At 40.6% G+C, this 144,179-nt stretch overlaps 2 protein-coding genes across 3 annotated transcripts; both read left to right on the top strand.

Moving 5' to 3' along the window:
• Positions 1-24,698: 24,698 nt before the first annotated feature.
• On the top strand, positions 24,699-88,279 carry TNIP3 (TNFAIP3 interacting protein 3). Its single transcript, XM_083460349.1, has 13 exons — positions 24,699-24,758; positions 38,826-38,928; positions 47,951-48,028; positions 48,806-48,880; positions 50,265-50,330; positions 52,239-52,370; positions 56,079-56,186; positions 62,010-62,129; positions 66,920-67,045; positions 70,421-70,474; positions 71,158-71,316; positions 75,121-75,181; positions 86,893-88,279. The coding sequence occupies exons 1-13, from the start codon at positions 24,727-24,729 to the stop codon at positions 86,970-86,972; spliced, it is 1,194 nt and encodes a 397-aa protein (XP_083316475.1). The 5' UTR covers positions 24,699-24,726; the 3' UTR covers positions 86,973-88,279.
• A 15,002-nt stretch (positions 88,280-103,281) lies between these two features.
• On the top strand, positions 103,282-138,690 carry NDNF (neuron derived neurotrophic factor). 2 transcript variants are annotated; one of them, XM_083460345.1, is made up of 4 exons: positions 103,282-104,334; positions 132,801-132,995; positions 135,186-135,310; positions 136,151-138,690. In XM_083460345.1, the coding sequence occupies exons 2-4, from the start codon at positions 132,802-132,804 to the stop codon at positions 137,542-137,544; spliced, it is 1,713 nt and encodes a 570-aa protein (XP_083316471.1). In that variant the 5' UTR covers positions 103,282-104,334; position 132,801; the 3' UTR covers positions 137,545-138,690. The 2 variants fall into 2 exon arrangements, with proteins under 2 accessions (XP_083316471.1, XP_083316470.1); XM_083460344.1 differs by lacking the exon at positions 103,282-104,334 and adding an exon at positions 105,265-105,625.
• Positions 138,691-144,179: the final 5,489 nt, after the last annotated feature.

The following is a 144,179-nucleotide window of genomic DNA, read 5'->3' as shown; positions in this document are numbered from 1 at the left end:
TTTAATTTCGTGACTGCTGTCACCATATGCAGTGATCATGGAGCCCAAGAAAGTAAAATCTCTCACTGCCTCCATTTCTTCCCCTTCTATTTGCCAGGAAATGGCAATACCAGAGAAAGACTTCTGCAACATAAACTGATTGCAGCAGAACAAAAAATACAGGATGAAAGTTCAAATGGCTGTAGAATGAGCTCTTCACTGGCTGGGCTGCTGAAGGCTAAATGAGCAGGAGGAGGATTTATTATATAGCAAAAATAGATTCCAGAGATCCTGAGAGAAGCAGATACCTGCACTGAGCAATTATCTGAATCTCTCCAACCTACAGGTGGTTTGACACAGCACTGCTCAGCATTGGTGCTGCATTAGTGGCAAGGCCAGTACACCTTGCAAGGGAATTTAAATGGAAGCTTCTCTCAGCACTGCTTACTTTACCCTCTTTAATTTGATTTTTGGACAAATTTAAAGGGATTCATCTGGACCAGCAGAGGCTTGCGTCACCTTGACCAGGGCCTCAGCACACTGGCATTTTTGCCCAGCCACACTGTGTCCTGATATTGAGCCTGGCGAATGAAGTGCTGGTGGGTTTGACCAAAATGTTTAAAGAACTCAAGTTTGTTATTTGTTTGATATTCCTGGCAATTGACATTGTTTTGTGCATATGGCCAGTGACTGTGGTCACTGTAGTACTGTGGATTTTATACTATCCTAAATCATGTATTATTGCTTACACTGTTTTCATTGTATGGTTTTACCATTTCTGTACACTTTTTGACATTTTTAAATGTAGAACAGTATGTAAATGTATATAAACAATGTTCACTATTTATAAAAACAAGACGCTGTTAAAATTGAAAGCATGTATTTGGAATTGTGTTTCTGGAAGTGGAAACTAAACTTTGCTTCTTAATATTTCTGAAGCCTGCGTAAAAATATATATATTTAAAGTTGTCTGTCCTTCTTGGACTCTCCAGCTGTGGCCATAGCAAGGCACCCCCCTGTAATTAAAATGTCAACTTAAGCAAGGAGTTGGGAAGAAGCAGAGAATGGTTGAAAGTTTCCTTGCTTGAATATATAGGCCTTTAAAAAACAACAACCCAGAAACCAGAGCTATTAGCAGATTGCCAGTTAGAATTGTTTCCTACTTGCAGAGCAGTTCTCCATGTAGTGGGGATTATGCAGGTGGAAGGGATGAAGACCTGTTCAATCTTGCTCAGTGGAAACTGAAGGGAGATGCTGGCTTGTCTTTATATACATCTTTCCTGGAATCCAACCTTCCCCTTAAGATGGCTTTGTCCTAGAGACAAGAGGTACAAGAATGGTGACTAAAGTAATTCTTCACAGCTGGTTACTCTAAGCACATCTAAGCACTTGAATATTCAATCATTAAAAAGGCATTCATTCCAAAAACTTATGAAGTTGAAACCAGCTTGGCGTATTGGCTTGAATCGGTGTGTGTCTGGCGACATCATGTGGTACCATTTGGAAAACACATTTCCCAAGGCTCATTTATAATACATATGGCTTTTTCATATGTGTATAAAAATTGTATTGATGTAACAGTAGGTTGGGCATGCAGTCAATTTATACTCAACCTGAAATAATTCAGGGAGACACTTATATAGAAGAACAGGCAGAACACCACATATATTGAATACAGTCAGGAAAAAAATGCGAGAGCTCTCATACACACCTTAGTGCACTGGTGGACTTACCCTGACATGCTCATACAGTAACCCATATTCTGCAGGGCTATATTTACCAGGGATAGGTTCTCTGGCTGTTAGATGGCCAGTCCAGGAAATGATGAGATTGTAGCATTAGATTCCTCATTGAGGTAGATTAAGAGTTCTTGCTGTCTTCTGTCCTACCTCTTGTACTCTTTTCCCCAGCTACCAGGAGACCAGTGGTTCATGCCCTTTTCTTTTACATCTTTTGTTATTTTGGCCACAGGGTATCAGAGATGCTTTATCCATCGCTGTGCTGATCCTGGGATGCGCTTGCAATCTGAGCCCACACTTTCAGAGGCCCAGCTGAGCACTTATAGTTCCAAGGAGATTAAGCATCTCAGGCTCAGACATGGCAGCTTCAGCCAACTTTGTTGGAATACCAAACTTTGTGACAAAGTTAACATTGTCTGCTGTTCTTTAGAGCTCTTTCCTAAACTAAACATTTGGTATTCAATCGCAACATTCACTACTGATGAACATTGAGGACGTTAAAGACTGGCCTACACCTGAGGGCAATATTGTAGAAATGTAAAGGTAGCTTATAAAGAAAATGTATGGAATTTCTACTTAGAAGGCTGACTGGAAGCATTAAAGGCATCTTACAAAAGGAGAACATACGCGAGTGCTTGGCATGGAAAGAGCATAAATGAGTACAATAAAAACACTGCTAACTTATTAAAATGTGTTAAAAAAACATTTGTCTTGCTTTAATTGCCTTGTCTTTCACTGCCAAGATTTCTGCTTCATTATGAACATAGGAGGTTTAAAAGATAAAATGAGCCAAGCCCTTGTAGATCTGTTGTTTATAGTAAGTAAAAGAAGTGCCGTATGTTATGCGAGCACTAGCAGCTGTTTAGTGTGTAGGCATTGTCAGATCACTGCTGCTTCTGATAAGGAAGAAAAACTAGGACGGTGTGAGCCCCACAGCCCCAGCTGCACTTTGGGGTCATATTTGGTGCTTCAGATTTGGTCCCTGTTTGGTTTGGATTATTTGAGGGTGAGAGGGGACCCCTAATCCAAAGCAATATTCAGAAAACTGAAGCTTTGGTACTCCTATTGGCTTTGCATTGGAAAATCAAAATAGCAGAAGTCAGAAAAAAGAAAGAAAGAGACTGCAGTATTCCGATTGGGCACAATCTTGCTACAGTTAAATCTATTGGCTTAGAGGCAAGACTGTTGCATGAGGATGATTCATATTACTTTCTTAGTTTTACTCTCTTTGTATCCAGTACCTTTCTATGTAAACATTTTGTATCCAGTACCTTTCTATGTAAACCAGACTTAACACAGACACTGGCACCAGAGCCTGCAATAAACCCAGATGCCAACTTTGCTGCCACATACACCCGGACAACACCATTACTGGCCCCAACAACATCACACATACCATCTCGGGACTATTTAATTGCTCATCGTCTAACATTGTGTATGCCATCAAATGCCAACAGTGTCCTTCAGCTCTCTATATTGGACAAACAGGCCAAACCTTACGCCAAAGAATAAACGGACATAAATCTGACATCAAGAATCACAGAACAGAGAAACCAGTAGGAGAACACTTCAATCTCCCAGGGCATTCTATACAAGATCTCAAAGTAGCTGTTTTACTACAAAGGAATTTCAGAAATAGACTGGAAAGAGAAGCTGCTGAATTACAACTCATTACCAAACTTAAAACCATGAAAAGACCTGGGCTTAACAAAGACATTGGATTCTTATCTCACTATACATAACTAAACCATTTCTCACCTTCCCACCCCTTGCCTTTTCCTGTAAGACCTATTACAGTCGTTAAGAGTCGTCAACAGGCTCTCCCAGCTATCTGCCTATCTCCCATTCCCACCATCCTTCTGAGTAACACCCCTCCCCACCTTCTCACTATATAGAAGGATCTGGCAACTTCTATTTCAGTGTATCTGAAGAAGTGTGCATGCACACGAAAGCTCATACCAAGAACTAACTTAGTTGGTCTTTAAGGTGCTACTGGAAGGAATTTTTTATGTAAACATTGTTATGCTTGCACCACTTTTCCAACTGGTGAGAAGTTCCAGCAACTTACCTGGGTTTGTTTTCCAATGGAAGGAGGTAATGGAAGGTTTAAAGGCATTTCGTAATTAACTACAAATATACAAGATCAGCATAGATTTGAAACCATAACAGAACAGACAGCCAAATCCACTACGTAGCAGATCTCGAAGGGCAGTCATGCATCCCCTGCAACTGCTACCTTACAGACTGCCCCCAACTACACAGCTGTCTCAAAAACTGTCTGATGGGAATCACATCAAAGTGACTGCTAACCTGTTTGAAAGCCACCATAAAAAAAATCAAAGATTTATTTACTACTTTCTTTTACTAAAGATGTTCCTAGATTCCTTCCAAGCAGTTTCCAAAACACTCAGTTGTAATCTAGGGTCTGGAAACCAAGCCTTATGAGGAACGGTTGAGAGAAATGGGTATGTACAGTCTGGTAAAAAGGAGCCTGAGTGGAGAAATGATAGCCAGGGCTGTCACATGGAGGATGAAGCAAGCTTGTTCTCTCCTGCTCTGGAGGTGAGGACCCAACGCAATGGCTTCAAGTTACAACGAAAGGGGATTCCAGCCAAACACCAGGAAGAACTTTCAGATGGTGAGGCCTGTTTGGAACAAATTCCTATGAGGTGGTAGACTTCCCTTCCTTGGAGGTTTTTAAGCAGAGGTTGGGTGGCCATCTGTCATGGATAATTTAATTGAGATTCCTGCATTGCAGGGGGCTGGAATAGATAACCCTTGGGGTACCCCCCCAACTCTACAATTCATTGATTCTGTGATGCTATAATCAGTTCTAAGTACATAAATAACACAGTTAAATCTTACCAGATCACCAGTGTACTAACAAACTTATAAACCAGAATCCATTTATGTCCAGATGCAGCAATCAAAAATCAAAAGCCTACTGATGCTTCTTTCTTTCAACTGGTCCACTTTGCGTTGAACTTTCATTAGATACAGCCTACAATTCTGGTTCAAAAGAATCTGAAATTTTAGTTGTTATTCCATGATCCACTAGAGAGCGCTGCCTATCAGAAATGCTAACTGTACAAATGTAAGGTGTCCTCGGAAGCGTCACATTTCCAAAGAACCATTCAGCAAACAGATTATACTTAAACAGGTTATATTATTACTAACATCTTGACTGATGGGGGAATCATTTTTAAACCAGGAGAAGACCTAACCCAGCAGCCCACACACCTGATGCTTCTGTTCCTACCACCCACCACCTTGGTATGTAGGTTTTTATTCTCTTTACTAGAAACAGCGCTTACCAAAGATGACCTCTCTGTTTACTGAAAATCTGAGATACACTGTGATTCATGGGCTAAAACTGACAGAGGTAGGGAATGGCATTAAGAAATCTAGACTTATGCAGTGCTTTCATATCAGAACACTTTGTTAATTCTCCTTTCATTAGACCTGTATTTCTCCTAAGGCGAAAGTGCAGGGCAACTCGAAGGCTGCATAGCCAAGTGTCTCGATGGTGAGAGCAGAGCATAATCAGGGGTCAGCTCTGAGCCTGTTTTCGGTGTTAAGGTGCAGCCACAGAATCCAGGAAGTGGCATATGAACTAGGACTGCAACCCCAAACTGATGAATCAGTTGAAGCATTGTTGTGTTGTGCAATTAAAACTTAACTTAGTGGTGTCACAGTGGTGTGAAGGGGAAAAACTTAGTATCAACCTGTGCACAATCAGATTTATAATTTATTAATAGTGCAATCCTATGGATGTTTACTTTGGGTGGGATGCTACTTTGTGCTTGGGTGCCAGCCCCAGACATATTGCTGCCTTAGGCAAGGACAAGATGCCACTCCACATTCCACACACAGAAGCCAACTGGGCTGACAGTTGAATCATTCATCAACATAGTGTCCTTCACTGCCCCTGCGGGTGGCAGGGTAGTTATGCAGGTGGAAGACAGGCCAATCAGCTCTGTTCTCTACCAGAGGCAGGCGTAGAAACTGCTGGAAGGTTGCCACAACTGCCCCTAGCATCTGCTACATGAAGCAGTTGCCTCATTCTGCCTAATGTTAGGACTGGTTCTAGACTTGTGTGTGTGTTTAAGACTGCAGCCTGAAAGGATACTGATGTTTCTGATTACAAGCCAGATCAAGTATTATCTTCCCCCTTTTCAAGTTAGCATTGTATCTCTTGCCTGTGCAAACAAGACCTGACTGTCAACAGTTTACATTTCCTCTGGAAAACATTTGTTTCTTTCTTTCCTTCCTTCCTTCCTTCCTTTTAAATGATCTGCAAGACAGCTGCTATATAACAAAAAATTTAAAGCACACAGTAAAACAGGCATAGAAACAATGGAGCAGCTGAGTAGAACTAATAAACTAATCACAAGCTTTAAATTTGGGATGAGAGGAGCTCCCTTGTTTTGTTTCTTTTATTGTTTCATCCATTCGCTCTGCACCATGTGCTTTCCACTAAAAGGGACGTGGTTGGCACTGTGGTCTAAACCACTGAGCCTCTTGGGCTTGCTGATTGGAAGGTTCAAATCCCTGCAATGGGGCAAGCTCCCATTGCTCTGCCCCATCTTCTGCCAACCTAGCAGTTCAAAAGCACACAGTGCAAGTAAATAAATAGGTACCTCTGTGGTGGGAAGGTAAATGGCATTTCCGTGAGCTCTGGCACTCGTCACAATGTTCCTTTGCACCAGAAGCAGTTTAGTCATGCTAGCCACACAACCTGGAAAGCTGCCTGTGGACAAACACCGACTCCCTCAGTCTGAGTGCCACACCCCATAGTAGCCTTTGACTGGGCTTAATCATCCAGGGTCCTTTACCTTTACCTTTACCTTTACCTTTACCCCTGCTTTCCACTCTTCCTGGATTCTGGTTTAAGTATTAGCTGTGCCCCTTCTAAGGCTGCTTCAATACTATCACGGTTTTTAGATGGGATTCAATCATACACTAGTAAATTCAGTTTGTGCAATTATAGTTGACTAGTAGGTCTGAGCACTGGAGTTATGGGCTAGTAATAGTCTGTCCCCATCAACAGTCTAACCACAGCATTTTGCACCAGCTGGAGTCTCTGCACCAAGCATTGTAGCCCCATGTAGAGTGCATTGCCATAATTGAGTCTTGAGATTGTCAATGCCAGACTAATACAGGGTACAAGGACAGCTGCCATTAACATACCAGCCATAGCTGATAAAAAGCACTCCTGCCTCCCGAGGCTACCTGAGCTTCCAGTGACAAAGGAGGAACCAGGAGCATTCCCAAACTCTGAACCCTGTTCTTTCAGAGGGAGTGCAACCCTGTCTAGAACAGGAAATTGGTTTATCTCCCAAACATGGGAACCACCAACCCACACTACCTCCATCTTCCAAGGGTTCAAGCTCGGTTTATGGGCCTTCACTCAGTCCATCACTGTGCCCAGACAACGGTCCAGATAATGCACAGAATCTCCTGGCTCAGATGTTATGGAGAAGTGTGTCCATCAGCATACTGATAATGCTTTGCCCCCAAACTCCAAATGACTGCACCTAGCGGCTTCGCATAGATGTTAAGCAGCAGTGGGGACAAGATTGTACCCTGAGGTACACCATAGCACAAGAATCATTGTTCAAGAACACAATCTGCCAGTGCTACTCTCTGGATATTACCCTGTAGGCAGGAGCAGAACCATTGGCTACACAGGTCAGAGTCCAGCCTTATCTGGAGGACTACAGGTTCCCCATCTCTGATTTAAAATGTGGGGAACGAACTTTTAACATCATAACCACCACCAATCTGATCTTGCATCAGTCACTAACTTGCTATGTTTAATTGTTGTTGTTTAGTCATTTAGTCATGTCTGACTCTTCGTGACCCCATGGACCAGAGCACGCCAGGCACTCATGTCTTCCACTGCCTCCTACAGTTTGGTCAAACTCATGCTGGTAGCTTCAAGAACACCATCCAACCATCTTGTCCTCTGTTGTCCCCTTCTCCTTGTGCCCTCAATCTTTCCCAACATCAGGGTCTTTTCCAGGGAGTCTTCTCTTCTCATGAGGTGGCCAAAGTATTGGAGCCTCAGCTTCAGGATCCGTCCTTCCAGTGAACACTCAGGCTGACCTCCTTAAGAATGGATAGGTTTGATCTTCTTGCAGTCCATGGGACTCTCAAGAGTCTCCTCCAGCACCATAATTCAAAAGCATCAATTTTTCTCCTTCATGGATCACTGCCTTGCCGTGGCACAGGGGCTTGAATAACTCAGAGAAGCTATGAGCTATGCCATGCAGGGCCACACAAGATGGACAGGTCATAGTGGAGAGTTTTGACCAAACGTGATCCACTTGGAGCAGGAACCGGCAAGCCACTCCAGTATCCCTGCCAAGAAAACTCCATGGACAAAGACAACAGGCTATGTTTAATACATATTCATTATTGTTACCTATTATTATGGTCAGTGGCTTTGGAGGCCTGCTGCCAAGAAGAAAGACAGAATATAAATACTTTAAATGGCAGCATTGGCATGAGACTGGATGAAATGATACAGGGAAGATAGATGCACACCCGCATCTTACATATAAAATGCTCTTATACCACTTTAATGGGATGCGGGTGGCGCTGTGGGTTAAACCACAGAGCCAAGGACTTGCCGATCAGAGGGTCGGCAGTTTGAATCCCTGTGACGGGGTGAGCTCCCGTTGCTCGGTCCCTGCACCTGCCAACCTAGCAGTTCGAAAGCACATCAAAGTGCAAGTAGATAAATAGGTACCACTCCAGCGGGAAGGTAAACGGCATTTCCGTTCACTGCTCTGGTTTGCCAGAAGCAGCTTAGTCATGCTGGCCACATGACCTGGAAGCTGTACGCTGGCTGCCTCGGCCAATAAAGCGAGATGAGCACCACAACCCCAGAGCTCTTATACCACTTTAGTAGTGATAGGTTCTCCCACAGAATCCTGGGAACTGTACTTTGTTAAGTGTGCCAGGAACAGCAGGTCTGTGAGGGGTCTCCTAACAACTCTCAGCACCCATAACAATCTGCAGTCCCCAAGAGTCCTTGAGGGAAGCCATACCTGTTAAAGTGGTATGAGAGTTCTTTGGATGAAAGCTGTGCATTTGAATGCACATCCGATCTGCACCTGCAGTTCTTGATTCAGTAAGTGATATATGCATGGAAGTTTGCTTGTATGCACAGATTTCCTTAGCTGGACTTGGGCAACTCTGTATGATGGGGTTTGGGTGAATCAGTAGATCTGGAAATAATTAAAAGAAAGAAACTTCAATGAAGTTTTTTAAAAAAGACGAAGACAATGAGTTGCACAAGGAAGTTTGCCCCAACAACCACTCACATGGCATCACAGTAAAGGTATCAGTACATTTACAAGGCATTAACTTTAGCACTGAAATATACCAATAATGGAGCAGGGCAGGATAGGGCACAGGACAAGAAACAGGTGCACCATAGTAGCATTTATTGGAATAAACCACATTAACACCAGATGCTGCAGTTTAAGGTTCCAGTTATAATTCATGTTCGTAAAGTAGCATGGCCTCGTTAGTAGTTAACTGTGTGACTGCAAGGAAAAAGATTCGCTGCACAGAGCACCTTACAAGCTGTGGCATTTAAGTTCTTTGACACTGAAAGCAAATAAAATAACTGATGCTTCTGCATTATCGCGCTACAAGGGAACTAAGTGACCCCAAACCACAAAAATGTACAGCTTCCCTTACTGTTTGACTAATTCTTCCTCTGAACAAATTATAACATTTACCGTGTTGGAAGATACGGGGATTTCCTTTGCTAAAAGCCTTATGCTGAACCACTGACGCAGGCTGAGGTTGTGCTTTATAATAAGGCAAATGGAAGAGGGGCTTTTAGAGATGGCAAACATCCCCCTAGGGAAATATTTAAATATCAGGGCAAATTGGAAGGCAAAATGGGGGCATTTAATGTAGCTCAACAACCACACAAGCTGAAGCAATTCTTTCTTTCTTTCTTTCTTTCTTTCTTTCTTTCTTTCTTTCTTTCTTTCTTTCTTTCTTTCTTTCTTTCTTTCTAATGCATTCATGTGCATCTTGTGAGATGCTTAGAATTTTGGGATCCGCATAGTAAGAGTCCTTAAGACACCTTATCCTTGAATTCTGTGAGGAGATTTCACCCCTCCCATATCCAATAATCTCCTGAGGAGTCTGCTGATTCTCCAGAGAGGAGGAGACGTGTTCTGCTCTCTACTTATTCTGCTCCAGCACCACATCAAAGAGTCAGTCAGTCAGTCAGTCAGTGTGTCGGAGAGAAAGAGTGTTAGAGAGAGATTGTGTGTTTAGATAAGGTTGCTGCTAAGAGCAGCTGCAGACACTCAGTGCGGTTCAGCATTCATTTATGCTTAGACCTATTTAGCTCTGTATATAGTTGTATTATAGCTGTAGTTATAGAATAAAGAATAAAGAAGATATTCTACAGAGCTGCTCTCCGAGTTGTTTATATACTCTGCTAGACTCTGCTGTACTCTGCTGTGTGACGACTGTCTTCTTGTGGGAGTGAATCCGGTGCTCACAACTCTAAGCTGTGAGTCCACAGCACTTTGACCTGTTCCTGTGCAGAAGGTGGTCTCTGGAAGTGCTACCCAGCTCGCCTAGCCCAGTTGGGGCTGAAGTGGATGAGTCCAGTTAGTGGCACTGGCTCAAGGGCGATGCTGACATTCTGTGCCTCATACTGGTTATACAATAGACGTTTTGAAGGAATTCAAAAATATTTATTTTAGTCTGATAATGTTGTTGGTAATAGTAGTAGTAACAGCTGGTACATTTAGATTACTTTCCTGCAATTCACTATGAGGTTCCAGGAAGAGTTACAGCAATTTAAAAATACAGTGATATGTATTTGCTTTTGCTTTAGTTCTGACTGATTTATCACCAATGTTATGGGAACAATGACTAGGAAGTTTCTTCTGTGGAAGGCCCAGGGAAACGTTATCGGAGCAGTTCAAGAGCACAATAATATTCTTTTATTGTTCCTATGCACCTTTGAGGGAATTTGCACAGAGGTTCCCCCAATAGATTGTGCTGATAAAAAAGAAGATAGATCAGAATCTACTGGCACAACACTGAATAATGTGCAGGGCGATTGGCCAGGGGATTCTGTTTCCCAATCGTTTTAACAATAGAAGAAAGAAAATAGCAGCCCGAATGTACATTAGATTGCTGAAATTGGGTAACCAGGAATGGATATTTGTTTGGAATGACTGTGAGCTTAGCTCTGTGTTGGTACACAAAACAAATCCCTGTGCTCAGAAGCATCACATTTGTTACTGCTAAGTGTGTGGCCCCCTTCAGTCTTATTTTTTTTGTGTGTGTGTGAGTGAGTATATTTTGCAGCATGTCACAGATACAATAACAGTACATTAGTGATGGGTTTATTCTGGACCATCCACACACCATTCTGCTTTATTAGTAGTTCTGTGGTGCTTCCCCAATGTTGCCATATTATTGCTGTCTGGGGGCGCACATTTTCACTATAGTGCGACTAAAGTAGGGCAGGACCCCCACCCCACCGTTAGGAACATCTGTGCTCTGAAAAGTTACAGGATTTCAACTGGAAACTATGGGGCATCAGCTTGCTGCAAGCAAAGCAGTGTGACTGCTCTGAAACTTTTGCTGGTGCGAATGGTATTGAAATTGTGGTCATGTGTAACTGTCCTTGTAACATCATGAGTACCAATCATGATGAGTGCACAATAAATGGGACACCTATGTCTTTTACCACCTGCCTTCTGGTGGTGGATGTCAGACCTTTAGTAAAACACAAAAGGGATTCCACAAGCCTGAAGTCTGCTTTCCTATAGATTGTGCCTTAGATGTGGTTTTAGGACACAATTAGTATTAATGTGTTAAATTAGTTCAGTTTTATTGCAGTGATTTACTGATATGCCTTCTTTTGTTCTTAGTTTGTGCAGTATGTGTTCTGATAGGCTACTGTAATATAAAATTAAAAAAAGAAAACAATAGATATGCTTTTTGCTTTCCACACTCAGCTGTAGCTCTCTCTCTCCCCCCCCCATTAATCATAAATTATTTCACATTTCAATACCCCCAAAGGCATCAATACTGAGCTTTTGGTAAAGCACAAGTGTTATTTAAATATACAACACAATCCTACAAACTCAGAAGCAAGGCAGGTTATGTTAATGCAGTACTCAGAATACTAGTTTGGCGAGTTAAATTTTTGCTGTTGGAGTAAGCATTAGCCTCACTGGGCAGGTTATTGTTTTTATATATGGCAGACTCTTATTTTATTTGCTGAATCCTATTTTTTGCTGCTGCTATTTTATTTCTTCTGCGAGATAGTTTTGTTTTTCATTGTCATAAGCCACCCTGAGTGATGCAAATGCATTGGAAGGGTAAGGTAAACATCTACTAAAGAAATAATGAAATGAATTTTCCTTAATTAGCAGGCAGCCCTGAGACTCATGGGAAGATAACGAGATTATTCTGTTTCCTATCCCAGGTGTTAACTTTCTTTAAGATCATTTGTGTGCACAGATGTGCGCCTGGGATAGAGTAAGATTCTATCTTGACAAATAGAGAGTGTCATATATGCAATGTATAACGTTAATGGACATAAACAATTATTTTATGGATTTATAGGTGATGGAAGAATAATATATAGCCCCGCCGTATCCTTTCAAAACCCCAAACGCTTGTAAATAAGTGAGTCTCATGCTGTCCAAAGCATGATGAATCACTGTTTTTACAAACCATAGCAAAATTATTCATTTTTACACCCTTTCCCCCTCCGTTTCAACAGTCTTTGTTTTTCCTGCCTATTCCCCTGTGCTCAAGAACTATATCTCTACATAATTTTATGAGTACAAATCCAAAGATCAGGTGGGTGCCGTTCCCATTAAACAGGGATCATGTAAGTTAAGAATCACAGCCGGAGATCAAGAGTGATTCTGTTTTTATAGTCTTCTCAAGTGAAAACAGGAAAGACACCTAAGGCACTTCTTTAACCAGATACACTGGACTTTATATGTGGTGAGGAGGAGGACATGTGCTGGAAAGGGTTTTATCAGATTTTACAGATTGGCTACATATAGCCAATGTGGTGCCGTCCAGATGATGGACTCTCAAAATATTTGGCCATTGGCCATTTAGTCTGGGGCTGCTGAGTGTTGTAGCCCCACATCTGGAGTGCACAATGTTGGCTACCCCTGGGTTATTCAGTGACTAACATTGCAATCCTATCATAAAATTACACTCATTGGCCAAGGATAGGACCACTAATAAATCTCCTTGCACCCACAGATTATAAAAATACAGCATGGTTAGAGTTATGTCAGAAAGGTTATATTGTTTAACAGACATTACATAATGGGTAGGCAAATTAAGGCCCGGGGTCCGGTTCCGGCCCAATCGCCTTCTAATCTGGCCTGCGGATGGTCCAGGAATCAGCGTGTTTTTACATGAGAAGAATATGTCTTTTTATTTAAAATGCATCTCTGGGTTATTTGTGGGGCCTGCCTGGTGTTTTTACATGAGTAGAATGTGTACTTTTATTTAAAATGCATCTCTGAGTTATTTGTGGGGCCCGCCTGGTGTTTTACATGAGTAGAATGTGTACTTTTATTTAAAATGCATCTCTGAGTTATTTGTGGGGCATAGGAATTCGTTCACCCCCCCCCCAAATATAGTCTGGCCCCTCACAAGGTCTGAGGCACAGTGGACCGGCCCCCTGCTGAAACAGTTTGCTGACCCCTGCATTACATTATACAGGCACAATAGCTATGAAGGTGTGCACCAGGCAAGGGAGAAAATGGCTGGAGTTTGGGACATGGCATTTGAAGGCATTTTTCCTGGCAGAAGGGTGGCTGTATTTGGGCTGCCAAGAAGAGATCCACGTGCCTCTCTGGTGGAGCTCTAATGCTTTTGGCTGCAGATGTCAGCTGCTGCCTTCTAACTACTGCACTATGAGTGGAGGAGACTGTTTTTTCCTGGCAGCATGTTCGTATCTTATGTGTGGGAGAGGATCAAAAAAGCTACATGACACCATCATTCTCTGTGTTGATTGGTACTGCCATGCCTGGCACCACAGGTGGAGTCCTTAGAGGAGAATCCAGAAACCGCACAGGTAGAGGATCCCAAAAAGCCACCCAGTTGTCTGAGGAGGCAGTGGAGCCATTCCCCATTCCTTGAGAATGCTGGCAGCAAAAAGTCCAGGCCAAATAATGTTCTACATAGGATGTATTTATGGACCCAGAGACATTGCCTGGCTCATGAATAAGTACAGAAACACTTTCATTACTAGCAACTGTGGTATAGTGTGGTCTAGGAGGCTAAAGTATTTAAGCTCTTGAGCTTTCTAGATGCTGGAAATTACACAGGTCTTTGGCTCTTGTTACTGAGTCTAGTTGCCCTGGCTTGCTTTGTTATACCTTGCCTGAGGTATAAACAACTCAGGTCCCAAATATCTGAAAGCCTTCCTTCTTTAGATCCTCTCAGATGTAGTACAGAAGCTGGGCTGGGGGAACAACCCAGGAAAGGACTGTGGCAGCCCCCAAGGAGTGAAACTCCGTCCCCACAGAATTGTGCATCAAACTTTCATTATACAGCTTTTGAACTGTTTTTCATGTATTTTAAATTGCTGGAACAGGTCTTGGGACCTTTGGGTGAATGTTGGGTAATTGATAATGATGATAACAATGATGATATTGGTTTATTTTTATTATTTCTTGAAGCAGGAAGAAACATTATTGTTCTGTGCGCAGGCAGTTGGATGATATTTTATTTAAAGCTCCCCCCCCCCCGCTTTTTGGTTGACATAAAGTCAATAACCAACAGAGCAGGATAATACTATGTATAATGTATATCTGCTACAAACTGTTACAATCTTTCAGGAGAAAATGTCAATCTCTGGAACATTTTAAGTGCATAACTTCATCTATATTGAAAGGTACAAAGGGATTTAGTCGCAACTGCTGGCACTGTAGCAGCAATAGCTTTGACACCTATTGACTGAGCTGATGTGATGTTCTAGAACATTCTGTCTAATGAAGGAAGTTGTCAGTCTTTGAACCTTCATAGCATTCCAGGCTTTTAGAGTCAAAGTAAATATTCAAAGGCTGAGGGAAAATGGACAGGGAATGACAGGACAGTTGAGTGAAGCCAGTAGGCAGTATTCTTAAAAACAGAAACATGAAATATGATGACACAGACATCTGAGGGAAAGGATGGCAGACCTGACTGAGAGTTCAAAAAGACTTGCTAATGACTGGGGTTGGTTGCTGTGGCAAAACCTCCCACAGCCAAGGAGAGAAAATGTATGCTGTTGACAAGAAACAATGACAAAAGATTGTAAGTCTGGGGAACAAAAGAAAGTGCAGAAATTCAGAGGCACAAGCAGAGAGCTGAAGAAATAATGGTAGGAGAGTCTAAAATTGAAGTGAGGTTGGTCTGTAGCTTCACAAAAAAAGCTCTATGGGCTGAAGGCAGGGACTGGAGAAGGAAGTTGTGATATTGTGGGTGCTAGGGCTCAATTTAATAGTTCTGGGGCCTAGTCAGTGCTTGTTGTTGCCTTGCTACAGTTGTGGAAGCCTGGAAAGCACTGCTGTGCATGAGAGTCCTGCTCAGTTCTTTCATGTTCTCCTGCTGCCCTGAGCAACAGGAGTCTCCTTCAGGAGTTACTCTCCACACATTTCGAGAGTGTGTGTAAAGAGAGGGCACTGCATGGACCTGGACCTGTCCCATTATCTGAAGAGGAATTTGGCTTAATGTGCGTAGGCTCCTCCATGCAAAGGAGAACGTAAATTGCACAGTGTTGATGGTTTTGTGGAGAAGCCTGTGTGCATTCAGCTAAAAGTGCATTCCAAGTATGCATAGGTTTTCCCTTAATACCTTCTGCCCATCATGTGAAGGTTTTAGAGTGGAGCTGGCAGGTATGGGGATATTGTGGGTGGAGCCAGGTGCGTCTTTTATTTCCTCATCATTGCAAGAAGAAAATAGGGTGGGCAAGCCTATCAATTTTAGCTTTTCACAGTTTCTAATTTTTCCATTCTTAATTTCCATTTTCTGCATTTCCAGTTAATTTTTTTTTATTAGTATTCGGCATTCTAGGGAAAATTCTCCCTAATATACATGTTTTTGCATGCAATTTTTCTCAATATACACGTTTTTTTCAAAGCAGTTTCCTGTAATATAAAGCATTTTTTATTTTCACTAATATATGCATTGTATGCTTTTTATGCCCACTTTACATCTGTATATGCATTTTTTAAATATATTAAGCAATGCTGGAGAGATACATTTCAAAATTCAGAGAAGTGCAAATTTTGAAAAATGGCTTTATTTTGGTTCACATATTGTTTTGGGAAGTGTGAATTTGTTGGTTTGTCTTTAAATGCAAACTGAATTGAATTTCTCCCCCATCCTAAATGATGGATAAAACCATACATAATGAACCCCCTCCCCTTTCTGTGCACCTGCTGGTGGGGACAATAAAACCCTAAGAAAATGAAGAGGGAGAAAGTGTATAACATATCATAAACTACATACCCTTCAACATTTCTCGATGAAAATAGGGGAATAACTAGCAAACTGGGGGAGGAGGTGGGGGAAGACCCTGTTCTGTATTATTCTGGTGACTAACCCTTCAGTGAAGCATGTTAAATTGAAACAGAAACTAGGACTCGGTCATGCCTGGCTAGTAGTACTAAAGTGCATCAGGAGGGCAAGAGATGTTCCATCTTTTTTCTGGAAGGACTTCCATGACTGAAAGACAGAAATGTAACAGCTGTCCTTTCCCCAGTATAGAAATACAGGCTTGGGAATTATTGCAACTTCCTGTGAAATGCACAGCTTTTAAATATAAAGGAGTCTTGCAAGGGATGCAAGGGAGATGAGTAAAAAAATAAGGAAAGGGGAACTGTTTTTCTGGATGTACCTCAGGTTACAGACGCTTCGGGTTGTGTGATTTCAGGTTGCACATTGCACCGACCCCGGAAGTACTGGAACGGGCTACTTCCGGGTTTTGGCACTTGCGCATGTGCAGAAGAGCTAAATCACGCCTTGCGCATGTGCAGAAGCACTGAATTGCAACCCGCGTGTGTGCAGACATGGCGCTGTGGGTTGTGGACACTGCTTCCCATGGGAACGTGCTTCCTGCACAGATCATGTTCACAACCCGAGCGTCCACTGTATCCTTAGAGGAAGGTGAGAGGTTTCATTCCCTGACAAGCAACCTTTTGGTGGCCACATGTGAGAGGCAAAAGTGAGCAGAGTGACAGATGTGACTCTTACCTTTGTACAGTAGGCTATATTCTAACCATACAAACAATGCCTGATTTAGGGCACTGCAGGCAGTTCCCCTGCAAAGGGCACTGAGCCAAGGGGGCTCAAAATTGAGAAGATCCATAATTGAGAAGATCCATTTTGGGGCACCACATTTTGGCCTCACACAGGATACCACATTATGAAAGATTACCCAAGTTTGCCCCTGCATGGAAACATCAAAGCTTTCTATACCCGCACACAGTATCTCCAACCGGGCAAGTGAGAGGCATTGGCGCAGTTCAAAGATACATTACAGGCAGGTAAAAGCACTCAATGATGGTGAAGGCATGGCCTGAGGAGAGCAGCAGACCCTGGGAGACTCCTGAGGGCTGGGTATAAAGGTTCCTCACTCCTTTCTTTAGGACCATCTCCATGTCTATCTATGAGTCCCATAGAAATGAGATGTGAAGCTTATTATTGGCGGGAACAGCTCTCTTTCTATAACAACTTGAAGCATAATACTGCATGGCACAATACTAATCATGATGTCACTGCAGCAGCTTGATCTGCAGCAAGTACTGTACAATAGTTACTTTCATTCACCGGCTGATTTCTGCACATTGAAGGCTCAGAAGCAAGCCAAGCAGGGTTTTAGGGGTGGGGGTGGCGGGATGGGGTTGCCAGTTAGCACACCAGAGATCATAGAATCTAAGTTGGGAATGGTAGGGACCCAACTGCAATGCTGGAATTTCAGCTAAAGCATCCATGACAGATGGCCACCCAACCTCTGTTTAAAAACCTCCAAGGAAGGAGCGGCCATCACCTCTCATGGGAGTCTGTTCCACTGCTGAACAGCTCTTACTGTCAGAAACTTTTTCTGAATGTTTAGTCATAATCTTAATTATTATTTTTAACCTCTCTTGCAAGCCTGAGCTCATTCTGGGCTTTAGCCAGTCTGACTTTCCCCATGCAACTGTTGCCTACTCAGGTATACTCCTTTGTGATTTCCCCCTTTCTTCTATTTCTTATACATGCCCTTCTTAACTCTCAGTTCACCTGTAAGCTCCTCATGCAGCCACACCTGTTTCCTTAGATGCCTCCTACTTTTCTTTCTTGTTGGTATTCTTTCTTGTTGGTATTTGGGCCTTCAGTATTTCTTCTTTTAGAAACGCCCATTCTTCTTGGACTCCCTTCTCATTGAGTATTTCTGACCACGGGATCACACCCAGTAGCTCCTTCAGCTTGTTGAAATTGGCCCACACAGGGATCGAACCCGCAATCTTGGCATTGTTAGCACCACGCTGTCACAATCCAATGCCTCAGGCAGCACAGTCAATGTCCAGGGACAATGGGAGTTGCGGTCCAGGAACATCTGCATGTCCATGGGTTTCTCCATCCCTGTCACCTGAGATGGAGCAGGCTTGAAAGGCTAACCTGCAAAAAATAATGGCAGCTCTCAGTAATGAAGAATACAGAGCTAATAACTTATACTGAAAAAGAATCTCTTCTCCCCATATTAAAGATATACACTTCTTCATTTCTGGAAATGACTGCAAATTGATCTAAGATTGCAGGTTTTTAAGTATGCAATAAAACATGGGTGCACAGAGAAGTTACAGCTGTGGCCTTGGGCTACTCAGGAAAGATATTTGCCTGTACTGAAGATTTGTCTTCTTAAATGGTCTCCTGGATGCAGTGGGCTTTTTTGTTTTTTTATGTAAGTAGCTTCTCAGTTTTGGCATCTAGATTGGCTAGTGACAAACTGGATTGACCTTTAGCTGCCAGTTGATTACATTTTTGTTTTAGGATAATGGAGTGTCAGTGCATTTTAAAGTTACTGTTATCTACCATCTGTTTTTATTTTCCTTTTATCTGCTATATCCCCACCCTTTATTGTATTAATTTTTGTGTGCCTAATTTTTGTGTTTTTTGTATATATTGTTAACCACCATGGGTGAAAGAGTACTACTGGAAGAGCAAGGTAAAAATGCTTGTAAATAGAACATGCCTGTTAAGAAGTATATTGTACACTGCCTGCTGAGCTTGTGTATCATCACTTATGCTGAGAAACAGGAGATGCTTTTTCTTGAATAATGGATCTCTTTCCAGACTCCCCACACACCAACCCCCCCCCAAATGTCCAAAAGTGTGCTGTCAAAGCTTTTGCTTTATTACATTCCCAGAGAGAAATCTTGAAACTCTCTCAAGGTGGAAAAAAAAATCTTTCTCTCCAAGTTCCTTCCTGGAAGATATAGTTCTCAAACTGGTTTTAACTCTAGTTGCAAATAAATGAGCAAATATCTATGTGACTTTCCAGTTTCCCTCTCTTCCTCATAGAGGATTCCCCCCACTCCCATTGCAACATGTCAACTGCTAATTAACAGCATGATCCTAGACAGTTCTACTCAGAATTAAATCCAATTAAGCTTTTTGGGGCTTACTCCCAGGTAAATATGCATAGCATTGCAGCCTAACCCATTTACAAGGCACTTGGGATCAACTATTGTAAGCTGTTGTCTTCAAAATTATATTAAATTTTCTCTAACTCATTTCCTTATTATTCCCCAATGGAAATTCCTAAACAAACATGTCTTCAGCGGACAGTAAAACAATTTGGATGGCAGAAATCCAATTTTTGCTCTGTCTCTCTCTAAGTGGCTTGGTTATGTATGAGAAATAATGTAATGCTTTATTGTCCAATTAGTTTGTTCTGTGTAACAAAAGTGTGGTGATACGTAGCGAAGTACAAAGGAAACCTGTTAGAGAGCTCATATTTTCCTCCCACAACTTGAGGATTTCCCTTCTCCGTTCTGCTCTTAAAGGCGACTCCACTTCCTTCCTGACTTCTTTGTTGGGTAGGGTGGTCTCTTGGTTTTGCTGTGAGGGAAAGGTCATCTGTTTCGTAATGAATAGCCACTTACAGGTATTGTGGAACAGTATGGTTTGACCCTTGAAACTCATTGAGTAATAATTCAAAAACAATCCAGTGGCTTGATCAAAGCCTATTTCTGTTTTCCTTTTTGCACCTCTTCTTTTGTAAATGCTTCACACAGGCTTTAGAGACTTGAAGGACGTGCGTCATCTAACAAAGCAATCCAACATGTCTACTCAGGCACTGGAAATTACAATTATCTCCTATTACACAATACAGTGGTGATCAAATGTTCATGAAGTGGTTCTTATGAGTGTGTTTATTTCACTTATTATCACTGAATGAGATTTCTGTAATTGATCCAGGTATTTTGCAGGTTAGTCTCTATCATGACTGGACATGGGTTTTTTTAACCAAGAACTGAAAAAACAACAACAGACACACACATAAAGAAGAAAAAGAATAACCCACCCATATCCAGTCCCTAGTTCAAAAGTTACCAACCACCCTCTACTTTTCCCTTCAGAAACTTTTAAATAAACTGTCAAGTGCTGCCTATAGTGTCATAAAGGTAAAGGGACCCCTGACCATTAGGTCCAGTCATGACCTATTCTGGGGTTGCGGTGCTCATTTCGCTTTATTGGCCGAGGGAGCCGGCATACAGCTTCCGGGTCATGTGGCCAGCATGACTAAGCCGCTTCTGGCAAACCAGAGCAGCGCATGGAAACGGCGTTTACCTTCCTGCCAGAGTGGTACCTATTTATCTACTTGCACTTTGACGTCATTTCGAACTGCTAGGTTGGCAGGAGCAGGGACCAAGCAATGGGAGCTCACCCCGTTGCGGGGATTCAAACTGCTGACCTTCTGATCGGCAAGTCCTAGGCTCTGTGGTTTAACCCACAGCGCCACCTGCATCCCTATAGTGTCATATTATGGGTGTTAAAAAGCCTATGTGAATGAATGGTAGAATACAGCATTTCGACAAATCATTAATCAGATGAAACCGAGCCTTGTGTTCATTTCACGAAATGACAGTGTGACTTATTCAACTTTACAGTAAACAGCGCCACTTCAAGATCAATATTTGGGTACCGTACCATTTCTGGAGTGGGGGCGTTGATGCAACCTTTTTCCATGGTAGGGGACTCTCCCATGGTGTTCCCTCCACTTGATGTGGGAGTAATGTTTTGCTTCTGTTCCACGGTAGGAGGAAGAACGAGAGGGAATCCTCTGCGCTCTTTCATTTTGAGTACTTTCAGTTTGAACTATGTAGGTTGTGCTTCTGTGCAATATGATTAAGCGGTCTTTCAACTGTGGATATTTTAGAAATGGATTTCCCTGAACGTGACCTTTTGAGATATATATGTATCTCATCAAAGCACTTTGTCCTGTGATTAAGGCTGTGGTTAATGTATCGTAGCACCAGTGAGTATCTTGACTATGGTGAGTACCTGAAGATGTCTTTTTTCTTTACTTCAGTTCTGCTTAGATACATAGTTTACACAGTTTTTCAAGTTTTTAAATAATTGCTTTTATTTTTTTAAAAAAATATGCACCTTTACAAAAACTACTTATATATTTTAGTTTGAAAAATGCAGCACTCAAAAATCCGTGCATCATTTTCTGATCATTGGTTGGTCCTGATAAGGTATTATTTCATTTTGTTTGTGAGTTTCTTCTCTTTTTTCCTTTCAGACCTATGGATGAATATGGTCAAGGAATATCAGCAGATATGCATCTCTGTAGAAGCTGTCTTGTAGACAGTTTTTAAGATCAAACAAAACTTAGTACAGTATAATGATTATCCCAAACATATAAACCATAATCAAATACAGAGTTAGGTGCATTTGTTGTTAAATCCTATGTATACCAACTCTGAAGTAAAACCTATTGGGTTCAGTGGGGATTACTCTCAGGTAAGTGGGTGTCAAATTGTAGCCTTAAACCATTGGAGCCATAGTTCCAGTTCTATAGGTTTTTACTTAGACGTAAGACTAACTGTTCAGAAAATTGCAGCTTCGCTCTGTATTGGATTATGGCCATTAACTTGGAAGGTATTTGCGCTCATATAAACATAATTGACTGCAAAGAGAGTGTGCTTAAAATTGCATCATAAAACACGTGTAATACCTGCTGGAGATGAGTTAGGAGGATAAGCAAGTTGACTATATTTTGTTCAATAAGCCATTACACTAGCAGAAATCAGTTGAGCCCCTAGGTTTTAATTAGCTGAAATCCAAACAGTTCAGATTGTTTGTTGACTGAGGCTCTTCATTTGTTGCTTTTAAACAAATCACAATAATGGTTTATTATTATTAATAATATAGTAAAAATGTCAGTAATGTGGTTTTTGGTTTTGGTTGCTACACTTATTAGGTAGTATGTAATTTTAAAAACTTCATGCTGGATTTTTTGGCTAAATTGTGTGGCATTTCTCATAAGTCATATTCTCAAGGAAGTCAGCTGTCATTTCTTTTTGTCTGCTTGATAAAAAGATTTTAAACATAGTTTTCAGTGCTTCACCAGAAAATTGTTTTAAACCTTTGCACATTTTAATGTAGCTAAAATCAGCTCCCTATTACATGTAAGGCAAGGACTATCCTGCGGTCTGAGAATTTCACGAACAGTATATCAGTAATCTTTACTAACAATAATTAAGGTATGTATGTAGAATTATGCCCATATAATAATGTGGGGTGATGCTGAGTGGTTAGCTTTATAGCTGGAGAAGGAGGCAGAATTTGAATGGGGAACTTTCTGATTATTTTAGCCATTGTGCTGCACAAGCACACATCCCCTTAACCTGCGTATGGCCCACTTGACCACTTGGATCTTTGGAACTGACAGGGAGCTGCCACATAATACTTCTTCTGCATTTGTAATAAAATGCCACATTTAGTGTGGCAGCACCAAACTCCGGAACGTCCTGGCTATTGGCATCAACCACGTTCCTTCACTGTATTCTTTTCATGCCTGCATAAGACATTTTGTGTGTGTAGGCAACAATATTTAGACATGTAGAATGCTGACGTGTATTATAATCTCTATTTTGCATACTGTTTATTTTCACTGTCTTTTGAATGCCTTTTCAATATCTCATTTTTAACTGTCTTTTATCAATCATATTATTATTATTATTATTATTATTATTATTATTATGCACTTTAAATCAAGCAGTACTGATTGTAAATATTGCAAAATAAAAACAAAACAAAGTGGTTTTCAAATCATAAAAATAGCAAGGGGTGCAAATATACAGTGATACCAGGGCCATTCCAGAGTGGGGTCCAAGGCAAATCACACTGTGTACCTCCCCATGCATTCATCTCCACCCCCCACCGCCACCTCTACTATCCCTCATCCTTTTCATGGCAATGGTGGTGATGGCAACTTACTTTCTGTTGTGTTATTTTGGGGAATGCGCACAACTTTAGTAATTCTGGCCTCTGTTCTCCCTCTTTACATTTTGTGCACTGCTTTAGCCGAAGCAGTTCTATTCTGCTTCATCTCTCCATGGCTTGATCTAGGAAGAAAGGCAGTGGAGGGTCTCATCATGTGGGTGGGAGGCAGCCGGGCTGGCCAGGCAGCATGGCACAGGTCCCAAGGTGGCTGCCCCTATTTGCATCCCCAGGAATGGATGGGGATGGAGGAGCAAAGGGTTCTCTCCCTCAGTGCAGTACAAAATCATGTCGCAAGAAGGTAGAAAAAGATTACAACTGTGTTATCCCCTCATCACACATTTTTAATGCCAGTTACTTTCATCACTGTTTTGATTGAGAAGTGGTGCAATTTAATGTGATTTTGCACTAAACTTTCAAGGGAATATTCCTGACTGGGGACGAGACGGTGTTCACGTCAAATGCGCCAGTAGGATAAGACCAGACAAGATGTACTTTAGACATGCACAGGAAGACTTTAAAAGCCGAACCCTGTATAGAAGAGTTATTCTGGCTTGAAAAGTATATGTACATCTTACTAACAATCTTGTGATCTAGTTGTTATTGTGGCAGTAGCAGGATTGCCCTTTTGTCTTCTTCTTTGATTTTTAAAGTCCTGCAAAAAACCTTGAAAAAACCCGATGTCTTTCTAACAAAATAAAAAAAATCCTTCCAGTAGCACTTTAGAGACCAACTAAGTATGTTACTGGTATGAACTTTTGTGTGCACGCACACTTCTTCAAATACCAATAACAAACTTAGTTGGTCTCTAAGGTGCTACTGGAAGGATTTTTTTTTTTATTTTGTTTCGACCATGGCAGACCAACATGTCTACCTACCTGTACCTATGTCTTTCTAACGTTAGCACTAATCTCAGGTTGCTCACCAGGGCAAGACAGTTTGAGCATATAACACCAATAATGGCCTGGCTGCACTGACTGCCGATTAGTTTCTGGACCCAATTCAAAGTGCTGGTTTTGACCTATAAAGGCTTAAATGGTTCAGGACTGCAATAACTCAAGGACTGCCTCTCCCTATGTGAACCAACACAGATCCTGCAATCATCATTGGGGGCCCTTCTTCATTTGTCCCCTGCCCCGGTGAGAAGTCCAAAGGGTGGCAACAAAAGAATGGGCCTTTTCTGTGGTGGCTCCCCATTTGTGGAATGCACTCCCTGGAGAGGCTCGCTTGGTGCCAGCATTATATATTGTTAGGCAGCAGGCCTTGGACTAATTAAACAATATATGAACTTTTAAACTGTGTTGGGGGGGTAGTGTTTCTGTTTATTACTATGTTAGATACTTTTGGTGTTTTTATATTGTAAACCACCATGCAATTCTCAGATGATATAGAAGTAAGTATAGAAAGTAAGTAAGTAAGTAAGTAAGTAAATCCTCTCCCCTCTTTTTTTAATTATTAGAGTGACCAGGAAGGCTCTTGGAAGTTTCTTGATATGAATACTGGTCATCCATCGGATTCAGAAAGGTATTAACAGATCTACACATTTTATTTCGCTTTTTGGTGAAGACTTGTGATACCTCAAATAAACTGAAACTGCTCTGTGTTTTTTTTTAAAATAGTAAGCATTCTATTATGGCTCAAGCTGGCAAATATTCTAAAGCCTGAGCTATCAGTTGCTAGTGAAACTAGATTAACTGCAACAGGTGCTAAGAAGTGGACGGATTCTGCACAATCTATAAGTGAATTAAAGGAGAAACAAAATGAATGTAAGGGTGTGATTGAAAGACACCAGTTCCTGATTCATCAGCTTCTGAGACTGCAGTGCACAAAGCACGTGCACCAATGTGCTTAATCACATTTGAAGTGACATGTAGCCTGACCCCGGGCAAGTTTTCTTGGTGTTAGCCTCCACTGAACTCAGTGGAATTTTATTCCAAAATAGCTTTGTGCAGGATTACAGCCTAAGTGATGTTCATCAGATTATATGTTTGAGATGCATGGGCATGTGAGATTTGAACCAATTGTCAAGGTGACTTCATAGCAGGGGGTTCTTCATTTGATGACTGCAGCTTCAAATCCCTAGAACAGAAGCACTTCTTAGATCACTTTTTGGGTTCCCCCTCCATCTTAGTTTTCCATTATCTGTGAACAGATTCTCTTCCCTGACACCTTTCATCATATATGGAGATCTGAAGCAGCTCTAATTTGCTTGTTTGTTGTTGTCGTTTAGTCGTGTCCGACTCTTTGTGACCCCATGGACCAGAGCACGCCAGGCACTCCTGGACCAGGCACGCCTCCCGCAGTTTGGTCAAAAATTTGCTTGTTTAGATACCTGCATTAGTGATTCGATTTTTCCACACTCCTGAATACGTAACGCCTCATTGGCCTGGCAAAATTCAGCCCGCATCAGTTAGCACCTCTCAAGAAGACTTTCAGGAAACATTCATAATTCGTTTTGTAGCTTAAGATGAGAGCAAGAGGTAATTATTTTGGTTGGGCACAGTTGTTTCTGACTGGCTTATTCACTGTGAATTATGACTATTTTAGTCATAATAGTCATAATTCTGTAGAACAGATAATAAAAAGGCAAGAAATTATGCTTATTTATGTTTATTATTTTATTAGAATGATTTACCATGCCTTTCTGCTAATACAGCAGTCAAGGCACCAACCACCACATTATTAATTTAAAAAATATACAATAAAAAAATAAAACTAAGAGAGGCAACATTCATGTTATTGTGAAATTATCACCCCTGCTAGAAATAATAAAATGCCACTCTGATATTAAATTTAGTTAGGTGGTATTGTGAACACGTGCCCTGCCTCTAAAGTATCACCAGGAAGAAGAAAACTGTTCTAGGTTGCCTTGCCTTAAGTTGTGATGGAGATATAAACTCACTCCAAGAACATGTATTAATATCCATTTATTTATTTTTTAAAAATCTAGAAAAATATTTTAAAAATGGTCTCAGAATAAACTCAATATATTCCAGCAAAGGTCAGCCAGAGTAGATTAAAAATAGCTTCTAAAACTGATAAAAACAAGAGAGATCAAGAAGGAAGAGCCCTTGCAGGCCACAATGCAGGAATCTCCCTACTGTGGTGTGAACTATCACCACTCCTGTAGAAACTTCAGATAAAGGTCAAGGCTTAGACTGCATACACCTTCCCATTAACTCTGCATTCATTGCACTTCACTGCTGTTTTGGGAAAGCGGTCACACAGGACACTAGCCACCATCTATATTAACCCTGTGTATTCTAGCCTGTCATCTCTTATGATCTCCCAGCCTCAAAGTAGTCCAATGTAGTCCTTTTCTTGCTCTTCTATGCATAGTTCCTTTAGACGGCAGGAGCCACAGCAGCTATAGCAACAGTCGGCATGTACTGAGCAAATGTGCACAAATGAAGGCTACTCCTTTTGGCTGGAAAAATGCAGCTCTCAGTGTCTCAGAATTCAATACACCTTGGTTATTTGCCACTGCCCCAGGCCACAGCAGGGGGAAAAGCTCTTTGGCTCCTACCATTATCTATTATTATTATTATTATTATTATTATTATTATTATTATTATTATTATCTATACCACCTTTCATCTGAGGATCACAGGGCAGTTTAGATTATAAAAACCACAAAAAACAACAACATAGTAACCAACAAAAACAATAGCCCCTTCCCCACAGTTAAAAAGGCCATAGGTGGTTTAATTGGCTAAAGGCCTGGGAGAGGAAGCATGTTTTTGCCCGGTGCCCAAAGACATGTAATGAAGGCACCAAGAAAGTTTCCCTGGGGAGAGCATGCCACAAACAGGGAGCAACCACAGAAAAGGCTTGTTCTTGTGTTGCCACCCTCCAGACCTTTTGTGATGAAGGCACACAAAGGAAGGCTTCAAAGGATGATTGCAGGGTCCAGGTGGGTTCATACGGAGAGAGGCGGTCCTTGGGGTATTGCGGTCCTGAGCTGTTTAAAGCTTTATAGGGCAAAACCAGAACTTTGAATTGGGCCTGGAAACTAACTGGCAGCTAGTACAGCTGTGCCAGGATTGGTGCTATATGCTCAAACTGGCAAGGAAATAGGCCACTGAATTCCGCACCAGCTGAATTTTCTGAACCATCAGCAGCCCCACGTATAACACATTGCAGTAATCTAACATAGAGGTTACCAGGGCATAAACAGAATTTAGGCTATGGAAACCATATATTTCCATGAAGAGCTTGTTTTCTTTTGTTGTTAGTCATATGGCTCTTGAAAATTAAGCTGAAGCTATTAGGAAAGCTATTAGGGACGCTCCCGTTGTTCAGTCCCAGCACCTGCCAACCTAGCGGTTCGAAAGCTCCCCCGGGTGCAAGTAGATAAATAGGGACCGCTTACCAGTGGGAAGGTAAACGGCGTTCCGTGTGCTGCGCTGGCTCGCCAGATGCAGCTTGTCATGCTGGCCACGTGACCCGGAAGTGTCTGCAGACAGCGCTGGCTCCCAGCCTATAGAGTGAGATGAGCGCACAACCCTAGAGTCTGGCAAGACTGGCCCGTATGGGCAGGGGTACCTTTACCTATTAGGAAACAACTGGTTCAGTCCATATTAACAGCCCTGTTCTATTCCAAATGTGTCATTTCACAGCTAAACAGCTGCTGCTGATTAACTGTTCTTTAAAAGCATCATTCCTTTTTTCATAAGGGGAACAGAAGCATGGAGGCGTTTATAGGGTTGAAACAGGATTGAATGAAACCTGCACTTATTTTCTCTTTGTTGTGCAGATCACATTCTTCATTGTCGTGCTCACCCTACTTCTCCAAGCAGTGAGAAGTTCTAGGGGTACAGCATTTGGTTTCCTTTCCAAGGAGGCCACTGGAAGCTTATGGACATTTACAGCATTTGCACTTGTTTACACATATACAGGTTGTGTCTAGGTGGAGGAACACAGCCTAGAAGCTTTGACATCCAGCCAAAGGCTACTAAAACAGCTAGCACCCAAAAATGCTGTTAGCTTATAGATTCCAAAATACAGCTCTTTGTATTTATCCGCCTCTCTCAAACTGCAGTCTGTTTCCTTCCAGAAGGGCTGAGTACACACAATAATTTAAAGTATATCCTGTGTTTAAGAATTGTGGTAACTGTACTTCACCCCTCACAGAGCTACAATTCACAGCACCCTTAATAAACTATAGTTCCCAGGATTCTTTTTGTGTGTGTTGAGGGGTGGGTTTTAAGTGTATGGAGTATTCACAGCCATAGAAGCACCTTGTCCCCTCTCCCTGGCTGGATTGGAAGCAGGAGATCTGGATCAGCCATCTTCTCTGACCATCACCTAGCTTCTTGGGTCATTTTAGCTTCCATGGAGACACATCACAGGACTATCAACAATATTTGGTCAGTTCTAAGAAAATCAGTAACACAGACACAGGTGTTCTCTGCTGCTCTAGTAGACAGGAGTAGACCTAGGCTGTGTACACATTCCTTCCTTGCAATAATTATAGGCACTGTAGTTTATGTCTCACAGAGTTACAATTCCTAGAAACCCTTAGGAAGCTACCGTGTCCAGAATTCTTAGAGGGAGAGAATGTGCTTAGAATGCGCTTTAAAGGTATAGTAGGACGTAGCCCTAAAGGGCTTACATTACAGGAGGGTTGATGTTGGTTGAACACTAGGACCAACTTTTTGATGGAAAGAGCAGTCCAAGATTGGAAGCAATCACCTAGGGAGGTGGCGGGTGAGCTTCCTGCTACTGGATGGCTTCAAGCAGGCTGAATAGTCATCTGTTGAGGAAGCTCTAGTTCTGGATTTCCTGTCTCAAACAAGGGGTTGGACTAGAATGGCTTACAATTCTTCAAGGCAGGCAACCACAGATCTGTTTTGTTCTATGTCCCACCGCCACCGCCACCACTGTAATAACAGCTTCAATAATCCTTTGCCTGAAATACCCACCCACGGTGACAAAAGCATGTGTCAGGCCCCTTGTCTCTGGAATTAATTTCCTCTCAAGATGAGAGACAGTTAGGGTGGGTAAGGCTGTATGCCCTCTTTAGAAGCCCTTGTTCATCATTAAACCTTGTGGTACTTCATGAGTGAGCTGATCACAAGGATGGCGCAGAACAAGTTTTTCCCATTTCCAATTTGAACAGGGCTGTCTATATGCAACCAAGCTCCATTTACAGTATATCCCACCTTTTCCCCAGAGTGTGTAAGATGGTATATACAGTCTACCTCCATTTTGTCTTTCCAGGAACCAGGGGATAAAAGTGGATATTGAGAGCAGTGGTCAGATTCTAGAAGGAGGTGCTAGGGCTCATTCTCTCATGTGGAAACCCTTTACCCTTATCCTAGGCATGTAGGACCTCTGCATATTTACCCCATGGTAAAGTAACTCAATGGTTACTGTTGTTTTATAATTTGTTGGAATCTGCCCAGAGTGCTTTTATTATTATTATTATTATTATTATTATTATTATTATTATTATTATTACACCCCTCCCTATATTCTTACTTAATATGTTCCAGATTTAAACTTTGCTTTGAAAATTGATATTGAAGCTAACCCCAGATGAGTCATGTCACCAGTTAAGTCCTGCCAGGGGGCACAGTCCAAATACAGTTAGCAATCGTTCTCTGCCTTAAGGATGTTATCAAAACTAAGTGGTGGGGAGAAATCTATAAAGATAACTTAGTCCATTGCACTTCAAATCATGGGTATGTTATGGTTATGGTTACAATTACAATTAGGTTGTGTTCTCCAAATTAAGGTGGGTTATGTTAGTAGCAGCAGCACTATACTCAACTTGTTCCTATTTGTTTTTGGGAGGAGGAGAAAGCTGGAGAGAAAACAAGGGTGGGGGACGAGAGAGAGAGAGAGAGAGAGAGAGAGAGAGAGAGAGAGAGAGAGAGAGAAGTGACTCATATTGTAAAACAAAAATAAACTGTCCATTTTTTCAGTTTGGGACTAAAGGTAGGTGGAAGTCTATTGGCTTTAACCAGAGTACTTGCAAGATTTTCTGCACTCAGCAATCTTCACAGATGAATTTAGGTTGTTTGGATAGCTAAAGATAAATATTCTATTTTGCCATTAATCTGCAGGCAAATGCCATTGTTTCTTTGGTTCAGTCACACAGCTGCACCTTTGAGGTGTAGCAGTTTGAAATGTAACTTCAGTTATACACCCCTGGATACTCTTGCCACTTCTCTTGCAATGTTGCTGTCAACTCTTCTTATCTCAGTGCAGATCTGAGGTTTAGATTCCAGTTCACATGTTTCTCCTTGCAGGCAAGCACACACTCAGGTGGAGGTAGGGCTGTACCCAGATGCCTGCTTTTGCCTGAAGTGATAATGTCAGGTTGTAACAGTATTACTCAGATGGAGGTTGCAACTTTAATAAGCAGCCACTGTGGGAAATCACCTTCCTGGAGTGGAACTGTGTACACACTGTGACGTGCATGTTTTATAAAATGGACAAACTTCTTAATTCAGATTTATAATATTTTCAGCGAATAAAAATCTGTATCACTCCTGGCAATAACATTTCCTGTTACCTTTCTTGTTGATAAAGACAGCCAATGTATGCACCTGGCAGCAGTAGCAGTGGCCTGTGTTGTTTTATTGCTTGTTGTGCTGGCCTTTCTAAGCAGCTGAGAGCTAAGACTCGTGACCTCCCAGATGTAAGAAACTGGTCACTTGTCTTCTGTGCCATTGCCAGAACAACCTCAAATTCACTCGCAGACGAGTCACTGAAGAGATTTCTAATATATTTGCAAATACATGTCCAAGTAAGCCCATTGATCTCAGTGGGACATTCATTTGTATACATTTGCACTGGATTATTATTAATAATAATAATAATAATAATAATAATAATAATAATAATAATAATTTATTTATATCCTGCCTTCCCAAGCTGAAGCCGGGCTCAGAGCGGCTAACAACAGTAAAATAATACAGCATTCTAAAATCAATTCATTATGAAATCAGTTCAAATCAAATTGATGGCAACCATTGGGCTAGAGTTCTGTGAAGAATTACCAAAGAATATAATTTTTTAAAAAATTATTCTTTTTGCACCTTTACTAGCTCTGACCTACACAGGGTGCCATGGCACTTCCTCTGCATCTGCCGAAAAGCACCATGTGGCAGGCAGGCAGGCAGGCTTTCCCCTGCACTTGTGACGCAGTCACAGGGACTTAGAGTGCTCCAAAATATCCACTCAGGACTGTAAATGTTGAGACCTTGCAAATGGGTCAGTTGCAATATTTTAATTTTTCCTTAACTTTTTACATTTCTCTCAGACAAGGGCACACAGCAACGTAGGAAGCTGTGTTATTCCAAGTCAGTCTGTTGGTCCATCTAGCTCTGTACTGTCTGTATCCAGGGCAGCTGTCTACCAGCTCCATCTGGTATGCAGGCTGAGACCCTACCTGCCCGTGGACTGTCTCGCCAGAGTGGTGCATGCTCTAGTTATCTCCTGCTTGGACTACTGCAATGTGCTCTACATGGGGCTACCTTTGAAGGTGACCCAGAAACTACAACTAATCCAGAATGCGGCAACTAGACTGGTGACTGGGGATGGCCACCGAGACCACATAACACCGGTCTTGAAAGACCTACATTGGCTCCCAATATGTTTCCAAGCAGAATTCAAAGTGTTGGTATTGACTTTTAAAACTCCAAAAGGCCTCGGCCCAGTATACCTGAAAGAGCATCTCCACCCCCATCATTCTGCCCAGATGCTGAGGTCCAGCGCCAAGGGCCTTCTGGCAGTTCCCTCACTGTGAGAAGCAAAGCTACAGGGAACCAGCCAGAGGACCTTCACAGTAGTGGTGCTTGCTTTGTGGAACACCCTCCCACCAGATGTCAAAGAGAACAACAACTACCTGACATTTAGAAGACATCTGAAGGCAGCCCTGTTCAGGGAAGTTTTTAATGTGTAACATTTTAATGTATTTTTAATCTTTGTTGGAAGCCGCCCAGAGTGGCTGGGGAAACCCAGCCAGATGGGCAGGGTACAAATAAATAATAATAATAATAATAATAATAATAATAATAATTATTATTATTATTATTATTATTATTACAGGGCTGGTGCTCTGATTAGGCCATTTAAAGCAGCCACCTATGATGCAGACCTCAGAGGAGTACAGTACTGAACTTTGAGGAGCCCATTTTTATACATATTAGTTTTTTGTTATATCGTAAAGATAATATTTTACTTTTATTGTATATTTTGAAGAAGTTGTATCATTTTTTGGGGAAGTAATTCATACATTAGAATTTTTTGAGGGGCGTGTGTGTGTGTGTGTGTGTGTGTGTGTGTGTCTGCAAGTAGTTAGCCTTGCACAGAATAGTCTGGCACCAGCATTGACTGTCTACATTGATTGACAGCGGCTCCTACATTGCAGAGGGTTGGACTACATGACCCTCAGGTTACCTTCCAACTCCTCAATTCTATGATTCTTCAGGGTTTCGGGCAAGGAGTATGTCCCAGACCTGCCTGGAGAAGGTGGAGATTGAATTTAAAAATTCAGATTAAATGAGTGAAAAATGCAGGCTGGTATTCTGATGTCAATGGTGCTATATGGATTTTCCAAAAACCTGTATGCATGAGGACTACTGATCCCATTTGGAAACATATGAACATGCAGATAAGCATGCATAAGATCGGGATGTTAGAAAAAAACCCCAGACTTGTTTGGTTTTGGGGTGACAATCACTTCCAAAGTTCCTCTCTTTCATGACTGATTTTTCCAAAATAGAAAATGCTATGTAGTTTTGTTCCACCCAACCTTGCAATTCCAGTGTTTGAAACTAACGGTTGCATAACAAGCACAAAGTAAGAGGTGAAGCTTACTGAAATAACTGCATTTGAGAGAAGCTTCACCTATAAAATTTTGACTAGTCATGCAGCTGTTACAAGCAGAGGAGCCCAGCTAGAAAAAAGTTGCAACTCAAATAGTGCACAATTGTCCAAAGGCTTTTAAGAAATATTTTCAATTGCACTGAAAGTCAGGCCCCTGCCTTTAGAAAAGAATATGTTCTGATATCCCCAGACAGACACCATCTTTGAATTTTTTTGATGAATATAGAGTTTGGTTATCTAGTCACAAACATAATGAAGCAGAAATCTGCTCACAGCAATTGAGAGGCAAATACTTTTGTTTTTGAATTCACCACTAAATAATAGTTTGGCTGTTTAGGTAAAGCGCTTTCCTGACTAAATTGTGAGTGCCCTCTAGACTTTAAAAATAAGTATTGCGGTACTGTTTTTACATATACAATGGTACTTCTGGTTACGAACTTAATTTGTTCCACAGGTCCGTTCTTAACCTGAAACTGTTCTTACCCTGAGGTACCGCTTTAGCTAATAGGGCCTCCTGCTGCTGTCGCGCCGCCGCTGCGCGATTTCTGTTCTCATCCTGAGGTAAAGTTCCTAACCCGAGGTACTACTTCTGGGTTAGCGGAGTCTGTAACCCGAGGTGTTTGTAACCCGAGGAACCACTGTACATTTCATTAAATAAAACTTAGAGACTAAGAACAGCTTCACACATATTCTGTTACTTGCTCAGAAAATGTTTCTGTATAGCTAACAGTATAAAATCTATATGCCTGGTAGTCAGCTGTGGCTATCTATATGTAGCCTTTGTGTTGCTTCCTACAAGGAAGTACCTTCCCTGCAGAAAAAATTGTTATCTGAATTGATCTTAACTTATTTACCGAAACATGGAATGGTGCAAGCAACTGTAGTTTTCTTAGAAAGCTTTTTTACAAAAGCTTTTTCGATAACCTTTTCCCCTCAACTGACCTTCCAGGGCTGATATTTCTTAGGTGGGTGATGGTCAGAATTATGTTCTTTTGTAATTTTTTTTTTTTAATAGGAGAGTTGCAGATTACTAGTTATAAGGTTTTTTTAAAAAAAAATGTATTCTTCTTATCTTTATGATTTATTTATTTTTAGCTTAAGTTACTTTGGATGGACATTTGCCCAGAAAAGCAGCTTAAAAATATTTTAAATTGTAATTAAAAATGTGTTGCATGTCTAGGTCACTGGTTTTCTCTATGTAAAAAAAGAGGTCTCTGGGAGAGCAGCACATAGGCAGCATAGGCAGTAGTGGTTATAACAGATCCATTGGTCTCTCAGGTATCTCTTTAGATCACCCATCAGAAATTTTTTACCTGCCAGAGGTTTGGACAACAGCTGCAGCCAGTATAGTAGGATTTTCTCCTATTTTTGTTCCATGTTAGAAAACTGTGTTCAAGCCATTGTGCCCCACACATTGTTTTGCTGGTGGTTCTGACACGATTCAAAAAGTTCAGGACTGTCTGTTAAAGGAAATGTTTTTCATGTATATTTGCTAAGGCAGAAGTCCTTAAAATGTTACCTGGAGAAGGAAAGGAATATTTCCTGGTTGAGAAGGTGTTATGTAATTCAAACCTTTACAAGGCAGAGTGGGAATTTCCTGGATTGCACCTGTTAAATTAAGTAATCAGGAAAGTAAATGAAGTGTCATCCCTACTTGCAAACTGGACTCCAATCTCCTTTATCGAGAAAGCCTTTTTAATCATTCTTTCAGATTGGGTGAAAAAGTTCTTAGCTACACATCCCCTCCCCAGGAGTGATCACATGAAAGGACATGGCCCTTTAAAATGCTGGCCTTCCTCTGTGACATATGCCCAGTCCTCTCGACTTCAGCGGTATGGCAATCTCATCTCATAACTTGTCCTTTCTTCAGTCTTTGTTGGTGCAATTTATGTGCCCTACCCCAAATTGCTCCTCTTTGTTACTCACTGTTTTTATCTGGGAATGTCCACATATTCGTAGTGGAGTTGCTTGCTCCTGTTGAAAGATAGGTGGGCATGCACAGTTTTCAGGCACTGGCCTGTTATTTTGCTTTGCTTTGCCAAAATATGTGCATTTTGTCTTGGCCTAGGCCTGTCCTTTTAAGGTAGGGTACTGAACCTAGAAGGGATGCGGGTGGCACTGTGGGTTAAACCACAGAGCCTAGGACTTGCCGATCAGAAGGTCGGCGGTTTGAATCCCTGTGATGGGGTGAGCTCGGTCCCTGCTCCTGTCAACCTAGCAGTTCGAAAGCATGTCAAAGTGCAAGTAGATAAATAGACCTTCTGGCGGGAAGGTCAACGGCGTTTCCATGCGCTGCTCTGGTTCGCCAGAAGCAGCTTAGTCATGCTGGCCACATGACTCGGAAGCTGTACGCCGGCTCCCTTGGCATCCAATTTCGTTGCACTTGTGCAATGTTGCACTAGTGTAATGACAATAAAGAATCTATCTATCTATCTATCTATCTATCAATAAAGCGAGATGAGCGCCGCAACCCCAGAGTTGGTCACGACTGGACCTTTTTACTGAATCTAGAAAAAGCTAGAATAAACAAGTGGAGCCTGCAACAAAATATTGTTGTGTATACTCTTACCTTCTAAGAATAGTAGGTACTCCTGTTTAGGATTCCAGTCAGGCATTCCCCCCAATCCAAACCGAGCACTTCAAACATACACATGGCACAACATTCCACAATGGTTCTTTCCCAATTGATATTCAATGGCTCCTGAGCATTCTGTTTTCATTGGGCTAGTATACCTGAAGGAGCGTCTCCACCCCCATCGTTCTGCCCGGACGCTGAGGTCCAGCGCCGAGGGCCTTCTGGCGGTTCCCTCATTGCGAGAAGCAAAGCTACAGGGAACCAGGCAGAGGGCCTTCTCGGTAGTGGCGCCCGCCCTGTGGAACGCCCTCCCACCAGATGTCAAAACGATAAACAACTACCTGACATTCAGAAGACATCTTAAGGCAGCCCTGTTCAGGGAAATTTTTAATGTATGATATTTTAGTGTTTTTTGGTTTCTATGGAAGCCGCCCAGAGTGGCTGGGGAAACCCAGCCAGATGGGCGGGGTACAAATAATAATATATTATTATTATTATTATTATTATTATTATTATTATTATTATTATTATTATCTCTGGGAGTGGGGATCCCCTTTATGTTGTTAAAACTTCAGACTTCGAGGTTTCTCTGACCATGCTCATACCACCCTTGTTTTTAAAGATATTGACTCAATTTCTGTTGGCATGAACTATTACATCTATTTCACTCTGTCTATTCTAAATGAAATGAAATGAAATAGGACACACCAAACTGGGTGAAAATAATTTCACCTCATTTATATTATATCAGAAATAATACAACACTCCTGTCATGTAGGTCAGTATTATTGTACCCACATTGCAGATCAGGAACTGAAGCTAGAAGCAGCTTGGTTATGGCTACCAAATTATTTATTTACTACATTTACATCCTGCCTTTCCTCGATGGAGCTCAAGGCAGCATGATTCCTCACCCTCCATTTTATCCTCAAAACAACTACATAATGGAAGCTCATCTGAGAGGCTCAATTTCGCTTCCCAAGCTTCATGGCTGAGTGAGGATTTGAACCTGGGTTGCCCTGGCCGTAGCCCTAGTCCAACACTCTAACCACTACACCAGATACAGATAGGTAGCCGTGTTGGTCTGCCATAGTCAAAATAAAAAATTCTTTCCAGTAGCACCTTAAAGACCAACTAAGTTAGTTCTTGGTATGAGCTTTCGTGTGCATGCACACTTCTTCAGATACACTACACCAGAATTACTGAAGCAAGATTTGAGGACTCAAAAACTTCCCTGCCAGCAGCCCTAGCCATTTCATTGCATAAGCTCCTGTGTCCCCATTCTACCTACAGGTTGGAAATAATCAGGGATTGCTTATTTTTAAAAAATCCATATGATTAAGGTGCCAGTCTACAAATTGTGCTCACTCATTATGTAAACAATGTTCAGTTCAGTCTTATCTCAGCTGAGTGACTGCTTTCATAATTTAACCTCTGACTGCTTCCAAATGTCATCAGGCCTACTTAATGCAGCACAGTACACGATACTGTGCAGGAGAATTACATTTTGTGCATTAGGCATGCTGACAAGCTGTGCGAAGTTGAACCACATGCTCCTGATGGACGTGGATAAGAGAGTAGCGACGATGACTGTACTCCTGGCTCATGTTGAGAGTCATGTAAAAATCCTAATTAACGAATAAAAAAGTGAGTCACAAAACATATAACCTCCGGGATCTTAAAACACATGTTTCTGAAGTTTATCTTGCAATTTATTTTTGCAGTGTTCCCAGGCATGCAATTTTATTAGTCAAGTCAAGTTAAGTTAAAACGGTAGATGAGTGCCATATCTCTCTGTGTGTGACTGAGCTGTAACTTTCATGACAGAGAGGTATTCACAGTGCACTGTCAGTGAATTGCAATACACTGCAGAGAGCGTTGGCTTCAGAAACCCAGGTTCAAATCTTTTTCTCTAATCTGAATTTTATTTTGTCACCTTCCTCAACCTTTCAGGTATGAATCAGCCCCAGGTGATGGGAAGGGATTGGATTGGTTTCCCTCTTTTCCTCCTGTAGCCACATTCTGCAGATTGCCTTCCTTTTCCTCTGAAGCCACATCCAGCTTTTTAGACTCTGGTACTTGTTACACGCCAGAATGTAGTTTTACTGGTCATACCACTGAAATAATTGTCAGTTGAGCACAATCTAATATTTCACTTAATAATACATGCATAAAATACACTGCCCTCTTAATATTTACCCGTATGAGCTGGGTAAATTTGTATTCTGAACTACTTTGATAAAAACTTCAGTGATATCCCCTGAAAATAATTAGTGCATTGATTGTTCAGGGGATAATTTAGTAGCACACATTTAGAAGAAGCAACTTCACACCAACAGCCTCCACACATCTCCTCGCTGTGCTTTAGTTCTTCCTAGGGTTTCCAATTAAGGTGGGGAAGATTTTAAAAGCCTGGTTTCTTTTCTCCCAAACAGAGGTGAACAGACAACTTTGGGGCTGGTTTCTGCCCCTAGACTTCCATCTCATAAAACGTATTGAAACTTTGGTTTTACTCCTTGCTCCATTGCTGGTCCCGTCGTGGATTGTATCCCAGGTTCCAGATATTTTGTTAATAATTTCAAGAACCAGCAACACCAGCTGCTTCCATAGCCATCTCTTTCAAAACTATTTTATAGCAAATCAGTCTGCACTTACAGAAGCTGGAAAGCAGTTCTTATCCAAGTGTGTTTATATATACCTGTGGGTATATTTGCCAAATTTTTAACAGAAAAATACACCAAAACAGAAAACTTACAATACTTATATATGTTTATTCCTTTTTAGTGAATATTTTAATAAACATTTTAATTCAGTTTAGTAATAGTTTATATGCATTTTAAAAACAAAAGCATTCATGATATTCCTGGCCTTAGTCATAAGGCCAGGAAGGAGCTTTTAGTCTTTCCTCCCCTTTGTTCTCTTTTTATACACCCTAATTTACATATTTCTCCTAGAAAAGGTCATCTTTTAATTAACAGGTGAGCTTTTCAGAGTTGCTCTTCTTTTACCTAGCAGATTAGCTTTTTGGAGCTGGATGAAAATCAAAAAATAAGATTTAGCAAATAGCACTGATGATTGAAAATATCGTGGATTATTAGTAAAGAGTAGTATTTCTATACTTGATACATATATGTCAGTTTTAGAAGATAAAGTGTTTTTTCCTCTTCCTTAACTAGATGCGACAGCACAGAGCTTGATGATGAAATAAGGATTCTGATAGGGAAGAGTGGTGCTTGGGAGTCCTGTAAGAAGCTGGAGAGCAGCTCACATCCCCTGAACGTAAGCAACTTTCTTTCCACTTTGTCATTCTTGACAAGCTGCTTTTAATCATCACGACTTGTACTGTGCCGTTGTATACAACTTCCTTTATTGCTTATATGATGGGAACAAACACTTCATTATATCTCCCCTCTGTAGTTGCTTCCTGATTTTAGGGGAAACACTTGTATGAAAGTGTTCACATGGGGCAGTGATACATCAGTTTTATGCTACTCATTTGCCTATGATAAAAACCAGAGATTCAAAATTAACAAAGCAGTGTCACTGATGGCAAGATTGTTATCCCACTGGTATTTCATATTTTTAGGAATGGTGGCAATGCTGGGTCATCTTGTTCTGTTCTCTGTTTTTGAGGTATGTGGCACCTGCACAATTTCTCTCCCTCCTGTGGCAGACAGGAAGGTAGGTCTCAGGTGTGGCTCGGAATAAAGGTTATTCATCTTGGCACTCTGGCTGAATAGGTGATGCAGTTATTGGTCTCATCACTGCAAAAGTATGACCTTATCGCATGGATCAGGGGTGGGGAGATTGTCGCCCTCCAGATGTTGTACCCCGATTTTCATCAGCCCCAGCCAGCTTGGTGAATGATACGGGGTTATGGGAGATGCAATCCAGCCACATCTGAAGGTCCATGGGTTCCCCATCTCTGTCTTAGACACATAAATAACACCACATGTATTCCTACCTCTCACCCAGAAGAAGAAGAGCCCAGTGGTTCCAGAAACTTGAAAAACCAATACAGTGGTACCTCAGGTTACATACACTTCAGGTTACATACGCTTCAGGTTACAGACTCCACTAATCCAGAAATATTGCTTCAGGTTAAGAACTTTGCTTTAGGATGAGAACAGAAGTCATGCTCCGGCGGCGCGGCAGCAGCAGTAGCGGGAGGCCCCATTAGCTAAAGTGGTGCTTCAGGTTAAGTACAGTTTCAGGTTAAGAATGGACCTCCAGAACGAATTAAGTACTTAACCCGAGGTACCACTGTACATGGAGCATGTATGATATTTTGAATAAGAAGCAACATATTGCTAGTACGTAGAAAGTATTTTTTTAAAAAAACATGGCACTTTCCCCTAAAGATCTTCAAGGCAACACAATTACTAAAATGCTGTTACATACTTGAACATTTCACAATGTTACTTTTCTCATGTCTCTTCTCAGTGGTTCTCAGGTAACTCTTTTTAAATGGAATTGTAGAAGAGAAGGGAAACAGCAGCTATTTTGCCCAGAGAGCAGTCATTCGTATGCCACTCAAACTTAGTGGAAGCAAATCAGGACGAAAGAGTAATAAAGAGGTCATTTGAGAGAGCCCTAAGATCAGGGAGCCCTGGGTTCAAATCTCCACTCAACCATGAAGCTCGCTAAGTGAACAAACCTAAGCCAGCCTTTATCTCTCAGCTCAATTTTATAGGTTTGTTGTGAAGGGCAAAGTGTCCTGAAGTTTGGGGTAAAAATGGATTAGATAAATGCTCGTCCCTTTTTGTACTGCCACAGCTTTGGTTTAGTTTATTTCTCCACCCTCACTCCCATTTCTTTGGCTTGGAGAGGAGAAATTTAGCTTTGTTTGTTTGTTTGTTTGTTTGCTTGCTTCATTTCTATGAATTGATGTCATGACCCACCTTGGAGGTTGAAATGTGGGACATAAATATTTAGATAAAGAAATGAATAATTGTTCCTTGATTCCCTTCTGTATCTATTTACCCCTGACTGCTATTGATGCAGCTGGGTCGCTTCTCATCCATCTGGTGGTACAAAGTGGTTGTTGTTACTATCTTCTGTTTATTTTAAGTGTTCTTTTTTAATTAAAGGCAAATTTTAATGTACTTCACTCTAAAAAGAAACAATGTTTATATTTGAGGCAAAAACATATACACATAAAGTAAACAAGGAGACAAGCTTTTACATAAGAACAGAAGAAGACTTGCTGGATCAGGCCAATGGTCTAATCCAAAATGTTTTAACCTAAATACATATTTTAGCCTATATTATGAATTTTTGCATCCATCTAAACCAAAAATATGTATTTTTTTAAATACAGTGCACATGTTTAAAAATGGTTTTATTGTGACACAGTATTCAGGAAGTACCGGTATGACAAATGAAGGATAGCTGTGTTCCAGATTGCATATTAATGTAGGATATATAAATTGGGCCAGTTATATGCTGAACATCCTCAGGCATCACTTTAAACTCAGAAAGAACTGAAAATTGCACATTCAGTCCTCAGATATTAAAAAAGCAGAAGAGATTAGAGTGAAGAAATGTGAAGTTAAACAGAGGCCAGTTTATTTATAACTCGTATAAACTGAAATGCAAAATAGGTGGGGAGGGGGAGAATATAATCCAGTAAAAATATATATGGGGGAAAGTGTTTAATCGATTGCAAAAGTTATGTGCTATGCCCTGTGTGCTTGAAGTTCACTTAGATCAGATTTCATATAGCAACACACTTCCTATCTGCTTCAAAAGAAGTTAACAACATATTATATTTTTGGGGGGTGGGGGAACCAAACCAAACCAAACCAAACCAAACCAAACCAAACCAAACCTGTACTGCCTTCTGCCTGAACAAAAATACCTGGCTGCCTTCAATTTCCCTCAGAAGGCAGGTGAATCACATGATTTGATGCATGTTTTTGAGGGTGGGATCCTGGAGTGTTTATCTGAGTTTTCTTGATTTTCATCTGAGGCCCTTTTTCGCAAACCCATTTGGGAGCACAGTGGGCCTGCATGCCTTTCTATAATGTTTACAATTTCTGAAGCAGAGAATTCAGATGACATCCCATAAACTGACATCTTGTAACCCAAAGGCTCTTTCAAAGCTGTTTTCAGGACTTATGTGTAAACAAATTCCCTCTGCTTCCTTCCCCCTTTTTTATACAAACCAGGAGATCTTCACAGGGAAAATAAAACTAGGCTTAAAAGGTACCACATGACTGTGATCTGCTGTGAGAAGCTAATGAGACTGTGAACATCTGCTTCATGCACCAGTAATTGCATCTGTAATGGTTTTTCATTAGTGTGTTGCGATATCCTAGTCCTTTCTTGGGGTGTAGTGATCTTAATTATCCTTAAGTTAAGCCCACTGTATAACTTGAAGAGAAGATTCAGCTATCAATCCTTATGAGAACAAGATAAATGCTGTCAACTTTGTTTCCCTCTAAGACATACAGAAGCAAACTCTATTGGAAAGCTCCTCTAATAGAAAAGCACATTTGTTCTCATATGATGTTTGATTCCTGACATATGCTGTTAAGGCTTTTCAGGTATCTTATTTGTCTGTGTGCATGGAATGTTAGAAACATTAGATGATAAATCTTGAAACTTTAGAAGATAACAATGTAGAAGAGTTTGGATTTGATATCCCGCTTTATCACTACCCCAAGGAGTCTCAAAGAGGCTAACATTCTCCTTTCCCTTCCTCTCCCACAACAAACACTCTGTGAGATGAGTGGGGCTGAGAGACTTCAGAGAAGTGTGACTAGCCCAAGGTCACCCAGCAGCTGCATGTGGAGGAGCGGAGATGCAAACCCAGTTCACCAGATTACGAGTCCACCGCTCTTAACCACTACACCACACTGGCTGTACAGGCTGATACACCTCCCCACATCCATAAGGATATGGTTGCATCCAAAGCAGGCCAAAAACAGAATTCCTTTTCCAAGAGTTTCTTGTATCCTCTTAGTCCAGTAGAAGATATGGACAGACCAGCTTTCAATGAGAATATTCTGGAATCCTGGGGCTCCTCCAGATGACCATGATTCATCTTGATTTGCTTGCACACATCGTACATGGGGATTATGCAACGCCCACCCTTTACTGAACCTTCATCCTGACTCACTTGTGCATATGTTATATGTCTTCCCATCAGTCACTCATTTATCCTACTCTTTTAAATGCATTTCCCCTTTCCCTAACTACAAAAAATGCAATTTTTAAAACAGCAGCTACGTTGCACTGGTCAACCTTCATCCACTTGAATTGCACACACATTTTTTGGTAGGTGATTGCATCCTGCCCACAAAATACTGACAGTTGAGAGGCGACGCTGGCTAGGATGAATTACTGGTTTGATTCTAAACAGTTCCACAAATGCACCCTTTTGGCACCATGCACCAGCGTCTTAAGATGCCTAGAAATATGATGGGTAAAGTTAACACCAACATAACTGTTGGAACCATGTTCAGAAAGAGCCTTAGAAGCTGGTCACTGAATCTGAAGCTGAGCAGGTAACGGTGAGATAGGGGACATGGTCGTGTGCTGTTTTAAGCTTGTTGGGTTTCCTTTGGGGAACTTAAATGTCATTTGAGAGCCACTAGATGGCCATCTCTCTTCCAAGCTAGTGGGGGGGGATCACCCTCTCACTTTGCTTCAAATGATCAACATATTTCAGTTCAGTACTGCCTTAGGACAAGGGTATGCAAAAGTCAGCTATAAAAATGCAGATTCTTCACCAGAAAGGAATACAGCCCAAGGAAGAGAAAAACTTGAGAAATCCTGGAAATGGAAGGGATGCAATGCAAAAATGATAATGAAAGGCAGAGCCCAGCTTGTAGAGATGAAAGGAGACAGAGAAGAACTTGGGCGCCCTTATGAAAAGTGTCTGAAGATCATGGGTTTTGCTTGGAACATAGTGTCTGTACTTTAGGAAGGAATCTTAAAAGGGAACATAAATTGTAAAATGAGTTCTCTGAATACTTTGATGTGGCTGGTTGTGTTTCATATGAATTTGGTCAGAGAGGGTGGAAATGTCCTCCTAGGTCAATGATCTGAAAACTGCCAGAAGAAGATTTATGAAGGTTTTCAACTATATTGAGCACTGCGTGAGTTGCCATTCCACATCCTTGTGTACTCATAGAAAGAGCCAAAAATAAAATGTAAAAAGGTTATTTGCGTGATGTGCAGCAGTGGATATAGTTGTTACATATGTTTCTTAACAGAGTGGAAACTATTCTGGCTCAAAAAAAAACAAAAACATTCTTCAGATTATTTTTTTTAAAGGAAGGATATCGCTACAACTAGGGATGGGTAAATCTGTCAATTTTGTTTCTCTCTATTTTTAATTTCCGCAGTCTTAAGTTCAGTTTTCCACATTTCTACTTTGGAAATTTCTTTCAAAACAAATCTCATGAAAATTTCTCAGTATTTTTGTGTGAAATTTTTGTTACACATTGCCCAAGGTGCACATTTTTTTGCAAGGCAGTTTCCCCTAATATAATGCATTTTTTATTTTATTTTCACCAATATCCACATTTGATTTTCTTCCCACTTCTGGTATCACTGGAGGTTCATCCATTGTGCCCAGTGGCCTGGTCTTGTTGTTATGGAATTCTAGGTTGGTACATAATAAGGGCATGTTGCTCCATGCATGCTGGTCTGCATAACTAAGACCTGGTTGGGGGAACTGGGTGGACCAGACCTGGATGTATTAGATCATAGTTCTTCTGTACCTGGGTACTCTGTGTAACACCAGTCCAGTCCAGAGCTGAGCAGACCAGAGGGGCACCTTCCTCATATCTTCTATTTTCAGTGCAACTTCCTACAAAATGCTAGGGTAGGTTGAATAATACATTTTTAGTCACTCCAATATTATAAATGCTGCTGCTGCTGCTGCAGGAAAACAATGGCAAATATTCTGAGATATCCTGCATCTGCAAATTAAGATGGAGGAAATAATGTTAGACCTACATTATAGGGTCATGGTAAACATTAAAGAGATAATAGATGTGGAAATACTTTGAGAATTCAGGAAAAAGTATTAAATAAATACTAAGATAAAAGATAAAGGTAAATGACCCCTGGGTGGTTAAGTCCAGTCAAAGGCAACTATGGGGTATGGTGCTCCTCTCGCTTCAGGCCAAGCGAGCCGGCGTTTGTCCACAGGCAGCTTTCTGGGTCATGTGGTCAGCATGACGAAAACGCTTCTGACAGTTTATGCAAATACTGTAAAGTTGAAGAAGCACTTTGAGCATTAGTTTGCACTTTAATTTGATATGTTTTTGCTGTTCCAGTGCATTCCATGCCACTCCTCCTTTCTGAGTAAAGAGCATCACTGCACTTCATTGCAAACATTTACATATTTTTACCTTATATGTCCCGTCTTCCTGCTTTGTTTCCTAAGGTGGACTTTCCTGTCATGCATTGTCTGGATAGCATGAACATGCTTTTTCCTTTCTTTCATCTACCTCTCATTCTTGACATACTTTGCAATCTTACATTGCACATACCGACTAAATCACATCTGTTTTGTAATTCTTTTAGTTATGCTAACTAACATGGAAGGCAATGGTGAATAGGCCATGTTTCACAGCTTTGTTTCATTATTTTGGTTTAGAGGGAGATAAATATAGATTTGATGGGGATTCCTCAGATACTTACTTATGCAGAGATGATAAGAAAAGACCTAAAATCCAGCACATACATTTCCTGGGCAAACTTTGTGTTGAAGCATTGGGTATAAAAGTTTTGAATGGATGAATGAATTTATGTACAGTCCACAATGCTTGTTACTCAATTCACACTTTTGACAACCCACCCACCTTCAGCGATGTGCAATTTTAAATGTGTGAAGAACTATATATACTTCACAATATAACACGCCCACGAAGGAGGTTTCTGTTCACGTTATACCATAGAAGTCAAAGTATTACCACAGCTTTCTTTATCTGTATTCTACCTTTTCAGTTTCCTGTCTGTTAAACCTACCTAGGTAACAGCAGGGAGAAACCAAAACTGACTTTCAATTCAAAATATCTATCAGGGCAACATTTTATTAGGTGAACCAAAATGTCACAAAACAATGTGCAAACATTCAAATTCTCCATAGCCCTTTATCAAGCTATATGGTAAAAAGGAGGAAGGATGGCAACTGGGAGAGGAAGAGGAGGAAATATGCTGGTGGGTGGTGAAGACATGGAGTCTGCATTTAAACATAGTCTAAGGATGGAGTGCGTGAGGACGTAGCAGAAACTCTGGTGAGGGTTAGGTTGTGCATACACCGTACCTTTAATGTGCACATTCTTTCCCCCAAAGAATTCTGGGCACTGTTGTTTACCCCCCACAGAGTTATAATTCACAGCAACCCTTTATAAACTACAGTGCCCAGAATTCTGTGAGGGGAAAAAAGTGATTCAAATGTGCTTTAAAGGTATAGTATGTAAACAGCCTGAGTTAGGTGCTATATAGGTTTCAGGTCGTATCGAAGGCTGCCATGAAGAAGGAACATACAATGATTTGAAAATGTAGAATTTGACTGTGAGGTAACTGAGGTAAACTGAGCCAGACAAGGATACTAAAAGTGATGGTTGTGTGTGTACCGAGTAATAGCCAAAATGTATAGGACTGAATGTGGGCCAACCAAAACGGGGAAATTCATTCTTGAATATTTAAAAGTTTAATGTTGCTCTGATTTGAACTGCACTGACTTGTTTATAGGAAGTTTTGACTTAAACATTAGTTTCTAAAGTAAAATCACTGTTTAATCATTAAGTTGTCATGCAGATGTCTGGGATTCAGCTGCAGAAAAGTCCATTATTTCATCAATACAGTAACCAAATGAGTGGTCAGGTTGCCTATAAAAGTGTGGTATTTCTCAAAGCATGGTTTACATTTTAATATATTATATGTTGGTGCTTAAAAATAATGCATGATAATAAGTGAAATGAATTGAGAACAGGCCTTTTGAAAAATTATCAATATCCAATACCAAACTCATATATTTTCAAGCTCCATTCATTTTTGATACATCATTTTTGCCCTCCACCAAGTTTTTGATGTTGTTATCATTAATTTATTTATGAATCACCTTTTACCTGTGCCCCAGGTGATTTACAGATATGCCATAAAAACAGCTATATTGAAAGTATATAAATAGAAAGAAAACTAAAGGCATTTTTTAAAAAAGAAAGAAAATGAACGCCTAGGACAAAGACCTTTTCACCCTGGTGGAAAAACTTGTTGAAAATACCTTCAGTTGTTTGTGTCTGGTAGGAAACAATTTTGGCCCAGTGGGTCTGATCCTTATCTCTTTTCCCTGCCATGGGCCAACTCTGACATCACACCCTGAACCTACCAATCATGATTTCCCTACCCCAACCCTGTAGATTTAAGGCTTTATACTTCATTTGAATCCTCTGATTCCCACCCTCTATGCAACGACAACAACAGGAATGTAAAAAGCCAACTTTACTAAAACCCAGAACTTTCTAATTACTTTAACAATTATATGTGACTTGAAATTATTGCCAACCACTTGCTACTAGTGTAATGAGAAAATCAGAATTCTGTGATATTCAGTCTTAATAGGAACACACACCTTGATTTATTTCCTTGTGAACTCACTACTTTATTACTTTGTTACTAGCCAGCAAATATTTGAAGAGGCAGAATATGTTTATGCATGTTTAACTGGGGCAAAAAAAAAATGCACACCCAGTTTGTATAGGTTTTGTGCTACATGGTACATATTGTTCGTTATGTCGGACATTTCCTTCCCGATTGTTTTTGGAAGCATTGCTCATATTTTACATAAACCATGACTCACTTTTTTCCCTGTCATGGGCAAATATACAGTATGTCTTAACATCCCATCTGAAAAGTTCTCTGAACGTGCAAGGACACTTGGGGGGGGGGGGAGATCCAAGAGGAAATGCTTATCAGTGGCAGGAGGGAGGGGTGTGTGACCTAGTCAGTTTACTCCCCTTTTCTTGTCTGTACAGCTTCCCCTCCCAGAGAACAGCTGGGTGACAACAAGGAAGCTGCAGTTTACATACCACAAGAAACAGCCGGCTATCTTTTCACCTGAATCATAGGCTACATAACTTGAGACATTTTGGGAAGCCCCCTAGTCTGTGAAGGATTCAAATACAAGTTCCATCACTTGCTGTATTCCACACACAGAGAGAAAGACATGGATGCATTTTCTGTGATGCTTTTGTGAAGTCTTAGTGGCCTTCTTCTTGTCTTGAATGAATTCTCCCACACAACGTATGTGACTTGTTTTCCTTCGTCTGCTTTAAAGGCCTTTAGTGAACACAACACCCGACAGATGCAGGTGGGCATGGAGGATGAGAAGAGAACTCCAGGCAGCCTGTCAGAGGTAAAGGAGTGCACTGGCTGGACATATGTGTCTGTGGCAATTGGACTTTTCATTTTGTGCTAGGACCAGTAATACTGTATCTTGTATCAGGCTGTAATTGTTGCAGTACTCTAACCTAGAGGTTGCCTAGGGTACTGTCTTAAAGGCACCCTGATTTCTCTGCTTCTTTGTCATGTATGTAGAACTTTTTCATCTTGCTGCTATGAAAAGATGCACAAGCTCCTGCTACAATAAGTTTAAAAATAATAATTATTATTATTTATTGTCAATTATTATTTATTTATTATTATATTATTTATTTATTGTCAATTATTATTGACAATGAAATAAAAATGTCTTTTTTCTTTCTTTTTTCAAAGATTGTTCTTTGTTAATGTAAGATATACAAAGCATCTAATATTATACATCTATTATTGCTGTGCACTCTGGAAACTTATATAGTTTGCTTAAGTCACATTTTCCAGGGGGCTTCTAATTTACACTGAAACAGTACCTAATAATAATAATAATAATAATAATAATAATAATAATAATAATAATAATAATAATTTTTATTTATAACCTGCCCTCCCCAGCCAAGACCGGGCTCAGGGCAGCTAACAACCAATAATAAAAACAAGTTGATTAAAATACAATTTAAAAGATTAAGATACAACATTAAAACATTAGGGCGCAATCTCTTCATAGGAGGAGAAAAGAAAAAGAAAGAGGGGGAGAGATTCTAAGCCAAAGGGCAGGTGGAACATAATATGCATATGTTTTCTTTTCTTTTCATAGGATATATTGACAAAGAAGATGCCAGTAGGTGTACTGGAACAACAGATTATATCATTGGAAAAACAGAGGCAAGAGGTAATTTTTAAGCATTTTTTTGGACAAGCTGATGCACTGCAATGGGTTGTTCACTTGGAGTTTTGGGTTGTAAATTCATTCATTAATCTTTCTGGAGGAAACCGTGGCTAATCTTGCTTCTCCTATGCATGAATTGCATCATGCATGTGGTTGAAAATTGTGTGCATAATTATGGTTCATGTTTATATGTACATGTAAAATGTATCAGGTATAGATGCCATAATAAAACCTGGTCTTTGAAGCAGCTTTGAGCTCAGCTGGACTTTCCTTACACATTATGACCAATAGGTTTGGCCTCACATGTTGACAAAAAAGATTTTGGAATCAAGGAGGCATATATCCACCTGTACAGTTGTCTATTTGAAGTAGCCATCTATTTGAAGTATTGTGTGGTCCAAGTCTGGTTTGAACATAGAGACTTAAGAAGGAAATTGTGCCTTGAAGTTGCCTATTGACATCACCTAAAAGGCAGAATGAGCAGGCACACAGTTCACTTGGTCTCCCCACTATGATGTATTGTAATGTATGTCTATTGATATTTTCCCTCTAAATTTTCATGTATACATATAAATTAGTATATGCAAATATTATGCAAATCTGTGGCCTCTTTTGCCCTTTTTCTTGGTAGTGTGTTGTAAGGGGCTATCCTGTCTGGAATGCTTACATGATATAAAGGATGGGAAAGAAGCACATTTCATGCTGCTGTGAACTAAGTGAACTTTCAGAGCTGTGAGGGAAGTCTGCTCATCTTAGAAATCCCTGCAGAAAGTCTTGTGTTTAACATTTGCATTTCCACAGCATTAAGCCTGACTCAGCTGCCACTCCCGATTCATCTTGCCCTAGCATTCATTCCTATGCTTTATATATCATACAAGGCAAACGGGACAAAATCTATTGTAAGTGTTTTTTGATAGTAATACAAAACAGCTGTAAGTAGTGCCGTTAAGAGGTTGGAAGCAGATATAATCAATAAAACCTTAAATGACCTGAGGCTTCCATGCTTTAAGAGCCACATTCTTCCAATGACTCTTGCATATCTCAGGAAATACCAGTGTTGGGGAAGGCCCTGTAGGTCACAGCTCACACCAGCTTTGAAACTTCCCACATTTAAGAATCCACCAAAGTCCTGTCCTCTGTTTCTTCTGAAATGTTTTTCCTCAGGCAAGAATTTGATGGTGATTGAGCATTATTTTACTTGGTTAAATTAAAATTTAAAATATTTATGTTTTATCACTATTCCTGTTCTGAGAATGAGGAAATAAGGCAAATGAAATCTCTAAAATAATATACCAGTTCCAAGGTTAAAATATAAGACCACTGCAGGTTTCACACTTGTAATGTGAGAATAAATAATGTACCTAACACAATTAGTTAATAATTTCAGCTGCTGGCAGTGAACAATCAATGGGATCAGCAGTTCAGGCGAATGAAACAGCAGTATGGAAAAAAGGTAAATTTCTATTTAAGTGTGACAGAAGTGGAGGCTACCTTTCTATACTTTTAATCTGTTTTGTTTTGTCTTGTCTCATTTTTAAAAAGGGGAAGTTAGAGTAGCAGAAAGGGTGGGCAAGGAACAAAAACATATACTGCTTTTGAAAACCTAGCAAGTGCATCTGATGTACGTTTGATGTGATGATTGCTGCAGTCTTTTAGAGAGGATAGTGAATTCTGATGACCAAAGAAGCAGAAGAGTTTGGATTTGATATCCAAGGAGTCTCAAAGCAGCTAACAATCTCCTTTCCCTTCCTCCCCCACAACAAACACTCTGTGAGGTGAGTGGGGCTGAGAGACTTCAGAGAAGTGTGACTAGCCCAAAGTCACCCAGCAGCTGCATGTGGAGGAGTGGGGAAGCAAACACGGTTCATCAGATTACAAGTCCACCGCTCTTAACCACTATACCACAGGTTAGGGCAGGCATAGGCAAACTCCAGCCCTCCAGATGTTTGGGACTACAATTCCCATCATCCCTGACCACTGGTCCTGTTAGCTAGGGATGATGGGAATTGTCATCCCAAACATCTGGATGGCCGGTGTTTGCCTATGCCTGGGTTAGGGAGTGAAATTCAGAGATGGCACTGTTTACCATTAATTGTGGTGGTCTTCTCCCCCCACTCCCTTTGCTACCTCATGTGCACCTTCAGCATATAATGAAAACTGTATGGTGAAGATGTCAGATGCATTTTTGGTGAGGTGTGAGTTTTACAATTTGGGGACTGCCGCAGAGCCTACACCACCCCGAGCCTCTGCTGATCTTAACACCCAAGAGGGGCTCCAGATGGATTTGGCGTTGCCCTGGAGCACTGTGGGGTAAAAGATGGTGGCTACTACAGTAAAATGGCCACTCCAAATGATGCTAGGTTCAGGTAGTTTGGAGAAAAGAAAATGGCAATGGGACCTGTGGAAGAAGTGTGTTAGTCTTTCAGCTGTTGCCAAAGGTAATGAAAAAGAGAAGACCATGATACTGCTGTTAATGCTGAGCTGTCCCATCCACCCAAATTTCTGTCCCCAAAATGTTTGCTGCTTGTGAATGGGGTTGTGAGCTCAGGAGGTTATCTGGTCTTTGCTCTAGTCCTTTGTTTAAGTTGGGTGAAGCTGAGTTCTGGGTCTGAAAAGGTTAGTGTTTTAGAACATAAAAATAATACTAGTAAGCTGTGATCTAGCAAGTTTTAAAAGTACTTTGCACACAGCATTTCAATAATCTGTACAGTGGTACCTCGGGTTACATACGCTTCAGGTTACATACGCTTCAAGTTACATACGCTTCAGGTTACAGACTCCGCTAACCCAGAAATTGTGCTTCAGGTTAAGAACTTTGCTTCAGGATAAGAACAGAAATCGTGCTCCGGCGGTGCGGCAGCAACAGGAGGCCCCCATTAGCTAAAGTGGTGCTTCAGGTTAAGAACAGTTTCAGGTTAAGTATGGACCTCCGGAACTTAACCTGAGGTACCACTGTAGAACAGTCCTGTAAGGTTGGCTAATATTAACTTTATATAACCAATAGGAATGCGGGCCAGTGTCTGAAGATTAGAATCAGTGACTTGTCTTTTTCTTTTTTTAGTTACCTGAAGTAAGATTTAGATCAGGGATTTCCCCTCATGCAGCACAGCTAACTCCCCCCCCCCCTTTCCTATATAGGTTTATCATTCCCCATGGGACAGCTCATCACAAGCTTCAGAGGCTCAGCAGCTTTTGACTTCTAAATCTCATAAGCTTAGTCATACAGATTTGCCCTGAAATGTATCTTACAGCATGTGGCAGTCCCTGCATTCCCACGTTGACCATTGTGTTGCCCGGCCACTGCATCCTGGTGAAAGAAAGGGATCTATCTTACCTCAATTATCCTTGTGTCACATTGCAGGTCACAGATGTGAAAGCACAACTGGAAACAATGCAGAAGACTGTCAAGGAACTGGGAAAAGAAAGGCATCAAATGCAGCAGGAGTGTAGAAGGCTGGAAGCCCTGGCCTCAAACAGCCTCCTACAGGAAATGGTAGGAAACTGTTGTTTTACTCTCACCAGGGTGGGGGTGGGGATTTTAGTATTCATCAGTCTAGTTAAAGTTGTGTTTGCAGTTCAAAAATGACTGAAAAAGTAGAAAAGTAGTAGAAAAGTTATCTAGCTGACAGTTTGTGTTGCTCTTAGACAAAGAAAAAGAGAACAAATGCTTCTGTAGATGTTATATGTGCATTTATATACAGTGGTGCCCCGCAAGACGAATGCCTCGCAAGACGGAAAACCCGCTAGACGAAAGGGTTTTCCATTTTGGAGGTGCTTTGCAAAACAAATTTCCTATGGGCTTGCTTCGCAAGACGACAATGTCTTGTGAGTTCCTGTGGGGTTTTTTCCCTTTCCCCCCCTTTTCCCCAAGCCGCTAAGCCGCTTATCAGCTGATCCGCTAAGCCGCTAAGCCGCTAAACCGCTTATCAGCTGATCCGCTAAGCCTGCTAAGCCGCTAATAGCGCTAATCTGCTAAGCCGCTAATGGGCTTGCTTCGCAAGACGAAAAAACCGCAAGACGAAGAGACTCGCGGAACGGATTCTTTTCGTCTTGCGAGGCACCACTGTATATGCATCTATACTCATTAATGAGAAAGGTTTCGGGGGTAAACCCTGAGGAAAAACCCATACCCACTGCCTTTCTTTGGTAGAAGAAAATGCTAAGGAGTAAACCCTACACAAGTCTGGAGTGGAGTCCCTAAGGCAGTTGGATAGTGTTTTGTATGCCTTCTTTTGGCAATTCCTGCAGCCAAGCTGGTGACAAATGTATTGCCCTGTTTTCCTTTGGACCTCATCAGTGAGGCCGAGAGGCAGATCTCCATATGCACTGCCCAGGCCTGGACCCCAGAGAGGTCACTTTGGTGCTGCCAATGCAGCAAAAACAACTCAGGAGAAAACAGTTACAAGTCTCTGCAGCCACAGCAGGTGCTGTGATTCTCCAGACTTCATCCCTGGAGAAGCACTCCATTGTCTCTCAAGACAGAAAAATGCCAACAGCAATGCGTTTATATACGTTGAGCTATCACTTGGGTACAGTTTCAACCAGCTCTTTAATAACAGGAGCTTTGCAATCTCACTGAAGAAGAAGAAGAATGAACTTTCTTACGGTCACAGACCAGCATAGGAAAAACATATACTAAAGTAGTGGTTAGGAATTAAACAGATAATTGTAAGAGCAAATAAGGACAAAGAAACAAGCATAGGATAAAACATGTGAATAAAATGCAAGATTAAACACTGATAATGGATGAATAAAACCTGATAATAAACAGATAAGAGCTATGAAAAATAAAAATTAAAAAACACGCAGTTAAAACAACTGTAAGAGCATAAGGACTAATAGACATGCAGTTAAAACAACTATAAGAAGTAAAACTTAAGAGAGTACAGGTTTTGCAATATGAGCCCTCAATTTAGGTTTTGTGGTTTGTGACACAAACTATCCTTCAGTGAATATCCATCATGGAGTGCAAAATCTAGCAACTGAGAATGTGACATCTGGGTTTTCATCCTGGAGTTGTAGGGAGATGTTAAGTTGTTCTGTACGTCCTGGGAATTTTTGCTGGACAGGCAATCTCACTGATCCCCCCCCCCCAATGCTTTCTAAGTAGCATAGAACCAAACATATGGAGGCTTTTGTAGGCCAATATCAGAGAGCTGTTGTGCTCATGTCCTGCTTATGCGCTTCACATAAGCATATGCAAACAGAATGCTGCACTAGATGGACCTTTGGTCTGATCCAACAGGGTTCTACATAACTCCCCAAGGGCCATAAATTCAGAAATATGTGAAATTAAAATATTAGAATATAAGAAAATCTAATCTGCATGCTAAAATTTTGACTAAGTAGAGGAAGAAAAAGCATTTGCAATGGAGAAGCCATTTATCAGTGGCCTTAGGAGGGATCATGGTCCATTGATGGAGTACACACTTTGTATATGGAAGGTTCCAGATTTAGTCTCTATTATTTCAAGTGTGGTCTGAAGGCACATGAAACCATCTCCTTGCTGAAGCTAAGCAGATCTGGGTCTAGTCAATGTCTTGGACAGGTGACATGGGAATCACATGTATGTTAACTTGGGTTGCATGATGAAAGAAAAAAGAAAATAAATGTAAGAAAATAAATCAAGTTGCACATGATGGGAAAGGACCCTTGCCTGAGACCCTGAAAAGCCACTGTTGGCCAGAGTTGGCAATACTGGGCTATATAGACAAATGATCTTGTTGTTTAGTCGTGTCCGACTCTTCGTGACCCCATGGACCAGAGTACGCCAGGCACTCCTGTCTTCCACTGCCTCCCACAGTTTGGTCAAACTCATGCTGGTAGCTTTGAGAACACTATCCAATCATCTCGTCCTCTGTCGTCCCCTTCTCCTTGTGCCCTCCATCTTTCCCAACATCAGGGTCTTTTCCAGGGAGTCTTCTCTTCTCATGAGGTGGTCAAAGTATTGGAGTCTCAGCTTCACGATCTGTCCTTCCAGTGAGCACTCAGGGCTGATTTCCTTAAGAATGGATAGGTTTGATCTTCTTGCAGTCCATGGGACTCTCAAGAGTCTCTTCCATCACCATAATTCAAAAGCATCAATTCTTCGGCGATCAGCCTTCTTTAAGGTCCAGCTCTCACTTACATACATCAGTACTGGGAAAACCATAGCTTTAATTATACGGACCTTTGACCTAACTTCATCTAAATGTATCTTCCTCTTTTCTGGTTTTCAAAAACAAATTATCAATCTATTTTCTAGCAGATGATTGGTCTTTCAGACAGAGTGAAACTACCCTTTTTCTTATAGAATCTGGCACATTTGATATTAGGCAGGTATCACTGGAGTGACTAAGACTGTTAGTTTCATTTATTTATAGCTCTTGACCTCGGAAGTCAGTTGACTTTTGAGACAACTGAAGTATTCCGTTTACATTTCAGGTTGGATAAAGTCTTAGGCTAAGCTATCATTGAAGCACAGCCAGTTTTACCATTAGGCAAAATGAGGGGTCCACCCCAAGCAGCGGATTTTTGGTGTCATGAAAGGGCAGACAATTGGGGAAGAGCCACTTGTGAGATTCACCCATAACTTTTCATGCTCTGTTTTTACTTCCTCTTAACTGTCTGGACTTTGTGTCTGGAATTGTTCTTGTTTTAATTATGTTGTAACCTACCCTGGAATCATATGATGAAGGGTGGCCAGAAATATTTCAAATAAATCTGGGGGGGATCTCCTCCTGCTTTGTCCCCCCCCCAGTAAGTGCTGTCTGCTTTGAAACTGTAGGGTGGAACAAATTCAATATAAAATACAATTAAATCCCCCCCCCAAGAAGTCATTCCTTTGGCTGGGGATTGTGGGGCTACTCTAGTGCTCCAACCATGACCTCTTCTGCCTCCTTGACAGACACATCGCCCAACAACAAGGCCTTCAGGGTGGTATTTATAGATGTGAAGGGGTAAGCTCTATATTTCTTCAGCTACCTCATGCAGTTTTATGACCTATATGTGCCACATGAGAGCCCAAAAGGTAGTCAATAGAATTTCATCAGACTTTAGTGTATCTGGGATGAGCTATCCATCAGTTTTGCTGCTGTTTTCTTTCCGAGAAGTTTGGCACGCTTCCTTGGAATAATAAAAAAAAATACAGCACATCTGTCAGACCAAGAAAAAATGCAACCATCTGCACTTTATCAACAATCTATGTGTTTTTACATTCCAGAGAGACAAAACAATCCTAAAGGAAGAGAATAGACTTCTGAAAGAAGAAGCCTCCTTAGCAAATACAAAAAAGATTCATTATGAACGTGAAATATGTCAGCTTAACAAGGTAAGGATATTCTTGTTTCAGAATATTGATCTCTTTGCTTTGAAATCTTTACCTGCTCAGGTAAAGAAGTTTATCCAGTTGGCAGCTACTGTTTGTAAAGTTGGTGAGCATTCTTTTTGTCACCTGCTGCACTAATAGCTTCTGAGAACACAAGTTAATAAAATTACACGAAAACATTATTTGCAAAGAGCATGCTTAAGGTGGCTGTCTTTATTTTAAAAGAAACACAGCCATGCAGGGCCCCGATCCTTATTATGCTGCTGGTCCAGATTGGGGGCTAGACCAGTACCCCACTGAAAATGATCCCTAATGCTATTTGCTCCCTCAGCTGCTGTTTTTAGTAAGTCGCACCTTCAGTGGCAAATAGCAGCTGTGCATTTGTGTATGAGATTTTTAAGGAGAAACCAGGTCAGGAAGAGGGTATTTTTTTGGTAGGGGGAAACATGTTTGAACCGAGTTTGTAGTTTGTCCCCCCTTCACTCTAAGTGACGTGAAGACTATTATAACAACAACCTACATTATTGCATGTTTACTCTGAGGAAACACCATTTGCACTGCACTTCCCTGCTTCACACTTGATGTGAATGCTGGGGCACAGAAACAGGAGAGAGCTGTTGTGCTAATGCATTTGCTTGTGGGTTCCCATGGACATCTGGTTGGCTTCTGTGAGACAGAATGCTGGACTTAAGTTTGGAGGAGATGGGGAACTTCCAAAATGCAACTCCCCTGCCCTCTATATCTGGCTCTTGGGACACTGTCCAGATCATGTCTCCTCTCCCCAAGCCACACTTCTCTCTGGCTATGCTCCACATTCTCCTTGCGTCCTTGTGCCTGGCTGTATTGTTTCCTTGAATTGTACTCACCTTGATGGGGGGTGGAGAGATGTAAGGTGTGTTTGTGTGTGTAGAAACCTGTGGCTTCTGTGTGGCTGGAATGTTGCCTACTGAACGAAGGTAGGAGTCATGCCCATCCACTTTTGGCTCTGACCCTGACCACCACTGGCATGCAGTCACTGGAAGGGAATATGGTCCCTGAGCTGCAAGATGTTCTCAGCTCCTCAGAGAGGCTGATCCATCTGATCTTTTTATGTTCTAACTGATTTTGCATGATGCAACAAATGCTGTAAATATCTTAGAGTAGAAGTAGGGAATCTGTGGCCTTCCAGACATTGCTGCCTATTGTAGCTATTTGGTAAAGTGCAACTAAATCTCCTTAGCTCCTACTTTTTATGTTTACTTTCTGAATGCCACAAATTCTGATTTATAGTTTATATCATATCACATCTACTAACAGTCATCTCAGTTCTCTGAACTCCCGTCCTTATGCAATCAAATGGTGGTGCGCTCACACAAGAGGCTGATTATCTGTATACTTGCAGTATACAGATAATTTTTTTAAGCCCAAAGGGAAGAGGAGTGTGGGATGACTGCTGAAAGGGTGAAAACAAACAGAAAACTAGGGCATGGTGAGGGAATAAATAATATGGACTGGAATACTGAACAGGAACACTCAGTGCTGCAACATTTTGTTGCAAGCCCCCCATGTATGTTATAGTTTATCTGTACGTTTTTGCCTTGTACTCAAGAGGCTGTGTGCCAAAATGATGGTCTCCCCCTGCCTGTGTCTCTTCCACCCTTTCTCTCTCATGTACAAGAGAAATGGGATGATGTATGTTTCTCTTGATTATTTGGAGAATATGGCCTGGATCCAAATCTCCGCATCTTAAGCAGCTGGAACTAGGTGCATGTAACCCACTTAGATACTCGGAACACCAAGAATAAGTTGTTTGGGGAAGGGAAAGCAGGAATAATAAATCCAGCCCCCCCCCCATCTTGAAACTATGATAGGCAGAATTAAAGTATTCAACAGGGGCTATGCATTACACCCCAGTTCTTGGAGTAGGGAAAGGAAAATCATACAAGCAGCAGCTGTTTGTACATGCAGATCCACACCGAGCTTTTGCACACAAACCAGCCCTGGCTGGATACTCCAGGTGTATAGCCAGCTTCTAAAATGTTGCAAAAGAAGAATAGAAGGCCATTGCTGGAGAGGCATAAAGCATATTTCCACCAAGAGAGGTTACATAAAGCAATGAGGGTATTTCCTTTTAGCCCTATCTCCTGGTAAACCACGAACACTTCCTGAGGAAACACATTTCTCTGAAAAATAGTTCTATCTAGCTTTAAGCTGAGCGACAAAACACAAAACTTCAACCATAAAAAAATACACTGTCATTAAAATAAAAACGTTAGCTCTGGTCCACTTGAATCCTGCAATTAATTACAGGTGGAGAAACAAAATGAAATGTCATAGGCTAGCATGCAAATAAATAATGACTTTCAGGAAGCATATTGTTGTTATTTACAACCCAAGATTTTTGAGTCATGACATAAATTGTGAGAATCTGAGGGTGGCAAAACAGCCAACAGTATTTTTCACTGCACACTAGTGGAAAGTTATAGAAAACACCTCAGCATTTACAGCTTAAATGCCTCCTCTCCACCCAGATGTTTACCTATGGATATGATCACTTCAAGCTTTTAACTTGAATGCAAAACTCTCATATATCATGAATTGAGAAGTAATTGGGAACTACCAGTGTGGTGGAGCAGTATGGTAGAGATGCCCTACCCTCATTGTCATTGTTGCAGCTTACAGTACAGTTGTACCTCGGGTTAAGTACTTAATTTGTTCCGGAGGTCTGTTCTTAACCTGAACCTGTTCTTAACCTGAAGCACCACTTTAGCTAATGGAGCCTCTCGCTGCCGCCGCGCCACCGGAGCACAATTTTTGTTCTCATCCTGAAGCAAAGTTCTTAACCTGAGGTACTATTTTTGGGTTAGCACAGTCTGTAACCGGAAGCGTATGAAACCTGAAGCGTATGTAACCTGAGGTACCACTGTACTTGGATAGTGCAGGGAAATTAATTAATTAATTAATTTTTATACCCTGTCTTTACTCCAAGGAGCTCAAGGTGGCATACATAGTTCTCCTCCTTCCCATTTAATATTCGCAAGAAGGCTAGAGCACCGTCAGCCCAAGGTCACCCAGTGAGCTACATTGTTGGGTGGGAATTCAAGCCCTGGTCTCCAATTTCCTGGTTCAGTACTCTAACCACTACAGTGACTGACTAAAGAAGTGCTATAGGAACTTACTCAGTGTTACAATAAAATTATGTTTATATGGATATAGAAACATGTCTGCAAGAATCCATAGGGCAACTGATACATTTATAGCACAATCCTATACATGTCTGTTTATTTGTACTTCCTGGTAAGTTTATATGTACTTCTTGCTGTGCAATCCTGTGCACACTTACCTGGCCCACTGATTCCCAAATAGATGTCCAGGATTGTGCTGAAAGAATTACATGTTTCAAATGGCAAGGAGACTTAAAAAGGTAAAGGGACCCCTGACTGTTAGGTCCAGTTGCAGATGACTCTGGGGTTGCGGCGCTCATCTTGCTTTACTGGCCGAGAGAGCCGGTGTTTTGTCTGCAGACAGCTTCCAGGTCATGAGGCCAGCATGACTAAGCTGCTTCTGGTGAACCAGAGCAGTGCACAGAAACACTGTTTACCTTCCTGCCGGAATGGTACCTATTTATCTACTTACACTTTGACTTGCTTTCGAACTGCTAGGTTGGCAGGAGCAGGGACTGAGCAACGGGAGCTCACCCTGTCGTGGGGATTCGAACTGCCGACCTTCTGATCGGCAAGCCCTAGGCTCTGTGGTTTAGACCACAGCTCCACCCACGTCCCTTGGCAAGGAGGCTTAACATATGGCAAAAGAGAGATCTGGAAGTGGGGGAAACAACCCTCATCAAGAAGAAAAAATGACATAAGGTCATCTTTGGATAAGAGAGCCTTGAATACAGCACGCAAATGTATTGTCATCTCCACAGGTGTAAGCCACATGGTAACAAGAAAAGCCAAATGAGATCTCGTGCACATTTACTGCATGGTTAACAAAACATATTGAAGTCAGGTTACGATTTGGAACCAATTAGAGGAACTCTTAAATGTAAATGCACTTTGAGTTTGTTAGAATGTAAGGGGTTTTGGTTTTGTTTTTTTTTTTTGCCTTAGTTCCAGTCGTCCTCTCATTTGTGATTAGTTACAATAATATGCCTTATTAAAAGCTATCAGTTTCTAAGTTACTCCTAATTTTGAGGAATTAGATAGTTAGGACTGCATTTCGTCGGCATCTGTCTGTCTCAAGAGGCAATGGAGTATATATCCAGGGGTGTAGTTAAACTGCTGTGTTAGCAGCACTGCAGCGACCTCTCCAGGGCACAAAAACCTGGGCAGTGTGTATGGAGGCCCTGGGCTGCCCAGATGACAAGACCCTGCTCTTGGCCTCACTGATGTGGTCAAAAGGAAAACAGAGCAATATGTTTGGCACCACCTTAGCTGCAGGAATTGTTGGGAGGAGGTGTACAAGCACCACCCACTCCAGGTTTGTGTAGGGTTTACTCCTCAGTCTTTTCTTCTTCTGAAGATATCCTGCAAGGCAGCAGAGGTTTCAGATCAGTTTTCCTTCTCCTAGATGGGCTACCTTTCCAGGTTGATGAGCCTCATCTGCCCAGCTAGGACTAGGAGTTTGGTTTTCTGATAACTTAGAGCACAATCCTAACCATGTTCACTCAGATGTCCTGTGTGTTCAATGGGGCTTACACCTAGGGAAGTGCAGCCTGAATAGTACTGTTGCCTAATGTGATTTTAATGATATAATATGCTGGCCATATGTATGTAAGAGTTATTTTCTTTTATAGTTGCTATAAAGAATTACACAGTGTTCTATTTATCAGTTAAAGTCAGCATATCAGAGGCAGATGTATGTACTTCACATTGCTGATTTTTCTTGGTTCAGGGCATTCTGCTATGACCAGTTTCAAAATCAAATAAAAGCTTCTCTAAATACAGAGCAATCCTAAGTAGGGATGAGGAGAAATTCAATTCAGTTCATATTTAAAGCCTAATCTTTAGCCAATATTGCATAGAAGGGTGTGCTTAGTAGGGGAAATTCTCACGAAAGTGTTTCTCAACCTTTTAAAATTTGCCCTTCTTAATGGAGGGTGCAATCCCAAACACACTTACTGGGAGGAAAGTCCCATTGAACACAGTGGGACTTGCACATAGGTAAACATGCATAGGACTGCACCATAGGACTCCCTTGTTGTGTGGGCTCCACTGCCATGACCAGCCCAACCACAATAAAGGGCTCTGCAGGCGAACGTGCTGAAATTCTAATACGCAGTTGAATGCAGCCTGGTGGGAGTCTTTGGACTGTGGTAATAATACTAATCTAACACTAAGTTTTTAAAAAAGCAAGAAAATGAGGTATTTGACTCCCTCAAAAAACTAGCATACATTATTTCCCCTCCAAAGAATCCTGGAAGATATAGCTCTATGAAGAGTAAACTACACGTCACAGAATTCTTTGGGGGAAGCCATAGTTATTAAAGTGGCATAAATGTGCTTAAATATTCTACCACCTTTAGGTTGGGATAATGGGACTGGGGGCGGGGATTGATCCCACAGATGCACACATATCTTTGCTGTGTGTGCTGGGGATGGTGGAAGCTGCCACTTTATTCAAGATATCATTTTCTCTTCAGGTGTCTTTGCACCTCCAAGGAATGGGGGGCTGTCCCCAAGTTTGAGAACTCCTCTTGCAATGCAGATTCCCCACCCTTTACTAGGGATTATAAATATGTTAGTTAGAAAGGCTAATGTAGATTGTACTGCTTAAAAAACAATGATTTTTATGTAGTGAACTCCATGTGTAAAGTACTTTTTTTCTTTTCTTCCTTTTTGGCTACAGGCGCTTCAGGATGCCCTGAAAAATCAAAGTGCCCCCTTGCATGTGCCTCCTGTAAATGCCCAGGATATGAACTGCAACCATGAAGAGATGAAAATGCAAATGGAAGTTCTCAGGCAACAGGTATAAATGGATTGCAGTAGCATTGTAATTCATTTAATTCTAAAGGAAGAACTCCTTGGTTTTAACATGAACATTTCATTCTGTGCATGAATTCCACGATGAGCTCAGAAACATTATAAATGAAGGTTGGCATTTTCAGTATAAAGTCTGGTTTTCAGATGTAGCACTACCATTTATACTAGAAAACTTCAATAATAAACAGCTAGATCAGCTCACACATCCTCCCCAACCAGTTGATCTATATTTACGTTTTGTTTTCATACTGCTATTTTAGTTGCAATACTCCTACTCAACTCACCTATCAAATGCCACCGATGGGAGTGGATAATCAAGAAGCCATGTGCCTTTTCCCCATTTTTGTGAGACTACATGTTGCTCATGAATCATGTTCTTCTTAGTGCAAGACTTTTCTTTAGTTCAATATTCTAAGTGGACAGATAAATTAAAAGCATATAAAGTGTCCCCAACTGGCTCAAATAAACTCCATTATCTGTGGAATGGAAGATTGATTTAATCAGTGTTGCAGAACCTCAGGAAAAGATGTGCTGCTACCTCTCTCTCTCTCTCTCTCTCTCTCTGTCTCTCTCTCTCTCCCCCCCCCCCCGTTTCCTTTTAGACAGGAACCCATCCGTTTAAAATTATGTTACTTTCCAGTTAACCTTAGGTTTAAAGTCTGTCATTCTGGACACTGTTAGAGTCAGTTGCTGAAATACAAATGTGTAGGATGGGAAGGCCCGTGGACTAAAATACTTGTTTCTGTCACGTTTGAAGGGCTGAGCCAGATTTTACTCTCATGTAATGCATGCCACATGTGGAAGGGTAAAGCCTTGAATTTGATTGTTCAATAATGGATTGTACACACAATAAAACAGAGGATATCATTCCCTCCCCCTCTTCCCCCTATACTTCAGAGGGCACTTAAATCTAGAGTCTTTTTTTCTTTTTTTGTATCATTTCATTTTATGCATCCGTTGAGATGCTGTGGAGTTCACACTGCATATTGGAGGACAGAAGGTTCCAATTCCATGTTATAAGGACATTTTGCACTACCTCCTTTAGTTTTCTAAGCCTCCTTCATGTCTTAGGCTTGCAGTAATTATAATAAGGGTTGTGGGGACGATATAATAAGGGGAACCAACAGCAGAGTCCATGGACTTGCCCCATCCCCCCTCCTCCTACCTTATCGTGTCTGTTTGTATGGAAAGGGTAGGAGAGGTCACAACCATTCCCCAAGACTCAAAAATAGAGGAAGCTTAGCCAAACACAAAGGACTCTACTCTTTCCCAAAGAGAACCAGGATGGAAGCCAGCTGTGTGAAAAAGCAGATAGCGTATGCCCATTGGCTGATCAGTATCAATTAAACATCTAGAGCAGATTATCTACTTGCTTTATGGCTTCGCCAGCCCTGAATTGCTTCCACACTGTAGTCATTTCTTCCTTCAATTATTACAAATAATTTGAGAAGTTATTGCCAATGTGATTTATACAATATCTTCCCTGTTACCCTCACCTCTTTTTAAATACCAGGTTGGTGGTGATTTTAAAACAAAGCAGATACTGCAATTGCATCTCTATTCCTGAGCAAGAACACTATTCTAGGGAGTAGGTTCGGTTAAAGCAAGTGATTCTGGATAAATGTGTTTTTGATCTCCCTTTAAGGCTGCATTAACACATCAGTAGTGCCTGAGTACTTTTCCATCTGCAATGGGACATTGCAGGATTGCTGAATACAGGAGTATACAGTCCGGTGTGAAACTACAGTTCTAATTCTGCTTCCAGAATTAATGTGGAAGAACCATGAATCAGCAGCGCCAAGGAGTCCTAAGCTACATCAATACTATGCTTTTAAAGCAATTCACAGCACAAATTTCTCCTCTCAAAGAATCCTGGGAATTGTATTTTGTTAAGGGTGCTGGGAATGGTAGCTCTGTAAGGGATGCACTGTCTCTGTTTTGTGGTTGAAATTCAGAATTGACTAACTTTGGCTATAAGGTTCCGAAAATGGTATTTCTAAACTCTGGGATTCTGAGAACATCAAGTAGAATTCCCTGGGAATGTGCAGGATAGACTGCATGACTCATGGGGTTGATAATCCAGTGACTACAGTCACTGGTGCGTTGTCACTTATCAGCATTTCCAGTAAGTGGTTGTTCATAATGATTTTTAATTGAAGTCTTCCTGACTTACTCATGCACTAGCTGTCAGTGATTTGCTCCTTACAAGTACATACTCATGGGGGGAAAGATCATGACTGATGCAAGCCTATCCAGATGCATAGACATCGTCATCTTTTAATCTCTTTTTGGTTTACTGATTATTATTATTATTATTATTATTATTATTATTATTATTATTATTTAAAATTTTTAATAACATGGTTTTAACTATTGTATTGAATATTTCTGGTAAACGGTTTGGAAGTTTTATTACAATCAAGTAGCATATAACTTCCATTAAATAAATAGCAGGAGGAATTGTGTCAACCAACACCAACACCCACCCAGCCCTGCCAATAATGCGGGAAATGGCAAGTCCCCTGTAATCCTTTAAACCAGTGATTTTCAACCAGTGTGCCCTGGGGTGCCTTGAATGATGGTCAGGGCAATACTTGCCTCTGTCCCTCTTTCTATCTTTCCCTCCCTCCTATGATGCCCTCTCACAGAAAAAATGTAGTTGGTCAAGGGAGCCATGGACTCAAAAAAAGTTGAAAACCTCTGCTTTCAACTACAAGGAGACAGAACCCTTCATTGCATAATGGAACACTTTACAAGAAACACAGGTTTGGAGGGGTGAGGAAGCCCATTTTCAGCCACAGTCTGAAGCGAAGTAAATAGTAGACCTATCTCTGAGCAGTGCAAGATTCCAGGCGATCCGGGCGCTTTTCCAGGGTTTGTGTTTCCTTCAGAATGAGGCACAGTGGAGAATGTATCTTTAGGATATATGATTCATTTACACATATACAACCTGAATCTATGATGGAGAAATTCATAGCATTAGCACCCGTTTCTCCCATAGCTGTAATCTTGGATTCAACCAGAAATGAAACATTGCTCTGTCTCCCCATCTCTCTCTGTTCCTAGTTTGTTGCTTTGCTTCTAGTTCACACCTCTCCAAACTCTGCTCTCAACTCTGTCCTTCTAACTACCTGGACCTGGGGGACCACACCCATTTACCATCTCACACAGATCCACTTCCTTTGTTCCCCTTAATGGCCCATCTCCCAGGCGATCACCTCACCAGGAAAGTAGCCTTGGCTTATATTTTAACACTTGCTGGGTCCAGGGGTTTGAAGGGTCTCGGCATATAGCCTACTCCCCCCCCCCCCGTGTATTCTTCTCTGCCACCAGTTCTTGGCACAAACAGAGCAGCTGCTCTAAGAAAGTTTTTTGAGGGAGGAGTAAGGAGGGTGCTGGGCCAGGCATGGCTGTCTTCAGACTTGTTGAATCTGCTTTCTTTTTTTACTGGAACTTCAGCAATAGCTATGTGGGAAAGATGCAGCAGACAGAATAAAAGAACAGGGTGACTCCTAGTGAAGTCTAAGCATAGGACTTTGTTTTCAGTACCAGAAATGAGCTGAACCCACACTCCTTTAACAAACAAATCCACATCTGGCTAGCTTTCTTCATTTCAGCAGCCTAATTTGAGTGGGAAAAGTAAATTTCTTGTTAAATAATTAGGTGTTGGAAACCCTTGTCAATCTACTGCAAATGACCCAAAGATAAAACAATCTAGTTCCAATCTATCTTTTGCCCACCTCTGCCCTGGACTTTCTCAGAGATTGCCACCTAAGTTGGTGTATACAGTGTGTATATATAGAAAGTGAGTGTGTAATCTGTTAAATTGCCAGCAATTGTCTCAAGCCACAGTTGTCTCTCTTATAATCATACATTTTGTAAAATATTTGCCACAGTTGAGCATAGATAGTTTTTAAATAGAATCTCATTCTCCAATGTGCTGTTGTTCTTGTTCCATCCAGAGTTATTTAAAGATGTGTTGTGTTTTTCCTTTTTAAAAAAATCAAAGCCTTTCTGACTCTTGATATATGAAACAATGAGTGTAGTCCTGGAATACTACAATTAAAGGGTGATTTACTATTGACATAAATGGAATTCAAATTGCACCAGATGAGTTGAAATTTTACACTAATTACTTATCAATGGAATATAGTCGTTTGAATTGCTAAACATTTTCTAATCATGCCTGCTTGAAGTTGCCAAAACCCTTTGTCCTGGAAAGTAGCTTTTTCTCTCTCTTCAGAGCTGAGAATTAGCCTGTAGTTGTATGCATGTTTACCTGGGAGTAAGCTCCATTGAACACACTGAGGCTTACTTCTGAGTAAAAGTACATGATTGCTTTGTATATTACCATTTAATTTTGTTTGATGGATGGAACTAAAAGCCTGTGTAAGTAGAGGGAATTTATAGGAAAATACCAAATTGAAGCCAGAAATCCCTATAATCTTTCTGTGATTGTTAATTGTTATTAATTATGTGATTATGGATTCTTTGAATATTAATTCTTATATCCACACCGAATATAAAAATCATGTAAAATTCTGTGAGATCTCTGGGTATAGGGCAGTATATAAATTCAATAAATAAATTAGAGGGGAAGGTTTGTGAGAACAAATAACTTTTTTTAATTACTAAAATGTCAGAACCCACCATGACATTTCCTTTTAAAGCATTTTTCATGTAAATGGATAGACTTGCCTATTTTGTACCTTTTATAAAATTAAGATTTGGGGCATTACCTCTACTGAATATATATTACATTATCCTCATTTGTAGGTTCAGATATATGAAGAAGACTTTAAAAAGGAAAGATCTGATAGAGAGAGACTTAACGAAGAAAAAGAAGCACTGCTGAGAATTAATGAGAGAATACAGTTTCAGTTGGACACCCTAAATTCTCAGGTATGAATAAAAACAAATGTATCATTTCCAAAACATGTGCATTTCCTCCTTATTTTCTCGCTTTCCATTCAACCCAATTCTGGCTTCCGTTCTATTCTGGCTTCCGTTAATTGACACAGATTTTATATGAGGTCACCATCTGGGATGAAATCATTCTGGAGTAATGTTGGTGATGAAATGAGGAATAATTTGAAACCCACACCCTGAACACACACAAATACACACACACACTAACTAAATGGAGTGACTTGTGAAAAATGCAGTGCCTCATGAAATATTTTGTAACAAGCACCAAAGTTGTTTTTTTGATCTCTTGTTTCTGATCCCAGATAGTTTCAAGGGAATTAAGCAGAATAACATTTTCTGGCTAGTCTGTATGATTTGCGCAACTAAGGCTGCATCTTATATATGCTTGCCTAAGCTCTATTTGCATACAACAGAGTAAACAGAGTAAAGGGACCCCTGACCATTAGGTCCATTCGCGGACGACTCTGGGATTGCGGTGCTCATCTCACTTTATTGGCCAAGGGAGCTGGCGTACAGCTTCCGGGTCATGTGGCCAGCATGACTAAGCTGCTTCTGGCGAACCAGAGCAGCGCATGGAAATGCCGTTTACCTTCCCACCGGAGCGGTACCTATTTATCTACTTCCATTTTGACGTGCTTTCGAACTGCTAGGTGGGCAGAAGCAGGGACTGAGCAATGGGAGCTCACCTCGTCACGGGGATTTGAACTGCCAACCTTCTGATCGGCAAGCCCTAGGCTCTGTGGTTTAACCCACAGCGCCACCCGAGTCCCAGAAGGTATCCTGAAGCAATTTACTATATAAATATCGCATAGGATTGCTCCGCTAATCATCTGCACCTAAAGAGCTATAAGTGACAGTCAACCCATGAATAGATTTCGGAAGACTAAGTTGAAATCCTTGTACTGCTAGGCTCTCATTAGGTTAGGCCCTTGTATCCTTGAAGTGCTAGCGAGGAAACATGATAAGCTGAATTTGAATCCTGGCAAGATGGGGCCACTGTGGATGAGTGGTCTCTGTGCCCAAGAAATCAGTCAAATGCCTGCACCCGACAGGATTGCACTCCTCCGGAAGGAGCAGGTATGAAGGTTGAGTGTGCTTCTGGATCCAGCTCTGTTGCTGGAGGGCCAGGTAGTATCAGTGGCTAGAAGTGCCCTTTACCAGCTCTGACTTATGTGGCAGCTACAACTGTTCCTGGACCAGGAGAGCTTGACCACATAGGTCTAGGCATTGTTGACAAAATAGGATTACTGCAACGTATTTTCTGTGGGGCTTCCCTTGCCGGAACTCTGGAAGTTAGCGCCGTTAGTGCCAAATGCCGCAGCACAGCTGCTGGCAGGAGTGAGACCCAGTCTGCATATTACACCTCTGCTCAGAGATCAGCACTGGTTGCCCACTGGCTACTGGGCCAAGTTCAAGGTGTTACTATTAGTATATAAATCCCTTGACAGCTGGGGAGCAGCTTACTTGCAGGATCACCTTACCCATAGGCGCCTGCTCAGTCACTTCAGTCTGCATAACTGTCACTGTTACAAGTGCCACATAATACCTTTAATGTGGCATCACCATATCCTTTGGAACCCCCTATCTATTGACATAAGATGGCCACCTTCCCAGTATTCTTTTTGGTGCCTTCTTTAAACATTTTTGTTTAGGTAAGCCTTGTCAGTTTACATTTCTTAGCACAGAAAGTATTGATCTGATGTGTAGAGATCTTTCCTGCTCTACTTGATTCAAGAGGGTTCTGGAAGCTTCTCTGTGTGAAAGAGATAAGCAGAAGGTTTATGATGTTTAGGTTATACCTTCAGAAAAGCTGGCTTAGACTGGCTTTGTTATCTTTTCTGTCATGGTCATGCTGGCTATAAAAGTAGGGCCAGAAGGAGCCTGGGTTTCACTTTGCCTGTCTGCCTCTCTTTCCTTCTGGTGTGGAGTTCTGTACATAGTATGTATAGTGTTAAGGTTTAGACTTATTATAAGTTATTGTAAGTTTAAGTTAAGTCTGCTACAACTGGATTTCTTATAGACAGTGCCAATCCTGAATGTGACCATTTGTGACCATTATGTTCATTTGCCTTCAGTAGCAATAAAGCTCTGCTGGATTAAATACAATAGCCTCTGGTTTTTACTCTGCTAAGTTTTTACTTTGCTAACTATACATTGGAATCTATGCTGGATCAATATTGAGTAGAATTTCAATGACAAGCCTACCAAGACATGCAGAAGTCGCATATGATTTGTCTGTGTTGATTTTCATCATCTTTTGAATATTTTTAAATACTTGTTTTTAAATATATATTTTTAATCAATTATTTTATTTTTATTTTTGTAATTGGCTTAAGAGTTTTCTAGCAATCAAGTGGTATGTTAATTTGGTTAAATAAATCAAAAGTGTGCTTGTGCCAATCACTAAGTCGATGTCGCCTTGTGGTTCCACTCTGTTATTTTCTACCTCCATCTTGCATCCTTGCTCATTAAGCATTTTATCCTTCTGCAGCCATGGTGCCTTCCTATAAAATCAGAACATTATATTATCGTTGTAGAGATCATATGGTGTGATTTGACATGCTTGACTGTTATATAAGTAATACATAAATGCAGTTATCAGGTTTGTTTGGGGCTTTTCGGGTCAACTTTTCTTGCAGGAATTGGAAAGGAAAGATCAAAATGTAATTCCTCACTTGTCAGGTGTCTCAAATGAAGAGGGAGTGGCAAGTGAAACGGGTTGTAATGATGCGAGGAAGCTTAATATGGGACCATAGAGCGAACAACAAAATGTTATTGGCCAATTCTGTGAACTAATACAGGATACCCAACCAATGCTTGTGCAACTATTTCCTAGAACTATTTGTAAAGGAGACCCATGGCATTCTGGGGCAACTTACACTATGATTTAACTGCCCTTTAGGTTTAGATTCCATATATATATATATATATATATATATATATATATATATATATATATATATAAAATAATTTAGCCTAATGTTCATCAAGTGAATTCAGACCGGACTGTTAAAAATAAATATGTTGTCAACAAGTCCACTTGCTGGCAATGGCTGGCATAATTTGTGCTGCCCCCCCCCCCCGTGCCTTCTCATGAATGAGGGCTTTGGCCTTAACAAGCAAGAGATGTTCTGTTGGCATGACCCAAAACAATTTCCCTCACTGTTTCCCTCGCCTTTGACTTTGGAGCATAAAACAATTGTCGCCTGATTAACCTGTTAACTTAGCTCACCAAGCTTCCACAAGGGGGCATGAGAGTTCTTGATTTCAGCAATTGATTTTTGATAACATACTTCTAGGCATGCATGCATGCACTTTTTCAGTATGAAATTAATTTCCCCTACACAGGTTAAGGACTGCCAGGAAGAAAGGGAACTACTTGAGAAGCAAGTAAAGCAACAGGTGTGTGTTGTACTTCAGATATTCTTTTTCTAGGAGGCTCAAATGACACACAGTTGCAATCCAACCGAACTAATTTTGCTAATGTGATGAACAAAGAATTTGTCTATAGGACTCAGTGCATGCCATGATTTTGTGCAAATAGAGGCAAAGTGCAAAATATGGTCCTAAGTTGAAGCTAATTTTTTGTTGAAGCTTAAAGGTTCCAACTATTTTGGCTGCTTTGACAGAGTTGCATGTTAAGTGGACAATAACTGGTGAAATCTCTAAGCTAAATGTGGACTCCATACAATTTCCAGTACAGGGAATGGCCTTATCCCTCACTATGACCATCCAAAACAGATTATGTTGATTAAGCAAATTTAGGCAAATAGGGTTTTTTGTGCCTAATGCATCCAGGTTAGATAATTTCTGTCTTTTCTTCTGCTGAATTTTAATGTTTCATTGTGCAGAAGGCTGTAGTTCCACTACTGGCAAACTTGTTATCAGTTTTGTGTTGCTTACTTAGAACTAAGGATGCAACTACCTGAATAGAAAGGCACCAGCTACCAGTTGTACATTGCAGTATCAAACCAGGAGTACAGGAAATACTAAGATGTTGCTACTTTAATTGGGAAATTTATTTATTTATTTATTTATTTATTTATTTATTTATTTATTTATTTATTATTTCAATTTTTGTATAGGCAAGAGACCTCCAAGCACTTACAGAAAAACATGGCTTCCCACATCAGATGTTTGTTCCTGCATGTTTTAGTTGCAGGAACTGTGGCTTACTTCACCCTTACCCTGAACCTCAAATAAAATTGGCCTCGTGCAGCATTCACAGAAAGCAGCAGTGCCCAGTAAGTAATACTTCTGTCTGCCTTTGTTTCACAAAGTGGAAACCAACATTGTACAATTACAAATGCAAGGATTCTGCAGGAGTAGAATAATGTGTGCATTGTGAAATGTAAACACTCGCCTCTCTTTCTTGCCTTGTCATTTCAATTTTTCTCTTTCTCTTTTTCTCAAATAATTGTTTTTGTAACTCATAATGTACATATTCCCATCATCTTTCAAATAGCTCACATCTCCTGCAGAGTATTTTTTTTTAAAGCACCCTCTATTTTCTCTCTCTGACCAGAACAAAATATATTTTACTCCATTCTTGGTATGCTTCAGGGTCCACATCCAAGTAATAATCTTTAAAACCATTAATGAGTTGGGGCCACACTGGTTGAATACAAACCTGCCTCTCCTTTGAGTTCAGCCCCTGAGGACCTGATTGTGTGTCCTTCAGTGAGAGCTATAGGGTTGACCCCACATCAATTTGTGGAATTCTATCCTGAGACCCCATCAGTTCAAGTCTTCATATGGGCTCTGAATAACTTTGCTTTGAGTTGTTTTATCTTGGACTGATAACTGGGTTTTGCCGGAAATAGTTTTAATTATTTTTATAGGCTAGTACCTAAAGTGATGTTAGCAAAAGTAGCATTGTAACTCATACAGTTGCACATAAGCTGTCAGTGTATAATAACCCTAGCAGTTGTACACCACCTTGCCTTGCAAGGGCAAGACACACATTAGATTTGACTGCTACACTGTGTTGAGACTGAGGCTCCTGCTAGGGGAATAATGGTTGTTCAAGCGGGTTGCCACAATTGCATTCCTTCACATTATGGTGAAGAACGCAACATGGATGGAGTTGCCATTATCTTATTTCTCCAGGACAATCTCTTGCATAAGCCACTATGGAAGTGAATGGAACCTGCCAAGGACCACACATACTTAAGCTTAGATAAAACAAGGAAAGAGCCATAGATAAGCAGAGCTTTTGTTTAAGTATTTTTCCTTCTGTTTCTCTTCTCTTATATGAGCTTGTGGGGGGGGGGGGAAGGAGTTTCTTACTAAAGTTTAAAACTGAGGCCCAATTAATTTTGGCCGCTGTCCTAGAGCTTTCACCATCTGGGTTTCTAGCTGTGCAATGCATCCTGGGGGTTTATAAATTTTGCCTTCCTTTAGAAGACTGCTGGAAGGGTGGAGTCCTTTCCTGATTGGTTGTTTTGAAATCTATTCCCAAGTTCTTTTGTGATTGTTTTCTTATATAAGTGTAGCTGGCTCCAGCAGGTTTTTGTTTTTTAAAAAATAATAATTCCCAAGCTATTTGTCATCAAATGTGAAAAGTGTTAGAATTGAGTGAGTGTGTAGGCTCAGCGTATGGAATATAGTACAGATACTTCGTTATATTTTGATTTTCTACTCCTTTTCTCCCCTAACTCACATTTGCTGTTTACTTTTCAATCATCCGAGAAATCTTTTGTTTAGTCTGATTTTGAATCATGTCTCTTTATCCTTTGGAATACTTTCAAGATCATAATTGTGAAAATTATGTTAACTGCCTTGCAGTAGTGTTCACACGTTGTTGTTTGGGTCTCTGAGAATACATCATATGTTTGTAGTTGAGTACGGCTTATTTTACTAGGGAGTGTTTTGCATGTTTCATTGAATATTTATCCCATCCATGCCCTGATGTCTTTGGGTAGAGGCTTAAAATAAAAAGTTAAGAGATCAGATATTTAATATAATTTATAGTACAAACTAAGTTAGACAATTGGGCCATCTAGCCCTGTTATATAATACCCTTTTTAAAATTAAGTTTAAGGTGCTTGTGTAACATGGTTTATTTGATAGCAAGCTGCTGGAATTCAGTGGTTCGCCATGTAGGTGTGACCACTTCTCCATGCCAGTGCAAAGATCCAAAAAGCAAGGTTGGATTTGACTCCATTTTTTCTCCTTGTAAAACATCTCAATAAGGTCTCCTCCAGACAACCTGTTTATGGAGCATTCGTTCTGGGAAAAGCTGTGATTTGTTTAAATTATGGCTTGTCCAAAGAGATATCAAACCCTGGTTTCTGTCTTGTTTAGATATCCATAGTTAAAATTAACTGTGATTCCTTCCCAGTTCCCAGATGAAATGACAACCTGCAGGTATCTAAACATGGAAGCAGATGCTTCTGATCTCCCTATTGTGAGTGTGCTGGAGAAATGGGGAGAAGGCTCATGCACATAATACTATGGTATTGCATTTGAACCAGGTCATAAAACTCCCAATCACTTAAGTATTACATCAACAACCGAGTTACATTAACCATTATATCTGCAGCAGTGTTACCTAATTGTGGTTGCTTCTCCATCCGGGAACTGAAACCACATTTAAACCATTGTTTCACGTTCTGGAGCCCTCGCCTTCCATAACCACAAAAGTAACACCACTTCAGGTGTAATAGTTTACAATAGTTAGAACCTGAGCGGAAACTGGTGTTCCATAAGAGAGAGAGGTGGGCCTTTTGTGGCCTGCTCTTGATTGCCTAACCATGGTTAAGCAACCAGGATCATTCTGCCTACCCCATCTCAAAAGAAGTTTTCTGCATAGGAGAAACTTTGTGTGTGAATTGCATCAAGTCCTGCATCAAGCTTTGGAGACATAAGCATCAACACAGGGTTTCCCTGGCCTGTGAACTAAAGAAGAGCAGGGTGATTTACAATTTGGACTAAATGATTTGGATAAGGAAGTGTAGAGGAAGGATCAACTGCAATAATGACTTTCTTCTGTAAACAGAATATTAAAAATATAATCCCAATAACATCAGTTTTCCATTCTTTTTTCAGATGCTCAGTATAGCAGGAGTAGGGAACCTGTGTCCCTCCAGATATTTTGGGACCACCAACTCTCATTTTAAAAATAAATAAAAAATTATTGAATTTATATACCGCCCTTTACCCACAGGCCATCAGCCCTAGTCAGCATGGCCATTGGGATGAGAGTAATTTATTCAGCAGCATCTAGAGGGCTGCAGGTCCCCAACCCTTGAACTACTGGAGCACTAAGGTGACATTTTAACTGGCATGTTGTATTATTCTTATTTTTAATTTTGAAAATCTGCCTTACGAAAATTATTCCAGTTTTGTAATTAGGAGCTGACTGTCAAAATCTATAAGAATTTGATTGAAATGTTGCATGTTTTTGTAAAAAGCTATTTTTCCCCTTATAATAATATTTCCCCCACCCCAAAAAATCATTTTAAAGTTCAAATGCTGACCTGCTGCCATTAGAGTGGGAGATTAGAATTCTGTTTTGTGAGGTCACCAGGGTTTTAAAAGAATCCTAGCAAACTGCGAACAAGTTCCCTTTGGAACACATTCACCTGTCATGTTGATGCACGCCAGGTTTCTCTTAGCCTCTTAACAGCTGACATTGACTGTAGTTAGAGACCTAACTGTTTATGATAGAATCAGGTGCATTCCATCTCACCCTGTCTTCTCCTGCTCTTTTTCAAGGTTCATGAGGCTCTCGGAAATCTGGTTTGTTAATGTTAATAAAGTTTGTTTTGATTTGTGGGATCTAGGAGGTTTCACACAACTCTTTAATATTGTGCTCACCATTCAAAAGACACAGCAATAAAAAGAAAAAGAAAAAAACAGCTGAAGAACTTAATCAGAAAAAAAATTATTTGATCAAAATAAGAAGGAGATTTTGGGGGTAAATTACTTTGGTATGACTAATGAAAGGCTTCACAGTATAATTATATTTACCATGCTGCTTTTCTTTTGTTTGAAGTGTCTATGAAGTCCATATTGCTGTAATAATGTTTTATTGTTCTGCGCAGCCAGACTATCAATGGTATGTTCCCGACCGGTTTCCGCCAGATGTGCCGCACAAGGCAAATGGTAAGGCAACAGCTGTACTGAACACACTTTTTAAGAGTTTCTTTTTAATGGGGTCTCTCTCTCTCTCTCTCTCTCTCTCTCTCTCTCTCTCTCTCTCTCTCGTTGATCAGTAGTAAACTTTCATAAGTACCCAGTGTGTGATTTGTATACAGCTCTATTTTGTACAACTACAATACATGCATGCAGCCAAGGCTGTGAATTCTAAATATAATGCATTTGTGTACAGCTTTTGGTACACAAGCTACTTTTGGTTGCCAAGCTACTTGGTACAGCTTTTGGTACACAAGCTACTTTTGGTTGCCAAGCTACTTTAAAACATCTAACATGCATTAAAGAATCATATAAATCCCTTACTGAACACCTAAGAAAAATGAAGGACATTGGAATTGCAGTCCTCCATTCATAACTTGGTTGACAGTTGAGCAAATGGTGCATCTAATATATGGTCTCTAAGGAGCTCAGTGTAGCCACTGTGGGCCTCTCCTACAGCCAGTAGAGAGGACAGTGGCTGACGTCAAATCTAGCTAAGACTTTGCTACCCTAACACTGCCACCATTCTGTCTTCACACCAAATACGTTCAAAGGCCATGCAAGATAATTATTAGTCCACACACCTCAATTCTTCAGGTTTAAGGGACCCACGGATGATGTCATATCTGAGGGTCCTCCAAAACACTTTCCAATATATCTTACCCAATTCTATTTGCCACATTTTCAAGTGCGTAGCTGGTTCAGCCTCAGCTCAACCTTATAGAATAGGAACATGTTTTCCCTAGAAACACAAATCACTCTGGCTTCTCTTAGGCTAAGCTGAAGCTGCTGGGCAACTTAATTTGTTTGTTTGTCAAGTAACAGTACAATTAGTTCTGAAGCATTTGCACACTATCTTAATACATTTTCCTCTCTGTTTGCACATTCCTTTCCTATTCTTTCCTGTTTGTTGTAAGCACCCCTGGAGAAGGAAAATGTTTTTGTTTCAGAGGCTGTATGGTAGAGGTGGGCAGAAGTAGAATTTGGTCCACCAATAAACCCTTGGCCACTTTATGGTGGGCCAGCTAATGCTTGGCGGTTGCTGGGATGCTTGCAAGGAATACTTAATTAGGAGGAGTTTGATCTTATACAGGAACCACTTACATTCTTAAACAAGAATTCAGGCTCTTTCAACATGGAATATTAACAGTTAATGTGGGCTAGTTGCGCATTAACTGATAAAAAAAATCCTAATCAGCATGGATTCCAGGTTCAGATGGAGTGGGTCTCATTTGCAGATTGAACGTGCTCACCATGAGCAAGATTCTTCTGGTGGACTCTCCCCATAACAGGCCATCACCTGCTCACTACTGCTCATTTGCATGCCAGTCCTTCTTTACTTGGTATTGCCTCCCAGCAAAGCAAGCCCTACCATTTGGAGGAGGGTGGCAGCTGCATTAGGCTTTTGTTGGTCCATACAGTTAAAAGTAGAACATGCTAGACTGATAGTAACCCACCTCTTCTGTGAGTGTGAAGAACATATTTTCCTATCCCTCATCCTATCAGAGCAGGAAGAAATGCAGGAAGCCTAAGCAACTGTCATGGGCAGGACAAATGGATTTGCAGTTTGGGACATTTGTAGGCTTGTTGGGATCGTACTGAACTAGTTGTGGGCTTGGGGTGTATCAGAGTCATTTAAGTCTGAGAATTGCAAAAGTAGGTTCCTTACTAGAAGGCGCAAGAGGCATTTATCTTGAGTTGCTTATAGGACAGCAAATGGGGAGAGAAGATGGGATTAGAGCCATGCACAATTTTGTACTGCAGACATTAGATAGCCTTGGGATTGCCAGATCTCTCGCTTTGATAATGGAAATCCAATTGTGAAGACTGCATGGCTAAAACATACTGGAGTGCGATTCCTTATAGAGGCACAGACTGTCATGGAAAGGATGTCGGTGCAATACCCCAATGTGTAGAAAGTGAAATTTTATGCACTTCCAAACCCTTCTGTGACCTTGTGCAAATGTATTTTGATGAGTCCCACTTGCTCAGAATTTTACAACAGTCCCTTGCAGATTGTTTCACAAATGAAGCATGAGATATCCAGAAAACTGCCTGTTGTTCTTAGAACTAAAGCTCCTTACAAGCCATGAATTGGTTAGCCATAAGATTGCTTGGTAAGCTCTCCATATGAAAACTCTGCAGCCCTTATAAGTACTTAATAACTTGAGAGCGTAAAGCTTAGCCTTGCTGAGCCAGCTAACCTAGGAGATCAAGTTGGCTGGCTGCATGCATTGAAGCCTTTAAGTGCTTAAAAGCTTCAGTTTATAAAGTTGTTGTGGTTTGGGGGGCCAGCTGTCCCCGGGGAAACACATGACTTTGACAAGGAAAAGCAATCTTCAGCTTTGGGAAAAGGCATTTGGAAAGTGCATGAAATTTCCCTCGATGTTTTGATTTGTTTACATGTTCAATCTGCAAATGAGAGCCTGAAGAAAGGAGAGAAAATCTTGGAATAAGCGACCAAGTAAATAAGTGTACTTATAGAAGGGTAGTTATTGTGGAATCTGTGATCCTAATACATGCAGGTTTTTCACAACATTGACAGCAAAATGGCAACTTGTATGTCCTCCCTCCTCCAATTTAATCCAGATTTGCCCTGTCCATTAAAAACTCAGTATTTTAAAACAACAACACTCTGTTGCCAAAAAGCCATTCGCAATACACGAACAATCCATTTGCAATATTAAGCCTCCCTTTGAAAGCCCCCTTAGAATTGTTATCTCTGGCATACAGAGATGAACCAAGTTGTGAACAATCCAAAGGGGTGAGGAAAAGGGCTTAGTAGAAGTAAACAAGGAGTTCTGATTTGGAAAAGGGAACAACCTAGATTCAGCAACTTTTCAGGGCCACAATACACTAAACTTTTCACTTAGTATTTAAAATAGTCCATTGGAAATTACATCAGCAGGTGCAGAGGATGAGCAGGATCAGAACTTTCCTTTTCTCCCCTACTGTAGTCTCACTCCCTACCTCTTGACGCTGCTATTAGTTTCTGAGAGGATAGTTTCACTGGTACCATTTGAATTTTCCTCCTGGAGGTACTACTATTATTTATTTATTATTACTTATTAAAGGGACGCGGGTGGCACTGTGGGTTAAACCGCAGAGCCTAGGACTTGCTGATCAGAACGTTGGCAGTTCGAATCCCCACGATGGGGTGAGCTCCTGTTGTTCGGTCCCTGCTCCTGCCAACCTAGCAGTTCGAAAGCACGTCAAAGTGCAAGTAGATAAATAGGTACTGCTCCAGCGGGAAGGTAAACGGCGTTTCCGTGCACTGCTCTGGTTCACCAGAAGCGGTTTAGTCATGCTGGCCACATGACCTGGAAGCTGTACGCTGGCTCCCTCGGCCGGTAAAGCGAGATGAGCACCGCAACCCCAGAGTCGGTCACGACTGGACCTAATGGTCAGGGGTCCCTTTACCTTTACCTTTATTACTTATTAAATTGTTATACCATCCTTCATCCGAAGATATCAGGGCAGTGCACAGCATAAAAATACAAAATAAAACCAGAAAATACATAATAAAAACAAGAACAAAACAATTACCCCGCCCCCCAGACACATTTAAAAGGGCATAGAAGAGGAAAGTTTTCACTGGGTATCTAAAGATGTATAATGAAGGTTCCAGCTGAATCTCCCTAGAGAGAACATTCCACAAATGGGGAGCAACTGCAGAAAAGGCCTGTTCTTGTGTTACCACTCTCTGGACCTCTCATGGAGGAATCACAAGAAAGGCCTCAGGTGGCTATTATTATCCTGGGATAGCTCAGCTGGTAGAGCATGAGACTCTTAATCTCAGGGTCGTGGGTTCGAGCCCTAAATTGTGCCAAAGATTCCTGCATCTGATGACCTTTGTGGTCCCTTCCAGCTCTACAGTTTTATGATTCTATTATGATTGCAGAGTCCAGGTTAATGTATACAAGATGAGATGATTCTTGCAGTATTATCAGCTTTGGGGGAGATGAATTTCACTGGGAATAAGTTGGGAAGGAAAGGTTTAACCCCACAAGGTCTCATGCATTTGCATCCCTCCTCACACACTCCTCTTATGCAATACAAGAGAAAACTAATTGCATTTGGCAAACCACAGTTTCCTGTTGCAACTGATCTTGGAAACTGTTTAATATTGGACTACAAACTACAATACGAAGCCAGCAGCTGATCACAATGTATGAAAAGAGGCAACATGTGCTGCCTACTGTCAGTCATTAATTTTGCATGATTTCCAAAAGTTTGTTCTTAAATCCTTTTTGAAAGAAACATCTGAATGCTCATAGGCAGCATATTGGTGGTAAATGCTGCATGAGTCAATAAGGCAGCAGTTCTTTCCCCTCTGCACAACAGTTTAAATCAAATTTAATATTCATCTCTACTGCTCTCCTTGAGCAGTATAATCACTGAGGCGTCTAAACTCAGGTTTTGATGCATATTCTGTTTTCTTATCAGAAGCACACAAGGGGGCAGACTTCAAAGAATTGCTAGGAATATGAGGAACATGATTTGAAAGAAGTGTGTGTGTCTGTGTGTTATCCATGCATGTATCAAGGTTTATTACTGTTCCACAGTGACAATTGCTGTGGCTAAAGAGGTATTTTGACTCTCTGCACTACTCATTTGGGCAGGGAGAGGCAGCAAAACTCGGATCAGGATGGTGGCTAGTGAGGCAGGAACAGTCAAGCTAAGGTTTCATGTTAAGATATTATCAGTAGTTATCCATGTACTCAGCTCATGGCCCACTCGAAACAAGTGTTTTAATAAAATCCAGAAATTAAATACAGTACACATCCTCCCAGCAGAAAGTGTAGGAGTGAGCATTAGCTGTCTCCAGCTTTAGGCTATGGAGACAATTTAACAACCACTTAAAAGTTCTTTTTTTTTAAGCACCATTCTTTCCTCCTCTTCTCTAATGATGCATGCTATCCACTTGCTGCCCTTCACATATGCAGGATATTAACTCAAAGGCATTTCCATGGCTTTGGGTAGCAGACAGTGTCATGCTATGGGGGTTCTTTTAAGGCATGCTGATGAATGCAAGCCATAAAAGTGCTCTCCCTGGTCCATTCCCTTCATCTTCCTCCTGCCTTCCTACTTTAGGCTACTGCGTCATAAAGAGACAACCCCAGGCACATCCTGGTGGCTAGGATGTGGGGGACAGGGTGTCTGTGTCACTCCCTTCTGATCCCTACAGCCTAGACAGTCTTTGCACACAGCTGCTAGGAACTGGCTGCCTTCCATAGCAATCATGGGAGTGTCTGGACATTGTATATTTTTCCATTCTTTTACTATTTTTTTTTATTAGCATATAGTAGGGTGTTCTTTTTCACCAGGCAGGCTTAGGGGAGAGATTTTGAACAGGAAATCTAGATATGTTGAAAGAGGTTTCCCTACTTGTTGTCTTCCACCTTTCCTGCAACGGTGTGTGAAATAAAGGCCGCATACATGCTACACTCAGGGACGCGGGTGGCGCTGTGGGTTAAACCACAGAGCCTAGGACTTGCTGATCAGAAGGTTGGCGGTTCGAATCCCCATGGCGGAGTGAGCTCCCTTTGTTCGGTCCATCTCGTGCCCACCTAGCAGTTCGAAAGCACGTCAAAGTGCAAGTAGATAAATAGGTACCGCTCCGGCAGGAAGGTAAACGGCGTTTCCATGTGCTGCTCTGGTTCGCCAGAAGTGGCTTAGTCATGCTGGCCACATGACCCGGAAGCTGTACGCCAGCTCCCTCGGCCAATAAAGCGAGATGAGCGCCGCAACCCCAGAGTCGGTCACAACTGGACCTTTACCTTTACCTTACATGCTACACATCTGAAGTACATGGCTTCCCCCCAACAATTCTGGGACCCACAAAGCTACAGTTCTCAGCACCCTTGACAAGCTATGGTTCCCAGGATTCTCTGGGGGAAGTATTGTGCTTTAAATGTGTGCTGCCTATGCAGCTGAAAAATAGAGAAATGTGGAGAAAGATCTATGGGATCTGTTTGTGGGTGAGAGAGGTGGGTTCAAACAAAGGGCAAGAGGATACTGGTATCATAAGTGTGGTTTCTATTGAGTCATGCTTACTTATACCTCTCACCCACTCTTTCCTTAGCCTGTATTATCCTTTCTGCCCATATATTTTGCTGGGTACCAGATCTAAAAGTTAACTGGCTTTCTTTTAGTCTAGCTAGTGATCACCCTTCCTTGACAATGGCTTCCTTTTTGTGGGAGCAGGCAAAGGATTCAGGAACAAAGGACAAGAGAATTCCAACTAGTGTTATGAGTGTCAGCTTATTTTGGCAGGTGGGATAGTATGATTTCCTTCCTTTTCCAACTGTGCAAAATTGACGAGACAGCTTAAAAATTGGGCTGGAGCTTTTCCCTGAACCTACTTTTAATAAAAAAAAATTCTCTGGGAAAGAGGTTTTATTGCTCAGGGCTTTCTTTGCATACTTGTGATTCTGGCAAGCAATGTCAGTTTTGCTTCCAAAAGTCCATTTAGTGGGGGGCATACAATAAGATTGGTTCCCCCAGCACTTGTATTTGGGAACCACAGTTATTCCATGAAAACCTTAATTCAATGACTGGGTGTCTTATTGCTAAATATTTGACTATGTGTCATTTTTTTATTATTTAAGGCTAGTATATAGCTCACAGTGCGCAGATGAAGGGATACCACTAATCTCTCCTCTAAACACATCTTTTCAAGGGCGTTAGTGACTTATTTTGCCTATACAAGCCTAGTGAGTTAGGAGTGGGAATACAAATGGGGAAAATCAGAAAAGCTAAGGAGCAGTTCTGACGTTGCAAATGTATTATTTCAAGTGTGTAGCGAGACCTTTAAAGTTCACTCCAGCTGTCCTCTTACCAGAAAACTTTGGTTCCATAGCTGGATTGCATAATATAATATACATGTGCACATATTTATTTCCACAGGTGAATTCTGATTCAAAGTTCAGTAAAAGAATTTTGATTTTTCTTTTGTTAAGTTGAGGTGAAGAATGGAAGATCAACATAATCCAACAGGATCTTCCTTCAAAATAAATATAGTGCATCCAAGAAGAGCCAATAAAGTTTGATCACAGGGCACCAAATCTGGTCACATATTTTATTGTTGAGCCATGGCAGGAAAATACAGTTCCTGGTATTGTAAGCAATAAAAACACTTCTCTTCCTAGTTCCAGAGATAGGGTCTACATGTGTCCTAGGGCAACTGCAGATACTGCCACTGATGTATTGGTGCAAGAGAAAAGTCACAATGCAGTATAGGAGGGATATTCAGGATGTGAAAGCAAAAAGAAGGGGTGGAAGGATTGCCCATAGACAGTCATAGGGTTGGTGCAAATTTGTGGCAGGGATTAAAGAGATTTCAAAGGCCACATTGGATGCCTCTGATAAAGCACAAGCTTCTCCTTCCAGCACATCTGCTATTGAAGTTAGGTTGCCGGAAAGCTGATGAGGCTCTTTGTACATTATCTAACCTACAACAATAGAGTTGCAATGCACTCCTATCTTACCCTCCTGATTTTCATTAAACTTAGCTGGGACTAATTAGTTTTCTAGTCTCATTAGGCACAGCCTCCCAGCAGCTTCTGTAAAAAGAATCAAGATGAATGCCAAGCTCCTAATAGACAGCGGAGGGAGACTTGATCTATCCCTTGACATCATTAGTTATGATGGCAGCTTTCATTATGCTGTGGCCATAGTAGAGCTACGTCCTCCATACTGATTTATTGCTGTACTTTGAACCAGAAGTGGGTGAAAGGTACCTCGAAGAAGAGCCAACACCAAATTTCAGGGGCATATGCTTCAAGTCACTGTGGTTTCAAAACAGTCTCTTACTTGGTAGCACCCAGGGATGGCATTCTTGTTAGGCAGAGAGAGGCCACTGCCTCAGGCAGCAGATGCTAGAAGGTGTTAGAAGATAGGACACACAGCTCTGTGTGGCTTGCCTTGAACTCCCTCAGCTTGCTTGCTGCTGTCAGGTGCTGCTGTCTCATCACCACTGTCAAAGAAAGACTGAGCTGCCAGTGTGGTCAGTTTTCTGTATGTGGAATGGAAAGAAGGTGCCACCTTGTTGTTCTTCTGGGCAGCAAAATGACTTGGGTTGTATGTAACCCCCGTACAAAGGGTAGACACAATTCTTGTTTAGCCACCAGGTTTTAATCCAAAGGAAGATTAGGCTTTGGCCTTAGCTTTGCACACTGCTTTTCTTGACCATCACTCTCCTCATGGTGTTGGGGACAAAGATAGCTGTATGTGTGATATCCTTGACTTTGGAAGTCCCCAGGTCATGAGGGCATGTGACGTTGTCTGCTTCCTTGAAGCTAAAGCAAGTCTTGGTCTGGTCCATACCTGGACGAGAGACCACCTAGGAATCCTAGGTGCACTACCTTTAATATCATTATGGAAAAAGAGGTGGGATATAAATATAAATAAATAAAACCAAAGATAGTTCAATGTAATGGGGTAAGTAGATTTTCAGATAAACTCAGGAACTATCTCCCAGCTCAGGTATCCATTTCTGCCTGAGGTGGCCATCCAGAGCCAGAGAGGAATTGCACATGCCCTGATCTCACACCTTATCTCCTCCTAGATACTATTCCAGAGCCAAGAAACCCATGATCAGACCCTTTGAATCAAAATAGTTTAAAAACAATCATTAGTGAATGAGATAAACAACACAAAAAAGGCTTGCTTTGATACTTAAATCCATTATCTTTTCCACTGCTAAATCTACTTTTATTCCACCCATGTGTTTAAAACTGTACTTCCTTGAATACCACACTTTTTTCATTCAGAAATAGCCTTGATGTAAGAGTCATAGTTTTGCTGAAGGAAGTGCCTCAAAAAGGAAGCTCAACAATAAAAAATAACAACAGCACCCCCAGTTTAAACAGTAGTATGGTTTCAGAAAAGCAGCCTTCGGAATTGAATGTTCTAAGATTTATTAATTTCCTGTTTAACAGTTAATGGTCAAGGTGATTGTAAAAAGTTTCAAGTATAATGATTATCTGGTATGAGGATGCCTAGGGAAGATATCAAAGCATCTTTATACGAACATGTCTTTCTCTGGTTTGCATTGAAATTGCATATGGCATTGGTAATCCTGGTATTCTAGTAATATACTTCAAATTCCCAGATGTTAATGGGCTGTATTTCCCCCCGTTGATTTCATGAGGCATTCATTTAACATATGGAAAATCTTTGCCTTCTCATCCATTATCTGGAGAGGGGATACAAAATTAGTTCCATGCTATTTGTTCACTAATATAGATGCCACAACCTTGAAAGAGTTGAAGTTGTGAGTGTTTGATTTGCTTAACCTTTTAAATTGAAACAGTTGCAATTGCTGCTTAAGTAAAGACTAGCCTTTTCCCCATCGTTCTCTCATCTGTTTCTCACTTTGCTAGTGTTCCAAATGTATCTGGATCTGAGGACAGCAACAAAGATTTGTTGCAGCTAGGGATACTGTAGATCGAATGTCAATTTTGTTTCTTTTCAGTTTTTTGGTAGGATCACTTTTAAATGTGAATTGAACTGAATATTTAAATTCTTCTCCCCTCCACAGTTGAAGCCTGATCCTAATATCCTAAACATTTTTTTCAAGCAAGTCCCACTGAATTCAATGAGCCCTAATTCATGGTAGATGTTTTTAGCATGGGAGCTGTACCTTGTGCCAATCCTCCCTTCCCAGTCCTACTCTCTTAAAAAGATACTTCAAAATAAGCCAGTACCAACTGGGTTCAAGTGAAACCAGACACTCTGAGGGCCAATGAATCCGTATATGCAGTACTCTAGTCTTCAACTGTCTTTAACTAAATGAGGGCTGTGCTGTTAAAGCTCTGAATGCAGCCCTAGGAACAATTTTGCTTTTCAGGACTTGGTTCTAAGCCTGAAGCAATAAAGGCAAGAGGGTCTCTTGAGTATTTGCAAAATGTATTTCTCTCATCATTAAATAACTGATGGCTCTCTCTATACTAGGGGCACACACAACTCAATCACTTTTACATTTCTATTAACTCAGGAAGGTTGCATCACTACTTTAGATGAAAAGCCATTTTTCAATCATCCTGGTTCTTTCCTCACAGTGTGCTTCCCCTTCTGTCTCTGTGTCACTAGTGGATTCTCTGTGCCCATTTCTCTTTTAACCTTTCCTCTTTTGTGCTCTCCCTTTCTTAAAAAACGTGATCACTATCTTTCTTCTTCCTCTGTGCTCTATAGAGCTCACCGTGTCTTCGGTCACGTCCAGATGTCATGTTTATTGAACATTTATTACAATTTGTTTGTGGGGAGTGTATATGTTGTTGCATCAAGCCATTGTTATCCCACATTTTTCAATGCTCTCCCACCACCCCATTCCTCATTGTAAAAAGTTCAATTCTGGGGGAAAGTGGGAGATTTTTTGCACAAGAGTGCCAAATCAACTTCAATTATGCAACCTAAATTTGCTGGTATGTTTTTTGAATCAAATCCCAAAATAGTGACAGCCTGGAAGTGTTATTTATCTCTCCCATGTGTTGTGCTTGTGTTTCCTCCCTCCCCCATCTGCTCCCCTCCCCTCTACACAATCACTTTCTCTCTCTATTCCCTGCAGCACCATGCTTCTCTCTGCACCTCAGTCTACATAGTCCCTCTGTTTTCTCTTTTTGTATCCCATACTTTACTTCTCTATCCCATAGAACCCCCCTTTCAGCTCCACCTTTCTGTTCCTTGTCTCTTTTGTGTCTGTCTCCTGCATCTGTCCTGCTGCTTTCCAAGTTCAGCAGCAATGGCACGTAAGGTGTCTACTTAACCAACTACACAATGAATGAAGTCTCCAGAATGCAAGTGAGCAAGTCATGCAATGTGACTAGTGGTCTGTCTGCAACAGCCTAGAGGAATTAGTTAAATGTCTCTGGACAGGAGGAGCAATGTGGATGTACAGTATTGATTCAGTAATTATCCCATTCCAATTCCCACTTTGAATGTGGTTTGGATAGGCCTTAGGTTTTGTTTGTATGCTAAGCTGGCACTGGAAAACACGTACTTTTATAACTGTTATTCACCTTAAAAATGCCATAGGTTATTAAGTGTTTCCTTTTCTGCCTCTGTCAATAGAAGCCTGGCAAACTGCCACCAATGGCTTGCATTGGACAGATCCATTTTGCTTGTGTGACATGGCTGTGGGATATTATTCATTTACGGCAGTGTTTCCTCATCCCTGGCTGATATAAGCAGCCACAATACATGAAATAAATGGACAATCCAACCAGGATTATGCAAGAGATTTCTGAGTTTCTAGCACAGGATTAACTCTGCTCCCAACTGTCTAATGTATCACAAACTGAGAAGAGGAGGGGGTGAAGGCACCAGTACAAGAAGCCTATTTAGCATGTAATACTATTGGAGTTTTTCTGAAGAAACTGGTCTCTTGACCCAAGATGCTTTGGGCTTTAAACTAACCAATGTGCTCCATTTTGAGACTTTGCTTTTTCATTTCATGATTGACTTAGTCTGGATTCGAGCCAATGTGTCCTTGTTTCTCTTTTTGGTTTATTTTAGAATATTAATGATTCCTATTGTTGTTGTTATAGCATAATATTAGTTTATTAATGTTTTTTAATCCTGGGAAAAAAATTCAGCTCAGGGTATACGTATTAAGACAGTGAAGCTGGAGAACTGAAGATGTATAATTTTCTTTCACATATGTATCCATTTATTCATAGATGCCTCCTCAGAAAACGAATGTTCCCACTTGTACCATACGAAGAGAACGAACCAAAGCAAAGACAAAGAGCCATCCTGACATCGCCTGTAACTGCCATTACATTTTCTTGTCCTATTGCACTCTGTTTTATATGATATACCATTATATAACATACACACAATGGGAGATTTCTATGACTGTGGCAAAGAGATAGATTCACTTCCAGCTATAGTTGTTGTTGTGGAAAGACTTTCTCCCCGCCCTGCCCCCCACACCTTTCTTTTAAAATAGACTGTACCAAACCAGTTGCAACTGTTCAATTATAAATAAATGTCTGAAGGGTTTTAGGAAATGTGCAAGTGAGTGGTGTTATGGTGGTTTGCAAGGCAAAACGTCTGTATGCGGATCTAGGAGAGGGCAATTCTGACCTTACCTCTGGGCACCAGAGGAGCTGTGAGGTATTGCAAGCAGAGTTGTGCATATAAAATGTGACTAATGGGATGTTTGTCCCATCCACATGGAGCTTACTGTGTGGTCTATAACCCTGTATTTGGTCAGGGTTGACTGTAGTACCCCCCCCCCCACTTCACTGTCACTCAGTGCCTAAAAGTAAAGCAAGTGGCGGTTCTTTTTTCTATGTCGCCCTCTATGTTGTAGATCTGCTTTAATAGTCCGATTCCTGCCCTGAGCTAGGGAGTCGCAGCAGATGACCTCTAAACTTCCTACTCACTGTAAAATTCTATGGCCACCACATGGCAATCCAGCATTTTTGTGAGCAAACTGACTCACTGGCTGCTGCAGCAAATGTTTGTATTTGGTTTTACTGCTATTCGGTTGGGCTGCGTCTCAGTCCCCATTTTTAGTTTAAGAGTCATCTCGTTGCCATTCTGAATTCTACAGTGCATCTCTTTGAGTACGTTAGTCTGCTAAACTGGCTTGCACAGTGTGTGATCCACCACTTCAAGTGTAGCCAACCAGACACGCACTGTTGCTTTGCTTTGGAGGATTAACAGTCTCTGTACTTAGGCAACCCTTTGCAGACAGAAGAACAAATGTGTTTCATAGAAGTCCTGCTGGGCCACCTTAGAGGGCTATTGGGCAGCAATTGATTTGGTGGGTCAGTAGCAATCCATCAACCGTTTATAATGGTCAGTAGTCATGTTGGGCTGTATTGATTGTGACAATACTTACTGTGTCCTCAAGCCAATTATTCAGAACAGTCTCATCCATATCAGTATAGCTACTTGTAAGGTTCAATATTGCAATCTAAATACTCAATAATAACTTGTCTTCTATTGCCAGAATTAAAAATCTATGGTTAAAAAAAAGAGAACACACGAAAGCACACGCATCCTGAACTTGCTTGCATTTACACTGAATACAGATGGAAATCTGAATGTATGATACAGAATTAAAACCATATCGGTGATATATGTGTATATGCATATACATGTGAATGAAATATTTCTAGAATTACTGTCATATTTTGAGCTGAAAATTAAGGCCAGAACAGAGTTTGGCATGTTTAACCCCTGAAATGATTTAAATGTGACTTAAGCACACAAAACTGGGTGCTGGGATTGTGCCTCAGCTTTGTTTTACCCACTTTAATAACATTAAACATAATTTCCCCTGACATACAATTTGAGAACAAATGTAATGCACCTAAATGTAATTGCATTTTAAAATGTGAAAGAAACAAGCATGGCAGATGTTTGAGAAAATACTTCAGATTTTAATCTGCTTACAGCATTACCTTTCCTTCTCCTAATGGGGTAGTCCTTGCAGGATTCTATCAGAGCTTAGACTTCTAGCGTAGTTGGTCTCAGACACTGTATTGGCCAGATAGCCATTGGACCATCTTATCAAATCAGGAATTTCTGTATGTCTGTATCTAACTTTATACAGCAATATCCTTCTAGACTCCACCAAGCGCCCTATAGTAGACTTGTCAGTCAGTTGTGGAAGACACATCTACTTTCCCTGTGTATTATGTACTGACATAATTGCCACTTTAATATTTTTTTTAAAAGTCATTTAATTTCCAGTTAATGGATGGAGATGGTAGCATTAAAAGAATAATCTTAAAGGATTAGGTGTGTTAAGTATTTGAGCCACAATGGAATACAATTCATGGTTAGGGATTTCTTTGCAATTAAACCGATTCCCTGAACAGCTTCATTTTTACATTCATATATCAAGGAGACAAATCACCCTGACCCTATCACACCGTATAATGGAACCTGTACAACAAGCCTTAAAACTTACAATTCTCCAAAGTATATATATATATTTAAAATATATTTGTGGAAGTCAAAACCACATTGCATTTTCAGCCGTGAGAGAATAATGTGAATTCCCTCTAAAGGAAGATGGGAAAGATTGGTCTCTATGCATGGGTTGGAAGTTGGCTTAAATAGCTACTATAGCAGCAGATAATTTAACTAGCAGGCAGTGTAACTGTGCTATTCCTGATTAGTGATTTGGCTAATAAGGGTGAGATCATGGAAAATGCTAATGCTGCGCCTTAGGAAAATCCAATTATAATGTAACCTAATTCAATTCAGGCTCTCAGCAGGTGACCAGTGTTTGTGGGAAGAGCACCCCAGACTCAGGCTGGTCGTGAATGCACCAAACAGACAGGCCTCTGTGTATCCAATGTTAGAGCCAACAAACCCCATTTCATTCCTTTCAACACTTCAGCTCAACTAATTATGAGGGTTTCGTCTTCCATTTGTGAAGCTTAACTCATTATCATTAGAGTTCATGAAAACAGAGATGAATATATGCCAGCTACTTGGAGTAAAAAGGGGAGGGGAGGAGAAATGCAGACATTTTTGCAGCCTCAGGGTGCTTTTCTTTTCTTAGTGTCAGCACCTGCCTTTTAATGTTTTGCTGCCAAACATCTGACCCGGCAAATATTTAGTCACCTAAATCCTAGTGAGACAAATTGTGAGAAACTGGTGAGGTTGGAGTCATCAGTGGGGGTGGGAGGGGAGAGCTACACACACACACACACACACACACACACACACACACACACAACCCTCCATTAAGGAATAATGCATTAAGTATATTTAGTTTTAGCTCTACAGCTAAAGTAATGTAGCCATGGCAGAACATGTTTACGGACTTCTTAGGGGAAAGGTATAGCTTAGTGGCACAGCATCTCCCAAATTCAACCCCTGGCATCTCCAAGGTGGGCTGGGAAGGACCTCTGCCTAAAACCTTAGAGAGCTGATGCCAAGTCAGTGTGTATGATACTGAGCAAGGTGAACCAATGGTCTGACTCCGCAGAAGGTGGCTTCCTACTTTCCTATATTTGCCAATCCTGGTACCCTCCGGACTACAACTGGTGGGAGTTTCTGTCCACAACATCTGGAGGGCACTAGGTTGCATTAATGAACACAGTTTGCCATATTTGTGTTTGTTTGTTTTTCAAGACAACATATTCTCTTTTTTAAAGTAACTGTACACCAAACATAATAGGTCATTTCTAGTTGCTGCAGGAACACTTTTAGCAATTAAGGATCCAGTTTTGACCTTCGTTTATAAATTTATAGCAACTCCATCTATATGGTTGCATCCAGTGGTGTCTCTCCACTGCTGGAATAATTGTTGATCTAGCAGTCTCCCACACCACCTCTTACCTTGTGCTGAGAGGTCCTCTAAACCCCTAGAGATGCGGGGTTCAGGAGAGATGGGCATCAGCAAAAACTGCCTCCTTCCCAATTTCACTGATGGAACCCTTTGGAGGATCAAAGTGCCTTGTGTCAGTGGAGGGACAACTTTAGTCACCAGACTCCTTGGCCACACCCACACCATGCATTTAGAGCACTTTAACAATCATGGCTTCTACCAAGTAAGCCTGGGAACTGTAGTTTACCCCTCAGCAGAGCTACAATTCTCAGCACCCTTAAACTACATTTCCCAGGATACTTTGGAAAAGGCCAGGTATGGTTTCCAATGGTATGGTGAGGACGTGACCTTAATTCAACAAACGTCACTAGCATCACAAAGTCTTCTTAATAAATACAGTAAATCATTTTCCCAATATGAACCAATGGCTTGCTGGTCAACTTTTCCCCTTCACAGCATCCATTGCCTGCTCTGGGCTGCTTTCACCTGCTCTATAAACAGGGAACCCACAGGTGCTCCTGCTTTCAGGGCTGTATATCTGGCCAAGGGACCACATTGTGAAACATGGAATCAGTAAGGGAGGGGGTGGGGAATGAAGTGATTCTAGCTGTTTTTATATTTGCTCCTGGCTTAAGGGTGTGAACAAGTATAATTTGTGGCAAAGCACCTTTTCTTTATGAAAGCTGTCTGTTGCAATATGAAATAAAGTTATGAGGTACTGAAGATATGGACCAGGTTTCTCAAACACTTCCAATTGCTCTCTTACTAAGTATTGTAAAAAGCGATTGTGCTGGTGTCATTTTCTCCAGCTAGTAGGGGAGGGCCATTTTGGAAGCATGCTGGTGTGCATTTTGCTCTGACACTAGAATAATCTGCTAATATGGCAGATAATATTGTTGAAAGAAGTGTATATTTTTAAAAAAATCAACACCCAAACTATAACAATATAAACTAAAAGTAGCAATTCCAGTGGTGTCTATAAAAATGTCTGGGCTAGTGGCCTATTGCAGAAACAGACCCCCCCCCAATTCCTGATGTCTTATGTTAAATCTAAAAAGTTCAGTTGTTGTTGTTTGCCTATACAGTGGTTACCTTCAAGGGCCCAGATCTGTGTTATTTAGTCGTTTAGTCGTGTCCGACTCTTCGTGACCCCATGGACCAGAACATGCCAGGCACTCCTGTCTTCCACTGCCTCCCGCAATTTGGTCAAACTCATGTTAGTAGCTTCAAGAAGACTGTCCAACCATCTTGTCCTCTGTCATCCCCTTCTCCTTGTGCCCTCCATCTTTCCCAACATCAGGGTCTTTTCCAGGGAGTCTTCTCTTCTCATGAGGTGGCCAAAGTATTGGAGCCTCAGCTTCATGACCTGTCCTTCCAGTGAGTACTCAGGGCTGATTTCCTTAAGAATAGATAGGTTTGATCTTCTTGCAGTCCATGGGACTCTCAAGAGTCTCCTCCAGCACCATAATTCAAAAGCATCAATTCTTCGGCGATCAGCCTTCTTTATGGTCCAGCTCTCACTTCCATGCATCACTGCTGGGAAAACCATAGCTTTAAGTATATGGACCTTTGTTGGCAAGGTGATGTCTTTGCTTTTTAAGATGCTGTCTTAAGGTTTGTCATTGCTTTTTTATTTATAAAATCAGGGAGTTTTTCATAAAAGATAGGTTAGAAATTATAATATTTTTTTGAAAATCAGGCACCAGTGGCCTCCCTTTTGGTGACGTGGCTGTTGAGTGTAAAGATAAAGGTTCTCCAAAACCAAACAGTCATGAAAACCTTATTGATCTGAATTATATCTGGAGGTAATGGAACATGAGACATGGACCTTCTCTGAATTTTGCAACGTTGAGTAATGTGTAGAGAAATGCATACATTGGGGCAACTGTACAGATATTAGGAAAATATCAGGCAAAACTGCATACTAACATGTATATTCACATATATTTCCACTATAAATGCTGAATTTTTTTAAAAGTGCAAATATGGAAAATTGAACTTAAGACAAAAAAGAAATTCAAAACTGAGAGAAACAGTAATTGGAAGATTTGCCCATTCCTACATTAGATGCAAGGACCCACATTTAACATTAGGTGTAACTTTGCCTTAGTTTGTAACAGGACTGCAAACTAAACTGACCAGAACACTCATCTGCATTACAAAAACCTCTCTTCTACTTTTTATTTTCTAGTGAACAATGATCAGGTGATAGGACACTATGTATGAGGGAGGTCCATGTGTGAAAACACTCAGGAAAGCCTATGTAAGAATTTACTAACTTTTTTTTTGTTATAAAGCCACTAGATGGAGGTGTTGTTTTAAATGATGCTGTCTAAATCAACTGCTGAAACTTTCAGGTTGGGTTCTCAAAGAACATGTCTCTCTCCTATATGGAACTGAGCAGTTTTTGATCACATGTCTGTGATGTCGGTTTTCTGCAGCCAGCGCTGCTTACTTTAAAGTTTAGGGTCTGAAAAAATAAATAATTTGTCACACTCTTAAGTGACGTTTTCAAACTTTCTTGATTCTTTAATCTCTATTTTGTATGGGTTTCAGTTTTGCTGAACGTTTCCAGAGGTCATTTTTTTTCATTGAAAGTCCCCCCCCCCCTTTCTTTATGCATCACAGATGTAAAGGAGTTAAAAACACCTTAATTATGAAAGTTGACAGAAGTCAGACCGCTTGCTTAATGGGTGAGAGAGGAAAATGTATAATTTGCAGGGAGGGCAAAGCCCTCAGCCTTAAACCTGCAGCGTCTGACAGAAAGCTAATAAAACCTTCAAGTGTGGCAAAGAAAACAAGGTTTAGAGCTGAATGACTTTTAGGCCTGCCTGTCAGCTTTTTCCACAGATGCTGACACACCACGGACACCATATATCTTTCCAAGTTCCCTGGTGGTGTATACTTTCTCTTACAACTATTTTTTGCCTCCTCTGAAACTCCTATTTCAGACCCCATTCGTAGCCTATGTAACTATACAAACATGTTAATGTATCATAAATTTATCTAAACGTACCTAATAATATCCATTTAATCTCTATGCTATCTAAGGCTTTGGGGCCCCTGTTGCTATTGAAATCAGAGAGGCACCTACAATTCTCATGGTCATTTCCACAAGTGTTTTTACAGAATTAACTTGATTCAGTGTTCGTCATTTCTTCTGTATTTTGGGAACTTATAATTTTACTATGTTTTCATTATTTCAATGCACACCACCATGATACTTATGAGTGAATTGGTGATTCATAATTATTCTTATAACAGTTTACCCAAGATAACTGCAATTATCAACATGGGTGGTATGGCTGGAAAAATCCCACTCAGTGCAGATCAGAGAATAATACCAGTAAACAGCCTGGCCCTTCTCTTAAGTACTTATTAACAAATGCCTGTATACCACATTAAATACAAAGCTGAAAACACAAATATTATAAAAGTTTCTTTTCCTAAAAACAAACTCTTCTAAGTTTCTTTCAGCCGTTACAGGCAATCTCAGTGTTTGTCGCATTTTGACACAAAAGTGAAATTATCATGTGAAAAATCTGCAAAAAGAAATCAAAATAACAGTTGCTTCAGTTCCCTGACGGAATGATGCAATGCAAGTCAGCACCTCGGAGAGATATTAAAGGGTGCTGCCATCTGGTAAACTCAGTAACAAACACAAGGGCTTCAAAGGGTCTTGCTGGTCACCCATTGTGCGTGCGACGCTCTGTTTTTCATTTGTATGTTTCTTGCTAACTTTAGCTTGTCAAGAAGTTCACATTGCATGTTATCCATAATTAAGGCTGTATTTTGTTCTCAGGATCTACAGACTTTCTGTGAAAACCTACTCAGTTAAGGTATGGCCTCTTTCTTAAGGAAATGCCAATTTTCACAGTGAAAATGTTAAAATGTATCTTGCAAAAACTGTGTTGCATTTTTAATTTGGAAGCCTGGCTGTGTTTATTCGCCCTCCTAACAAAACCTAAGGTCACTATTCGGCTCAGCTGCACTTTTCTTTCATCCCGTGATATGCAATGGCCTTTCAACAAGGCTAAATGTATATGTATTTGAACATTCCTGCCCACTCAGAAGTCTGTTAATGCTGTCAGCTTTGAAAATGCAGGTCTCTGATTTGGACGGGTGTGAAACCTAACTCCAGGCTACTCTTTCACCCTGTCAAGGGTAACAAGGGGCAGCATTAATTATCCCACTTTCCATACGGTGTCCAAGTTGGCAGCATTATCCAATGTTCTGTGCCTGTCATGAAGTTCCAGATCCAATGCTGGGAATTAGACATTTCCCCTCAAAAGTGTTAGATGCAAAAACTTAGCCTTAGGAATCAGGTGCACAGGTGCCCTTTTACACACATGGTTCCCAGTATGTCAGAAGCTGCATCTTTGTAGACAGACTAAGTATGAAACAAACAATCTGGGAGAACTACAGGAGGAACCACAACTCTGTGGCAGATAGACAGCACTATGCTTTCCATGCAGAACACCCCAGAAAAGTTCTGGGAAGAAAAATCTCTGCCTAATACTTTGAAGACCTAGTGCCTATCAGAATAGACAATACTGGCTAGATCATGGGTAGGCAAACTAAGCCCTGGGGGCTGGATCCAGCCCAATCACCTTCTCAATCTGGCCCGCAGATGGTCCAGGAATCAGCGTGTTTTTACATGAGTAGAATGTGTGCTTTTATTTAAAATGCATCTCTGAGTTATTTGTGGGGCATAGGAATTCGTTCACCCCCCCTTCAAAATATAGGTGTGAGGGATGGTGGACCAGCCCACAGCTGAAAAAGTTTGCTGACCCCTGGGCTAGATGGACCAGTGGTCCAACACCAGTATAACCCAGTTTTATATTGTTGTAAGATAAGGGAAGGAAGTCAGCTACATGCCCAGATCCTTCTAACCCTAGGATCCAGCCAGTGTGAAAATATATGACAGGTTAGTTTCCTAGTAAGGTGATCGCCAGTGGAGATGGACCATTAAGGGGAATGGTAAATGTGCATGGCCCACTCCCTCAACTCACAGACAGATAGAAGGACAAAGCTGGAGTTGAGAGCAGAGAGTTTGCAGTGATGTAAGCTAGAGGAAAAGAAGCACACTGAAAACCAAGTGTGACAGAATGCTGTTTGGTTTCTGTTCAGATCCAAGGCTGTGGCTATGGAAGAAACAAGGCTCTCTTGGCATGTTAATGCTGTGAACCCCTCCATCACAGGCTCAGGTTGTATATATGTATAAATAAGCCACATATCATGAAGACACTACATTCTCCACTGTGCCTCATTCGGAAGGAAAAACAAACCCTGAGTATCATCATCATCATCATTTTACAATTGTACACCGCCTTTCCATAGTTGAAACTACGCTCAAGGCAGTTTACAACATGACGAGATTTACATAATTACAAACATAACATAAACAATAAATAAAACACATCAAAAAGTACACAACCAAATGGAAACAATTTCCACGTAAATCATAAGGTCTAAAATGAAAGATACAACAATAATATCAATAATAGCAACAGCTCTCTCAACCCCCCGTAAACAATACTCCAGCCCAAGAATCTGTTCAACAGCTTCAGCTTTTGTAGCTGGAGTCAGTCAGCACTCCAAACTCCCAGGCCAGATGGGAAAGGGCCAGTAAGGCAGGGTGCAGGCCTTCCAGGGCTCACAGCCAAGATGGTCTCCTTTAAAACAACACAAATAAAGAAGTTCCAGGAGTAAGCACCTGGAACCCCTGGAATCTCACACCGCTTGGAGATTGGGGTGGTGTGCAACAATATATTAATTGTAGCAGACTTCCCTTGGGCACAGCAGACAGGTAGGGCCAGGGGATAGAAACAGGAGCCTGTCTGTTGAACTTAATGTATATTTGTAACAACAGTAAACGTATAAAACCCCAAAAGAAACAATAAAGGCCTGTCTGGCCACAGTACCACAGTACCACAGCTACTGGGTTATAGTTTAAGAGATGGTATAGATATATGGGGGGAGCATTAAAAAGATTTCGAAGTAAATGTACCATGGTGGAAGTGGGATTCAAACAGCAACTCCTCCACACACTTGGTGAATCAGCAGTGGTAAAAAGAATCTGGTTTTGCTCATAGAAAGTGGGGTAGCTCACCTCATACATACTAAAATAACATAAAAGAGCTATAACATTGCAGCAGCTTGAAATGAATCTGGATAAATGCAAACTCAAAAATGTATTTTTATTATTTGCTAACAAGTACTATGTCATACTTTTGTTCCCTGTGCCTTTTTGTCAGTTCTGCACTCTGCATACATGAATTTGCACCACATAAAATTAGTTCTTAACGCCTTACTTTGCCAGATTGCTTAGGTGTGCAAAATGAAGCTTCCTGCTTGTAATTTTATTCACACAAAGGTGATCCACATAAGGAATTCCTATAAGAGAACAGAATCTAGCACAATGCTATTATACATGTGCACATACACAAAAAGAAATATATGTGTTTTAAATTCAACTTACCTTGACTATTTCACTGTGCCATTGAAGCTCTGAACACCAGGAATGATTTTGCTTTTCAGGACTTGGTTCTAAGCCTGCAGCAATAAAGGCAAGAGGGTCTCTTGGGCATTTGCAGAAAGTATTTCTCTCATCATTAAATAACTGGTGGCTGTCCCTATACTAAGGGAGCACATAAATCACTGCCTCGGCCGCTAGGAGTTGGTGCCTATGTGGATTAGTGTTATGTGTGAACCCAGAACTCAAATTTAACCATGGTTTATTTGGCCATCTCACCCCATGGTTAGCTTGATCATCCATGGAACAACCTAATTTGTCACTTGCTAAACATGGCTTAGCCAGGGCCAGCCCAATACATTTTGCTGCTTGATAAGGACAAGGTAGCACCCTCTCTCAAGTCCACTGCTAGAAGCCGACTGAGCGTCGGCTTAGGTTAGGGCCAGCCCTAAGCTAAGTATTATTATATGTGAACCAAGTCTTTTCACTCGTCAGGCTGAAAACAGTGCCCTGTCCTTGACCTAGGCAATGCTGCTTCTTTCCCAAGAGCACTGGCTAGCCAGCCAGAATTGTATAGAACAATTCCCAGCCAAAGCAGTTGCTATTGCACGCAAGTAAACTATGTCAGCGCATACATGCATATTGAGTCTTCATGTGTTTGTGGTGACCTCATGTGTCATGTAGAGCAGATGTTTCTGCTGTGAATAGTGTGTACTGCGAACAAAAACGCTTGCCTCCTGCCGTTCCTTGTAGATCCCTTCTTCCTTGAAGAGGGACACAGGCGCCAATGCCACATTGCAGTGTGCATTTATGAAATGTGTGCGTGTGTTGATCTCCTCACAGCTGCTGTGCAGATGAACCAACCAACCCAGAAGAGAAACAGAGCCTCTTTCCCTTTCATGAGGACATTTGTCAGGTGTTTAAACAACCATGCTTGCACCCAGTAAATAGCACATTCAAGAAAGGAGCCAGAAGGGAGCAATTTCCACGAGAAAACCAGCACAGGGCCCTGATCTGGATGCATTCCAAACAGGACCACCATGGCTACTTTTTCTCCAAAATAAAAGCAGCCAGGTTAAGCAGGCTTAGAATCATAGAATCATAGAGTTGGAAGAGACCACAAGGGCCATCGAGTCCAACCCCCTGCCAAGCAGGAAACACCATCAGAGCACTCCTGACATATGGTTGTCAAGCCTCTGCTTAAAGACCTCCAAAGAAGGAGACTCCACCACACTCCTTGGCAGCAAATTCCACTGTCAAACAGCTCTTACTGTCAGGAAGTTCTTCCTAATGTTTAGGTGGAATCTTCTTAAACTGCAGGCAAGTGAGCACCTGGAAAGAAGTGTTGTTAGGTGAAGTTGCTGTCCCTGAAAGATAAAATGGAAGCAAATCTGGAGGGTTCTATTCAGGCAAAACATTTTGAAGGATATTTGACAATATTTGGTTTACTGTATTGGCCCGAATATAAGCCACACCCACAAATAAGCCACACCTTTAAAATTGAGGGGGGGGAGTAAAAAAGACAATACCCAGGCTGCTTCCTGAAGGGAAGCTTTGCCGGTGGCGTAAGGTCGTGAATATAAGCCACACTTTAACTTTTCGCAGAATTTGGGGGGGAAGTGTGGCTTATATTCAGGCCAATACGGTATATATTTCAGGGCAGCCCCAATATGAAAACAAAACTCAAAGGCCACATGACACTGCGAGGAACAGCTCCCTCCATGAGACATTCTATTTAATTCCAAAAACTGATGGGACTACCAGGATGTCCAAATAATTTTGCAGGTTACTAATGGGGAAGTGAAGTCCACAAGGAAGCCATATATTCAGGGGCACTTTGCTTTCAGATTTCTTTAGGGAAAAGATTCAATTTGAGGTATTATGTACATTTTCAGAAACAAGTGATGTTGGATTTTTGTTTTTTGTTTTTTTGTAAAGATCACGTGACAATTTCACTCATGGCAGATCAGATTAAGTGTGTGTGGGAGGCACATGTGCCACTTTCAAAAGTACTGGTACACCTTTCAACCCAATATGACTAGGGAGCCCATCTTATATCTGACAAACTCTCTTATTTTTTTAAGAGACATTCCTACTTGCAATTCCTCTGGGAGGAGCTTAACTCTTAAGCCATTTCAGTCTCAGATAAACAAGCTGTTGCCCTATCCACATGTACCCGGGTTACTGGGAATTAGTCTCTATGAATTCAGTGAAACTTCTTAATGGACATATAGAGGTCCTACAGCACAGCTGCAGCCCTCCCTATATGCACATACTTGGAAATGTCCCATTGAAATCAGTGGGGTCTATTTCTGAGTAAGCATGTGTAGGTTCTGGCTGTGAAAGTGGTTTCAAGCCATCTTTAAATAACCCCAAACAACACAGTTTTACTCTTTCCCCCTCCCCCTTTCTCCCCACAACAGAGTATAATTAGAACTTCAGAAATTGTGTTTGTAGCAAGGAAACGGAACCCTGTTTCTCATTATTTTGCACATGCAGTTTTTGGATTTTTACTGTACAGCCATTCATCTTTGATCTAATTTTATAACATCATAATCAGATTTGGCACACTAAAACAAATGCTAGCACTTTTCAATAGTAATGCGACAAACTCTCCTGTTTAAAGCTCCGATTCAATCAAAAATCATCAAGGTTACAGGACTATGATTTCACTACAGCAAGGGCTGGCCTTGTGTCCAACAAAAAGGAGTGTTTACCATGCAAAGGCTGCATTTATTAAGTATTAATACAGATTGGCTGCAAATAAATAAGTTATTAATTACATTTAGGATTAGGAAAGACAAATGGAACCTGCAACAAAATGTGGTAGCATATACTCACCTCTTTGCAAGAGCGCTCCTTACTCAGGGTCCCTTCCTGGCAACCAGTCATGCGCTAGAAGCTGCTAAGGAGCTGCATTCTGTTCCTCTCCACAATTTGCTTTTGCCCAGGTTACAGTCAACTGTCTGTAGCTCATCATTCACCTAGCCATAGCTCTCTTGCTGTTTTGGATCACCACTCCCATCAGCCCCAGAAAGTAAGGTAAAAGTAAAGAATCCCTGGATGGTTAAGTCCAGTCAAAGACGACTATGGGGTTGTGGCACTCATCTCACTTTCAGGTCAAGGGAGCCAGCGTTTGTCCACAGACAGCTTTCCGGGTCATGTGGCTAGCATGACTAAACCATTTCTGGTGCAATGGAACACTGTGACAGAAACCAGAGCACATGGAAACACCATTTACCTTCCCACCACAGCGATACCTATTTATCTACTTGTGCTGTTGTGCTCTCGAACTGCTAGGTTGGCAGGAGCTGGGACAGAGCAACGGGAGCTCACCCCCTCATGGGGATTCAAACTGCCAACCTTCCGATCGGCAAGCCCAAGAGGCTCATACAGGGGGGTTGTGGTTATGAAGTGGGCTTAAATGTAAAGAAGTAGGTGGGAAAGAAACAGGTGAGAATGAAATTCTGGATGCACGATGGGTTTGTTTGCACACCAATAACCAGTGGGCATGATCTCAGATGAAGGTACCAACTGCCTTTTCTGATATGTTTGTATGTACTGCAGCAAAATTTAGTTCTGAGGAGGAATTTTATGTGTGAGACGGATGAGATGGTGTTGTGGATATTTTCAATTAGCAGTTCTTCAGAAGGAAGAGTTCCCAAGATTATAATCTTCTAATTAGCCAGTGTTCTTAAATTGTTTCAGGCTGCTCTTACTGTGGTGGCTTGTTTGATTTTATTTTCCACAGGAGCAACAACAGACTGGTTCTTTTCTGGTAAGAGGCATCTTGAGGAATTCCCCATCTGTGGCTTTTTCTCATACTTAAACTTGCAAATACTTGTTTAGGTTCCAAATGAGCCTTGGTGCATTTTGAATGTTATAGACAGTGACACTTGTGCTGTGCTATATGTACACAACAAAAATCTGGAACATTCATTAAAGGTGCATTGGATCAAATACTTCACAGTGAATTGGGTTTTTAATGAATAGTGCCTTTTCCCTGCTTCTAAAAAGCCAAAACAGATTACTATTTCTTTTTATTTAATTGATATTGTTGTTAGGACACTCAGAACTTTTACTCTCCTTGTCATTATAAATGATAGCATGAATAAAACAAAACAAATGTGATACAATGACCAAGACACTTATAGCCTGAGCCGTGGTACCATCTGATTTGCTATAACACAGAGACCAACCTTGTTTGCTAAGCAAGATATTCATCTGGGGGACGTGGGGAGAGACATGAAAGAGCTGTGTGTAAAGTGGTTTTGATTTTAGACATGGGCCTTGGGACATAATTTCTACTTACTATTCCTTGTTTGAATGGATGTGCACTCCAAAACTTGTGCATGTGCTTGAATTATCTCCTTTTGTCAACATTTGTCCCAACAAAAACTGACCCCCTGAAAATTTACTGTAAAAACAAAAAAAGTAACCAAATTTTAAACTGCACCCCCACAACTTTTTATTATTTACTAAACTGCGGGAGGCAGTGGAAGACAGAAGTGCCTGGCGTGCTCTGGTCTATGGGGTCACGAAGAGTCGGACACGACTAAACGACTAAACAACAACAAAAACTGGCTTTCATGTTTTGCATGTAAACCAAGAGGCATGGTATCAAGACATCAGGCAAAATCCATCTGGAAATTCTCCTGCACTTGCGTTTCACAAGGACCTGCATGCTTCACAATAGATACTGCCTTAGTAAGTGTAATTCAATGCTAAAGCTGGTGGCCAGTCCTGCAAGACTTGCAGCCTGATCCTTTACTTAGAAGGAAGTTCCATCGCTTTCAGGTATGTATGAATATTGAGGGATGTTGCTTTTGGGTGGTTGCCAGGTTGCCACATGGAGATTATGCACAACTGTAAATGAGGCAAGAACTTTTTTCGCTCTACATCTCATTCTACTTACTACCCCACTACCGCTGTTCACCCTTCTCTACTTCATGAAAAAAGCAGGGCTGCAGATATGCTAGAGATTATTCAAGAAACTCAAGAATAAGCCCAAAGGTACAGTGGCCTATGTTAAGACATAGATGGCGCTTAACATATTGATAAATATATACAGATATGTAATTTTAAAAACATGTTTTACACCATATTTCTTTTTATGTTTTAACTCTTCTTTGTTAACTTTCAGAATCAGAGTGGCATTTTAATGCTTTGAATCATAAGATTTGGTCTATAAATTGTCATGGGGAGGAATGCTGAAAATTATTATTATTCTTAATTATTAAATTTACATCAGCCCTTCTTCCCAGGGCAGAAAACACCACAGTAGTACTGAAGCAGAAAACAATAAAATTGCATCACACAATGCAGTTGTGTCAAGAATTAGACGACATGCTAATTTCCTAGCTACTTCTCCAAGTAGATTTCAAAATGTAGTAAAGCTAGGAACATATAATGCCAGAAGTGTGCACACTGTGTGGGGAGGGGAGAATAAGTGAAACTGTGAGAGTGGTTTCAGCACAATCCAACCAGCACATCTGAAACTTAAATTTTAATGTACTGTCTTTTGGAAAACTGACCCCATCACCAGATAAATGAGGGTTGTTTTAAGAAGGGAGTGGCAATCTGTGCCTCTGGTAAACAGATCTGTGGGTTATTGTATAATTTCAAAATCGAGAAAAGTTGGTTTGACTGGAGTTTATGTCACAGTCCGAAGCCCCCAAAAAGTGTGAACATCATGGAAAACAGAGCCTCTCTCAAACCACTTTCAATCACCTTGACACCATTGTCTGCCCCTATATTAACATGTTATTTTCACAAACAGTTGGGAAGAAAGCTGGGAGTTGTTACTCCTTAATATAAAATGTAAATCTCAAATTATATTAACATGCTGCTTTTATATCTTTATATACACCCTAAGCATACAGGTATATTTGTTGTTTTGGGGTTTTAAATTGTTTTAAATTATCTTATGGGTAAATCGCTTTGAGATGGTTGTTTAGAAGGTAATTAACAACAACAAAAACCCTCATGCTGTGAAAGAAACTGAAGTCTACTGTGAGGCAGAACCAGACTGAACTCTTATCTTTGTAGACACGTCCAGATATCATATACGTGGCTAATTGGTTTGTGTGTATATGTCTATACTGATGTATACGTCAGTCTTAGAACGTACCTGACGTTCTCTTCTACATTCTGACATTAGCCACACTCCCACGTGGCCCAAAGCGCGTGAAGCAGCTCAAACACACTTTTTATACTTGTAGAAGACCCCATAATGCACACCAGGCTCCTCCCTGGAATCTCACCTTAAAAGGATCAGGTACCTTAACAGGGGATGAAGATACATTTAGGGAGCTGCTGCTGCTGCTACTGCTGCCCTCGGCAGGCCATCCTGTGACTAATGGCCTGTTTCTCTCTAAGGCAGCTTTCAAGTTCTGCCCCCGAGTTGTGTGGGACCGGTTGTGGCTGTGTGTCTCTGCCGCACCTGCCTCAGCCTGTGTGACTTCGGCCACTCTCCAGTTCTGAGGGAACCGTCGTCCCTGAGAGAGTTTAAGCCCAGGCAGCAGGCGAGAAGGAATCACGAATCCCCTCCGCCGCTTGCGCCGCCTGCCCGCTTTCCCCCGGCTGAGGGCAAAGCCCGCCGAGGAGCGAGCGAGCGCGCGCGCGAGGGGTGGGCTGCCGCGTGCGCTCCCTCCGGGACAATCGGCGAGGCTTAGGGAAGGAGGGGAGGGGAGGCGGCCGCGCGATAGGCTTTTGCCTGGCGTTGCCCAGGCGCCTGGTTGGTGCTTGGTGGCCCCGCGCGCGCTGTGTGTGCGCGAGAGCGCGTGTGTGGCGGCGGCGGCGGCAGGGCCAGGGAGGGAAAGTAGCGGGCGGGGTGTATGGGGGCAGCGGCTCTCCCAGGCTGCACTCAAGTGACATTCAGCGCGAACAACACACTCCTAACTCAGGCGGGCAGGCAGCGAGCGAGTCGCACACAGGCGCCATCCCCCTCAGCTTCTCGGCGCTGGGCTGTTCGCTCCTTCTTTAAACATTGCACGAGAAAGACAACTGTGGGTGAAGCGAAGGGAGCCTCCAGCCAGGCAATTTCGCCTCTCGCCCCTCTTGACTTGGTCTCCTCTCCTCCTCCTGAAGAATGGGAAGGACCTGCCCGGGCTTTGCCTGCCGTTCTTCTTCCCGCTGAAAAACGGGAAAAGGGAACGGACGAAGGAACTCTTAGCACTGCGACTTCGAGGGAAGTTTAAATCCCTCTCCTCACGCTCTTTCGCGGGCAACGAGGAGCCCCGGGCGCGCTCGGTTCTCCTCAGAGCCCGCCTCGCCTCTTCGCCTCAGAAGCGCGCGCGAAGAACTTGGGGCAAAGTCGGCGCGGGCCAATCAAGGCTGGCCGTTCAGGTAAGCAGAAGCCGAGAGCGGAGAGGTTGGCGCGCGCGGCTTTCCGCGTTGCGCGGCTGGAGGCTGCTTCGCACCATGGAGGGGCGCCCTGGGCTCTCGGCTTTCGCCGGGCTGAGGAGCTCAGACAGGAGCAGCCTAAGTGGGAGCAGAGCAGGTTTAGGGGATGGCGGGCTACGGACACTTGAGGGGGGACAGTCGGAGAGAGGAGAGCAGCGGGTAAGGACAGCCTGCCCCACACAAGCCGAGCTCAGCTGTGCGCCGCCCGGGGCTCTTTCGCGGAGAGGCTGCGCGCGCAAGCCGAGCCTTACGATCCAGCGCCCTCTGCGAGAGATCCTGGGACAGGCTGGCTCTTGGAAAGCTGCCTTCCCCGCCCCGTCTTCACTTCCCTCTCCACCTGTTTGTGGAGCCAGACAGTCCAACTCCTTGGCTCTAAAATGCACCCAGGTCGAGCATTCGTACCAGAGAAAAAAGCGCGCGGGAGGTGGGGGAGAGATGCTTGGAGCGCAGTAGCCTCGAATCTGCTTTACTGTCTGATGTCAGATCAGTTAAAGCGGATTAGTTACCTCTCGGCACCTTTTAAATCCAGCTCTCCGATTTAACACACACACACAGCCCAGAGCCCCAATTTCAACGCAAGATCCGATGCAAGTTAGTAGCTGCTATGAAAGTGATCGAGAGAACTCCTCATGCCGGATTGATTAAAATGGTGATATTAAATGCTGGGACAGTTAGCAGAGTTGATCGTTGGTTCACACACGCACGCGCGCTGAATCTGAGGTGAAGAATGGCTAAGGCAATCCCAGCCATTAAAATCTGGGCGTTTTGACCTTGATTTTTCTAAGTTCAGGTTGGCCAAATACTATTCTGCACCTCTCTCTCTCTCTCTCTCTCTCTCTCTCTCTCTCTCTCGTCATCTGATGAGGCAAATCTGCCTGCTGCCAGTCTGCTTCATCCCGTGTCTGATCTTCCCATTATCCTCTTTACTTTGGGAAGGGTTCTTCGTGCTGTTGGAGGGGAAAGAGAGGCATGAACCTGAGATCAAGCCAACTTTCTTTCTTTTCCTTTTTTTGCGCCGGGGTGAGGGCGGGGGAGCGGCGCAGCTTCACAAGACTTGCCTACCAGGTTTCCTTTCGCCCCCGTCGCCCCTCCAAAGGGGCAGCGTCTGAGGGGCTGAGCAAAGCTCCCCTGGCTGGCGGAACCTCGTCAGGAGAAGTTCCCCACCCGCGATGAGTTTTCAGGAGCGCTCCTGTTGGAAGTCTGTTCTCGCATGGCATGACAGTTTGGCTCTTAGGTGGGTTCCCCTTCTCTTTTCCTCCCCTTCTGTCCAAAGTTATGGACCCTCTCATTACTCCAAAGAAGGAGCATTAGGTTATTCTACCTGCTGCCGCAGCACCCCTGAAACCTCTCCTTGTGATCTTCTGGAAGACGGTAATTGTGGGAGAGGCTGAGGGAGACCAGGAAAAGGAGGAAGTCTGGAAATAACCCAGAGGCTGCCTATTACTTAAAAATAGCTTCTTTTCTCCCTCTTCCAGCTTGTGATCCTGTAGTCTCTTCCAAAGTTTTCCTGCAGCTTAACCACTTGCAGGATATGGGGCTCTGGCATTTGTCTCCACCCACATCACCACCACATTTTCACCGAAGCAAAACTCAAGCAAGCTCTTTCAAGCTGAAGTTTAAACTGTTGTTTGCAGGGACTTAAACATCCTAATTGACTTCATTGATTTGGTTTCCTTTTCCAGTTTCAGTGACAATTGGTGACTTCTGTTTCAGTGTATCTGAAGAAGTGTGCATGCACACGAAAGCTCATACCAATAACAAACTTGGTTGGTCTCTAAGGTGCTACTGGAAGGAATTTTTTTATTTTTTATTTTGTAGTGACAATTGGAGTTAGAGATGAGTTTAGAGGATCAGAAAGGGGAGGGAGTAATTGAACGATTTTCTTCTTTAAGAACTGCTCGTGATCGATGTTATATTATTCTTAGCAAGTTTCTTTTAAACTCTCCACAAGTCTCTAAAACTAGTAATATTTTTAACAAAATATTCTAGAGAAACAAATGTGTGTTTCCAGATGGTTTTGTTTGTTTTTATTACTGCACCTTTTGGAAAATTCAGTGGATTAGTCTAGCAATGGGGTCTGGCAGTTCACAGCAATTAAAGGAACAAAACAAGAAAGATGTTACTGGGTGGAATGAATATGAAATATGTGTGGCTTGTATTACACATTTATTTCAACAGAGCTGAAACTGTGACTATAAAGTAACTCTTAATCACTTACAGATACAGCTTTTTATCATTCAAAGAGCATATAATTGAAGGGTATCCCTGCTCTAAAAAAAAAAAAAAGCCCTCACCACAAGTTTATTTGTTCTGGACCCATTTAACACTCCTGTGGGAAAGTATTATGCCTTCCTCAAGCTGGTTAGCTTATTGTTATATATAAATGCAATATCCTTGCCAATGCCACAGAAAGAGAATGCTGCTTTTGAATCAACCACTGTGGGTCACCCTGGAAAAAGGGAGCTGACTATTGAGTCAAGGGACCCTTCTTGGTATCTCCACTTCCCTGCGATGCCATTTTTTAAAAAAAAAAAAATCCCCCCAAAGTAAAGTATATAGTAGCATGTGGCAACTGCGAGTAAAGTATATGTTTACAAATGAGACAGTCATTTGAAATGATCCTGCAAAATCACAGCTCTTGTATGATTTGTTTACTGTGCTTTGTTGAGATGCTCAGTAAGAAGGAAGGCGGGACCAAAATGGCATAATTTCTGCTCAGTACAGAACTTGCTTGTTTATGAGTCAGTCCCCAGACAAAGGGGTTGTAATACTAATGGGATCAAGTCAGAGAATCTCCACCAGGGACCTGATTCACTAGTACATACATCCAGCTATGTGCCACAGATTTCAGATCTAATGAAACTAATCTCTCCTGAGTTGTTTCACATTTTCAGAAATTTAACTTGGTGGGGAACCTGCAATAAAAATTTGCAGCAGGCTGATAGTATCAGATTCTTTATCTCATATAGATGATTTTATGTATACATCATCTTCACATGTCTTGCTCAGTCCAGTGCATGTCTAGTCAGAAGTAGATTGATGTTGTGCTTCCTTCCCATGTAAGTCTGCATAGGTTTTAGGCTGCAATCCTACGATCAATTCTGAATAAACATATATAGGATTGGGTTGCCAGTTTGATCTTTGCACTACATAAAATAACTTTTCAGTGATGTGCTTAGTCAAAATGATGGATGCTATAAAATATATAAAGTATATGGTGATTGCCTCCCTGGACTCCTTGAGGAAGAAGGGTGGGAGATAAATTGAATAAATGAACAAACAACAATATAAATAATTCTTAGTCGGTTTATGACCGTATATGACACAACGTTTTACATCCAAAGAATAGCTTTTGGAGTACATGGTGTAGAAACATTTCAAGCCTTGCTGAATATGAAGTACAACTTTCTCAAAGGTGTTCATGGGACCTGGATCTGGACATATCAGGGATCCTGGGTCCAGCCCCCCCCAAACATTTTTGATTATTGCTTCCATCTTTTACACCTACACCCACTAATTTCTGTAGGAATCCTCCTCAACTTCACCTTGTGGTAGTGTATTGAACTCTACCATTTGTAGTTCCTACCAGCCTTTTCATGTACTGGGAGAAACCTAATCTCTCCCCCCCCCCTCCCCACTGCCTCCCCCCCCCCCCGTGTGTAAAAATAACTAAGAATTGATTTTACCAGGCTCTTATTGTATAAGGAGGCAGTATTTTGAACCAGTGTGTCCAGTGTAAGAGGAATGCAATTTTCAGTATAGGGAAGAATAAAAAAATTCAAGTTACAGAAGAGTTGACAAGATTAACTCCTCTCCTCTTGTCTACTTAAGATAGATGTGAAATATACATGTTAAACAGCTGGTTTATAGATTTGAAACTCACTAGGTTTTTCTGTGATTGCAAAGCAAGTAAGATTGTTAAAAGCTGGCACATGTTTGCTACTCTTTTCTGCTTTGTGTTTTTATTTCAAAACCAACAGAAACTTAAAACGGGAAATACCATTTGCAGATTTTTGTTTCTGTATGTCCTGTTGTTTTTAAAATACTGAGGCGTACCAATTTTTCCTTAATTCTGACATTCTGATATTTCAAAAGATAATGGTTTCTCATACTGAACAAATTCCAAAATATATATGAGAAAATAGTTGGCATCATCTATAGATATGTCAGCTTTCTGTGAAGAACATGATGGCTGTAGTGTTTTCATCACTGGTTTGGGGTAAAAAGTACACTTAGTAACGCATACAACATAATAAGACACATTTTTCTAATTTGAGGGTTTAAATTTGTCACATGCATGTTAGGCAGATGTTAGTTTGTAGATGACAGGGGTTTAAAAACACACACACAAAAAAACCCCCAGAGCTTTATGGCAGCACAGAAGTAGCATTTAATGACTTAGGTGCTATGTAACAGATGCTCCGAGTGCACACAAGCAACATGATGTTGAATGAAGTGCCCCCTTTTGTATATCTTAAACCTCTCAGATATTCTATATATATAACACTATGTGTCTAGGCGATTCTAAACACACTCAGAGCTGCATTCTATCTTAATACTCCCAGCTAGTCAGATATGAGTCTCAGACACACAGTTCTTGAAGTTGGTGTTCTGTAAACTTGTTTAAGATGCACAGCTAATTATGTGTACATGCTTTAAAAACCTGACACGAGTCAGATGAATGCAGTAAGTAGCTATTACGATATAAATGAAACTCAAGACACAACAAACAAGTCCGATAAGCATTTCTGCCCTATGGACCTCAGGGTTTGATTGCCCTGGTGCATCATGCACCATATTACTTTCGATTTAATGAGGGTTTGATGTAAATCTGTCCCACAACATCTGTTGAAGGTATAGCGGCTAATCAGCATAACTCCTGGGCTATCAGCTGTAGCTCATTTTTTAGCATGTACAAGACCTAAGGTTCAGTCCTTGACTTCTGTAAATAGGGCTCTGAAGGACACCCGTCTGAAACTTTGGGGAGCTGATGCTGGTCAGTGTACAGTGGTACCTGGGGTTAAGAACTTAATTAATTCTGGAGGTCCGTTCTTAACCTGAAACTGTTCTTAACCTGAGGAACCACTTTAGCTAATGGGGCCTGCTGCTGCGCTGCCGCCTTTCTATTCTCATCCTGAAGCAAAGTTCTTAACCCGAGGTACTATTTCTGGGTTAGCGGAGTCTGTAACCTGAAGCGTCTGTAACCTGAAGCATCTGTAACCTGAGGTACCACTGTAATGAGTACTGGACTAGATGGGCCAATGGGCTGATTCAACATAAGGCATATACTATATTAGAAAATGTCCCAAATTGAAGTTGAGTTAAATTATGCCACTTACATTTCCGGAAAAACAAAAACACAGGTTTTTAATCCAGGACATGGCCATTATGTCTGTTGCATGCCAGTACAGCTGACGATGACCTTTTGTGCAAACAAATTTTTCACATGTTCCCCAGAGGTGCTTTTTGCATGCTTGTTCGTTGTTCAGACATGCACTTGGCAAATTTAGGGTCTGGAATCTAATGGACCTTTGAACACTATTTTAAATGCTATTGTGCTTGTGGAAAGGTACAACTTTCAATAGGAGCTGGTGAAATAACTCAAGAAGAATTACATACAAGTAAGCCCTGCTTGCCAGTTCGAAGGCGCAGAACTGCAGCTCTGGTATGACCCAATGTGGGGGTGTAGATCAGAGCTCTCCAGCTTTTGGGCACCTGGGGACACAGCTGGAAATCTAAGCAACTGTTGTATGTACCACAGCATGCCAGTTTCGCAGAAGAAAAACTGGGGATGCTCAGAACCATGCCTCCTCCAAAAATGCAAAAGCAAAACACCTGCACACACCACACAAGAAATAAAACAGACAAAAAAAGAAGGATACACCCTGAACCAAACCCACTAAACCTAGTATTTGTAAAATAAAATAGAAATTGGTAGGGACAGGGAAACCTTAGTTGAGTGTTAAGTATTATGTATGAGGTTGTTGCAGCGCTCATGGAGGTCACATTGAGGGCTCCAGGTCAAATGCATCCTAAAATTTTACGCAGGCCTATTTGCCTGCCAAGCCAATTGCATAACATTATTTTTGTGATGCATTGGTATAGCTCTTGTTCAGCCTCAACATGTTATTACTGGAGCATACAAACATAAGAGCAAACTGTTAGTACCCAAACCACTTGGAAACACATAATTTATCTCATGATAATAGTAGGAAAGGTTTTATTGTTTTTAGAATCTATATCTCTTCCTTTGTTTTTCTTATTGTATGCTGCTTTGATAATAATGACCAGACACAGTTAAACTGGCATGTGGGGATTTAAACTTCTGTAAATTCTATTGATTATGAACAGGATTGAAAGGGGGTTAAATTCTAGTGCTTTGTGTCAACAGCATTGTGAAAAGGGTTGCTCATCATTTAGGGCAAGCATTTTCTTGGTTGCTTTTCTCCAGTTCTGAACATGCCCATTCTTGCCATAATACACGGATAAGTTTAGTGTGCGATTCCTCTGATGACAATGGCTCCAAAAATGTTGCCATAATGATAATATTGCTGATTGGTATGTCTATATATACTCTTGGTATGTACATTATGTTTATCCATATGACTGTGTGTCTGGAGACACTTGAGCATTGTTCCATGCAGAAAACTGACTAGAAAAGTGCAATTTTGAATGTAAGCACTATATACGGTAGTGTATCTCAGGATTTGGTGTTGGCAACTTGACATTGCTAATTAATTTTAGTACCTAATTTTTGTTGTTGTTGGCATTACCATTGAAAAGTTAATATTTAATTTGGAAAATTAGGTTGTGAAAAGATTTAAATTAAAAGTAATTCCAAATAATGTTGAGTTAACAGAGGTTTTTTAGTCTGGTGGTTGGAAACAGAAATTCATTAATTTAAAGGGGCAAGTTTACATATAAGTTTGGATTTATTCGTTAGGCAACTTTAGAGGCACCCTGGAAATCTTCCGTAGACTGATGAATATCTCTGAATCAAATATAGTTTTAGATATTGTTGTTGTTACTGTTGGCATCCGTCTGTCTAGGGAGACAATAGAAGAGTACGCTTTCAATCTTGTCTTTAAAAATACAATCGGACAAGCTGCCACATTCTTACGGTTACAAGTTATATTAAACATGATCCCTGCAAAACATGTTTGGGTCCTGGACACGGAAGCTTCTTGAATGTGAAAGGTGTTGAAGCATTTACCCTTGACTTCTGAAAGCTCTATTCTCTCCCCCCTACATTTTTTTTAATGTGTCAAATATGTTATGAAAAATAGTGAATAAACACATCATCAGAAATCTTATTTTGTAAAAGGATACACTTCATGATGATATAAAAGACAAACTTTTAGGCTTCGCTTGTCAGTTTAAGAAACTGTTAGAAAAACAAGCCAAAAAATGAATTTTAGATGAAGGAATGCTAGGGCTATGTTTCACTCCTGCGGTGCCTTCATGCAATGAAGAGACAGCTTTAACCACAGAACATCTGGGCCCTAGCTTCTGTTACAGTAGAGCTTTTTAAGGGGAAAGCATGCCTTGTTTGACTGTGCATTCATTTTGAGCCATTAAGCTTTTGCACTAGTTTTTAAAGATTAAAAAAGTTTCTGCCACCTTTTTCAAGGGGCTATTTTCAGCATTCTCCTTGCATTTTGGCACTTTGGTGGATGCTGAATTTAATTTGGTTACTAAGCAGGTATTTATCATGCCGTTCCTCAGCTTTTTTTTTTTTTAAGGGTGAATTTACTAATTAATCTATTCATTAACAAATTTATATTTAGCAGTTCACACTCTTTTTGCAACTTTTATGTGTGTGGTTTTAAAACTAAAGGTAATAGAAACAGTATGCTCTAACTTATCTCATGAACAGAAAACTATTATGGAGCTACTTTTTGAAAAACATGTGTTTATATTTGTTTTGTATGTTATCTTTTATGTCATTGCTGATGGGATTGGTTACTGATACATATAGAAGTAGAAATAATTCATACTTTTCATACATTATCTGTTGAACATATAAGTTCAAGCCTGCTCTTGAGGAGCATTATTTTTATTACTTGGTTTTTTAAAACGCTAAAAGTTTAGATGAACTTTGCAATGTAGCCTGTCATGTATTACACTTAAGTTAACACTTACCTGCCTTGTACACTGTCATGGGTCATTGATGTCAAAGGTTTCATAAAGCTCTGCATTTAAGTAGCCTACCATCCTAATGCCACTTGCCTGGCAGTAAGTTTTTAATAGGACTTACTTCTGAGTGGACATGGTTAGGATTCTGACTGTTAATCATGAAGCAAACGCATTGAAATCAATGGAACTTAAGTTAGCCATGATTAACAAATCCCATTGATTTTAATGGGTCTAGCCTGTATCATCTTATTACCAAGAGTGGAATAAGTGAGGAAAAGCGATTCAGGGCCAAATCCAGGATACGATCCTGATTCAGATTGGGGTCCCACACCAGTTTTTATATTCAAAATGCATTCTGCCGCTCTGCTATTTTTTCTCATAGATGCTGTTTGAAGTAAACAGTGTATTTGATGGCAAAAACCAGCCAGGAAGGAGACATCAGGTACACATTCCAGGTCAGGAACACATTCCAGGGCCCAATGTCTGCTTTCCCACCAAAATAAAGGCAGCCAGATTAAGCATGCTTGCTTAAACATGTGACTAATGTTATGTGTACTTTGGCCTTCATGCACCTAGAAGGAAGAATAGTTGGGTCTGATTACTTTCGCTCTTAATGAAACTGGGAGGCAAAACATCTCATAGAGTACTTGAGATAAGCAAAAGTGATTTTTGACAATATGTATTAGGGTCCTCTTCTATCCATAATACTTACATCAGAGGAGTCAAATGGACATGAAAGTAATCTCAGTGCATAAGCAAAATTTGCAGGGGGCACAAGGCACTGTGGGAGATAACTATCTACTAAGACACTCCAGTAAATCCCAGAAGGTAGTGGGGCCACCTGAACTCCCAAAGAATTCTACAGAGGACTAATGAATAAGTGAAGTCCTTGTTTTAATGGCACGTGTAGTTTGGCTTTGGGAGTACAGCTGTATGCACACAGTGTGGAAGAAAGCTCCACTGAACTCAGTGGGAGTTTTTTCTGAATGTAATGTGCATAGAACCAGAATAAATGTGAGTTAAGGATTGCAGCCATAAGAGAAAAATATGCCTGCCACATTATCTGGAGGACATTTACAGGAGCAGCGATTGATAGTGTAGAGAACGCATAAGCTTCACGTTTGTCTTGATGAAGTAAAAGGGATGCTTTCACCTTTTGCCAATAGATTTTAATGAATAGGAGGAAGTCCCTTGCTTTCAGCATTTTTTTGAGACGAGAATGTTTTGTATGCACAGATAGAGCTATTTAATGAGTTTTAAATTCCTAGTTTCTGGTAATTGGCAGGAATCAAAGTAAGCTAAAGGATACTAGAAAGTAGCACGGAACAAGAGGAGATGATTTATTATTTTAGAAAACTTCAGTGGGGTATCTCACTGCAGGGAGAAGTATTTGCTCTTGAAATTGATGAACTGCCCAGGGGAGGAAATCAAAACCAAAGAATGGGGATGCCTTGCTTTCAGAGGAATTCAGATATTGCATCCTTACAGAAGGCAACAAAGAATAAAACCTAACATTTATTGCATAAATGATTTAAAAAAATTAAACTAAAAAAATATTATCTGAGGAAAAGGCAGGATATAAATAAATATAATAATAATACTCTAGAAGATTAACACTGTATAAGAACAGGCTTATGTACAACTATTCTATATTGAACATGACAGCTTTGAATAAGTTTTTCAATTTTACGTTGCCATTTTGCACTGTAACATCTTGTGTCCTACAAACTAATAAATTTGCCCTGCGCTTGGAGTAAATGGTTTGCCTCAATTTAATTCAGCTAATGAAATGGGACGCGGGTGGTGCTGTGGGTAAAACCTCAGCGCCTAGGACTTGCCGATCACATGGTTGGCGGTTCGAATCCCTGCGGCGGGGTGCGCTCCCATCGTTCGGTCCCAGCGCCTGCCAACCTAGCAGTTCGAAAGCACCTCCGGGTGCAAGTAGATAAATAGGGACCGCTTACCAGTGGGAAGGTAAACGGCGTTCCGTGTGCTGCGCTGGCTCGCCAGATGCAGCTTGTCACGCTGGCCACGTGACCCGGAAGTGTCTGCGGACAGCGCTGACTCCTGGCCTATAGAGTGAGATGAGCGCACAACCCTAGAGTCTGGCAAGACTGGCCCGTACGGGCAGGGGTACCTTTACCTTTACCTTTTAATGAAATGGCATGCACAATAATGCAATGATTAAAAAGTGTGGCAAAATAAATGTCATGTACTCAGGTACTCAAACATTAGTACAAAAAAACAACAAAACATTAGTAATGGGTAGTTTAATACTTGTATGGTTTATTGAAGCTTCTGGCTTGCCAATGAAGAGGCAGTCTCTCCCTGAGTTTAAGCTGAATTCCAGGAGCAATTTATTATTAATCCCTCATTTATCCCTCATTAATGAGCAATTTATTATTAATCCCTCATTTATCCCTCATTAATGAGGTCACAGCAATCCTTGCTATCCATTGATAAGTTTCCTAAGAATCTAGATACTTCTACTTCACCTCAATTTTTCTAAAAGGTGGTGATAGATAGCTTTTTTACTCTGTTAGGTAGAGTTTTTTCAACTTACACAGAAGTTTTTTCAACTTCTTACACAAATGCCGGCTTGTACCACAAACTACAGGTGCATAAAGTATGCAATTGTGCAAGGAAGTACAGTGCCCTGATGCACCATAATGAGTAAGTGCAGATGAGTTTATTACTAAGGATTATTACCAGTGCTTTTTTTAAACAGAAAAAATGGTGCCAGTACTTACCATGAAATTGTTACAGCAAGTGAGCAACTGGGGTAAAAAAGCCATTATGATGGCAGAGTAGGGTACAGATTGGGACAGTTGTGTTTGGTAATCAACAGCAAGTGCTTGGTTTGTGTTGAAGAAAAATAAAAGGAGCTTTTTGGAGTACAGTAGGTTTGCTAGGTTTGTGGGGGAATAAACATGGTCTTCTGCTGGTTTGCAGAACTGAGTTGCTAGAAAAATGTGCCCACCAACCACAAGCTATTACATGAAAATGGATCCTGGATGGTGACCATGGCTGGGCACCTACTAGATGGTGTGACTCGTTAATCTTTCTCCCTCCTGCCCCAGTTTGGAGGCAGTGTGCTTTCTTTCTCTGTGGAGCACACAGCCGCTGATGGTATGTTTCAAAATACCCAGGTTGCCCTCCTTCCCCAGGGAAGGAGTTTGTGTTTGGATAGACTATGGCTAACGAAGAATTGTTAACGGAGCTTACACACTCATCCTTGATTATCTGTGTCCCACAGGGGACTCAGAATAAATTCAGCTAATTGATGATAATTGCTAGTTAAAGGGCATTGTGGTAACCTCTGTTTATCCTAATCGAATTAGTACCGTACCATATCGTGAATAAAATCTAATAACTGATAGGGCCTTAATACACAAGATGTAGTGATAAGTAGTAGAGATAAGTGAAACATAAATGAACAAAAATAGTGTTTTTGGTCAACATTCTCCCAAGTTCTGCTGTTCCTAACAAATATGAATATGAAGAAGAAGAAAAGCTGTAGTGTGTTATTAGATAGATTAGGCTTCCTGAACAGTGAACAGGGGCGCTGTGATTGCTGTTAGTTTGTGATAATAATGAGGTCATTTTGGTTAAACTACCTGTGCTATTGATAAGATTAATATGGATAAGAAATGCCTGTTCCATAGATTATCATTTTCAGTTAAATTTGACTCTTTGGCCTTGTGTATTTTTTATGCAAAAAAGCTTTTAGACAGCTAAACAGATGAGGAGGTAGCTATGTAGGAATAGCCTTCTTAATCACGTTTACTGTGTTATAATTTATCCTGAGTCTTTGTGATAGAGTTGGATACAATTTCTAGGTTACCCTTGTTTGCTCCTGGCAGACACATAGTATGAGACTTACAAACACGCAGGCAGGTTCTGTTCTGTTTGCACTGCTAAGCTGCCCCTGCCATATATCATAGGTGAATGTTCCTCATGCTGTGTAAACTAACAATGTTTGAAATTTCCCTGCAACAGGGAGTATGGCCGCCACTTTTGTGTCATATAATAAAAGAACAGGCATGGTGTTCTAAACCATCTGGAATTTTTTAAATAGTAGAACATTGAGAACAGTTTAGGAACATTTTTTTTATCAGATCATCATCATCATCATCATCATCATTATAATGATGATATTCATAGTAGCCCCAACTTCTCAGCGGCTTTATCTTAGCCTAGCTGTTCTCAGGTATGTACATTTAGCATTCTTCTTCTTGATTTACATTTGCATTTGATTTAAAGAGAAAATTATTGCATTCCTATACATTTTGGAAAACAATAAGAATAAATAATAATAATGAACAACAAAAATAAATAAATAAATAAATAAATAAATAAATGCAGTACTATTAATTAAGCCAAAAATTGAATACTCAATACAACCTTTTCCCTCTTTCCACAAACTCCAATTGTCAGGGTCTGCACCTTAATTGAACAGAATGGTTTAGATCCAGACTTAGTAATGCTTAGAATAGGGCCAATGAAATCAGTGGGACTTTAGTTAGTCATGCTACAAGTAAACCCCTTGAAATTAACTAAAGCTGCAATTCTAAATCCACCAAGCTGGGAGTAAGCCCCACTGAATTAAATAGGGCATAGTTAGTATTGCACTATAAGCCACTCTAATAACTGAGAATAACAGGGTTTCAGGTCACTATAGACTAGAATAGAGGCTTAAGTTATGCAATCATTTTGCAAAATGTCCATACTGTTATGAATATGAAAGTGCTTTGTTGTTTCCTATTTAATTCAGATACACTAATCTGTTTGCATCCAGACTGTCTAAATTGACTTGTTGAAATCTAGAAACCTAATGCAAATTAAACTGTTTACAGACTTGAGGTAGTGATAATGCTGAGTTTTCTTCCATTGGCTGGAACATCCTGTGGGTAGAGTTCTGAATATCCAACCAATGAGGAGGCTGCAGGAAGTGGGACAATCAGCAAAAATTAACCTTCTCCACCCCTGTCCTTAGGGGTGCAGGTGGCGCTGTGAGTTAAACCACAGAGCCTAGGACTTGCCGATCAGAAGGTCGGCGGTTCAAATCCCCGTGACGGGGTGAGCTCCCGTTGCTCGGTCCCTGCTCCTGCCAACCTAGCAGTTCAAAAGCACGTCAAAGTGCAAGTAGATAAATAGGTACCGTTCCGGCGGGAAGGTAAACAGCGTTTCCATGCGCTGCTCTGGTTCGCCAGAAGCAGCTTAGTCATGCTGGCCACATGACCCGGAAGCTGTACTCCGGCTCCCTCGGCCAGTAAAGCGAGATGAGCGCCGCAACCCTAGAGTCGGTCACGACTGGACCCAATGGTCAGGGGTCCCTTTACCCTTTACCTTTTTACCCCTGTCCCTGGGATCATCCACTAGCCTTCCATGAACAGAAGAAACCCATCTCTTTATGAAAGGCACATTTACAATCCAAGTCCCTGTGCTTGGACATGTATCCACAAATACTGTATTAGTCTTTCTCCCACACCAGTTGCTGTTTTAAATACATGGTGGTGGAATACTTACGATGCTTAGGAATTGCCAGCAGGTGGAGATGTAAGTGGTGCGTGAATAGCTGCATCTTGGAGCAGTCAAAGTATCTTAGCCTAGCCTACCACACAAGGTTGTTGTTAGGTTAAATTGGGAGGAAGAAAACCATGTATGTCAGCATGAAGAGAAGAAGAAGAAGAAGAGTTTGGATTTGATATCCCGCCTTTCACTCCCTTTTAAGGAGTCTCAAAGCGGCTAACATTCTCCTTTCCCTTCCTCCCCCACAACAAACACTCTGTGAGGTGAGTGGGGCTGAGAGACTTCAAAGAAGTGTGACTGGCCCAAGGTCACCCAGCAGCTGCATGTGGAGGAGCGGAGACGCGAACCCGGTTCCCCAGATTAGGAGACTACCGCTCTTAACCACTACACAAAATGAAACCATGCTGCTCTTTGTGTAAACAATACAGCCAATTTACTTAATCCACATTCATCTATTCAATTTACAAATCTCATAACACAGTAATAAGATCTCATAATAAATTTATGTACCACTTGAGGCAAAGCCTCTGAACTACATTAAAACAACAAGAAAAGTTTCCTCTTAATTAATTATAGCACGACTTCTTGGCACACATTTGTGTAACATAGATACAGATAATCAAGACAAATTTGGCAGAATTTACATGGGAATAAATGTGTTAAGCAATATATCCATAGCTGTCCATGCATGAGCAAAATGGACTTCCACTCACTTAATGGAATTTTACATTCCTGTCTTTCTCCTGTAGCCCTCCATGCAGCCTCAAAATCTGCTCTGTGGATTGAAGGCCCCCTAGAGCATATTTTGGGGTTGCATGGGAGGGGGCTGCAATGGGGAGAGAGGAACATGAAATCCCTTTCCATAAGTGGAAGTCCATTCTTTTCACAGATGGACAGCATTAGATACACTCCTTAACCCACTTAGAACTGTATAAACTCCACCAAAATGTTAGATTCAACCCATAGTCTGTGTTGAAATGTCATTTATTACAGGGAATTCTGACAAATGGTTAGGTCAGTGGAAAATTCTATTTTTGTTTTTAATAGTCTTTAATGAAACTTCTGTGTCAACTACTTCCTCTTTGGTCAGAATAGTATTTAATTTAATTTAACTTTCAAATTCTTCCATGAGAAAAAAGTACCTTGTAGCTCTGAAGACAAACAGAACCAATAATAAATTCATGCGTTCTACTTTAAGTAAAAAGCAAATTCTCTGAGGTCAGCGATTACACCATGTCTTAATTGAGCCCCATGTCTCCTCATATTCCTTTCTAATTACATTTCTAAAGTAAATCCGAAAAATCATTTGACTAAAGATAATTCCTACTTGGCAAGGTATCTGTTATATAATATAGTGCATGATATTTAAAAACCTGAAAACATGCCATTGACATGCTTAAGGCCTCTGGATAAAATCATGGAAAGTAATAGTAATAAATATGTGTCCTCTTTATCATCTTGTTGGTGCAATGCCTTCGGTAATAGTGCTTTCTCTTTATGAGTAATGTTCATCTAAGGATGGTTGAGAAACCTTTGCTAAGCCTCGTGATGCTTCTCAGAAGCAGATAATTGGGCCCCCAACACAACTCAGTCTATCTTCTACCTTTGAAAAATAGAATTCCCTTGACGTACATTCCAACCCCCACTTAATCTGGAAATAATAATGAAGAACAGGAAAGCAACTCAAGCAGGCTTCCCACCTCCTAGTCTCTACATATGTCCTCCAAATCCCCCAACAGCTCCAGAAGCATGAAGATCCTGAACTTTGAACTAATTACCCCCCCTCCCTGCCAAAACATTGTTTTCTTTTAGTACTTCTTTCTTAAAGTCATCGTTAAAAAGTTTGGGGGATTTGAAGGTTTCCAGATTGTTGTCATGGTCATTCATCTGTGGTACGCTGACCTATGTGCCTGTTTATATGCCCCCTTTCTTTTTTTCACGAGTAGCTAGCTAAAGGACTAACCTTTCCCCTGCCATGGACAAATAAACAGAGAACAAGCAGCTAAGCAAGTATAAAGCCTTTGATCATTTGATTTTGATAGCTCTTAATCGCACCGTTTTATGCATAGCCAAGACACATTATTTTTGAAAAACAAAAACCATTGCAAAAAATGATTTCTTGATCAAGATAAGACTGTTTTCTGTACATGATTAGAAGAAATGTTTAGAAACCATAACATCTCAGAGAGTTAATAGCTAGGTTGGTTCTAGAGAATGAAAGATGGAGGTGAAGTGAAATTATACCCTGATTAGTTCAAAACAAGTTTAGACTGGCTCAAACTGGAGCACCAAAGTAGGGCCTTCAGATTAGATCAAAAAGCACAGTAACATGGTTGCCACTTACAGCTTCCTGTCCAGAATTCCAGCTTGCTTCTAAACTTTTAAAACCTTTCATTTGATCAAATGCACATAATAATAATTGTGTACTTAGCCTTGGAAAAATCTTTTGAGAAAGCCCCTCAGTAAAGTTTAGCAGTTTGTTTTATGGATTAGACAGGTGGTTTTATGGATTAAGGAACGGGAAACTGTTTTCCCAACTGAGGGGTGTAAAAATTGAGTCCTCCAAGGACTTGTATTTCTCAACTTATTTCATAAATGTTCTAGAGTTAGGGGCAAGTAGTGAAGTAGCCACGTTAGTGGACTATACAAAATTAAAACAAAAAGGGTTTGTGAAGAGCTCCAGAAGGATCTCTCCAAACTGAGTGAATGGGAAGTAAAATGACAAATATGCTTCTATGTTAATGTAAAGTCATGTGCACTGGGGCAAAAGGGGCCTAATTTCACATATGTACAAAACAAGAAAACTCCTCTATGAGGAAAACATACAACTCAGCTAGAGATCTGCCACATCAAACCCATCCTAGCAAGCCCAGGGTTAGGATTTCACCCCTAATCTGCATGTGATAATGGCAGCTATGATGTACTGTCCCTTTCAAATATTTAGCAGAGGAACTGTACTGTATAAAAAATTATTTAAAAAAAATAGGTGAAGACTTGCATCATATCAAACAGCAGGCAAGAAATGAACAGAAGGGTACATACCTTGAAAGAACTGCAATTGAAACACTGCATGCAGAAGCCGCCTACTTAGCCTATACAGAAATTGTGTTGTAATTGAAAGACCCTCGTGAGGGAAGATGTGAAAGGGTGAAGAAATTTAAGGAAATCTGAGATGCTTGGTTAGAGCTAATATAATAAATAAAAGCAGCACACTTGATTGAGTAAGCCAGCATACAGACTAAATACAGCCAGCACACTTCTTAATCTTGCACTGTAACAATATTTTCCCCAGTCCTGTTTGAATGTGTCTTTTAGGAATTCCTCTGACATTGATTTGGTGAGGTTGGATTTGGGATAGGAGAAACTCAGATCTGATATGTGCATATTTGTTTGGCGAGGTCTAGAGAATTGTTCGCTTCCGGACCTTTGACCCTGGAATATGAAATGTAGTTGCTAATTGATTCTGTAATTCAGAGCATATTTCCTTGGAAGCAAGTTCCATTGAAATAAATGTGACTCACTTTAAATAAGTACAGACAACTTTCAATGCACAGGCAACTTACAGCCAATTTACATGGAGGTTATGTTTGGAGGCACCACGCACATATGTGAAATTGTGTAGATTTGATACACCATAGGAAAATCCTGCAAACATCCCAAAAACTATGGAAACTCTTGAAAAACCCTTTAAAAAGCCAGCAACATTTACTAAACTTCACCATTATCACTCCCTCCAAACCTCATTGCTCAAAATCCAACTCTCCACAAGCCTCAACCGTCAATGCAAGGGCTCCCGGGATTGCTAGGCGCTGTTTTGGCACCTTTTGCCTGTCCTGGGCTCTTCTCGGGCCGTTTTTGCAATTTTAAAATTCACATCTGTGTTCAGCGCAATGTGCGTATGCGTGGTCACACACATGGGAAACACGCGTAAATGGGGGGGGGCTGTTGCCTGTGCATTGAAACAACTACCCTAAACAAACCTATAAAGGCATCTTCAGTAACGACCTTTAACCACCAGGTTAAAACTTTCCTTTTTAGCAAGGCTTTGGATGCAGGTGGTGCTGTGGTCTAAACCACTGAGCCTAAGGCTTGCTGATCAGAAGGTCGGCAGTTCGAATCCCCATGACGGGGTGACCTCCCATTGCTCGGTCCCTGCTCCTGCCAACCTAGCAGTTTGAAAGCACGTCAAAATGCAAGTAGATAAAGAGGTACCGCTCTGGCGGAAAGGTAAACACTGTTTCCATGCGCTGCTCTGCTTTCACCAGAAGTGGCTTAGTCATGCTGGCCACACGACCCAGAAGCTGTCTGTGGACAAACACTGGCTCCCTCAGCCCATAAAGCGAGATGAGTGCCGCAACCCCAGAGTCATTCGCGATTGGACTTAACTGTCAGGGGTCCTTTACCTTTACCTTGGGCTGACAAATGCTGTTTTATGGTTTTAATGCTGTTGAACATTTTTGCTATTTATTTGTAGGCTTTAGGTACTGTAGCTGCTTATGTTTTCTTGGTGTTTTATATGTGTCCATTTAAATACAATTTAATCACTTCTAGTTCTATTTGTTCTGAAATCTTAGTTAAATTACCGTGTAGAAAGAAATGTAGCTTTTTTCTATTCCATACATAATTTTTTTTTTTGAAATTAATTACAATTGCGTAAAATACATTCAAAACATAGGGAGTGGTCAATGGTAAATTATAACAGGATACATTATAGTATTTGATCATTTTATTAGGTACTCAGCAGGGAAGTTCTTTCTCGGTCTCCAGCTGTGTGCAGATAGGGGAATTGATGCATGATCTTACATTACTCCTAAGGGGGGGGGGTGGATATTTTGTAATGAAATCCTATAGGAACTTTCAGAGAAAATCAATGAATAGTAGCTGACAGGAATTTAGTATTCTGTTCACATATCTTTTCTGCAAAATCTACTTTTAATTTTTCATATTTATGAAACTTTTTCACATGTGCTTTCTTTTCTGGAGGACAAAAATGGAAGCTGTAAGATTTGTCTATCTGTGACCTAAAGGGAACTCAAGGGAAAATGAGATTTTAAGTCAGTTATGTTGAAACTCCTTTTATTAGTAGGAACCATAAAGGAGAAAATTTGTAATCTTTCTGCTTCTTCATTTCTGGGAGATTAAATAAAATGTTTGAAAAAATATATAGAAAACAGAGCAACTCTTTTAAAATGTGCTAGAATTTAGCAGCAAAACATCCATAGTTGAGTTCCTGATCATATGCTAGCAGGCAATCACTGAGATATTATTTAGTTGTTGTTTTTCCCTCTGCATATTTCAGCCATTTTTTTTTAAAAAAATGTGCCCCAGATCCATCCTTGCATTCTGATGCAATACCTACACACAAGTAGGCAGCTTAAAAAAACAACCACTGTTACATTTTCAGTGCCTTTGTAGCTGCTTCTCCAAGGGCTCATTTCCATCTTACTTCAGCCTTTGATTAACCCCTTTAATTGGGTAAACAAACTCAGTTTGTTTACAGAATTGATTGTGTAAACAGATCAGTTGAAGTAAGATAAGAGGCTGGTGGTAATCAAGGTAACCAAAAAGACCAAAAAGTATAGCTTTAGCCACAATGTGTTTCTTGTTCATATTTAAATTGTAAATTCTTTTAAGTGCTTCTAACACAAAAATAATGCTGAATCTGTGTCATTTAAGATAGGATCAAACCTAGATGGTGGCAGCTCTGCATGTTTAAACTACACGGTCATGTAGAAGACAGGAGATGGAAAGGGTGAGAGGTACTGGATCCCTTCCCCAACTCACATATCACTTCCCCAGAGTACCTCATGTCATTCACTTTTCCTTCAACAGAGGCCCAATCCTGGAAGTTATTCTGATGGGACAAGACTTGTGAAGAGTGGCTTCAAGGAAATGAGTGGTTGGCGAGGGAGGGTTTAGAAATCATTACCCATATCCCCGCTCTGCTCTTGAAATTGGATCATCCAGAGGCACACACACCACTTATTAAATGAATGAGACAAATCTAAATTTAAATAAAAAGACTGGCTGTTGAATCTACTTTGAGATAAAATGCACCTGTGCCACCTGGCTAGTGAGGTAAATGGGGTGCTCTAATATAGTGCTAAAACTGAAAACACAACACACATTGCCATCAAAAGAAAAGGGGGAAAGCCTTTCAGAACCTAACTATTCCTTTTCAAGATGATCAGATGGTGTTTTCTTTGACCTTTGGCTTGTTCAGTATAACTAAACTGAGTGTTCCCAGAAGTGGTCTTAACAAAACTTCTTAGTAGCTATAGCACAGGTCCCCATGGTATTACTTATGGATGGATTAGAAAAATAAATCCAATTGTTAAGGTATTTTATTTTACAATATTTCTTTGAAATGCTGATGTGATTTCCGTTGTTGCAACAATATGTTCAACAAAAGGAGAAAACGCGTTCTGAAATAAACTGTAAAATAAGTCCTATTTAACCCATACTGTATTTGAACATATTAAGATTCTAAAATCGTCAAAGTATCCATTGTTACTCCTTAAATTTCAGTTATTTTATTGCACAGTGTAGCACATAAATATACACCCATCCACATTTATAATATGTCAATCTAGAAATTTATTTATTGGGGGGGGGGGGATTGCATTATATTCAATGCTAGCCCTACTCAGAGCAGACCCACTGAAACAAATGAGCATGACTAAGCTATATTAATTTCAATGGGTCTACTCGGAAGGAACTTAGTTGGAGACATCCCTGAGCTTTGCACTGATACCGTACTCTTCATTGCACCCAACCTGGAGCTGGTCTGAATCCTTGCTCCAAATGCCCTTGCAAAAAAAAACTTGAGATGGGTAACATACCCTCCAACATGCTGCAGAGGAAAATTGGGGCGTGTGTCTTTTGGGGGCTGCAGTCTCATGGAAGCCAGGTAACTCGCTTGAGAGCATGACCCCCAAAACTGGTGTCTTTGGGGGCTGTGCCTGGGATGCAATCGGAAGCCAGGATGGTTTCTGTAATTCCAGGATGCCCCACTCAAAGCGGGACAGTTGAGGGGTATGGGGCAACCACTGGAGACAGGGCCCCAGTTATGGAGCATCCTTCTAAAGGAGGTTCACCTGACACCATCATTCTGGCCTTTTCAGTCCCAAGTGAAGATTTCTTTGTTTATCCAGGCCTTTTAAATAACATGTTATTTAAGAGGATATGGTCCTCTTAGTTTAAAAAATGTGTTTCAGTTGTGTTTTTAATGTCAAATGATATCAACCATTTTCTGTTGTATTTTAATTTTTATATTTGTTTTGCGGGCCACTTATATTGTGGGTTGGCTGTATAAATTTAGTTAATAAATACATTAATAAATTTGAAACAAGTTGGATTTCAGTGAAAAGAATTAATGAGCAATTTAGAGTTTATCAGCGCAGTAGTGCTGGCCTGCAGAACCAATGTTCTGATTTACTATTTAGTTCAAAAGTTTATACCTTGCCTCTCCAATATGTTAGCTTCATTCAAGGCAGCTTACAATTAAAAACAAAGCAATCCCATAAAAATAACACAACTTAAAATCAGAAACAGGCTTGAATAATTAATTTTCTGGTTTTACTTTTGATTCAACATAAGAGGCTGGCTGTCAACATTTAGTTTCAAATTTAAAATCATGTGTACTTTTGGCTCCAGCTTTGTTATTGCCCCTGACCCACTGAGGAACAAGGTTGGGAATAAACAACCAAATAAAGTGTAGGGTAAATGGAGGTTAAGTTGTACAAAGCACAGTATATGGGACTGTACTACAGGCAGGCTAACCTGTGGCCCTCCAGATGTTGGAACACCATGGCCAGTCATCAGGGATGTTCTGATTGGAAGTTCAGCAACATCTGGAGGCCACAGGTTCACCAACTAGCTGTAGAACATTTTTATTGCTTACATGGCACCGAAGTCAACTGAAGTCTTGAACTTTAAAAATCCTTTTTTTCTTTGGCACATGGATGAATTTAGCTCTCTTTAGAATTGAGCTACTTGTTTGCTGTTACACTGTGTGTGTGTGTGTGTGTGTGTGTGTGTGTGTGTGTGTGTGTGTGTAATGCAGCACTTATGCTCATGGCATGTTTCCAGTGCAGACCTAGAACTGTTTTGGAACACCAAGTTGAGTTGGCATGCCAAACACCTCTGTAGGATACAAGCAGCAAATGGAAGGGCAGACATTATATACTTTTTTTGGTTAATTTAAAAAAAGACAACCACCACATATAAGGATGTTTCACATCTGGGTGAGGAGTCAGAAGTCCCAGGTGTGTCCTGGGCAAAGAGAAAGTTATACTATATTGTTTGATGTAATAATAATTTATACACATGGTCAATTTTTTTTCTTTTTTTCAATTTTTTTCTTTCTTCCTTGTGTTCTAATATATACACAAAATTAGATCAAATTTATGAAGAAATCCTATGCATATGTAATAAGAAGTAAGTCCCACTGACGTTAATGGGGCTTAATCTCAGATTAGCCTTAATCACCTTACTTTGCCCATCAACAGCGAGTACCTGAACAGCAGACTAAGCAGACACACAAGTGACACTCTTGTTCTCTATGGTGAGATGAACTGTATTTCTTTTAAATTATAGTAATGATGTCTAAGTTTGCATCTGTACAGATAAAGTCATTAAGTTTAAGACTGTCAAGCCAGAGGTTGCTTAATGGAATAAGACCTAGTCCCTAAAGTCTAGTCTGAACAATTATTTGCCACCTTCACATGATCCCCTTTGATTTCTTCAAGGCTACAGTCAAAAGTTAAATAGTATCCTGCAGATTTATTATCAAATGGGGGACTGAGTAACTCAAATAAAAGTCAATGCTTTTGATTTTAAAAATAAGATTTGAGGGATACAAAATTGCACACACCCCTCCACCCAGTTATAGAAATACAACATACAAATGCCTGTGGCAGGCCATTCTTTGAAATTAACCTCACTAAATTACAATCATGCACTTTCAACTCTCTGTAATTAAACATTTAGTTTTATTTATTCCAGATGTATTTGCTTCAAGTAAATCCAGACCTTTTGCTGCTGTTGTAGTAGATCTTTTACAGGTCTCAGGGACCTAAAAATTGACAGAAAATAAAAGTGAATTGTTTCCTTAGGTTTGGATTGCAACATATCCACTGGTGACTGCTTCTTATGGAATTTTGGAAGGTGGTGTGTATCGTGATTCCTTCAGGAACAAAATGGCTGATGCAACTGTTAACTTTAAAAAGTAGTGGATTTGTGTTTTGTGAAAATATAGTGCAAGAAGTTTTTGCTTTAGTGCTTCCACCTACTAATATATAACTGGGAATGCTTTGTGGACAATGTTTGAAGTATAAAGTACTAAAACTGTGTTTTCAGTAAATAGATGCTATAAAAGAAAACACTGGATATTTTCAGCTGCACATTTTAAAAATATGTACTAGTGATCATCACTCATCAGTTTACTACCAAATGACCATATTTGCTTTACACACGTCTGAAAAACATTAGGCTTCAGAGCTGTCTTTTCTGGTACTCAATTATGAAACCTGGCTTCATTAATAGATGGCTTAAAGATGCTGTAATCATCACCAGCTATAAGGTCTTTAAGGCTTTGCTGGTTTTAAACTGTATTATTCTGGTATTAATATTAGGATTTTATCTCCTGCCATGGTATGATGATTCTTGTATTGCTGTTATTTGATTTCATGTATTTTAATATTGTACAGAAGCTGCCTTGTGAGCATGTTTACCCTAAAATGCAGCTTGGACATACAGTGGTACCTCGGGTTAAGAACTTAATTCGTTCTGGAGGTCTGTTCTTAACCTGAAGCACCACTTTAGCTAATGGGGCCTCCTTCTGCCACTGCACGATTTCTGTTCACATCCTGAAGCAAAGTTCTTAACCTGAGGTAATATTTCTGGGTTAGTGGAGTCTGTAACCTGAAGCGTATGTAACCCAAGGTACCACTGTATTGTAAATAAAAATAAACCCAAGATTACTGGTATGGAATCATTGTCTTTTCTGCTATAGTCAAACATGCTTGCTCCTAATTTTGGATTGCTGATGGTGATTTATAAGCAAGAGTTGCTATTGCAAGCCTAGAAGTAGCAGTCCCTGCAGGTTCATATTCACTTTGTGTGGTATAAGAAAGTTATAAGTAGGAAGTTAGCTGCTATTTTCTGTCAATGGTTGCTGTGTGTTTATGTTTTCTATGTAGCTATGCTTAGTAGCATGCAAAACATAAATGCAATGCATTACTCTGTACTTACGAAAGAGCTACATCTGGCAGGGTTTGTGCTTCTGTGTGTATTCTGTCTAGATTGTCAAGTAAAACTTTTGTGGCTTTCTTTATTTTTTTCTTTTGGTCCTTTGGTGCAAATGAGGCAGATTGCAATGAGAATTTTGCAAAGGTGGCCATGGGATTTCTTTCTTTCCGACATTAGTAGGAAATTTGCAGCTTGACCTAGCCAGGATCAAGAGAATGTGCTTTGTTTTCTACTCAGTTTTTTCTTACAGTTCTATTTGTCCAAAACCTATAGACCAGAACCACAGAGTGTGACCAGACATTCAAATTCATGCTCAGATTTATACTGTACTATTAGACAGACAATGACTAGAAAGCAATAGTTTGTGGGGGCGGAGTGAGAAAGAGAGAGAAAAGGCCATTAGAGGGCACTTTTGTAATCCTAAAAAAATTAAGATAGATGTTTGTTCTTTCACTTTGGACTGTTTGTTTTGGCTCTCACTTAGTCAGGATCAACAACGTGCAAGTCTTTCAAGTCAGTGGTGACGTTCCAACAAATTCTTTACTCCCCCTGCAGATTTAAAATTTCTAATGATGAAACAAGCTGAACATCTAGAAGAGAGTAAAATGTTATTTAGCGATTCTGCTTTGTATGCAGAACATCCCAGGTTTAGTCCCTGGCATCTCCAGGTAGGGCCAAAAGAGGCCCTGGTCCTTAAATCATGGCCAGCTGCTGGTAGTAGGTGCAGAGGATTCTGACATAGATGGACCAGTGATCTGAGTCAGTATAAGCAGCTTTCTTTGTTCCTAGCGTAGACCACACTGAAATCTAGTAGGCAACTGGCAGCTGGGGCAGATGAGGATATCTGTGAGGATATCGTCATTATATGTACAAGAATGAGAACGAGGCACTGTCATCAGTTTGTGACTGGTGTTCTTGAATCAGGATATTGTTACCTGTCAACAGATATGGTTGCCAGAGCCACAGCAAACTAAATTCACTTTAAAGCTGCCAGGATTATAGAACCATGGAATTGTAGCCTTGGAAGGGTCCTCAGGGGCCATCTAATCCAATACCCTGCAATGCAGAAATCTCAGTTGGATCATACTTGACAGATGGCTATCCAACCTCTGCTTAAAAACCTCCACCACTGCTCATGGAAGTCTGGTCAACTGTCAAAGAGCTCTTATTTTCATAAGGTTCTTCCCAGTGCCTAAGGCTCATTACTAAGCATAGTCAAGGAGACCTCACATCTTTACTGGATACCAATGCAAGGTGGCAGCCAAGGTAAGGGCTTGTATCCACCAAAATAATAAATACAAATCTTGGCACATATAGAAGGAAAAGCAAAAACAAAGCTGCAGTAAGTTGTCGCATTGGGTCCTTTACCTTTTACTTTTACCTTTGCTTTCTTGGTACAAGAGGGTAATTTTATTCCCTGTAATGGTTTTGTTATTCTAGCATTCCCATTCTGGAGGAGTCAAAGGCTGTGTATGTCTCCCAGTCTGTACTTTAACACTAAAGTATGGTTTGGTGTTACATGAATGAGCCTTTGTGTCATTACCTCTTCTCTCCCTCTGATGATGTTGAATTACAGGGTCCAAGAACACCAGGCCCCTTACTTTTCTGTAGAATCCACTGATTTTTTTTTTTTTTAAGAAGGCTGTTGAGGGCCCCATAATGTGACTAAAAGAAGGGGACGTGGTAGCTGGGAGCTGTGGATTTTGTTCACAATCCTCTACTGTTTCTCCCACTTGGTCTCATATTTTATATCTGGTTTTAAGTGTATGTGGTTGTATTGCTTTTAAGTCTTGTGAACTGCAGTGTAGTGAGTGTGGAAGAAGAATGGTATAAATGTTTTAATTAAATACATTTGCATAAAATAATTTGATTACTGAGCCCTAACCACCATCACAACCACAGCAGCTTTAAACCTTCACAGACACGCATGGGAGTTTCGATCAAGGATCTCCAACATCATGCTTGTTTTCAGCTTAGGCAGAAACAACAAAAAGCAGACTCTACGGTAATATTTTCCTAGTTGTCTTCCAACTTTCAGGGCTAAGCATTGACTTTAAAAAGAAAGAAGAGCTGAGATTAATTGGAATTAAAACAAAAGGCCAAACCTGTCCCACCAATTTTTTTTGCAATGATGGACCAAGTGCCAATTCTCACACCACAGGCTAAGTTTCAGAGCTTGGTTTTCTTGCAAACCAGGAACTTTCTTTTAAAAAGTTAGGTGAAATGTACATGCCAGCAAATTATTAAGGGCTGTAAAAATAAATAAAAGAAATTCAGCATGAAAGAATTGTGTAACAACAGTGGACTAGACTTTAGAATCAAATAATGAGTATTTTTGTATTGGAGTGAGCAGTTTTGAATTAGGGATCAGCAAAAAAGGGGGGTAATACTTTAAAGTGGAAACTCTTAAAATGTGTTCTATCTGATGGCTACTCACTAATACACAGGTTTACATGTGTAATGTTAGTGAGAGAAAGTGAAGAACCCAATAAACACTCTATGGCGTATGCTTACTTACTCAACAAAATCCCAAGTGACTTCTTATGTGTTATGCCTAAATAATCAGGCAAGACTGGACTTAATATAAGACATGCTATTATTGTCTGAAGGAATAACCTGATAATTAGCTATAGTAAATTAAAACAAGATCCTACCTACTTTATTTATAGTTGTTAATTTGATTCAAAAGTCTGCCTATAAAGTGGGTGATCTGGCTAAAAAACAAAATTGAGAAACAAAGCTTAATCTGGAGAACCCTATACAGTAACCTTTATTTTTAAAACAAAATTGCACTGGAATCCAGGACTCAGAATATCCATTATTAAGATCTTATAGTGGTTCATTGAAAGGACACTATCATCATAAGCTTTCAGAACACCAGAGAATTTGCTATAGTTCTGATTAATTCATAGACAAATTCTGACTGAAAAATTAATGAACAAAGTATCTTGTTTTAGTCATAATTTATCCTAAATGATACTTAAAACATATTTCAATGAGTTTTGTAAATCAAATTATCAAATATTTTGACTTGTGCTCTCTATGCTCAAATTTCCTTTAGTTCTTTATTTTCAACTGTGTTGCTGTATCAGGATTTCATTTATTTTATTATTGCATATACTGTACAGTATATCCCACTTTTCCTCCAAGGAGCTGAAAGTGGCATACATTTTCTCCCCCTCTGCATTTACCCTCACAACAACCCTGTGTGGTAGGTTAAGCTGAGAGATAGCCACTGGCCCAAGGTCACCCAGTGGACTTCGTGGCTGAGTGGAGATTTGAACTCTGGCCTCCCAGGTCCTACTCCAACACTTGAACCACTACACCACACTGGATCTACATGTAAGTAGCACCACCCAGAAGCCACTGTCCTGTGTACTCACCAGCCTATTTTCAGTTAATAGTGGGACACAGAGCACAGCCTTCTCCAAGTATCTTGATAGGTTGGCATTCACTGATATGTAAACAAGCAATCCTTCAGACACCTCGAACCTATTTTGGGCTTATAAACAGTACGCTGATTATCTATGAACAGATGTCTGAGGCAGCAATCCTTCCTACATCAGAGAAAGTCCAATTGAATAAGGGGATTCTACTGGAATTCTGTAACATGAGACATGGAGGGTTTAGTCCTCCATTATTAGCACCAATGGCAAATCAACTCCCTAATGTCTACCACATGCAACCCTGATCTTGGGAAAGAAGATGCTTCTGATACTCTGAGAAAGAGATGAGTGTTTATATAGCTGAAAGAAAGCAAAAATAGATTACATTACACTGCTGCTCCTAGTCCTGCGGTGATCATTGTTCTATACAGAATAATTCAGTGACTGAGGAAAGAAAAATACACACTTCGTGAAATATGATCAAAGGAAAAAGACTTTGTAATGAGGACACACTGTAGAGTACCAGAATGTTGTAAACTACTCCTTCTTTTATAGTATCAAAGCAAATGAAGTACAAATTAAGCTACATGTTCTCTCTCTCTCTCTCTCTCTCTCTCTCTCTCTCTCTCTCGGCTTCCTATAGAGTTTAATTACAAGACTCAATAGACAACAGACTAGCCGTCTTCTGATCTTCTGTAATATTGTTGCACATGTCTGTAAATGAGCTTGTCTTTCCATTCTTCTGAACAGCCCTGCTTGAAAACTGGCTGGCAGGAGAAAGTAACTGAGACTTGTTGTCAGTGGGAACGGGTGGCACTGGCAAAGTGCTCCCCTCTATAGCCCTTTTCCTTAAGAACCTAAACCTTAGATGTCTCAGTTGGGAAAACCACTAGCAGGAAATTTTAAAATGCTTTATTCATTCAATCATACGACGACAACAACATGAGTTTCAAGTAAAGACTATTGACTTGATGGATCACTTAGAAAAATACTGAACGTAATTGAATTATGGCATAAGAGATAACACTCCCCCCCTTTTTTTACAGCAACAACTATATTTACTAGCCCTGTCATTTACAATGAATCCCTTTCATTTTGCTTTAGGATGCTCTTGCTGCACTGTTCCATGTCCTACCTTCTGCTGCTGCTACCATTTAGCTCCTGGACACAGAAGCTGCCAACTAGAGATGAAGAGCTTTTTCAGATGCAGATCCAGGACAAAACATTTTTCCACGATACATCAGTTCTCCCAGATGGAGCTGAAATCAGCAGCTATCTCTTCAGAGAAACACCCAAAAGGTATTTGGGTCAATGAAATTTTCAGAGAGAGACAGAAGTTACAGGTGGAGCTGCTATATGGATTTGTAATTAAATTTAATTTGGGTTTATGCATGGAGAATAGAAATATTAGTTCTCCAATTAGAAATGAAACTGTGCTTAAACTTCAAAAGAATAGTGTGGAGAAAGACATCATATGTTTTAAAACAGAGTCACAATATGAGCAATATCTCGTTTTAATATTATTGTAAAAGACATTGGTGCTATTAAGGTACCACACTTAAGTACAAATATTTCAATGACTAGCAAAAGATGTAATCAGATTCCCATTAGTAAGTGTTGAGTTTTGAAGGAAAATATCTTTTTAAACAAATGTTTCTTTCCAATATTCCTGCCTGAAATGACCTTTTCCTTTCCAGGCCTTCTTTCTTATTTATTTATTTAAATATTTATAAACCACTATATCATAATGAGAAAAATATTGACGTGGTTTATAGTAATACTACATAAAACATGCAATAAAACATAGAAAGTTAAAAGCAGGCATCAATTAACCATTGTGGAAATATGTATTCTCAATTGCCTGTGTGCAGGCTTGGCAGAATAGAAGTTTTCAGCAGGTGCTTAAGAGTTGAAAAGATTCAGGGCACCTGAAGATTATTCCATAGGCCTGGGCTGATGACACAAAATGTCAAATGAGCCTCACCAGCTTGGGGAATGACCAGCGATGCTCCTGCAGATGATCTCAGTGATCATGTTGGGATATATGGGTTCCAGAAATCCCTGAAGTGCCTGGACCTAAGTTGTTCAGGACTTTGTAAATTGATATAACAACTCTGAACCTGGCTCGGTAGTAAAATATATTATTGATGAATATACCACTAGGTTCTGCTAATCTGAAATGTTGTCTTCAGAACAAAGCAAAATATTGATAAATGCTTACTATGATATGTGAAAATATCAAGTTGCTCAGTCAGATGATAATGAGGTGTATATAGCTAGAGAATTCCTACTGAGGAAATGGATGTATGGCCAGATATGTATTTCTTTATTCATATTTATTCAATTTATATACTGCGCTTTCTCCCAATAATCCAGTGTACAACATTAAAAAGATTATTTACATCACATTTTTAAAAAACAACAATAAAACAATTATACAAAAAATCCTTATAACATTCACCCCACTTTTAAAAGGTCATTGTTTAATGGCAAAAGGCCTGGGTAAAGAGGAATGGTTTTTTCCTGGTGCCTAAAGACTTGTAAAGATAGTACTGGGCATTCCACAGATGGGGAGCCACCATAGAAACAGCCTTTTCTTGAGAATTAGGCCCAAAGGACCTTGGGTGACAAGCGCAGGGTTTAGGTTGGTTCGGTTGGGGAGAGGCAGTCATTAAGGTATTGAGGCCTTGGACTGGCTAAGGCTTTATAGTTCAGCACCAGCTTTGAATTGGGTCTGGAAACTAATTGGCAACCAGTGTAGTTGGGCCAGGATCAGTGTTATATACTCAACTTGGCTTGCCCCAGTGAGCAACCTGGCTGTCAAATTTTGCACCAGCTGAAGGTTCTAAACCATCTTCAGAGGCAGCCCCACGTGTATAGCATTGCAGTAATCTAACCTAGAAGTTACCAGAGCATAGGCCACAGAAGTTAGGCTATCCATGTCCAGATAGGGCTATAGTTGGGCCACCAGCTGAATCTGACAGAAGGCGCTTGGTGCCACCAAGGCCACCTGGGCCTCAAGCAACAGAAATGGGTCCAGGAGACCCCCAAGCTACGTACCTGCTCCTTTAGAGGGAACATAACCCCCTCAAGAACCAGCAGTCTCCCATTCATCCAGTCTAGGGAACCACCCACTAACAGTGGCTGAGTCTTATATGGATGGAGTTTCAGTTTATTGACTCTCATCCAGGCCATTATTGAGGCCAGACACCAGTCCAGCACATCTACTGCCATAACTGCAGATGTAGAGGAGAAATAGAGCTGTGTGTCTTCAGTATACTGCTGACAACACAACCCAAAACCTCAGCAACCCCACTCAGATATGTAACATAAACTTTAAATAAAAGCCCTAAGGAAACTATGAAATGCTAGGGTTTGCTAATTGATTGTCTTTATGGAAGGATGTGAAATATACATCCATTTATTTTGATTGGAAGGTACTGAAAGTACACTGTGAAAAATTTAATGGATTTGTTAATCTTTCCCTAGGTTTTTTTTTGTAGTTGAGGAAGATAACACACCCTTAGCAGTTACAGTAACACCTTGTGATGCTCCTTTGGAATGGAAGCTGAGTTTGCAGGAGCTTCCAGAAGAGTCCAGTGGAGATGGCTCAGGTAAATTTCAGATAAAATTCTAGTTTTTATGGGAGATATGAATCAGCTGGAGTGATTAATGTTTACTTTCCATCTACAGTGACTGCCTTAAGGGAATCCTGACCAGTTGTGTGTTAGAATTAGTTTGATAAATTAGACTCTGCTACATAGAATGGTTGCTTATATGAACAGGGCTTGTAATAGCAAAATAATGCATTAAGATTATCACACTCCCTCTCTAACTCTCTTTCTCACACACATTATGCAGTTTATAAAGAGAACAGGGATGGGAATATTGAGAGATGGTTAAATATGAATCCGGCCTAGAACTAAGCTTCAATAAAGGAAAGTTTAGTCTTGTTCTTGTTTAGTCGTTTAGTCGTGTCCGACTCTTCGTGACCCCATGGACCAGAGCACGCCAGGCACTCCTGTCTTCCACTGCTTCCCGCAGTTTGGTCAAACTCATGCTGGTAGCTTCAAGAACACTGTCCAACCATCTCATCCTCTGTTGTCCCCTTCTCCTTGTGCCCTCAATCTTTCCCAACATCAGGGTCTTTTCCAGGGAGTCTTCTCTTCTCATGAGGTGGCCAAAGTATTGGAGCCTCAGCTTTAGTCTTAAATGCCCTTAAATCTTCTTACTAAAGCAGCAGAATATAGTAATTTATTCTTCTATATATGAATGCAATATAGCAATAAAATTGCAGTGTTACTTATTCAAAAGTTGCATGGATTGCAAACCATAAACCATATTGCTTTGTGATTAAATTTCCACCAAGCAATCATTTATTTTAGTACTTAAACATATATATTTGTTTCCTCTGAGACCACCTTTCCTAAAAAATCCCTTTGTGTGTCTTCTAGGTGAACCTGAGCCACTTGAACAGCAGAAACAACAGATTCTCAATGAAGAAGGTACAGAGCTGTTCTCCTACAGAGGAAACGATGTTGAGTATTTTGTGTCCTCCAGTTCACCTTCTGGGTTGTACCAGCTGGAACTCCTGTCAACAGAGAAAGACACACACTTTAAAGTGTATGCCACAACAACTCCAGAGTCAGATCAACCATATCCTGAACTACCTTACGACCCAAGAGTTGATGTCACTTCTCTTGGCCGCACAACTGTCACTTTGGCATGGAAACCAAGCCCTACAGCTTCGTTACTGAAACAACCTATTCAATATTGTGTGGTCATTAATAAAGAGCACAATTTCAAAAGCCTCTGTGCTGTTGAAGCTAAGCAGAGTGCTGATGATGCCTTTATGAGAGCTCCCAAGCCTGGTCTGGACTTCAGCCCCTTTGACTTTGCCCATTTTGGGTTTTCATCCAACAGTAATTCTGGGAAAGAGCGCAGCTTCTTAAAGTCATCATCAAAGTTTGGGCGACAGGTCTATTCAAAGCCTAGAGTTGACCTTGAAAAGATATGCATTGGGAACAAGAACATCTTTACTGTGTCTGACCTGAAACCTGATACACAGTACTACTTTGACATATTTGCTGTGAATGTCAACACCAATATGAGTACTGCCTATGTTGGCACTTTCGAAAGAACCAAAGAAGAGGCTAAGCAGAAAACAGTTGATCTCAAAGATGGGAAAGTTACAGATGTGTTTGTCAAGAGAAAAGGCTCTAAATTTTTGCGGTTTGCTCCTGTTTCATCACACCAAAAGGTTACATTTTTTGTCCATTCATGCCTCGATGCTGTACAGATCCAAGTCAGAAGAGATGGTAAACTTCTGTTGTCTCAAAATGTTGAAGGCGTCCGTCAGTTCCAACTTAGAGGAAAGCCAAAAGCTAAATACCTCATTCGACTGAAAGGAAATAAAAGAGGTGCTTCCATGCTGAAGATTTTGGCTACTACAAGGCCTAATAAACAGTCATTTCCATCTCTTCCTGAGGACACGCGAATTAAAGCCTTTGATAAACTTCGCACGTGCTCTTCAGTCACAGTTGCATGGCTAGGTACACAGGAAAGGAACAAATTTTGCATATACAGAAAGGAAGTAGATGACAACTATAATGAGGAACAAAAGAAAAGAGAACAAAATCAGTGTCTGGGGCCAGACTTGAGGAAGAAATCAGAAAAAGTCCTCTGTAAATATTTCCACAGCCAAAACTTACAAAAAGCAGTTACCACAGAGACAATTAAAGGTCTACAGCCTGGCAAATCCTACCTTCTGGATGTTTATGTCATAGGACATGGAGGGCACTCTGTCAAGTATCAAAGTAAAATTGTGAAAACAAGGAAATTCTGTTAGTGGCACTTCTCATGTTGAAATTAGCAGAACATTAAGCATATGGACTGACTACTTACACAGCAGAGGAGTTGTGAACTGTATTGGTACTATATAGAGAAGATATTAACATCTATATTTATGTTTACAAGAGCAAATGAAGGGACTGAGGCTGGTGCTCTTCGTTGGTATCGGACAGCTGCATTATCATGCGTCTGGTGGTCCAAGTTCAGTGCTCAGTAGATAATGAAAGTAGCAGGAAATATTGAAGGAACTGCCTTTTTTGCTTCCATATTGCATGAAGTGCTTCTAAATTATTTTATTACTTCAAAGGCTAAGAAAAGTCATTCAGTTATCTTATTCTTATGCACAGACACAGAAACAAAACTCCCACACAACCTCTATCTCTTAGTAGGCTATAGGGTCATGTAAATTATTTTATAAAGTCTTGTTTGAAATGTCTATGTTTCCATGATTGTAAACTATTAAAATATCTTCCCCCTCTTAAAACACAGATCTAAACTAAGTATTAACTGGACTACGCAGAAGTCAGTTTTATTGCTAATGTAAATTCCTATCTCGTAAATTTTAAATGTTTAAATACTGTATGTATTTCATGTACAAAATTGTCAGACATTATATTCCTGTACATAAAATTTAAATATTAGATTATATGTTCCTTCTCATCCATTCCAATGCATTTTGAGCATCATTAATTAATAAATTTGTAAAACTTTTATATCTGAAAATCTATTTCAGCTACTAGCATCCTGAAAATGGAAGCTTTTACAAATGGAGGCTTTTACAAATAATAGGATCAATCATTTTGTATAAGTATTAGGAGTAAAATAATCTAGTAATGCTTAAAGTGTTTGGGGTTGGTAGATTCCTTTCTTCTTTAACTTACAACAATAACACAACAATTACTTGCCCTTATACACTGGGCAAAATCCAGAGTATATAATCAACTCAATTTTGATTGAACACAATTCAATTTATGTCTTTTTATTTTCAATTTTGGATTGTACCTAGTGGCTTATACTCTGAAGGTCAATTTGTAGATGCAATACACAAGTGAAGGTTAGGCAAAAATGCATTTTATAACTGTTTTATTTTTTGCATTTCCACAGAAATCAGTTTGATTAAAATTAACATGTTTGTGGAACATAACCCTTTTTGGTTTCATTTATTTTTCTAAAAAATAGTTCCAACATCTACTTTTTGAAACATTTTAGAATAAATGACTTAGAATTAAGTCTCATTGGGACTTACCGCACTCCCAGGTAAGTGAGTATAGGATTGCAGACTGAAGCCTGGGAGCATTTACATGGCAGAAAAATTGTCTGGATTCAATAAGTTGCACTTCTGAGTATTTTGTGTGTATTTTGTAAATTAGATGACTTTACCTTAATTCAAACTTTTGTGATTCAAATACGCGGGTTTCCCTTAAACGCAATAGAGTTTGGAGCTATTATGTGTTATATATTTCTTAGTAATGAAATATTTAAGTTAAAATTAGATACAAATTTGGGGGCTGTAATCCTTCAAGTGTTTCCTCATGAATTAGATTTCAGTCATACCAATTACAATTTCATAATTAACTTGAGCTTGATGTGCCAAAGTTGGGCACTTTTAAATCCCATTTATTTCAGTGAGACAATTAAGCTCACCTTATATATTATTTTCCATTGGTTTAAATGCACTCCACTGTGGCTGAAATACGCCATTTCTTATCGACATTTAACATGAATTATGATTTGGATCCAGGAGGGTTTAGTGTGGGGATTTTATTGAGTATTGTGGGGTTCAAAAAGTAGTTCTGGAAAGAAGAGTAGGTACAAATTCATAAAGTCAAGAAAAATATCAAAGCAACTTGAACACATCCCCATATACCAAATTGCAAAAAACAAAATCTTTGTAAACCATTCTGAGGGTTCTTCCCTCCACCCACCCACAATCAAGCAGTGTATAAATTATATGAAATAAATAAATTTAGAAATCTTGACTAAGGTGAGCAGCTACCATTTTTCCTAATAGTTAATGTCCTTTCTAAACTTAAGTAAAGGTGCAATTCTTGAACCGTCCTGAGATCTGCGGATGAAGGGTGCTATACAAAATAAATAAATAAATACTTTGTAGTCACTGGGAACCATAAACCTTGTCTAGCTAGGTTATGTCAAGCCATTACAAGTGGTCTTCAGTCATCAGAAACTGTACATCTCAAAAGTGTAGTAGGCATGGAGTTTTCTCCTTGCTGGCCTCCTTCTTATAACTTAGATTCCAGCTGCAGTTATGAATTGCTGGGAAGGAAGGATATATTGGTTTTTAGAATCGCCCCTTGCTGCCAAAGTAGCAAGCACTTCACTTTATCACATTGATATCATATCTGACTGCTGTGGTTATCATGTGTGACATCTGGTGTAAATACTAGAATCATGTAAATGGAATTCCAGTCCCTTGAAGTCGGTGGCAAATTTCCCATTAACTTTAATAGCGCCAAAGTCTTACCCATGGATTTCATCACTGGGAATGAGCTCAGTATCTGAACATGCTCCAGTTCGTCTTCGGGAATGAGTTCAGCGTTCGAACATACACACTGCAGCCAGGATGTGACATGCTGTTTCTATAAAGCTTATAATGGTCAATAGGGCACTTTTCAAATAAAAGGGAAATGACTGTGACGTTTAAACAGTTTTTATTAAGCAATCTTGCTGCTGAGGGTTTCAAGGCACTACAATTTTGTTGGGAGGATGGTTTCACATGGCGTACAACATGTGCTGTGGGGTTCGGACTGGTGTGGTTAAAATGAATCAGTTTCTACAATCCACAGCACATAAGGCAGGAACAGGTCGGTTTCACATTTGGTTACCTTTGACTTGACAAACACACATAATCAAACGATGGACTTCCCTAGCGCAAGATGCAATGATAGCCACAAACTTAGATGAATTCAGAAGTCACAGTGGTTTCCATTGACAAATATACGTCTACACCACTAGTTCCTGTCTGTTAGTTGCTTGAGTCTGTTCCTCAGGTACAGTATGGTTCAACCAATGTCCTCTCCACCACTCCACCTTGTTCACGGCTTAGTGCCCATGTCTTGGTGGTGTTATGACTAATGGAGGGGCCTACATGCACCTATTCATATGCACATTCCAGCTTCCAAGGCGTGAGTGAAAAGCATTGCCCTCCCCAGCTAATATCAATTGCTGCAAATGAAATGAAACCAGTAGCAATTACTGCAAATGAAAAGAATAGAGACTATGAGCAGCTTCAGTTGGCAAGGTTGGTACAGTGCAAACAACCTGGCAGAACCAACACAGTGGTCCGCACTGACCTTGCCACCTCCCCGTAAGCAGCAGTGACATGACCAGCTTAAGTTCAGGTGAGTGCCAGAACACCCAACCTTGCATCTGCTATTGCCAAAACACTGAGGGCACTGGGTTGAGAAAACCCATTTTATATCTGCAGCCTTACATTTTCAAGTTTTATGTGCATAAGAGAAAACGGCCCATGAATTAGAAAAGCGTAAGGATGGTTATGAAAGCAGTTTTGATCATATATAGATTAATAATGGCATCATTACTTCATTTGTTGTAGTTCAAAAATCATTACCATAGATCAATAGATTGTTTTCCCCACAGCAAATATTTGTACTGAATCCAACACATGTGATGGGAGATCCTCCAACTTTTCTCTGAGTTTCCTTTTATATAACTTGGCAGAACTTCTAATATTTATAGCTGACCATAGCGCAGTAGTGTAAATGTCTGCTTTTTCTTCATATCTGTAGTTATTTAGTGATGAGATAGTGTGAAGGTTGGACAATTGACCAAGAATCATTAACGCTTGGCTCTGATGGAACTAGCAGTGGTGAAGTATGCACCTTTTTGGCAATAAAAAGGGTCTTTCAAGGCAGTTCCCTTTTGTGTGCATATTTAGGTTGCTATCGTGTGTGTGTGTGTGTGTGTGTGTGTGTCAATAGGACATATGTCTGAGCAGACATGCATGGGGTCGCACTCAATCTCATTTATGTTGCAATCTTTGCCTGAGGTTGCCTGTAGACTTACTATTTTGTGGGAAGGGCTCACGTGCATACCAGAACTTTAGGTTTGCACAAAGTCAATTGACGTGTTTTGTTGTCCTAGCACAAGAAATCCACTTAAAAAAAAAAGTGTAGAATTTTTGCAGCTTAGAAAGTGACAGGGAAATGCATTTAAAAGTGTGGGATAAGCAAATGATTAATGGAAGACTTATAAACATCCCACAACCCAAGCAAGATGAATGCTAATTGTCTCCCAGCCTCCCAACAAACAAATCAGAATGAATGCTCAATAAAGACTGCACATAGTCTAACTATTGTGTAAGCTTTATGCAAGCAAATCCAGATACTGTAAATGCTGAATGAACAGGTTGCCTGGACAAGTCCTTAAAAGTTCATTTCATTTAATCCTCATAGTACTCTTATTACATACGTTAAGCTGATAAAGAATTACTGACCCAAAGTTACATGGTAAACTTCATGGTTAAACAAAAATCTAGACCCACTTCCTTGATCTACACACAACACTTTAGCCTCAATATCATGGTAACTTTAATTTGTTAAGGGAGAACAAGGCAATAATCTTAATCCAGTTTCTACTGTTGAGCAATCACATTTTTCCAGCCCTGATTTTCCAGCACAATATTTCATTTCTGGGAAAATCTGTCAATTCATATTTTATTTGTTAAAATGAAAGGCAATCATTAAAAGGGGGGACTATTAATATGGAAAAATGAAATTCAGGTGTGATTCAGTACCCTGTTTGAAAATGTATAGTTCAAATTAACCTGTAAATCAAATATATTGGAATCATTCTTAACATACTAAGGCAACTGATCACCCATTAATTTATCTGCCCCCATTTTTTTAGTTGCTGTATTGTAAGTAACATCTCCATGAACATCAATCAATAAGTAATCCTGTCACAATGAGTCATCACAGAAAAAACTGTAAGCAATTCCATAATTAATATATCTTAAGCATCCTTATACAGTGAGCATCACAAACAGCAGGAGTCAATATATTTCATCTGTGTATAATTCATCACTATTTAATAAGAGTAATCCCAAACAGCACTTCTTCTACATCAAAATATGTTGATAGCAACATTTGGCAATGAAAGTACCGCATTTTTCGCTCTATAACACGCACTCGACCATAACACGCACGTAGTTTTTAGAGGAGGAAAATCCGTAGGCATGCCACCCGTAGGCATTCCCTCCATAACACGCACAGACATTTCCCCTTACTTTTTAGGAGGAAAAAAGTGAGTGTTATGGTGCAAAAAATACGGTATGTGTTTTTGCCAAGGTCTTCCCTAAAACAATGCAATTTCTCTACCAAATAAGGTTACCATTAATTCGGATGTTATTACCAAGCGTGTTGTGGCTGCGTAAATGTGCAGGACATGGTTAAGTGTCAAATCCCAGTAGGTATTGGTGTGCCCTTAAGAAAATGCTCTTTGGGTCCCCCTCTCCAAGTATCTGCACCTCCTTCTCCTCACTGTTGCTGCTCTCCATTCACTTGCCCTTGCTGTTTGGTGCCCAATATGCAGCTCCACCCAGAAGGCGAGGGAATGGTGACTAGAGACTGCTGCTTCTCCTCCTCACCCCTGCCACTGCTTACTCACTTGGAGGGGGAAAGTTAGCAAGAGTGAGACCCACAAGGAGGTGCAGCAGCATCAGGGGATGTTGGCATTGTCATTGGTCCCACTCCTTGGCCTGTGGCAATAGTGGGGGGACATTTGTGGGGCTTGCAGGGGAGTCACAAAAGATCTGTGAGTCACAATTTGCTCATATTTCATCTAGGAATTCAATTCCAATAAATAGTTTTATATAAGAACATTGAAAGCTTTCAGAATTGTGTATGTGTATATTTTACTCATTCTATTCAGATGCATGGCTTTTAACAACAACAGCAGATCTCTGTGAATGTGCTGGATTCTTAAATATTATTTCTAGCCATCATTTGCTTTCTGGGTGACCAAAACAACCACTGAACACCATTTGTCTTCTCAATTTCCTCCTTCTTCCAAGTTTTACAGTGGAAGCATTCTTGGAGGTCACAGTTAAAATGCATACAGAAATTCCCGGGGCTTGCAAAGAAAATATTTGATAAGCCTCAGGGTGCTGCTGTTTACAGAAGGTTCATCTACCACTATGGAAAGTTAAGAAGGACAAGAGTACCTCTGAGGGATTAACTTCTTTTATAACTTCTTCAATTTCACAGTGTTTGCTATTGCTTCAAATATTGTTTCTAGGCTTTGGCTAATATTGAAATAGGGCTGGGGAATGTGAAATCTCTTTGCGGTTAGCATGCCATTTGAGCAATTTGACTAGAATTCCAATACCTTTGTTTAAAATGAATATGATTCCTGAGTATAAAATGAAATCCCAAGTCCCAAGTAGGGATGGATGAATTTGTCAGTTCCTGTTTCTATCAGTTTTCTCACTTTTCCAGTCTTATTCAGTTGGGTATATAAAAGGTGAAACAATACTTGAGTACCTTTAACTTCATCTTGCAGCTCAACAGCAGCCAGTGCAAGTGATGGCAATTCTGCCCCATTGAGCAGTCAAGCCACTACATTTTGCAGTTGCTGCATCTCCTGGACCTTTCA

The sequence above is a fragment of the Podarcis liolepis genome (genome assembly GCF_965112155.1).
Source record: "Podarcis liolepis genome assembly, chromosome: 9".
NCBI lineage: Eukaryota > Metazoa > Chordata > Lepidosauria > Squamata > Lacertidae > Podarcis > Podarcis liolepis.
This window is presented reverse-complemented; position numbering and strand designations above follow the sequence as displayed.

Excerpts from the sequence above, each read along its gene's own strand:
- NDNF (XM_083460344.1), top strand. The coding sequence starts at position 105,561 with ATGAGTTTTCAGGAGCGCTCCTGTTGGAAGTCTGTTCTCGCATGGCAT. Across the intron at positions 105,626-132,800 it reads CATGACAGTTTGGCTCTTAG|GATGCTCTTGCTGCACTGTT; the intron begins GTGGGTTCCCCT and ends ATTTTGCTTTAG. Across the intron at positions 132,996-135,185 it reads TTCAGAGAAACACCCAAAAG|GTTTTTTTTTGTAGTTGAGG; the intron begins GTATTTGGGTCA and ends ATCTTTCCCTAG.
- TNIP3 (XM_083460349.1), top strand. The coding sequence starts at position 24,727 with ATGAATACTGGTCATCCATCGGATTCAGAAAG. Across the intron at positions 48,029-48,805 it reads CTCCAGGCAGCCTGTCAGAG|GATATATTGACAAAGAAGAT; the intron begins GTAAAGGAGTGC and ends TTCTTTTCATAG. Across the intron at positions 62,130-66,919 it reads TGGAAGTTCTCAGGCAACAG|GTTCAGATATATGAAGAAGA; the intron begins GTATAAATGGAT and ends CCTCATTTGTAG.